Genomic DNA, 117,772 nt, shown 5'->3' on the forward strand with positions numbered 1-117,772 from the left:
GATTCTGAAGGATCAGAGGGATTTCAGTGTCTCCGAGCACCATTGTCGGGTAAACGTACACCCAAAACACGGGTTTTGCGTTTTCTCTTGAAAAGGATGGAGTGTAAACGGGGCCCGGGAAGGAATTAAAGATGTGTTTCTGTCACAGGGGGATGAAGTCCACATGGACGCACTCACTCTCAGTCTGATTATTGAAATGTGCGGACCATCTGAGCCACGGCGACTCGTCCTGGAGCCACCGGCGCGCTTGAACCGCTCTGAGTGACAAGCCATGAAAGGCGATTTGACAAAGGAATGCAATCTTATTAAGGAGAGAGGCGCGTCAGGTCCTCGCTGCTTTACGGGCTGCAGGATCTCAGGATCACAATGCTGCGACACAGCTGGGCCCTCATCTGGGTTTCATAAATCCACCCCCGCCCCACCCTCCACCCCGGCTTTAAGGCCAAACTTCTGATAAAGCTCCGGGCTGAGTGCATGTAAATTTGTAACTGTGGTTTCTGTGCAACTGCCTTTGTGTATTTACCCTCTCCTTTGTGGAGGAGCAGGCGCATTGGAGCCATAAATGCTGTGTTTGGATCCCGAGGACGGGCAGTGAGCATGAACAGGGCCAATCATAAAACAGGGCAGGAATTTAAACAGCATCTCCCGTGCAGGAAGCAGGTGACACACAGGAGCTGCAGGAATGCCGGCCTGAAGCCTGGTAATGAGGAGCCGTGTGGATTTACACACACTCTCACCACTGTCACTTACTGCATCTCCCATCACGCTCACACAAAAGACGCTCAAACTTTCGCTCTTCCTCGACCGCTCGCTCACATTCCTGTTGTCAGAGAAACTGGTGGAGGGAAGCTGCTGAGCCTGATGCCCTGTTACCACGGCAACCGTCAGTGTGGAGGCTTCAAACCCTCCTGATGTAGTCTATTTTTACCTCTGTGTATGTGTGTGTGGACCAAAACTCTGAACATAGTACAATTAAGTGATCAGATAAAAAAAAAAAAAAAAAAAAAAAAACATCCTCATGGATATTGAAAGGTTTCTATATTATCATGGCTTTTATTCAAAACAAGCACGTTCCATAATGTTTTCTTTTTCTTTTTTTTTTTTATTAAATCACTGTTCTTTCTGCAGGGTGGTATCGGTATCATCCTCCAGCTCAGGTTCCTTACCATAGTCCTGGGGGTTTGAGTTCCTCTACCAGAGGTCTAAGAGTTTGATCATTCTGCTCAGTATCTGGACTGAGAGTTCAGATGTTGTTCCTGGGATCTTTTTGCAGCCACTCTCCTAGTGTTGGGGGTCACCACTCTGAGTGTTTCTACTACTACTAATGGAACCATGTCAGCCTTAACCCTCCACATCTGTTCCGTCATCGATCTCATCCAGAATGGTGACGAGTCAGCTTCCCGATGGGAGGTGGAACAGCTGGCTCTCTGGTGCAGTCAGAACCATCCGGAGGTGAAACCTGCTCAAGACTGTGGAGATGACGGTGGACTTCGGGAGAAGACTTCAGGATCATGATCATGTTCTACACCTCCATTATTCAGTCTGTCCTGTGCACCTCCATCACTGTCTGGTTTGGATCTGCAACCAAACTGGACCGACACAGACGACAACGGACAACCAGGAATGCAGAAAAGATCATCGGTGTCGACCTTCCCCCCATCCAGGACTTACACCGGTCCGGGGTCAGGAAACAGGCCGGTAGCCTCATTTGTACAAAGAGAGCACAGTCTGCCAAAGATAAATCCCTTGTATGTTAAACATACCTGGCCAATAAAGCTGATTTTGATTCTGATCCAGGTGTTCCTTCAATCCTCTGTACTTCACAAGCTTTTTCCTGTTTCCTGTCATCTGGTACTTCCTCATCTATCACTACTGCCCTCATCTGTTGTTTGTCAACCACCACAACGTCCAGTTGTTTAGCCAGCAGTTGTTTAGTCAGTCTGGAAGCTGAAGTCCCACAGGATCCCAATCGTCTCATCATGTTACCTTCTCCGCCTCATTCTCATCAGGCTTCTTCTGCATGAAGCCTTGGGAATTAAGAATTTGTTTCTGGGTTTTTGGGAAACATTCAAACAATCAAGATGGCCAGATGTTCATTTACTGTCTTCCAAGTCCTCCTTAACCGTTATGTTAGAATTAGAAACGCAGCGTTGTGACGGCACACACTGAGCTGAGTCGACCGGGGATCACTCCGTGTTGGGTTTGACATGATGGGGAGCCTCCACAGGCGTCCTGCCCATGCCTGAGCAGCGGAAGGTTTCTGCAGCAGCAGCATCTGGAACACACTTGTATATTCTCTCTGCTGGAGTTGTGCTGCCTGTCGCAGGGCGCCGCTCGCCTGCTGCCACACGCGCTCGGATTTATGCCTGGGTCATGTTTTCCCTCCTGACTTTAAACAAAGTCTGACAGGACTTTGACCTGTGACATATACACAGAGTGTGAAACTTTGATGTCATTGCCCCAACCACCACCACCACCACCACCACCACCACCACCACCAACCAGTTGTTGCTGTCAGACGTGACAGATCTCTGTGGAACTTTCCACACACACAAACCACCAAGAGGCCACTGCTTCAAACTGTTTGTAACTTATCACTCTTGTGGAATTAGTAACTCCATCCTCACTGTTGCTTCCTTTTCTTGTCTGCTGTCTGCCCGTCGGTAGTTCATCTCACATCTGGCTAACATCCACCTCATAGAGCATCTTTCTTCCGCGAACTGATCTGCTTCAACTAAAATCCAGATTATAGAGCATCTTCCTGTTGTTAATTGACGTAACTTCAGCTGAATTTATTGTGTGAATCAGACATTTATGTGACCGACACAATGCTGAAAGCTATGCTAATGCTTAAGCTAATGTTACAATAATACAGAAGGGTGATCATTATCAACACAGGAACTTTACAAAGTAACTACTTACTATTTATTTACCAGGGAATTAACTCCACTGTTTTTTTTTCTCCGGAGGTAACTGTAATCAATTACCGTGTTTCTAAAACTTCTTTCTTGAGGCTCCAACAGGATTCTGAAATGTGCGGATAAATATATTTCACACAGAAGAAGAAGCCACGAACGTCCTGCTACGACCGTTTGAAGTGCAGATATCTTCAAAGGGATCGGGCGATGCCGCCACATTCTTTGTGCCTTGAGAGGAAAAATGAGAGAAGTCAGGTCCAGATGTGCTAAATGCTCTTAAACATCCACATCTGCCCCGACGTGCTCTCCTCACTGATCAATCCCACCCCGTCACATAGCAGGCCGTCGGCTTCGCACGGGCTGCGGGACACGAACGACCCCGAGAGGTCCGCCAGACTTAAAGGATCAGATAGAAATGAGGATAACTGACGCAGAACAACTGCTTGGTTTTCATTTTGAAGGTGGCATGCGCCTGTGGGTGTACCACCAGAGGTAAACCAGAGAGCAGATAATGCTATTGCTCACAATGAGTCCAGGAAACAGGGCAGGGAGAGTTGGCAGCCTTGAATAATGCTAACTAAGACTCCTGTTTTCATAACAATTTCCATTGAGTGTAACCACAAAACCTTCTTCATTTTTGGAGGGTCCACTTACACGACGCCAGTGCTCGGATCCACGGCAACCACAATTTTTGCAGTCTGCTTTGCAACAGTCTGCTCAGGAAGCAGGTATCAATGCTAATGGCAGGATGGACACTATTACCAGCATTTGGTAATGCTAAAGCTTATTCTGCATTGAATACACAGAGCAGAGATAGAAACTTTAAGTAGATAGTAACAGTAAATATTGCAGTGTAATCAGCAATGCCTTATTGGTCAAATCAGTGCCGTTAGAATGAGGCATAAATCAAAAAATGGTGTCTGATAAATGTAACAGCCACAGGAAGTCGGATGAAGCTTTCAGACTCGATTGCCCAAATTCGATTCTCGACTAGACTCGACTCGACTCAACTCAACCATAAAGCTTGTCAAACCAATTGTAGAACATGTTTGGCATCTTCTGTGTGTTCTGGTTGTTGATTTTTGCCCTCTGTCCTGCATGGATTCCTTTCTAGTGTCTCAGCTCGTTTGTCTAATCTCCAGGATATTGTGTTTCTGGAATTTTGGTCTTTTGGATTTTTGTTATTTTTACTTTTTTTGTGTGTGTGTGCTCCAATAAAATGAGCTCCGATTCCACCAACGGCAGTGTCTGGAATCTTGAGTCCTCAAACGAACTGTTGGCTTGACGTGAGGAGTCTGACCTGCAGGACCTGGACCTGCAGGAGTCGGGCCTGCAGCCTGTGAAGTGTGGGTTTGTATCGATGAAGGAAGTATGGCGAACAGTGAAGGAGGTGAAGAAGCTCAGTGAAGTAGGTGAAAGAGGCACAGAGAGCTGCGGAGGAGGTGAAGAAGAGCAGTGGAGGAGGTGAAGGAGATGGAGTGCTGATTGACAGAGTCCAGCTTGAGAGTGTTTTCACTGTCACATTTGCTGCCTGCTTTAGGAAGGCAAGCTCTGATAAGGCACCCCCCCAAACAAACACACACACACACACACACACACACACACACACACATGCACACACACCCCGGTCCTCCCGTGCCATGCTAAGTGCGAGGAAATGAGCAGCCGGGGCCGTCGCGTTTGATCTCCTCAGATTTGAGAAACACTCGGGAGCGTTTTATCTGCGATGCACTTCCAGATTACAACAGCCAGCGTTTCTACTTATCTGACTTTGATGTATTAACAAGATGACGCACATGGGAGTAAATAGAGCGGTTTGGGGGGGGGGGGGGGGGGGGGTTTGTCTCTAAGGTTAACCAGCCGCAGGAGCGCTGAGGGTGAATTTAAACTGAAATCCCATGCTTAAACAAAACATTTCAACCTGTTATGTCACCACTAAAACAACCGGCTGCAGCTCTGCTGGTTAATCAGGCAGACGGTGAACTCCGCTGCCAATCGGAGGACATTTGGAGTTGATAAATGGACTTTATTTCACATGCACACACACGCGCACGCACGCACACACACACGCACACACACACGCACGCACGCACACACGCACACACACACACACACTATTTTATTCTGGGTGTGATGGTGAGCAGGTTGCTGGGTTTGTTGGTCGGTCCGTCAGTCGATCAGTTAGTTGGTATATTGTTTGGTCGGTCGGTCAATTGGGTGGTTGGTTGGTCGGGTTGATTGGTTGGATTTGGTTACTTAGAAAAAAATAATGGGCAACTTTAACAACTAGTATGGGTCAACTGGAGCAATGACAGTTGTTCTAACTGAGTTCAATTGAAAAGTAGTCTGGGTAAGTTGAAAGAACTATTCCCTTTTTTAGTTGGAACAATTAGAATTTAGTTAGTTAGGTAGGTAGGTAGGTAGGTAGGTAGGTAGGTAGGTAGGTAGGTAGGTAACTCAAGGATTGGCTTAGTTGTTCTGACAACACTGGGTTTGCAATAAATAAGGTCTAGGTTAGTTGTTCCAAGTAGTTTCAATTAGTTGGAACAACCAGCCCAGGTAACTTGCAAGAACAATCCTTCATTGGTCGGAACAACTACAGTTTGGATCGATTGCAGCTATCCTGAGTTAGTTGCATGAGTAACTAGTAAGTACAACTAATAGCGTCTATACCAAGGGTTTCTGGCATTCATCATCATTTATATACCAGCCAATTCATGTTTCTTGCTCCTCTGGTAACTAACTGGTTTGGACAAACGAGCACACACACACACACACACTCATGCGGGTTTGGGTCAGAATGCCTCTTGATTGCGTTGCAGTGATAACAGTAACTTCGAGCTGGTCTGTGTAACATTCTGAAGCTGCTATCTTGAAAAAGATGTGAGATATTGACAGGTATGCGAGAATGTAGCACCTGTCCTCCATCTGCACTCCGACTCTTTTTCATCACTCCTATCGTGGTGTTCGTGGTCGGCATGGGATTGCGTGCAGAATCGGCTGGTGGAGAAATAAATCGCTGAAATAATTCAGCTGTGTGTGTGTGTGTGTGTGTGTGTGTGTGTGTGTGTGTGTGTGTGTGTGTGTGTGTGTGTGTGTGTGTGTGTGTGTGTGTGTGTGTGTGTGTGTGTGTGTGTGTGTGTGTGTGTGTGTGTGTGTGTGTAGATGCTGTGTTTTCATTTAAGTTGCATCCTCTACGTCTGACACACAGTGGAAAGTATTTGTGGTATGTTATCTTATCCAGCCGGCTGCACTTGAACGGGGCACCGTTAAACCAAAGGACTCATTTCAGCTTTTTAACTCACAAACACAACAACAATAACCAGGATGTGATCGTGCGGACGCTTTATGGAGACCGGAGGACCTAACCTTTAACGAACTCTGGATTTTTTTTTTATTAATGCCTGTGAACATCCTTTGATCAGAGCTCGTGAACACGGAAGATGTTCTGTTCTGTTCTTACTGGAGATTAAAGGAGTTACTCCTGCAGCGATGACCTGACCCAGAGACCCAGGCTTCACCTGAGCTCTTCTTACCCTCCAATCATCCATCCTGCTTCTGCACCCTGATTACCCCTGGTTTTTATTCTGCTGTGCCTGATTGTCTCCCGTCTCTCTGTGCTGTTCCCAGGCTGGCAGTCCTTCTGTGGATGCTTGTCAATATTCTCTGTGTGTTTCCCCGGCTTCCGTCTGGATTCTAGTTTCTAATGTGGGAAGTTTGGACTTCGTTCTTGGTTTTTTTTCCCCCCCAACGTTTCATTAAGTTTAATCTTTTTTCTGGATTTCACCTACAATTGTCTGCACAGAGAAGAGACAAGTATCGGTTATATAGACCTCGAGTCCCGGAGGTTTTGGAGATTTTCTCAAGGCGTTAACCAGAACCAGTAAAGGGTCGATATGTTATTATGAGCCACAATGAAATGTATCCAACTCAGTGTCAGGATGCTGATCTGATCACAGCAGGTTCCATCTGGACAGGTGAGCACGCGCACACACACACACACACTTAATAAATCAATCTGCGAATGTACACAAAGGATTAATTCATAACAAATTCAGTGCAGACTCTTCACTTTTGAAATCAACAGTACTTCTCTAATGAAGTGAGCATTTACTAAACCATCATCTAGAACATTTACTTTACTATCATCTGGATAACATGTGGGGGCACATTTTATTTCTTAACAGGGATATTAAGTGGGGTAAAATTATGACAGAAAATAATTTAAAAGAGGTTAAATGTTTACAGCATACTGTTCTCTCCTTGCATGCAAAGGCAGTTTTAGTAAATAAACTCAGCACCTACTAGTGGCCCTACAGGAAAATGACATTGTTTTCAAAACATTGCCATCAAAACGTGAAACATATCTGAAGCACAAAACTCAAAAAAGACATAATTTCAATTGAAATGTTGTATAAGTGGGCTCCTGAATCTGAAGGATCTAACATCTCTCCTCACCTCATGTCCTCATCATAAACCTCCAGCAGTCAATTCACCAACATGGAAATTGTGAAGACGTCATGAACGTGAGGAGGCTTCGTCGGTAGACTGCAGGAACCGAACCTCCTGAGAAGCGCTGGAGAGTCCCGGTTTGAGTCACCAGTGACTGAAAGGCGAGCAGAGACGGCAGAGACGCTCACCACCATCTGTTCCTGTGGGCTCCACAGCAGAAACATGGATAATCTGCCACCTGCTCCCTCTGTGAAGCGTGGTGCACCACCACAGCGCCCCCTGTCTGTCCTGCATGGCTGAGCTTCAACACCCTTCATTTAGCTTGCTCTGTCGTGGACCCGGGAATGATTGCTTGTGTTATATTTTGTCACACAGCTCCTTATATGGAAGATCTACAGTTTGAAGTTTACACATGAAGGTTTAGTTTTTAGTCCAAGTGTTTGTTCTGTTTTCTAAACTTAAACTAATTTCAAACCAAAAATAAAGGTCAAATAGAGGCACAAAGAACTTGAAACGTAATGGATTTATTCTAAGTCATATTTGATACTGAACAATGAACGATGACAATGGAAGATTCAGAGTTTGTTAGATTTTGATATTGACATTTACAACATCATCATCTGCATATGTGGAGACCATTTGTTCCATACAGATACTGACTGCAGCTAAGAAGTTTACATAGAACTGTTCTCACTGTGTTCATGGTCTTGTTACAGAAACACTGGAATATATTGTGGCCTGACACCCGCTCAAACTGGAGAACTGGTTGCTAAGCAACTTGTGTTCTCTCATTCAGTGGCTTGTTCAGAATTCGGCCACGACAGACTTATTCTTGTTGAAAAATCTCCAGCTGTTTGGCTCAGAGAGTTGACACAGCATGGAATAAAATCCATATTCAAACTGCCAACACAATATCAAAATTCTAAGTAAATACTGTTTTGGAATGGACTCATGAAACAGAGGAACATCCGATCCAGTCATCAGGTTAGCTCCATCCAGCAGTGCTTTGGTTCTTTGGTCGATGTTCAAGTTTTCTCAGGTAACAGTGCTGGAGAGCAACAGATTGCTTCACCCAGCAGCTGAAGTTGGTGAAAAGATGAAAACTAAAATCCTTGTGTCTCCTTGTGTGGAAGTTGTGGCAAGGTCTACAGAACATCACTAACTATGGAGGCAGTGAATATGACAACAGGAGAATTGTGCATGTCGCGTTCAGAGGAACTAAATGGTTTCTTTGCTCGCTTTGAATCACCACAGCAACACTCGCCTGCTCTAGCCCTCAGTCTGCCAGGATCAGACATCAACCCCACACACACTGTGAAAGAATGCGACGTGAGGTGGGTGCTCCTCACAGCAAAGATAAAGCAGCAGGAGTTGATTCAACATGCTCCAGCAAAGATAATCATAATCACAGATTCTGTGATCTGTGGTGAAGGAGGGGCCAGGAACCCAGCAGGGGGTCTGGCTGAGGGATGAGGGCTGGATGGTTTGGCTGTGAGAACAGGTGTAGGATCCCGAGCAGACAGGTGGGAGCAGAGATCATCAAACAGAGCCTGCAAGGGGATTTCATGGGCTGGATGGCTGAAGTGTGTGGCGTTCGGGTCAGAGCCTCTCAGAGGGTGAGCTGGTCGATCATAACAAACTTGTCAGGGAATTGCAGGTGGACCCAAACTCAGACACGCCAGGTGGTACAAAAATTGAGTTTATTTACGAAATAAAAGTCCAGGGAAATCAAAATCCCAAAACACAGGGAAGCCAGGACCGGGACATGGAACGAGACAGGTTGACGAAATGACCTGACACAGACCACAGAGAACAGGAGGCTTAAATACACTGGGAAGGAGTGGACACAGGTGGAACTCAAAAATGGGTCGACACAGAAGGAGAAGGCCGTTGGTTAATTGGAAACATGAGGTGAGACACACAGGGACAGACACAGAGACCTGACAAAATTGGTGAGAAGAGAGAAGAGAGTGAAAACTGATGAGAAAACACCATGAGAACAAGACAGATCTGTGAAGACTGCAGAAGTGGGAAAGACGGTCGGAACAGCCATTTATCCCAACAGTTCATTATGCCTTTACTTTGTTCGTACGTATTTTTGTTGTCTTTACTTCGTGTGGTTGGTGCAGGTTGACAATCAAAGTGTTGCTTCTTGTGGTTGTTTATCAATCCAATGGAGACGATATCGCCTTATTTCACACAGCAACCTTTAAAATCGAGTACAAAAATCAAATACTAAAAAACTAACTCACTTATGCAGAAAATGGATATCCTGCATGTCTGTTTGTTTGTTTCTCTATGTCTCCGTTCTCTATTTCTATAATGCAACTGGAATAGCAGAGTCCACACCTCCGAATCAAATCGAATTGACATGTCCAGGTATGACTTGGATGGATGGATGGATGGCTGGATGGATGGATGGATGGATGGATGGATGGATGGATGGATGACTGTTTTTGATTAGTTTTGGATAGTTTGGAAACCTTTAGAATAGTTCCGGACTGGTTTTCCGTCTTCACAATAAGATCTGTTAATTCACGAGCCATGAAGTCTCTAAGCTCCCTAAAACGAAGACGGAAGAAGGTTTTGAAATGGTTGGTTCATGATCAGGAACATTTCTCCGACTGCACTCATGAGTTTGCACTGGTGAACCCGGAAGTACTCAGACCCGGAGTGGTATGCACGTGGAAAGTAAAACAACCTGTTCAGAACTAATGAGAAAGGAAGTATAAAGTAAAGAAGGAAGGAAGCCATTTCTTCCAAAGCTGAGAGGGAACACATTCCTCCGCAAATTGTCAACTCGGACATGTGGGAGTGTGAGAAATCCATCTGATAAAAGCCTTTTTGACGTCATCCAGCCGAGCAGATGATGGCCAGATGGATAGTGTCCAAATCCACATCGTGACGAGGTAATAAGGAAACAAGCCAAATGAGCCTTCTTTGTTGAGGCTAACGAGCTGAGTGGCTCCTTTTGTGATGTTTACGACACTGATAACCATCAACCATCAACCGTCACTCATCGCTCCAAACAATCCCGCCGGGAAGCCGCTGGTCTCGGCCTCACATGCAACTGCACAACGTGAACAAGCTGCTTCTGCAAAATCTGAACACCAAGCAGTCCGTCCCCGAGGCAGCCTGCAGACCTGTAGAGAGGGGTTTTGTACGACTGCTGCAATCACAAAATGAAATTAGCCTAAGTAGTCTAAATCTAGCATTAAACTATTCAGTAATCAGGGGTGCAGTCAGCCTGAAATAACTTCGAAACTTTTCCAAAAGGAGCTTCCAAAACAAATCTGAAGCCAGCCTGTGAAGGGTCCAAAGATAACCTCCAACTAAACAATCAAGTTCAGAACAGTCTTCAAACCAGTAGAAAGAAAAACAAGCCTGCAGGCAGTATGAAGTTAACTTAATATCTAAAATCATGAAACATCAGAAAACAAGTCTGAAATCAGCATAAGACTTAAACTAAACTAAGTCCAAAACTATCACTAAAAAAAAAATTATAAAACCTGCTTTACACCATTATAAAACCATTGTATTTTGCATTCTTGTTTTCCTGCAAGACAATTTGTAATAAATGTTTTTGACATCATCAGAACCATAATCTGGTGTCGTATGACGTGTTAAAAAAAACTACAGGCATGAACTTATTTTAGTTCAAATGAATTCATTTCAACTTTATATATATAAAGTTGAACCCTTCTGCAAACTGTCCAAAGCTCGCAGCAAGTTGAAAGGTTTGCTTAAAATTTGGTTCAATTGACTCTAAAATGTGAACAAAATTGGTAAAAACTTTGGTGTAAAAGTAGAAAACAGTCCAAATGTTCTCGATGTATACAGATGATAGTGTCGTAACTGGTATAACTTCATGTTTGAGAAAAAACATACACAGGAGGTTTTTTCTCAACACAACAAACACAACAAAATACATTTTTCCTCATAAGAAGTCATTGAAGTCCTTTCCACCTCATTCATTTGTGTGTCAGGGCAGGTTTACCTTTTCTGAAAACATAATGATTTTCTTGCAGTCTCTGTTATATCTGTTATTTGTACTCATGATTTTATTTTGCCGATGAAGTGCAGTCACCTGATTATTTTGTATTACAAGAGTATACATGTGATCTAGAATACATCATCTCTTTAATGCTGTTCAAAAAATGTTGATGGCTCGATTCCACTCGCAAGTCCTTTTAAATTTGGATGATTTAAATTTTCATCATGTCACAGTCTGGTTGTAACGTTGCAGGTGCTGCACAAACTGAGCGAGCACAAACAAACAAAGAGTGATTTTTCGGAGCTCTCAGGAAGTCTCCGTCAGCACAGACGCTGATGGAGGCCTGGCTGGTGTTCCTCTCTGCTCTGCAGTGAGCGTGTGACCCGGACGCAGGTTCAGGCCCGCGCCACCTCTTCCTCTGACCGCCAACACACTGCAACACACTTTAAAACCAGCACATTGTCTGCATACATGCATTGATATTTAAATGTATATAGTGCCCGCAGCACTGCAGACCTGCAGCTACTGTGCAGGAAAGATGTTATTGACAGGCTGAGTTAGTGTCATGGAGCAACACTCCATTCATAAAACCAGTGCTGAGCAACAGCCTGGATATTAATACTTCATTATTTACTAGAAACTGTTATACTGTAAAGGTCTTGTTTGAATAATGTTCACATTTCACATGTTCATTCATTAAGTTCAGCTCAAATGACATCAGATTGTGGGAGGAATATGCTCTAAAATCTGAACGTTCCATCAGTTGGTGGTGCCAGGTCTGGTCAGCGCCACTTATCGGCGTCTCACTTCCTGTTTGATTGTGACTCACCTGTCGTGTTTGGACTTCGTTTCTTGTTCTTTACCTGCTCTTTTGCCTTTGGATACCTTCACCTGCATGAATGAAGACTGTTTTATAATAAACTCCCCAAAATAACCTCCTGGGTCTGAGTCTGTGTTTGGGTCCAGTCTTGAGTTGTGACAAGTGGGAGGAAGATGCTCTATAATCTGGATGCATGTTGGAGGAAGATGCTCTATAATCTGCATGTTAGCCGTGCGGTAAAGAACCAGAGTTCTGTGAAAAATGCAGGGTTCGAGGTCTCTGTTAGACATTAGCCACACTGTAGCTCAGTTATTTTAACCACGTTTTTATGCTAAAGATGTAATTCAGCGTTTGTGAAAGATTCAAGGACCGCGCAGGCTGTTTTCAGTGTTTAAAGGACATTTTTTTCCAAAAGCTGCGATGTGTTGATGCGCGTGTGGTCTGCAGGGAGAAAGGATTGTTTTCGAGGCAGTTTCCTGCTGCAGAAAGCCGCCTCGTGCACGCTGGAGGTGTCAAAATAATCCAAAAACAGCCCCCACTTAAACTGAGCCTGATTGTTATCAGAAGGCCTGATTTTATGGGTCTAAAACAGGATCTGCTGACCTCCTGCAGGCGGTACACCAACAAACACCTCCGTGAGCCCCACTCCAAATAATCCATCCTGTCCAAGCATGAGGAATGTCTCAAAAAGAACCCCAGCGGGTTGACCTTTCAGACGCATACCACAGCTTCTCAAAACCCGGTTCAGATGTAATATCATCTGGAGAAGATGTCCGTGATGGATAACATACACTCTAATCCAAAGGAAAACATCCAAATAAAATAGCGATGTGAAGTGGAATCAACCAGGCAACACGTGAAGATCAGAAGTTACCCAATATATATTAAAAAAAATTGAAAAGAAACTGATGGAATGTGACATCCTGACAGAAATGACCATATGAAGAAGCTGGAGTTAAAGCTCCATCAAACCGCTGAAAAAACGAAGTCATCTTAAGAAATGACAAAAAACAAAGAGATAGATGAAGTCCCCATTTGTGATTATAGGTCAAAAAGCAGTGAATCAAATCGAATCGCGAGTAAAAACTCAAATCAACATCAGAAGTTTTCCATCAGATTTCTAAACAGAACATTTTCCATCGCTGAAACACACACTGCAGTCTGAAGTGATCCCCGACACTCTCAAAACGACTGGACACGGGAGATACCATCCCATGTCCTGCTATCTGTAGAACATCTGTGAACGCCTTCGTTCTCCTCCTGCTATCCGTATATATATGACCTGGTGATATTAAAAGCACAAGGCCCAGAATAAATGGGAACCAGAGACTGCTCAACAGGAATAATACACTTAGAAAAAAAAATAAAAAATTAATAAACCACTTGCCTCCATTCATGTTGGCGGCAACAAAGGGTTAAAATCTCAGACAAATCAGCCATCGGGCAAGAATCGCAATTAATCAATTAACTGAAACATAAAGGAACAATTAAAAGAAATAACTGATGTGGGGCTAAACTGATTCATGGGGAGGCATAGAGTATACAATAAAATGCAAATTCATCACCAAGTAAAACCAAATAAAACACTCAAATTTGCCTGCTCGCAGCAATCCTCAGTAACTTCAGGGAGAAATCCACATGAGGCCCACATAAACTAATTATCAGTTTGTATTAAACCTATGAGTCTTGGGGGGGGGGGGGGGGGGGCAGTGGTTGGCTCCTTTACTGGAGTCTCTACGTCTACACTGAAAGAAACAGGAGCACAAAAGAAAACTTTACAAAGTAACATTTTACCAAGACGGCATAAAACAATGTAGCAGAAATAGTATACTTTTCCAAACTGGAACTGTCTCGACTCCCTGCTGCAGACACTCACTTGGATACATTTTAAATATTTATCAGGTCTAAATCTCTGAGGTAAAACAAATATGGAAGATTCACTTTAAGATTATGTTTTTTAAAAGTGTTTTTTAGGGAGTGAACTGACTAATTGAGAGACCAAACAAATGGTGGGCGCAGCTGCTCTCACTCAGGTGTTTCTCAGTGCAGGAAGGTTGAGCTTCCCACCCCATTTTTATAGACCCCGCCCCCTTTTTTCTGCCAACTTCCTGTCACCATTCTTTTTCATGTACAACATCTGTGATCTCTTGTTCTCCTCACATCTTCTCTGCTTTTCTTTCTCTCCTTTAGTCTGTTCTCTTGTCTCCCCATCTCCATGCCCCTCCTTCTGTCTCTCCGTTAGTCTGTTCTCTCGCTCCCTATCTCTCTCCTTTAGTCTGCTCTCTCTCTCCTTTCATCTGTCCTTTCCCCCTCTCTCTCTGCTTAAGTCTGTTCTCTCTCCCTCTCCCTCTCATTTAGTCTGTTCTCTCTCCCTCCCTCTCCTTCAGTCTGTTCTCTCTTCCGCTCTGATTTAGTATGTTCTCTTTCTCTTCTTTAGTCTGTTCTCTCTCCCTCTTTCTACCTTTGTCTGTTCTCTCCCTCTCTCTGCTTTAGCCTGTTCTATCTCTCATTTAGTTTGTTCTTTCTCTCCTTTAGTCTGTTCTTTCTCTCATTTAGTCTGTTCCTTCTCATATAGTCTGTTCTTTCTCTCATTTAATCTCTTCTCTCTCATTTATTCTGTTCTTTCTCCCTATCTCTCTGGCCCTCTCTCCCCTTCAGTCTGTTCTCTCTCCCCCTCTCTCTCTGGCCTTCCCTCTTTCTGTCTCTTCCTGTTTATGTTGAAATGTGCCGATTCTTTTCATAAACAAAAACCACCACAATCGCCACTTGTCAACAAACTGTTAGAGAATAATTTATTTTCATTAATACAGAATATTCCAACATGAAGTCCACCCATCGCTCTCTCTGCAGGCAGGCAGCGCCTCCGATCATCACTACGAAATTCAAAAGAAAATACTATAAATGAGCCCATCTAAAGGTATTACAAGGGATGATACGTGAGCCAATGCCGGAGCAATGTGCTCCATTAGGACTTCATAAATAAGGTTTGTATGGAGGCTGCAGGACAGCAGCAAGGTTATGAGGAAGTGAAAACCTTCAAATATCAGTAGCTTAATATCAGTAGCTTATAGGCAGAAACGCAGCACTGAGGCGGGACCTTCGTGTTTGGTCACTTCTTTCTGGATCCTTGGTTTATTTCCACTTCAACTGGAGCCTCATGCATTTGTGGGACGAGCATCGGCGCTGTGGACGTGGGCTCTTCTGTTCAACTGGCTTTGAACTTTAGAGGATTGAAGCTCAAAAAATACTTTTAAGATGGTATCTACATCAAAATACTGTGAAAAAAACTGATGAAAGCACTATAATGCTGTTGAACAGTACTGTTTTACAGATCAAGGTATGCAGTATGTAATGTCAAAAATACCAAAACAAAACTGTCAAAAATAACACTGTCGTACTATCAGAAATATTATAGTATACAATATAGGGAATCTCAATAAAACTTCTGTACTGCCAAAAATACTCTATTACTGTTGAAATTACTGTAATATAAAGTATGTTACTTCCTAAAATACTCTGGTTTGCCAAAAAACACTGGTCTTGTTATAAATACTCCAGTGTAAAGTACTTTGCCCAAAATACTTTAATACTGTTAAAAAATAACCCGTTGGACAGTGAAGTACTCAGGAAATTCATTGAAACCTTCTGGTGAAGACAATCTCTGTAGGACACGCCCACTTCAATAGGATAAAAGCACCTTGAGGGTTGCTATAATCTCTTTTTCTGGGTTTCTTTGACATGTTAGAAACTTAAACCGATAAATACCCCCAACTAATGGAAGTCCTTCACGCCAAAAACAAGAGTCGGTGGCAGAATCATCTCTTTGTTGACTGGTCGAGAAGATCCTTAACCACAACCCCAAACCCTCCGATCTGCTGCACATCCCACAAATGCATGTTCCTTACCCATCTGGCACCATTTGAATGTGGAATAAAGACTTTCGAACAGTGTGAAATCTATTATCAAGAAACGTCCTTACAACTCAGAAATAATCAACCAAACACACATTTCTTGACTTTATGTGCTGAGTTTAGATCCGGATCCCTTCAGCTCTGCTTCGCTCCTTCCAACATCAAGCGGTTGCATCAGACCGCCACCCGAGCTGGTTGGAACAATCCTCGACGAGTCGAGCGCGACCACAAGCGTTTCGCAGTACAATCTTTTACCTTTGTGAGTCCGAGTGGAGTGGTGCTTTGTGACTGATTAAAACGGTCCTGAGTTATAATAAGTCGAAACATTTGAAGCATACGAACACAGAACGTCTCGTTTTCGACGGCAACCGCCGTAAAAGTCTTTGGTCCCATTCAGACGCGAGGTTCTCCGCGGGGAGGCGGCTACGCTGCCGAGAAGTTGGATCTGATGGAGTCTTCCCGCAGCTGACGATGCTTCCCGGAGTCGCACTCTTCGCTGTGCGAGCGGCGCTCGATGGTGATCCGGTAGTTTTTTCTGCAGAGAGAGACGGACCCAGTTCAAATGTATACCATCACTTATCAGAACTGTGTTTAGCGCCCCACATCTGTTGGCAGTTGTTCCATTTCGGCTTTGCAAGCAAACCTTTAAGAGATCATGAGCAGGATTTGAGAGATATTCAGCCTCAACATAGCTTCTCTGCCCAACAATTACAATACTAGGAGATACTTCACTATTACATCTGCCTCATCATTTAAAACGCTTTCGGTTTCTATGTTACAAGCATTGACCGTCGCGAAAAAAGGACTCTTATGAAATTGGAAAGATAAATGCAAGATATCCACAAATCAATGGTTGAATCTGACCCTTCTCCAACGCTCTCCCATATTTTTCAATGTACTCGGCTGAATCTAGCTCCTGAGCTAACCAGCTAACGGATTCACTGCTTCCAGAACATCATACCAGCTCCTAATATGACAAGTAAGCTCGCCAAACACGGTAAAATCGAAACTAGATCCACCGCCGGGGCGACATCCGGAGGTGCCGTTACCATGGCCGCGCGAGCTAGCCTCCCAGAAGACCACAGGGCCTCGTTTTCTGTGCTAGAGGCCAAAATAGACCATTTCTACGGGTGCGTTTCAGAAATACTGTGTTTCCCGCTGTTTGCACGGAGATGGAGTGCAGAAAGAAGGCGTCACGAGTTGTTTTAATACCTGAAGAAGTAGAAGGCTATGAGCATTACGGTTCCTAGCACAGCGCCGACTATGACGCCGGTCAAAGCCGAGACTCCGAGTCCACCTGTTTGGAAGAATAATCACTGGTAAGAAAAAATAAGTAGATTATGATTCATCGTGAAAACCGAAGTGAACGTAGTTACATGACTTGTCCACTGGGTCTGGATGAGTTTTCTGTTTCCCTCTCAGGGTGAAGTGATCCACGTTGAACGCCGGCAGCAGCTGAAAAGTCCCATTCACACCGAAGTAGTTGGCCACCACCTGTCAGTCAGAGCAGTGAGTCATGAAGCATTATCATCAGACACCATCAGCATTATCATCAGGTCTCTTCAGTATTATCATAAAGTACCTTCAGTGTTATTATCAGATACTTTTAGCATTGCCATTGAGTACTATTATTAATAATATTGCCGTTTTTATTATTGGGTATCTTCAACGTGATCATCATGTACTTGTAGGATTGTCATCAGACACTCTACCATTATCACCAAGTACTTCCAGCACTATCACAAGGCTGCTTGTCGTGTCTTACCTCGTAGGTTCCAGCTTCCACGTTGGTCATTGCCATCAGTGAGAAGTCTCCGTCTCTGTCCCCGTTGACGTCCATGGAGACTTGTCCAGCAATTCCTGTTGGCAACCATGAAAAAAAAAATAACACAGTTCAGCTATAAAGATGAAGAGATTCAAAAAAAAAGATTTCACTCCTTCAACGGTATAACATATGGACACAGCCGTCCTCGTCATTGACAATTGAATCTTGACTCCGACATCAGCTGGACTCTGAAGCTGCCTGGAAACATGAAGGGTCCTGCTTTTTTTTTAAACCCGTTTTCCACTCACAGGAAGACTTTTCACTCCTGACAAAAATGTTGCTGTGATTATTATTTGCCATACAAACAGGTACGGATGCTTTATCCTGATTGGCTCAACTTAACATGAAACCGAATGGAGCTTTGTTTCCAGAAGACTTTACATGAAGTCGTTGGCTTGTTCATACTATGGTTGTACTGTTATTGGTTTATGCTGTGGAATATTTGTGGGTTAGTTTACACTGTGGTTGATTGTTTAGTTTATACTGTGGCTGGTTTGTTTGTGGGTTAGTTTATGCTATATTTGATTGGTTGGTTAATTTACACTACGTCTGATTGGTGGATTGGTCGGTCGGTTTTCACTATGGTTGGTTGGTTTGGTTTGTGGGTTAGTTTATGCTATGGCTGATTGGTTGGTTAGTTTATACTGTCCTTGGTTGATTGGTTGGTTTGTTACATTCCCTTTGATTGGTTGGTGTGTGGGTTAGTTTAAACTATTGTTTGTTGGTTAGTTGCTTGGTTTATTTATACTAAATTTGGTTCATTGATTGGTTGGTTAGTGTATACTATGATTGGTTGGTTAGTTGGTTGGTTGAACATTTGCTGTATTGTACCACATTTTTTGACTTGTGCTTTGTTTGCTGTTATTAAAAAAAATATATTTTGGATTATAAAGGTTTTTGTTTGTCAGCTAATAAATATACGAGCTGCGAAATAAAAAAAAAAAGTTCTGGATGAATGTGTTTCACCTTCGAACGTCCTGTTCCACATGCGCGACGTGATCTCCGTGCCGTTCTTCTTGCTGTATCCGTTCTTCATGGCTTCATGCAGGGCGATGGCGTACAGCAGCATGGCGTCATGGAATCCCTCCATGAACATGTTGACCTGAAGGGAAAGAGGAGGTTGAAAAGACGAGAGCGTTCAGCGGACGTATCAGGAATGTTTTTTCTTCTTTACCAGTGTTGGAACATTGATAACAATTTACAAACATTTCCGCAGTCTTGGCAGTCGTTTACTCCGCTTTCCTCGGAGGACTTGGACATTTCGATGGAGAATTTCTCGAACTCGGGTTTGAGCGTCTTGAGCAGAGTGACGGTGTTCAGGGAGGCGAAGGCCTGCCGGGCGTCGCTGTCGTACTTATCTCCTCTCCTCCACGAGCCGTTTCCTGAGATTTCATTCAACAGGGGCAGAAACAGGCACAGTGAGCATAACGGATGGTAAATGACCTCCTGAACGATAACCTTAGTCAAATGTTTTAATTATTAATTGTTCACTTGTTCATGTATTGACAGATTGGAGGGCATTATTATTTTAAATTATTCAATAGGTTAGTTAATCCAGTAGTTATTTAAATTCTTCCTATTAATTTATGGATCCATTTGTCTGTTTGCTTTATCAAACTTATTTTTTCAATTGTTTTTCCATTGTTTGCTTGTTTAATCCTTGTATTTAAGTCATTTGTGTGTGTTATTATTTATTTATAAATTCAATCTACTAATTAATTCTTTTATTTTGAGTATTTCAGAAATATTTGATTAAATAATTTGCTATTTTGATTAATGCATTGTTTTTTTTGTCAAATTATTTAATACAATTGTCCTTTCATTCATTAATTTATTAATTCACGCATTCATTTTTCAGCTTGCTGACATCTTCATACAATTGTATTACGTCTTCATTTAAATAAATTGATATTCATTTTTAGAAGAAGAAGAAGAAGAAGAATTAGAATCATCATCATCATCATTATTTTTATGTGAAATATAACATGATGTAGTTTGTTTTATTTACAGATATTTTATTACAGCCTGTTGTTGCCATAGTTATAAATGCTAATGTGTAAATGTTTGTTAATGTTAAAATAAATCACTTTTAAATTCAATGTTTTAAGTATAGCTTACAGTGGAGTCCCAATAGAGGAGCTTCTTCCTCTGCTCTGAATGAATGCTGAGAGCGTTTGAACATGATAAGATATGAGTGTGAGATAAAAGCCTGAACGCACCGTACGAGGAGGCGTTGAAGAGCTCCACGTTAAAGAACATGCACGATCCGTCGGTCAGCTGTCGCCTGTGTACGGCCAGCATCAGCTCCCGGATCTGATCTGCAGCCATGCACATGATGACCACTGCAGGAGGAGGAGCGGTCAGCGTTAGTACATTACACATTACATTACAAGTTTACTCCTTTCAAAATCTTCAAAATCAATCGTTCAATCCCAGTCACAAAAGCTGTTGATTTACTTTATTACTCAGTCTCTCGCTATATGACTCAGAAGACAAAACTGTCTGTATGTTCTAACAGTTTCTTCAAGATTTAAAGTCCCAACAAGTGAAATGAAGCAGATCGCTGAGCTCATTGTGGTGAGGAGCTGTGTTACCTTTTCAGACCTTCAACATGTCAAACTCGCCTGAGTGCGGATAAGTAGCAGCAACAGTGTTGTTGGTTGAGGTTGATGCCCAAAGTGTTGGTTTCATGTGGTTACTGCAGGTTAAAGTGTTGGAATCATGTGGTCGGTGCAGGTTGAAGTTGCTTCATGTGGTTAGTGCAGGTTAAAGTGTTGGATTCATGTGGTTACTGCAGGTTAAACATTCAGACAAACCACACTGGTTCAGTGGGACTAAAGGCTGGTTTATGCTTGACACGTCCACGGCTCCGTGCAGCCAAATCAAGTTATTTCAGCCACAACACCCCTCTGTGTGGCGGATATTCATGCAGACATCACTGTTCAATGCACCTCCAAATTTTTCTGACTACACAGATGGAGACGTAGATGAAGAGGAGGATTGAATACTTGGTTATAAAGACACAAGAAGCATAAAGTTGCACTCCCACACTGAAAACACAAGAGTTGACTCAGATGTCAATTTGTGTTCGATTTCAACAGAGGGAAAATCTTATTTGAAACAATCATTGAACGCTCCGCTCTGCTCTCCACTTGCAGGATCACCTGCTGGTGTCAAAGAGAAGACTTCTACTTCTTCTGTTCTAATTTAATGCTGTGGTGGAAGTGTGTTTACGATGCACTACCCCCTGCAGTTTGGGAGCAGGAGCTGCGTTCAAATGGCACACAAGTTCTCTCATGCTGATTCCGCACATGAAGCATAAAACAACCTTAAATGAGCCACATTTCTGCTGCAGGTGGATTCGTTTAGCCGACTTCTTCTCCACATCCTTCATTGACATTAGAAGATATAATGACGGCGAGGGATGAGTTCCGATCATGTTACTGTATAAATTGTTTGTTAAAGGAAATGTTTGTTAAACTCAACTCAACTCAACTTTATTTATAAAGCGCTTTAAGCAGCCGTAGCTGAGACAAAGTGCTGTACATTGAAATAAAAATATAAGAGGCAAAATAAAAACATTAAAACAATAAAAACAATTAAAAAAAAGTTAAGCAATAAAAACAATCAGATGGTAAAACAATAAACAAAACATAAAAGGTTAAAACAATAAAAAAAACGAAGGCACTAAAACCAGAGCAGAGTCTCACGCTGAGGTAAAAGCCAAAGAATAAAAATGGGTTTTAAGACGAGTTTTAAAAAGGAAATGGGAGTTCACAGGTCACCACTGTGAGTTCCTGAGCACGACCCTTGACCCCCCCCCATCAGCTCCCTGGTGTATCCTCATCTGGCTGCCCACCTCATCCTCGAAGTTGGATGGATCAATGCAGAAACACAATTTTCCCCAAAAATGATAAATAAAGTATGATTGTTTAGTCTAGGGCTGAAACAATTAATGTATTTAATCGATTAAAATAGTCGTCAACTAATTTAGTCATTGATTAGTTTGTGATTAATATTTCTTACCATAAATACGTTTTGTTACTTGAAATTTCAGCCAATCTGTACTGGCAGCTGCCACAGTGTGGCAGTAATGAGCCACCTGTTGCTGCGGTCTTCCAGCACAGCAGGAGAAGCAGCCAATAGCCAACAGTTGGCCTTGTTTTGCATCACCTGCACCGCAGTACAGTCAATGCTTTCAGAAAGACGGCGGAGACGACTCCCGAAAGGTCCAAGAAACGTGAGGAAAGAGAAAACTTGACGATAAGTCATCCAGAGTGGGACGTGCGACCTGCAAACTGAGACGAGGTTGAGAGTGCAGTTTATATTTGTGTCCAATTATTTCTCATTGAGCTTATTGGGTTCATTTTAAGCTACTTCACAGAAATGATTTAAATAAAATGCAAAATTCTCTTGTATTTTTCTTCATGAAAACGTGTTCCTAAATAGCTTACCTGTGTAAATAAAGACTAAACAAAAAGGTCCAAGAGGCTCAATTCCATCCCTGTGAAGCAAATGATTTTGGAAAGAAAAAAAAAAAAGATCAATGAAATAATCGTACAAATATTCAACTGATTATTCAATTACCAAAATAAAAATTTGTTGCAGCCCTTGTTTAAAGGTGATTTTTAAAGGTTGACTGGAGCACAGATGCCCTCCATAGCTGGAATTCCTCCTTTATTTAGCCACGTGCTTCCAAAAATGTGCGAATCAGCGTGAAAGACGGTCAGAAAGACGCTGCCAACTGGGGTAGCGGGGATGGAAATCCAATCATAACAGTCATATCGAACCTTTATTTATGCACCACAAGAATGCAGCTTTCACAAGAGCAGAGATGTAATGAAAACACAAAGTGAAGGCAGGTCAGGACCTCCGAGGGAGAGATACCCCCTCCTGTTATCCACCCCACCTCCTCTCCGCACTGACATGTAAAATACTGGATTTCACAGTCATGTAGAAACTTTCCTTCTCGGTATCCCGGCGATTAAAAATAAATCAACTCACAAACAACAACAACAACCCCCCCCCCCCCCCCCCCCCCCCCCCCAAAAAAAAAACCAAGCGTCTGAGTTAATAATTCAGAGTCTCGCTGGAACATTCCTCACAGCTCCGTCACTTCAACACACCTCCTGAAATCCCCCCCCGAGTCAGTGGGACAAACTTCACCTCAGTGCTGCCAGCAGCACTATGGCAGCCTTTAATTACTGCACACACATACTGCACGCACACACTACCGGCCCTGTGTGTGCCCGGCAGGCCGTTCCACCGGTTCAGCGTGAGCAGCCAGCAACATTTCCGAAAAAAACTCCTGGATTTTTCCTTTTTTTTTGCTGCGGGGTTACAAATTAACTCAGGAATGGGGCAAAAGCACATGGCGCGCTCACTGAGTGCCCACAGTGTACTTGAGGAGCTGCATGCTGCCTGTTAAGGTGAAGAAGAAGAAGGAAAAAAAATAATAAAAAAGCGAGAGCAGGAATACATGCAAATGAAGGCGACTGCTGAGGTTGGAGCAGATTAAAGGTTTGGTGTTGTCCTGCTGAGGCCGGACTCCGGACGGTCGTCACACATGGAGCCACCGTGGGCAGAAGATTCCCTCGCTGCTCTTCGCTCGTGGGAACAGTTTTCAATTGATGCGATTAAAAAACCTGCGGCACAATGAAGAGGGTCTTTTATTTTGAAACGCGAGGAACCATGTAGTTGTAGAGTTCCTTAAAACAGGGGTCTGCAAATCTTTATGACCAAAAGTGCCGTTTCGTGATTTTTCCGCCAAGTCAAATTTAAGCGGAGCCGCAAAACAGGGTGAAACTTTAAAATGTGGCTCACGAAGCTCATACCTTCTCACGTATAGTTTTGATGATAATAATCAATTATAATTGAAACTTCATGAATGCAAATTTGTAAATTGTATCCAATTTGGGATGGGAAATATTTCATTACATTTTCAGCTGTTTTCAGACGTGATTTTATAAGATTGTTATTTTAGTGGGGGGTTTTGAAAATGTTGACATTTTAGCTTTTTAACCATTTTTGGCTCTCTTTTAAGCAGTTGTGGTTTGGTTGAAGAGAAATGTTGAGTCACGTCAGAAGAACTGAAGGAAGTTGGCGGAGACAGATGTGTCTGGACCAGTTTGACCTCTATACTGCCACCATGAGCCGATACAGACTAAGAGGGAACCAACATGGATGGATGGACGGGTCAGTAACTCAACTCATTTAACAAAGTAACACATTCATTCATCATGTAATTGGAAAACAAAAAAGACAAACTCCATTATTTCTCAATAGGCAGTCAGTGTATAAAACCGTATGAATAAAGAGAAAAAAATTACGTTTTATAACTTTTCGTGCAGAGTGAGTTAAATCTATTCCACCTTTGACCACATGCCAGCAGTGTGTAGAGTCTTCACTCAGACATTTCTTCCGGAGAAGAAGTCAAACAGACAGGAAGTAATGCTAGCTCGAGCTAACACTTATTAGCTGTAATGTTAACATGTGCAGTCGTTGGTGATATTCAACATATTGCACCACAGAAGTCGCCTTCCCTCCGCAGTAACAGCGGATAATCTACGAATCTTTGTCCTCTGATCAAGATTAGAAACAGTGTGATGACCGCAGACGCTAATGCTAACGGCTCCACCGTCAAAACTAAATTGATGTGTGTGTTTGGGTTGGAGTGAAACTGGATCTTTTGCGTCACCACGTCTGTCCCTGATGTGATTAAACATGCACAGCCTGCGGCGATGCTTCTGCAGGCCTGCTGAACAGGGGCTGTGATGATGATGATGATGATGATGATGATGATGATGATGATAATGGTGATGATGATGATGAGCCGGTGTATCCACCGCATATGGAATTTGGACACTCGTGAAGTTGAAGGTGAACTCAATAAAAAGTCAAGCCTTTTCAGGATTATATAAAACTTTTCATTTGGAGGTCAGAGCCACCTGAATCATTGAAAACCACACACACACACACACACACACACACACACACACTGGAGTGTGTGAGGTAGTGAAATTTACAACCACTCTTGTCGGCTCCATCGTAAAAATGGTGTTTATCTTCACGGTGCAGAGGCGGCATGAAGTACCTGTTCTGTTTCAGGTTGATAAAACCAAACACGAGTACCGAGGACTGCTGGGGGACAACTGGGGCCTACTGAGGACATTCAGAACATTCAGGGAATTTTGCAGGGTTTGACTTTATGAGGCGGACATGGAGCTGTCACCCGGAAATCCAGCATATTTTCATTAGAATAAGACTCTCGCTGTTACTTAGTCGTCAACATCGTAGGTACTATATCGAGTAAAACTGTTTGTGCCTGGTGGACTGGGATCCTGATGAAGAGATCGAACCTTCAGTCTGTGTGTGATTTACTCTGAATGACGAGGAACAGACGAGACGAGAACGATCTGATGGTCAACGATATCGTTTCTCTGTTTGTTAGCTTGTGATCGGATGGAGCTCTGAGCTTCACGTGGACGTCTGCAGAGGAGACGAGACACATCTTCAGTGGAGACAAGACAAGATACATATGTGTGAATGAGATGAAGAGTTGGGAAGAGTTCAGGTGAAGAAGAGAAGGCAGCAGGGTGGAGACCAGCATGAGGAGCCGTGACGAAAATGGAACAGAGCAGGTTGAAAAATAATGCAAGCTCACATGACCGACTTGTTCAGGAGGAGGACCTGCAGGACTCTTTCAGTCAAACCTCACAGTCGTCTGCAGCCTGAGGCCGGACCCCCACCAGAGGCACATCAGACACCACATGAGACGGCTCAGCGCCGCTCAACCAGAAGGCCTGTGAGCACCAGACCTGAGGTAGCCTTCATTAGCAACGTTTCGGCGAGCACAACTCTAAAGACCCCCGGAGAAAGAGGCGGTGTGATGCGATAATGAGTCTGATAACCTGCGAGAGATTACATAAGAGACAACATCCGGCTCAGAGGAAACTCGGGGAGTCGGCTGGTCTTCCTCAGGAAGCTGGACGTGTGTGTGCTTATCAGACACAAACACACACACACATACTAATTTCCAAGTCTTTACACAAAGAGTTGACAGGTAGTTGTTTTGCAGGATTGGGGAGAATTTGCTTCAAAAGTTCAGTGATGCCACTCCCTTACATCAGGTGGCAGTAGTGAGTCAATGCAGTTTGTCTTCAGTGTAATATTACTCAATACCTTTAAATATGATTCAAGGTCTTCATACAAAATAACCATTATTTTCATTTTAAATGTGTTGATTAAATGATAGGTTTTCAAATTAGAAGTCTATCTTGAGGCTAAAGCCTAGTTTATAGTCCCACAAGAGCTGTGATTGGTCTGCTTTACTGTATCACTTTCAGTATTCTGCTTCTCTACTTTGAGCTGTATACATGATAATTAAAACTCAAGTTTGTTTGGATGTTTCTTCAAAGTAATTTCCATTTTAAATAAATTAAATGTTTCAGGTAATCTCCAAGTGTGCCACGACACTTCACCTCGTACTGGACAGTAAACACTCAATGCAAATCTGTAAATGTTTTCCCTCAAATGGTTATTCCGTCCACACGAAGCCGCCGTTTTCGGAGTGAAACTGACTCCCAGTGTGGAGAAATCTGAGATTCAATTCAGAATTATAAATAATCTTAGTGAGATTGAGGAAGACACTTTCCTCTCTCGCTCTATAATCTGGATGTTACTGAAGGAAGATGCTCTGTAATCTGGATGAAAGTTTCTCTTAAAGACACGATTTGTCGTCAGTAGATCATACTTATGACAACATAAGCATAAACAAGCAGACACCTCATGGATAGTTACGTGAACTTCTATTTAGCCTTACTGTGGACACAGGCTACCGCGAATGCTAATGACGAATCTCTCATGTTGTTGTCAGGAGGAGCGGGTGAAATGACAACAGAGCTGCTTTGTGCTGAAAACAACACTTTACTACAGTTTTCACATCCAGAAATGACTTGTGATTATGTTTCTTTTCGACACAGTTTCTGAGTACGTCTTAAAGCTGCCGGTCCTCGCACTCGGGCAGGTTCAGGGTGACGTGCTCAGCCAATCGGAAACAACTTCAATATCCTATAAACTGTGATAAACGGGGCAGAAACACGAAGCCTGGCTGACGAGCCGACGACGTGACTCAACACAACATCGCCTGTGTTTCCGTCTGCTGTCGCTCTGATAACATCAAACTGCCCACAGAAACCCAATCACCTGCAATTCAATCGCCAGGCGACTCACCCTCCCCATCACCCCCCTCCCCCCCCCCCCCCTCCCCCTGCTACACAGCTCCGTGCCTTTATTGAGACCTTTTGAGGAAATTTGGGTCTATTTTGAGAACGGGGTGAAGCCTTTGTCCTGCGCTCCGTTTATCAATGAAGAGACGCACACAAGAGGACACGATGTGGCAGGAAGGATGTGACTGTTCTCTGAACCTGCCGGGCCGATCCCAACAAACACACACAAACATACAAACTCTGGGAGAAAAAAAAAAACAACACACACACAATCAAAACCAGAAAAAAAAAAAAAAAACGGTACTGTTGATAAATCTGCAGCGGGTGGGGGGGGGGTCAGGGCCGTTTCAAGACACTCAGTCAGGAAATGACTGTCGTAGTTGGGCTGCACAATATGTAATTTATTACAATATCATGAGGTCTCAAACTGTTAAATCAACTGTTTGATTATGTTTCCATCACTCTCATTCATTCAAACACAAGAGTTTAAATTCATCATTCTAATATTAAAGAAGAGCAAGTTTAATCGAGATTAAACGTATTTTCCAGACAGTGAGTTGCATCCGTTAAAAAAATAAGCATATTCAAGCCGCACTCATTTTCAATGTCCACACCTGATTCCACATTTGATATTATTTTCTTATATAACAATGTATGCTTCAAAAATGTCTTTCTATATATAATGTTTCAGTATATTTTTCTTTGTAGATTTTCATTTTTGGAGATATTTTTCTTGCTCAGTCGTAATTAATTATTAATACATTTTCTCTGGTATTGTAGCAGCTTTCCATGGTCATACAGGGACATCTAGTGGTCCCCAACGGTATTTACTGGTATAATTTATCATATCATAAGCTGCTTCTTCAGCATACATTGCATGGACAGTCAAATAACTAAAAAAAGGGACATATAGTCCAGAAAATAGGTAAGTAAAGCTAATATCTGTTCAAAAGTGGAAGACAAGCAATTTCAGCGATTCTGCTTTTTTGCATTCTGCATTAAGTTTATCAGGTTTGTACTTTTAACTTGTCGCGCCTAGTTTTTGTCCTTCACAAGTCCACAAGAGATAAACTGACTGAGAACTGACTCTGGAGGGGAAATACTGTTGGAAGTTTCATGACCACCTTAAGTTCTACGACCCTAGAATGTCTTCTTACACGTTACTGTGCTGCACATCCACCATGTTTCTGTTATCGTCCAGGAACAAAAAAAACAAAAAAAAGCTGATAAATCTGTAGGGGATTGTCTATGATTATAATTCACTTTGTAGAGTCGATTTTCATTAAAGATGCACCATTAGCACTTTTTTACATGAACATACCTGCAGATAGTTCCTGATATGAATACCTCATAAATCAATCCCAATTATACGAGTAATTTTAAAATGTTTCATTTCCAGCAGATGTTGAAAGGTATTGGAAGGCGAATGGAATTCGAATTTCTTAAGGCTTGTTTTCTTAAGGAGTACCACCTGGTGAAACAGAGGGATTACAACTTTTATTTCCATTTTTCTCCCTATTAAATTAAACAAGGACCTGATTGGTGGCAGTTAATGAGGCACAGCAAAGATTCAACACTGCCGATCTGTTTTGGAGAGCATCCCGACCGGCTCTCTCTCCCTCAACTTCCACATGGAAATACAACTTGGGCTGATTAATGTGGATCACCGACACTCTGAGCCATCCTCCCAACACCTCGCACACTCTGCTTCAAATCTTTCTGTTATTGGATTCGTGACTATTTTTTTTTATATATAAAGTCTGGATCCAGAAGGTGTGAAACGACTGCTGCGTTTTATAAGGTCAACGTGAGCAGGTGAACAACAACCAGGGGAAGCAGGTCCGGGATGAAAGGATGAACACAAAACGTGTGTGCGTGTGTGTGTGTGTGTGTGTGTGTGTGTGTGTGTGTGTGTGTGTGTGTGTGTGTGTGTGTGTGTGTGTGTGTGTGTGTGTGTGTGTGTGTGTGCGTGTGCGTGTGCGTGTGCGTGTGCGTGTGCGTGTGCGTGTGTGTGTGTGTGCTCCAGCCTCACTGCTGCTATGGAAACACACTTACCCTGCCTTTGTGTCGTCGTGTGAAAACAACAGTACTGATCCCTTTAGGAAATGATTTCTCTGACTTGACCTCGTCCTGCTCACAGTTCCTCCTCTCTCCACCCCCGGGGCACCTGCCGGGGTAGATTTCTATGAATCTACCCCGCCATACCCATGGTTACCACTCTCTACAGCCCCGGGACAGCTGCTGAGGGTCAGGAGTCTCACTCAGGCTCCACAGCGGTGACCGACAGTGGGATTCGAACCTGCAACCCCCCCCCCCCCCGATACCAAACTCATTTCTCGAACCTCAAGATCACAATTGTTCTGTGTCTTTTGTGTAATATTGTGTCTTTTGGTAGGTGTTTGAATGTTTTGTTTTGTGTGATTTTGTACTGTTTTATATCATCTTACAGTGATTTGGTGTTTTTCTGAAGTTATTTATTGTTATTATTTGTTTGTTATTTTTGTGTGACTCATTTGTGTTTTTGTGGATGTTTTGTATTTTGTTGAGTTTTGTATATTTTTGTGTGATTCATTAATCTTTTATTAGTTGTTGTGTGTCTTTTGGAGGCTTGGAGGCATGTTTGTTTTTGTAAACATGTGATTTTGTTGTGTCTTTTTCTGTAACATTGTGGTTTTTGTAGCTGTTTTTTGTCTGTTGTATTTCATGTTTGTGTCGTCTATGTGATTCATTAGCCTTTCTGTAGATATGTTGCCTTTTGTGTGTGATTTTGTGCTTTTTGAGTCTGTTTTTTTGCTGTTCTGTAGTTATTTTCTTTCTTTTTGTGTTATTTTTAATGTATTTTTGTGGTTCTCGTAAGCATTTGTTTTTTGTTTAATTTTGTGTGCTTCTTAGTCGTTTTTGTGGATGTCCTGTGTTTTTTTGTTTATTTCTGTGTGATAGTGTTTTTTTGTGTCTGTTTTCTTCATCTCATCATTGTTTGTTTCTTTTTGTGTCATACTGCACCGTTTGTAGTTAAATCCATGTCTTTCAGTGGACATTTTGTTTGTTTCTTTAGTTTTTGTTTATTTGTGTGTGTGACTCATTATAGTTTTTGTGTCCGTTAGTGCCTCTGTCTTCCCTCTAAAATCATTTCAGTCCCGTCATCTCTCGACAGCTCTATATTACTGCATATCCATGTTGGATGTGCCAGACGGTCTGCCGGTGGGCCGGTGAAGGGACACGCTGAGACCACCTCCCCACACCTGAACCGTCAGGGGACCCCACTCTAAATCCATGCTGGAAACTCACAGCAGCATAAAGCATGCTGGGAATACTAATTCCCTCCTATCAGGTGCACTTTACCACAGATAACATCTGCACATTTACACAAGAGCCCCCTCTGCGGTGTGAGGTGACGTGATCTGGGTGGATGATGACTGCGACCAATGAAATACAACATGTTTGGCGGCTGTGGATCGGTTGGTAGAGCAACTGTCTCCCAATTGGAGGGTTGGAAGTTTCCTTGAGCAAGGCACCGAACCCCAAATGGCTCCCGACATGGATGGACGAGGCGGCTGCCTCCACTGGTGTGAATTGGTGAATGTGACTAACCAGCACTAGCTGTTGGCTACAAGTTTAGCATGAGCCTTAACATAGAGGGGGCGTGTCCCAGATGTGATTGACAGTAGTTAATAAAGCCTTTCTCTAAACTGAAAGGGGGCGGGGCTTACACATTGAACTACGCTCCTTTATTGGCTGCAGCATGAGGTCAGGAAGAACAGAATAAAATGTGGAAATATTCCTTTTGTTATTCTGCTCAACCATTTTCCTCCAATGAGGAGATAATTAATATCTCAATACAAGTTATTACAGTGTCAATATGTGAAAATAATTGTTTATCATTTATTCATCAGTTTTTATCAAGCGTGTGAAAATTTATTTCAAATCTGGTCATTTTAGCCATTTCATGTGGAAAATATGAGACAATGAGAAAAGCCCATAATAACAAACTCACAATATAACAGAAATAAAAAACACTTTTTTTCCTATAGAAATCAGCTTTGACGAAAAATCTGAAGTCACCTCCAGGTGACATTTCCAGGATGACTTCATCGCAGGACTTGGCCTGAACTTAACATCATATTTTGACCGAATCAAATTAATTTTTTATCCAACAGTGTGATGAAGAGCCAAACAGGTTTGATTTTATTCTTTCAGACTTTGAGTCTACAATGTCATTTATGCTTCAGCTTTTCAACAGGATGTATTGAAGCTGACAGATTGATTTTTATCCGGAGAGTTTAGTAATCCATTTCTTAATTCATTTTATTGAGTATTTTATTGGTAAAAGTGCTTTTGATTCGGTTATTAGTGGGTTTAGTCTTCGAATTTTAGGTTTGGAGTGGTGGGGGTAATGGGGTGATCGTTAGGGGCCAGACCTTTCTTTCCTTCACCTGATCATCCATTTATTACTATTTGGTAAGTTAATGCAAAGTCTTGTTCCACCACAATGTGAGGAAGTCCCTCGCAAAGTGTGAAATAATTGTGCGCTTTAAAAGGTTGAATCATGTTTTCAGCTTATTTGACCTTTATGAAAGTTTGATCCACCTGACAAGGATCTACTGGAGGTTTGAAGGTCATATGATGTTTCTTGGACAACGTGTGAGAGTGTATGGGATGAAGTTTGTCCTCCGACAGACCGAAGCTGCTTTTACCTTCAGTGTCGACGACGTTCTGCAGGACGTCGTCCACGCTGAGCGGGTCCGCCTCGGAGAATTGGTAGGTCTTGATGTGGTAGTCGGTCATCAGGTGGTAGACCCCCTCCAGGGTGAAGTAGCAGTTGCGCTCCTGCTTGTCGTCCTCGAAGACGAGCAGCGCGCTCCTCCAGGAGAAGTGCTCGAACATCGCGGTGAACGTCTCTGCCATCTTCACGTAGGACGGCGCGATGCGGGTCAGCTGCGAGAACTCGGTCCTCTTGTCCCGGAAGCCGGTGGCAAGGGCACCTGCCGAGATGACCGGGATGCTCCAGTGGGACGCCAGCCGCACCACGGCGGCCGCCTCGTACTCGCACACCGGACCCAGGATGAGGTCCGGTTTCTGGCCGCACGAGCGCTCCACCAGCGTGAAGAGCGCGTCGTTGACGCAGTCCGAGTCCTCGAAGTGGAGGTGGAAGTGGAAGCCGGAGAACTGGCCGCCGGCCGCCTGCAGCCGCCGCTGCGCGTAACGGATCGCCGGCGCGACTCTGGCGTGCGAGAAGAGGGAAGAGTTGTTCCGCGGCAGGAACGCCAGCACGTCAATGTCCTCCGCGATGGGCTGCGTCAGGACGGGGCTCAGGAGCAGCGCGACGCGGACGCACAGCGACGCGAGGTCCGGCATCGTGAAGTCCCGCTGGTGGCGTCCCTCAATGCTCGTCTTTCTCCAACTTGTCTCCACACGGCAGCGCTCCTGCAGCCGCGCGCACAAACCGCTCCGCCGCGCCGCACCGCACCGCACCGCACCGCGACGCGCGCCGTCAGCCGCTCACTGGCCAAGAAGTGAAAGCAGCGGACCCGCGCGCAACGTCCAGCGCATGGAGCGCGTCTCCGCAGCGTCCCGGACCTGGCTGCAGCCTCTCCCGTGAGCCGCTGGCACCGCGCTCGCGCTCCGTCTGCAGCCGCCGCGCACGCTGCCTCCGACCCCGAGTTTTCAAGCATCTTTTCACGGCCGCTCCTGCGTCATCGCCGCGCTGCGCACCTCCTTCTTAAAGAGACACCGCCGCCCGCGCGACGCACAATGAGCCACTTCACCTGGCCGCGTGCGCGCCCGGCAGCCAACAAGACGCGCGACTGTCCCGCGCGCTCAAAGATGCATTTATGCACGGGACGCGTTTTATTACGTTCGAAACCTTACAAGTAAAAGTGAACAAGACTCTGCTCAGGACCTCCAGATCCACCAGTCCCAGATTCAACAGAACCAGGATCCCCAGATCCACCAGACCCATGACCACTAGATCCGGGACCACCAGATCCATCAAATCCAGGACCTCCAGACACAGATCCAACAGACCCAGCACCACAAGATCCAGATCCAGGACCTCCAGATTTACCATGATCAGACTGACCAGACCCAGTACCACTGGATTCAGTTCCAGTACCAGAGGATCTAGTTCTAGTATCACAGGATCCAGTACCACAGGATCCAGTTCCAGTACCACCACTGTGTACACCTGCACAATGGAGTCAGTGACAGAACAAACAACATCAGACTCAGTGGGTGGAAACCGAAATACTTTCTTTTTTTAGATGATTATGAACGTGAAAGGCGACTTCTCCCTCCCTTCAAGTCGCAGGGGTCAGACTTCAATTCAAACTTAATTTGAAAAAATTAAGTCAAACTTTAACATAAGCATTAATTCAAACTTCAATTCAAACTGTAACTCAAAGTTTTTAACACCTTCGGCGCCTCTACATCCAGCACTGTCACACACGTGCGCGCGCACAAACAGTCCCAGTAAACCCTCCATAATGACATAAAGTCTTGGTTTCCGTTTTAATAAAGTCAATCCTTTCTCCGATTAGACAATAGAAAACATGTTAACTCATTTATTTCTAGAGTTTCTCATAAATCACTCAGTTTATTGCGTCTCTCTTAAATGTCAAGAGCAAGAGCGCTTAACCCCAATAACTTTTACAATCCCGAGTCTAATCAGTGGATATGTCGGGGGGGTTTCGGCAGGGCTGCCGGTTTGAATCCCGCCGCGGTCAACAGATTGTGCGGTGTCCTGCAAGTGAGTCCGACATTCCCGTCTGGAGCCGGGAGAAGACGTCATGTAAGGTGGGAAAAATGTGTAATGATGTAAGAAAAAAAAATGCCGGCAAGCATTCCTGCGCCGGTCTCCCTGCATGTGTTGGACAAACTCCTTCAGACTTTATGGGGTCGAATGTTTTATTGAGAGCACAAAACGCTGCGATATTTCCACTCAGCGGCCTCTGACAGCAAAATAACCGAAAGCTCAGCTCACATCTTCCGCTCAATTAGCGGTCTCGCGCTGACCGTGGCTCATTAACGTGTGTCACTAATGACCGGGCTCAGCAGCCTCTCTGAGGACACATTTTGTTTGCTGGAATCCGTCTGACGTCAGAGCCTATGTTTTCCACAAGCTCTCCTTACACCGAAAAACCATTAAACGATTACATGAAGAAGGTGAAGTCTGATGCTGAAGCCGGGCTCTGTGAGATCTTGATCGTCGAATTAAACCAACGAGCACAACCTGGAGATATTGCGCAGCCATTACCGCGCGCACAACGTCCCCGCCTGTCAGGCCAGCGAGACATGCTAAAATAATCATGGTTTATTAATCCCCTTTAAAGGAGGAATTTGTTTTTCCGCATTGACCCATCCTATTTTTTAGGATGCGATGTGGCAGCCAGATCAAGGTGTCTCGTGGTGCTGACGGGGGTCAAGGGTCGTGCTCAGGGACTCACAGTGATGACATGTCGACTGTGGGCAATCGAACCTGCAAACTCCAAATCCCAAGTGCTCCTGACGCGGAGCCTGGTGCCAGCCTCTGGTGGTGTTTCTCTGGTGTCTCCCGCCAAGACGACAGCAGAGGATCCTTCCAGTTTGAGGTGAAGCGTCCACGTATGGACTTGTTTGACCCTGCACGTCCTGCAGATGCTTCCCCAAATGAACATTGTTGACGGTTGTTGTGCTCAAACCTTTCGCTTCATGAGGACTTTCAAAACACATGTATAACTGTTGCAAATAATATCCAAAAGTCACCCAGAACAAGTTTATAATATTTACAAAACTAGACCAAAACTAGTTTTAAATGCATCTTTGTGCGATTGAATGAGGTCTAAAAGTAGATCATATTTGTAAAACTAACACAAAATCTGTCAAAACACATCTGAAACTACATTAAAACCCATTTAAAATCATACAAAACGTGTAAAACTAGATTAAAACCACTTTGAAAACCCAACCAAAAGATCTGACACTTGTCTTAAACCAGTATTAAAAAAACATACAATTTGAAATATGATTAAACACCTTTAACCACTTTAAAATACATCCAAAACAACTGAAACAAGATTAGTTTTATATATATATCCTAAACAAGTTTTAAATATTCCATAATGTTTGAAACTAGACAACAAAAAAACGGTTTAAAACACCTCTAAATCGAGACTAAATCCAGTTTAAAATGCATTCAAAACACCTGCAAAGGGATGAAATCTAGTTTATAATACATCCAAAACACACACATATTAAACACCAATCCAAATTATGACAATTAATGTCCTGTACACGTTGAACATACCTTTAAAACTCGACCGACATGAGATTCTCTCTGGAACTCGTGAAGGTGCTCATCCTCCAGCTGTGTCCCAGGTGTTCCTCAGGTAAGCCCCGCCCACACACCTGAGGCTCGACCAGAGGACCGCTGCTCTCTCAGTGTTGTTACTGCCCCCTGGTGGTCAGCTCTGTGGATCCTGACCTGCTTCATTTCCTGTTCCAGCTCTGCTCTAAATACCATATTTGCCCAGATGGGGTTATTTTTAACACCTTCCACTATTACAGCATCTCTCCCTCTTTTTTTTGTCTCGAGCACAACAGGGATAAAAGAAAAATAATGTGACCTTAGAATTTATCTCATTTACACCTGAATAAAACATTTCCAGTCGAATTGTTGTGGATTTTATGAACTGTCGAGCCCAGAAAAAAAGAGGCAGTGACCACTGCAATGTTATAACAGAGAGAAGAAGCATTTGTGTCAGTCAAACTAGTTCATAATAACATTTTAATATTTCTATTGAAGGAATAAGCTTCAACTCCGAGTTTCAGTTGTACTCACCCTGTGTGAGCAGATACATTTAAATAAAGAAATTAGAAATCCACTTGATTTTATTAACTAATTCCTCCAAAATGTATCCTTGCTCTGACTCACATGGGGTCAAACTTCTTTTCAAAATGTTATTCTAGGGCCACATGCAGAACAATTTATTTTCATTTCATTGTTCATTGAGAAGAGGAGGAGCAGGAGGGGGGATGATAAGTAAGGAGGAGAAAGAAGAAAGGGAGGAGGAGGACTGTGGGTGTAAGAGGAGTTCTCTGACGTTCTGATGGAACTCTGATGTTCTGCTGGCGCCCCCTGGTGGCCACAGGCTGCTCCACACGAGTTGGTCTTATGAATGACTCGATATGTGTTTTAAATACACCTCTGATAGTTTTGGATCTGCTTCCTGTCAGAAAACTACTATGACTTAAATACTTTGGAGTACTCAGAATACAACCTGTAGATCTAGATTCATGTCAGTTAGTTTGGACATTTAGGTCCCTCCTCATGTCTGATTGCTGTTCCCTGCCCTGATGTGTTTCACCTGAGTGTGATTCTCTTCACCTGGTCTCTGCTGTGTGTGTCGTCTTCTGGTTAATCTGTGTTTTCTGTGTTACTACGATCCCTGGGTTCTCTGAGATCCTCCACGTTCTTGGATTCCTGTGTTCCCTGTTCTCTAATAAAACAAGCCTCAGCACCTGCTCTGTCCAGATATTCAGTCTTCCTTCCACTCGTCACCGTCCTCCTCTGTATTTCTGCTCTTTGAACTGATGACCTTTCACCTCACTCTTTAGCACATCATTGTGGGATCCACTGAGCTCTGCTGCTTTTCACTTCACCTGAACTCTGAAAAAAAAAACACTTCATCAGTCCAGTGTGACTTGTTAAAGTCCCAGTTTATTAAAGTCCCACTTGTCCCATCAAATCTTCTTTTTTTTTTTTTTTTTTATTAAAAAATATATTTTTAAACACATTACAGTCGTTCCAATGTGCTTTTAAAGAGAAAATAGAAAAGCCCAACATATCCACATGAGCAAGCAGGTTTGTTTGCGACTGTGGAAAGGAAAAACTCCTCCAACAGGGAGAAACTTTTGCAGAAACCAGAGTCAGAGGTGGAGGAATCCTGCGGACCGGTTGGGGTGAAAGGATAGAGGAGAGGAGAGGAAAGACAGAGATAGACTTGGTGGGGAGATACATACAATACCCTTGTTAGTGCTACATATATTTTTTCTTTTTTTTTTATAATACAGTAATCACAGTGATCCAAATATTTTCCAACTGCCATGAGATTAAACCAGCCTGAGCAACAACAGAGCAAAAACCAAAATAATCACAACAATGATAACAAAAGCAAAAACAAAAGGACATAAACCAAAGAACAAAAAAAAGAAAAGAAGAAAAAATAAACAAAAAAATCAAAAAACAACATGATTTTGATCATTGACAGAACAAACAGCAGAAAATAAGAAAAATCAGCAGCAAATCTCATCAATGAGGAGTGGAAATGTGTGTGTGTGTGTGTGTGTGTGTGTGTGTGTGTGTGTGTGTGTGTGTGTGTGTGTGTGTGTGTGTGTGTGTGTGTGTGTGTGTGTGCGCGTGCGGTATGTCCTCTGGAAAATCTTCAGGAAAATTTACATTCATCATAATAAAAAAATGTATTATTGAATTAATGTCATTTAATCATATCAGTCAGACTTGGTGGGGAGACACATACAATACCCTTGTTAGTGCTATATACATTTGTTTTTCTTTTTAATAATACAGTAATCACAGTGATCCAAATATTTTCCAACTGCCATGAGATTAAACCAGCCTGAGCAACAACAGAGCAAAAACCAAAATAATCACAACAATGAAAACAAAAGCAAAAACAAAAGGACATAAAACAAAGAACAAAAAAAAGAAAAGAAGAAAAAAACAAACAAAAACGCCACCACTCCGGCACCCATCAAATCTTCAGGAAAATTTACATTCATCATAATAAAAAAAATAATTGTTGAATTAATGTAATTTAATCACATCAGTCCCTTTTGATTATGTTATCTGAACAACATGTATTAGAATTAATTATTTAACAAAGAAAAACTCAATATGCACATATTAATCAAACATATTTCTGATATGCAAGTTAAACAACAGCCTCAGTTGATGTTTTTGAGTGAATTCAGAAAAGTCCATCCATCAAACATTTCCTTTGAAGGAGTCATATGCAAAGTTTATTGCCCCAAATCTAGCTTTTCCTTGATTTTCATCTATTTGAATATTGGATCAGAGGAGCTGCATTCAGAATCTGCTGTGTCTGTGAATTTTGTCAATATGACCCCTTTAAGCTCACATGACGTGAAGAGATGACACAGCTTTAATATTTACATGTGATCAGTGGTGACAGTCACTGTTTCTGTAAAACATTCATACAATCTGCAGCAGGTAATACAGCTTCAGCAAAACAAATAGAACTTCTACTCATGGATGGATGTTTCCTCTTATTTACATTAGCAACATTTAATCAGAGTGAAACCATCACTCTTTTGTGTCAACGTCAGATATGAATGTTTCAGACACATAGAAGCAAAAAAAAAATCACAGGTAGTTCAGGTAGACGACACTTTCATTGCATTTCGGGTGTTTTTCCACAACAACTTAATGTTTCAGAGACACATATAAGCACTACAGTAGTAGTTAATATTTCTGTCCATGTTCCGAGTAGATCGATGGTAACGATGCAGGTCCAACAGGTTTTGCTGCTTCATCTTGAATTTAACAGCTTTTCTTCTATAAAGTTTATTTACATCATTTACACACACATCATTTATTTAATAAATGATTTACTTACTGGACCACTGCTGTATTTTCTACTACAACCCATTGATGGATGGATGGATGGGTGGATGGACGGATGGATGGATGGAAACATCTTCCCATTAGAAGTTCCACACATTTTCTTTGAGGAGAAACAAGAGAAGAAGTTTCCAGCAGTGACTTTCTAGATTGTAGAGTTCAGTACCTGGTCGGTGTTTTTCATCTCTTGGTTCACAGTTTAAATAGAAAAGTAGAACATGAAGGGTCACGTTGAGCAGGAAGGTAGAGGAAATACAGAGGCGGCACTTTGTACTTTGGTGAATCTACACTGACGTCTGATCAAATTCATGAAATCGTACACTTCTCTGGAAGATAGCTCTTTGGATTATACCACGGTGGAAGAAGTTTCTCATTTAGTTTCTTCATTTCTTCTTCTAGTTTTTTCCTCCATTCTTCAAACTCTTCCACTTCCTCTCCATCTTTGATTTTCTGGTACAGTGTGTTCATCGCTTCATCATGTTGTTTTTGTAACTTAGTTTCTGTTTCCTGTTTCTTTTCCATGTCATTTAAAATGTTCTTTTTGAATTCATTCATCTCTTCATCATGTTGTTTCTGTAGTTTATCCATTTCTTTCTTCCTGGTTTGTTTGTGTTTATCTTCCACTTCTGTTCTCAGAGTTTTAATTTCTTCTTCATACCTTTTTTTCATTTCAGCCGTTCTCTGTTCTTTGTTTTCTGTTTGAGGTTCCTTCTCTAACGCTTCTAATTCATCTCGATGTACTTTCTTCATACGATCGATTTCCTCTGAGATCTTTTTATGTAGACTTGTCTTTAGATCACAATAGACCTTATTCAGGTCATCTTTGTGTTTTGTTAGAAGCTTTTGCTGTTTTTCATGATTTGTTCGTTGTTGTTTCATGAAGACAAGAGCCATGTCAGTCAGCTCTTCTTTATGTTTGACCTGCAGTTCATTCATTTTGCTTTTCAGGCTTGTTTCTGTCTCTTCACTTTTCTTGTTTTGCTCCTGCTGTTCTTCTGAGTGCTTTCTCTTCAGTTCGATCACATTGTTCATATGTTCGTCTATTAAAGCTGTGAATTCCTTTTCTTTGTTGATCTTGAATTCATTGAACTTCTCAGCTTGTTCTCTGGCCTCGTCTTCATGTTTCTTTTTCATGTTCTCTAATTCTTTCTTGTGGTTTTCTTGTAATTCTTGTCTCTTCCTCTCCTCTTCTTTCCTTTTCTTTTCATCATCTTCTCTTCTTTTGTTTTCATATTTTTCTTTATCCTGCTCAAATTCTTCCTGAAGCTTTAACAGTTTATCTTTCTCCTTTTGTCGCATTTCTTCATGTTCTTTGTTTCTTTCCTCCCACCACTCTTTTCTTTTCTTTTCCCAGATCTCTCGCTCCTTCCTCGTCTCCTCTCGAGTCTCCACCAGTTTTTTGTCAATGGACTCTTTTTGTTCAGATTCATTTTTTATCTTCTTCTCTAAAACTTCAAGCGTCTGTTCCCACTCCTGTCTTTGAACTTCTTCCTGATGTTTCGCTTTCTTGTCTTCTTTTTCTCTCTCCTCCTGTTCTTTCTTTCTCAGCTCGTGCTCTTTTCTGATGTTTTCCTCCTTTTCATTCAGTTGTGCTTTCATCAGTTTTCTCTCTTCTTCCAGTTCAGCTCTTTGTTCCTCCATTCTCATCATCATCTTCTGCATTTCATCCTTATGCTTTTTTTCCACCTCCTCCATCTCTCGCTTCATCTCTTCTTCTTTCTCCTTCAAGATCTTTTCCATTTCTTTCTTTATAGCCGCCTCAGCTTCTTGCAGCATCTCATTGGTGAAGCAGTCGCCTCCGCTTGTCTTCACCATGGTGTCGATCTTTGCTATCAGCTCACTGACTTGATTTGTGTTTCGGTCTTTATTGTTGAACACATGGTATCTTCCTCCACAGTCTGCAATCAGACTCTTAAATGAATCGTCACACTGATCTCTAATGTATTCTTCTGCTGGCATCCCAGCTTCTTCCAGTTCATCTCCTCCCGATAACAGAATGAAGGCATAGAGCAGAGATTTCTTTCCAAATCCTTCCTTGATGAGCTTCAGTGTTTCTTTCTCTTCTGGTGTGAATCTGCCGATTCTTACCACCAACAAGAAGACGTGTGGTCCTGGAGCCAGAAGACTCACACATTTCACCATCTCATCATGTACCTCTTCATTGGACAAACTGTTGTCAAACAGTCCAGGAGTATCAACCACAGCGATCGTACGATTGTCTACTTCACCCACAGCTTTCTGACAACATTTAGTGACTGATTTTCCTCCAGGTAGAGCTTTAAACTCCTTTCTTCCCAGGATGGTGTTTCCTGACGAGCTCTTTCCACTGCCAGTCTTCCCGACAAGAACAATCCGGAGACACTCTGTGTTCTGTTTCTCCTCATCACCTGTGAAAGATGATCACACGTTACCATAAAACAACAGAACAATGTTGTGCTGAGAGGTGATGTCCTGTTAAAGACAGAAATAATAGGTAATGTACTTACAGCTGCCTGTGTTCTTTGCTTTCAGGTCCTCGAGTTCAGACTGAAGCAGGTTGTTGTTCTTCTCTTGTTGGATGAGCTTTGTCATTTGGGCATGATAAAACATTTTCCTTGTGTAGGAGTCTGGTCCATTACTGTCTCGTCTCATTGTATCTACATTATAAAATAATCTTGAAGGCTCTTGTCTTCCATTAATGTTGAGACCAAAAGGTTTCCCACTACAGCCCTCACACAACTTTTGTAGCTCCTTGTTTTCCTCTCGAAAGTCGATAGCTGAAGGATCTGAGTCCAGAGTGAACAGAGTCATGGTGAAGTCATTGACTTGAGAGCTGAAGGTCTTCTGGACGGTCTGTAACTCTTCCTTGTCCTCATCAGTGAGTGGACCCACAGGCAGGACCAGGATGAAGGCGTGGACACCTTCAGGACCACAGAGGGAGACACACCTGAGACACTCCTCCATCACCTCCTCCTGAGGTCTTCCATACAAAGCAGGCAGCTCCACCACAGAGACCCACCGCCCACACACCTCTCCCTGGGTTCTGACACACTCTGAGGAGTTGGCAGCTGGTCCAAACCTTCCTTGTCCCAGTATAGCTTTGGCTGCTGACGTCTTTCCTGCTCCTCTTCTGCCAAACAACACCAGGTTCACACAAGGTTGCTGTTTTCTTTTCCCTGCTGGAACATCTGTGTCTTTATCTATCATCAGAAACTCTCCTCTCTGGGTGCTCACTATATCTTCCATTTTCTGCATCAACTGTTGGACCTCATTTTCGGGAGAATCCTTCCTGTCAGAGATGCTGTGAACGTTTTGCCGGCAGTCCTGGATAAGTTGGTCTACTGTGTCATGACGCTCTTCTTCATGGGTCAGGACAACCATGGAGTGTTTGAAGACATCCTGACCAAACAGACTCAGGATGAACATCAGAGTTTTTCTGTCGTCTTCAGTGAATTCAGAGGGCTTCACCAGCAGCAGCAGGACATTTGGTCCTGGAGAGCAGAACTCCACACATTTCTTCATCTCCTTTCTCACTGCTTCCACAGGCATTTTAAAGATGTCTAGAGTTTTCACCACTGTTAAAGGTTTTATGTTCCATTCTCCACTGACAGACACACACTGTTTTTCTTCAGAAGATATTAATGATCCCAGAAACTTCTTAGATGATGCTTTAAACTCTTGTTTTCCAGTGAGAATGTTTCCCAGTGATGTTTTCTTATCATCACTTTTCCCAAACAAGACGATCCTGAGTCCATGTGCTGGAATGAAAACATGAATAAGCGGGAGGATAAGAACCAAACACCTTCAAACATTTAAAATGAAGAATATTTACACAGCTGACGTGAGGTCAGGTTTTATTGGAAGTGACTGTTTTCCCTCATGAAGATCTGTTTAACACCAGGAGTTTAAACAAGTTTAAAAATATAAACTTACTTGAAAAATCATTGTGTCAAATGTGGAAACTAATTAAATGTGTTCTGTTGATTTCCAAGGTAACAGTATTGTGTAATGTAGGTGCTGGAAATATATTTCATATGTTGCCCTTTAACATTGCGACAAAAATACATCTTATAAACACATTAAATTAATAAAACATTTTTAAAATAACCAGGCTGAATGTTTCTGTTTCTAGTCCCGAATTGATCAAACATGTACGGAGATCCAAACACAGGCGGACATGCCCACTTTAAGGAAACAGCAGGAGCCTTAAACATGATCAACATCCCAGGTCAGCTCGACATTATACAAAGTCTCTTATTCTGGTTTTCATTAACCTGATTTGCCAGAAAAGTTTACCTGGTTTCAAATATTGGAGTTGGAGAATTAGAGAAAATGCTCATGAGATCAACCAGCACCCTACCTGGCACAGATCAACGTGTCATGATTAATTTCATGACACGCACCATATAAATAAAGTTGTGAAAATTGGGTGAATGCACCGACAATGGAATGTCGTAAATTGTCGATTCTAGTTTAGCGTCATTATATTAATTTGATCATATTTAATTTATTGTTTACATTTGTCATCTTACAGGTGACCATTTGTGTTTTGTGTGTTCAAAATGAACCCAAATGAAATAGTAAATACTTCTTTGATTTTAATGTGTCGTTTAGATTGGTCAATTGATCAAACAATCGTTAGAAAACTTATGGTTAGTGGCAGCACTACATCAGTTCTTCTCATCATAAATATGACCATATTAACTCTCAACCTTTAAAAAGTATTATGATGATGATTATGATGATGATGATAACACATAAACTCAAAGGTTGTGTGTTCCTCTGACAGTATAAAAAGTTTTTTTTTTCCACTTACTGTTTCCTGCCACTGGATCCTGGTTGAAGCTCGTCGAAGGTTCTTGTTTCAAACTTTTGGAACGAGAAAGGAAATCTGAACGTATGTCTCTGAAAACATCTCTTGTCACATGCTCTCCGTTGTTCTTCTTCATCATGTCCCAAATGCCGGTCAACAGCTCCTGTTGGAGGTTTTGGTTCCACGACAGTGTGACTCTACATTTCTTTATCAAGTCTCTCAATGGGGGGAAAGTTTCCTCAAGAGGCGACGACGTTTCCTCTTCAGGTGTTGATATCAGTAAGACTGAATGATTCCATGACTGCTCACTGAAGTTCTTCATGATGAACTGAAGCCTCTGACTGTTCTCCTCGCTGAAGTCTTCAGGCTGAATGACCAGCAGGAACAGATGAGGTCCAGGATCAGAGAACCTCACACAAAGGTCTACATGTCCTGTCAGTTCTTCCTGAGAGATGTTGGGGTGCAGGAGGTTTGGGGTGTTGATAAGAATGAGTGTTTTGTCCTTCAACTCTCTGCCGATACAGACACATTGACTCAGTTCTTCCTCCGTGTTGAATTTAGTGTCTCCCAGTAGGAAGCTTCCTACTGAGTTTCTCTCAGACCAGCTGTTCCCCAACAGAACCGCCCTCAGCTCCGACACTGGAAAGAAAGTTATTTCATCAGGACTTCAACATGAAGTTGTTTAATTACTTTTACAGGAGCTTTATGGCCCCTGCATACTCCCTTTTTGAAGCCAAAAGAACAAGACGAAAGTTTGGCAATGCCGTCAACAAGCCGCCGAAAAAACGTTTGTTCGGCAGGACTGTTCATACTCCACAACACGGTGCCGAACTCGCAGGCCACGCCCCCTCACAGCAGCCACACGTCTGTGTAGCGGCCTTTTCACTTTTAAGCTGCACAGTTTATTTCTCGCCTTCTGTGCTGTCAGAAATGTATTTCTCTGAACTGTTTCATTAATAAAAGAGAGAGTTTTTATACGAGCGCGACGTTTGTCTGGTTTTAACTGCAGGAGCTGACCGCTTTGAGTGATGCGTTCAGGGGCATCACGGCATTTTAAAGACCTGCGGCGGTCAGACAGTAGCGATGTTAGAAGCTAAATATGATTAAAATATGAATGATAGTGATTAGCGAGCTGTAACACGCATGCACAGCACACATCGGCGTTGAAATTTCGGCAGTGCCGTTCCTACAGGGTTCGGTCAGGACGGCCGGCACGGCAGACACAAGTTTGTTCGACCAAAAGGAGTCCGACGGCGGAAGTTGCATCATTTTGTTGGGCAGCATACATCACTGCCGCACTTTCGTCTTGTTCTTATGGAGAAGGAATTGGCCTTTATTCTGCAATCAGGCAGTTCTGACCCTGAATCAGTGTTTATTTCAGCAGTCAGAGTAAAGTACAGGAATATTGATCCTTCTAGAATGAGATCTTTCAAGGGTTCTTGTGCTTCGACATCATTTTTGAGATATTTACAGTATTTCCATGTGTATTTCGCTATTTCAGCTGTATACTTTGTGTTGTGTGTTGTAGATCAACATCAGAGTGAGTGCTCTTGTTTCTGTGACTGTAAAATATTCCTATCAACTCTTACAATATCAGATATGGGATAAATCATGTCACAGTACAAAGTGAATTTGAACTTTTTAAATCCAAATCTGGATGGGCTCATTTCAAATTTAATCTATTGGTGTGTCAGGATCAAATCTAAACTATTTCATTCAATAGAAAAAATCAGCTCAATAATTCATCCTCACTTTTCAGATTCACTTCTCTCCATTCAGATTTAGTTTTTCTGCCCAAGAGACTTCCAGCCGAAGTTAACAAATTTAAATAACCTTTTAGTTTTGAAGCATTTTACTGTGTTTTACAAGAGGAGGACTTTGCTGATTTTAATGTTTTGGCAACAAAGACCGGTGTAATGCATCAAATGGTTTCCCTGTTAACTGGATACTAAGTTCCTTCAGCGTCAGTTGTTGCAGCCAGTAGGAGCAGATACTATAAATCTGTAGATGTCCTGGTGAACACGGGTTACAATCAAGTTTCTTAGTGCTTTACCTTTTGTGAGGCAGAATTTAACAACTAAACCGACTTCCTTTAGCTGAAGGAAGGCCAGTTCACGTCAAGATTAAGATTAAGATTTAAGGAATTCAGATTTACTTTCTATTGGCACAGGATTTATCTCATCGTCAGACTTTCAATAACTGAGCACTGCTGCAGCGCCTCCTGCTGGTTTGAAAGTTGTACTCACTGTTAGGTGGAAGAAATGGAAAGCTGCTTCTGCGCTTCAGCGGACGATCTGAAACTGGAAAAAGATACAGGAATCAAATATTCATAAATCTTTCACTTAAGACTAATTTATGGCTCCTCCGAGTATTTCAAACTCAATGTCAAAGCAACACAGAACACAAGGCTGTGATCGGGCCGTTCTACTACGTAACTTCTGGTGTTCCAGGTTTCCAGTGACTGCAAACTGTGGAATGGACTTCCTGACTCATTACTCCACGTTTCATTGAGACCCGCCTCCGTTTAGAAAGTTTTGCAGCGAGCAGAGCAGAGCAGCCGGAACAAAAACACATGTGGACTCTTTTCAGCAGAAGCAGAGATGCGGCTTCATGGATCGGAAACCTCCGCAGGTTGGTTCAGAAATTTCGGATCCGTGAATTAATGTACATCCATATTGGAACCCGATACTGGATCGGATCGGCCCCATCCCTCGTTTTATTTTTTTAATTTCCAGCAAAAATGTAAATCATTCAGAAACTGACATCAAAAGATGGATTGAGACACTAATTAATTAGACATATATTATTGACCAATTGTATGTCTAGGACGCTGCGGTGCAGCCACATTACAGCACTCCAGGGAGTTGGTGGGGTTCAAAGGTCATGCTCAGGGACCCACACTGGTGAGACATCAGTTTTGGGATTCAAACCTGTAACCTCTTGACCCCAGTCTGCTTCTCTAGCCTGGAGGCCACTACTGCCACATACCTGAGTGACCTCAGACTGATCAGATCTCGATTCAAATAAAAAAGGCCTTTAAGAGAGATGCTGTATCAGTTATGTCACTGTCACTGTCTCAACCAGCTGAAGGTGGATTGCCTGTCCTCGGGTGGTCCACCAGGTTTTGTCTCGTGGGGTCTTTTCATATCGTCTTCTTCCAACAGGAAAACACTGTAATGGTCCATGAGGCACACAGAGTCGTGTCCTCCTGGGAGGAAACCCTCAGGTGGGTCCAGAACCTCCTGTAAATGTTCTAGGTTTGTTCTAGAAGCGTTCTGGTGGACTTAAGGAACGATGGTTTGACATGAACACATTAATAAACATTCATCATGTGCTGATCAGAGTTTGTTTTTTTTTTATGAGATTTTTTTTAGAACTGATAAGCTGTTGTCTTATCCTGACACTTTAACCTGATCCTGACATTTTCTCTGTTTATTTCTGGATATCTTCTTTCTCAACTCTGGTGTATATGAGGCCTGTGAAGCTTTATGAAACTATGTGGGAATGAAGTTATCAAAGTTATTGAAGTTTAACTCACCAGACGTTCCAGTCGCCATAATGTCAGAAAGCCTCTGAGGCTGACGAAGCTGCAGAGAAGAAGAAGAGACAAGTCAGAACCCCTGAATTTAATTATTGTTGGAACAAATCATCAAAGTTACAATCTAGTGTGAGGATGTTATATCAACACCTGCCTGGCAGAAGCATCTGAGGAGAAAGTCAGTTTTCTCTATCAAAGTCACCTGCGCTTGTGTATAAAATAAAAAACAATGACATGATTCATGGATGGTTTTATTCTTTTAAAGTTGTCAGAGGTACTTTTTGAAGGTTTGTCATGGACATTTACTCCTTTCCTGCTGAAGTAACTGCAGTTACTCTCCATTATTGTAGTTTGTTTTGCTTAATGCACCACACATTGTCAGTGCATGAATGAAGTAGGCAGATCAGTTTAGTAGCTGAACTCTACAGATGTGGCTCCAGCTGCAGTGTCTTGCTGAAATAGGTTCAGAGAGGGTTGGACAACTTGGTCAATCATATACGCAGCAAGTGTCTACAGAATAAACCTTTGCTCCATGACTCACAATCTGGGATATTAAATATCAGGTGCAGTGATGTGAAATGTAAATCTAATGCAGCATTTAGAATAGAGAAGAGTGAGGTTAGATGAGACACTATGTTGTACTGAAGGAAAGGAAACATGACAAATAGAATGAAAACTTATTCAGAATGTCTGAAATAATTCTGCTTCATTTCATTGTCAATAATTCCTCACCAGTAATACATTATTGCCTCAAATAGCAACGTTTAATTTCTTTTCAGAAATGTTTGTAGTTATTCCATCTGAGCCTGGAGATCAGAGGCTGTTTTTAATGATGATACATTGAATTGAATTGTTCAAAATGTGGTTACATCCTCTTCTACATTTGTAAAGTTTTCTTTGTTTACAAGAATCAGATCATTTATGTAATTGAAAAATGATTCAGCATTTTCTTAAGAAGATGCATAGAAGTTGATAAAGAAACTCAAAACCTCCATCATTATACTTTTGTTCAAAGCATTTTTCATGAGTGATTTTTTTTTTCTAGGCTGTGGTTTTAGAAATTGAACATGGAATATGATGGGGGGGTGGTTCTCCCTCTTCAATCCACTTGACTCTGGACCTTATAAATACTCTCTGAGCTTTATTTATGGCGGCGGCCAAAAACAAGTATGCCGGCAACCGCAAACGAGTATGTTGGCGCCCGTGAGCTGCCATTATTTGATACCTGTCAGGTCTAAACCCCTGAAATAGGTAAATAAAGAGAAGACACGTGAATCAAGAAACAATCAAGGTACTTGCAGCAAGGGAAGACACCAAGTTCACCTCACAGGGCTCACCCAGAAGTCTTCACAGAACCCTCTCTACCAGCCTTCTTTATTGATAGCTCAGTGGGCGGGTTCACAAGTTGTAAAAACACACTGGTTCAAACTGGGTCCTGTGGTCTGTCTTACAGGATCGTAAAAACACAACTAATTGGAAGGGGGGAGAAACACAAACACTGAACAGATAAAGATCTCATGTGAGGTGCAGGGCTGCAGTCCGCTGCACTCAAAGGTCTGCACAGAATTTGCACAAGCATGAACAAATGAAAATTAAACATTTCTCCTAACAATACCGCACTGGTAAGGTTCCAATTTTGAGAGTAGTATGGCGCTGACTGTGAGCAATAATGGCGGCGCCCAATAACAAGCATGTCAGCGGCCGTATGCCACCATTTTCATACCGCACTGGAGAGGTTTCAATTCTGGAGGAGCACGGTTGCGTTGCGGATCATGGACTCTTGCCTCCCACCGACAGTGACGGTGTCGTGGTGATTCGGATCAAAATGGCAAAACAAAATGGCGGCGATCATAAGTAAGTGGACATATTAACGGCCATTTTGGATTCCACTATGACGGTTCCCCGTATCATGAGAGGTGACCTCAGCTCAATCCAAGAAATAACTATAATTTCACAAGTTTTGAGTGTTGTATACTGTATCACCCAAATTATTATCCCACATGAGCACAAGATGGACTGTGAAACATGAAATATAGTGAAATATGGGTCCTTTAAAAGCAGATACAAATATGATACTACCTATTTACGTTTATCCATTGAGAGCCTGCTGACATACAAGGACAGCTCCCACCCCAGCTCTGACCTGTTTGACCTTCTGCCCTCAGGAAGGTGCTACAAGGTCATCAGCTCTAAAACAAACAGACTCAAGAACAGTTTTTTTCCCCAAAGCCATAACCACTGTGAACTCTGATAAGCACTGACTTTACAGTCTTCTATGCAATGCTTTATAATGTGCAATATAATTTTTATTGTTCTCAGGACTGGACTGTGGACTTTACCTCCTCTACACCCCCACCGTCCTTCTTGCACTATTTTTCCTTCTATGTTTTTTACATGGTTTTTTTTACATATTCTGCACTTTTTTGTTCTTAACATGGTTTTTATATTCTGTACGGCACTGTTACTGGAGTTGTTTTTAATCTCACGGTACCTGGTATAATGACAATAAAAGGCATTCTCATTCTCATTCTCATTTATCTAGATATACACCCACACATCAATATATACACATTCTTGCACATACACTTACATATACACGCATTTTGGACCACTTTTTCAGTGGGAAAGCTTTATATGTGCTGACATTAGAAGCCTTGTAATAATGTGGTTTTGAGTAAGCTCCTGCAAGTGCCATCTTGAAGGGTGGGAACTTTATAAACTTCCACAAGTCTCCCGTTTAATGTCTGAAGTCAAAACCTTTAAAGTTTCATTGTAGCTCACCTGTGAAATCTGATGTTCTTCTTCCACAAACTGCCTCTTCTTGGATCAAAACTCCATGTTAAAGAACAAATCTCAGTCTGATCATCGTCAAGCTGTCACACCTGCACTGGTTCTTCCACAGACTGTTTTTCCTTTCACTCTTTATTGTAGTTAACAGCAGGGTTGCCAGGTCTGGTGAGGGAGTCCCTCGAAAGTGTTTATCGTTTAATGATTAATGTAGAAAGTACAATTAATCTGAGGATGTTCAACCATTAAAACTTTCAACATTTACTGAACACTGTAAAAAAATGTACAATGTGGACATTTGCAGACTCCTCCAGTTTCTGTTTAGGCTTGTTTTGAGACATCCTGGGATTACTGAGGGCTTCAGTTCTTTAGACGTTCTATGTTCTTTTGGGAGTCTGACCTGACCTGGATAAGTCCTCTGTCTCTCTTGGGAGTAATATTCGTAGGTCAGCCTCTCATGAAGAATGTCCACTGTTCCAAGTTTTCTCTATGTGTGGATAATAACACATCATGATTCACTGGAGTCCCAAAGCCATTGAAATGGCTTCCAAATCCTTTCTTATTGAGAGAAGTCAGTGATTTTGTTCCTCATAAAATAAATGTAGTGGTCACACTGGAGGAAGAGTAACCGTCTCATGTACAAATTACATATTTCCAGAACTCTTTAGGAAAGGTTGATAGAGATAAACGATCCAAGTCGTTCAGGTTTATTAAAAGATATTAAATAGAAATTGTACCATAAAGGGCCTCTTTGCACTGAAACAAATGAAACCATGAGACGTTTAATAGGTTGTATTTAAAGGTTGTTGTGTCGTGGTTACTGACGGGACCGCTCCACTATTTAATGTGAACTGAACTCTTGTAATGTTCCATTTGAAGATTTAACATCAATAATGTCTGAATAGCAACATGACAAAAGGACTAACAACATTTTATTTAATAATCAGGAGTCCAGGTCCCCTTACAAGTTAAAAAATTAATCAATGTTGTAAAATTAAAACGTGCACATAGAAGAGAAACAGAAGTAAATTTCCATAATGCTTATATTTTGAAGGCTAATGTATGGAGGTGAAAGTGGGTGTGTCCAGTGTAGATTATAAGGTTTTGGCCAATCAGAAGGTCCATCGTCATACTGGAAAATGTGTTTTTACCAACAGAACCTTGACAAATACTGTCTTGTTGCCAGTTTGACATTGTGTAAACAATGTCCTTGATGAGGTTGGGAAGACGTGTTCAGAAGAAAGAATCTGTCGATCGGAGTTTGAAAGAAAACGAGACGCCGCCGCTTCAATCTGGAAAAGTTTATTCTGCTACTGGAATGAAGCAGAGCACAGCAAGCATTCACGACAGGAGCTCACACCCTCCTGAAATCAGCACCGAGACGTCAAGTACCAAGTCATGTCTGAGTTTCACTGATTGACACACTCTGCAGACAATACCACTTTGTACCAGCAGGTGGTGTCATGGGTAGTATCACATCTTTATATATATTTATGGTTTGTTTTGGTAATTTCGTTTTTTTCCCCCTGACTTTCCAGGATAAGAATTATTTTTTGTCGAACTGAGAACGTGGGAACTGATGATGGCAATTCTCCCAGAAGCAGCTCCGATCTCTACATTTCATCTTGAGCCCCACTTCTCCCCAACGCCTGCTGAGATTTGAGAGAACGTACTTGGGCACTTGAGGTGATGTCCTCCCTCTGCTGCTCTCCCATCGGAACGAGTGTGTCCACCGGCTTCTTCTCGCAGGGGTCGACACCTGCACCTGAATAAAACATTTCCAGTCGAATTGTTGTGGATTTTATGAACTGTCGGTCCCCGAAAAAAAGAGGCAGTGACCACTGCAATGTTATAACAGAGAGAAGAAACATTTGTGTCACTCAGACTAGTTCATAATAACATTTTAATATTTCTATTGAAGGAATAAGTTTCAACTCCGAGTTTCAGTTGTACTCACCCTGTGTGAGCAGACACATTTAAATAAAGAAATTAGAAATTCCCTTGGTTTTATTAACTAATTCCTCCAAAATGTATCCTTGCTCTGACTCACATGGGGTCAAACTTCTTTTCAAACTTTATTCTAGGGCCACATGCAGAACAATTTATTTTCATTTCATTGTTCATTGAGAAGAGGAGGAGCAGGAGGGGGGATGATAAGTAAGGAGGAGAAAGAAGAAAGGGAGGAGGAGGACTGTGGGTGAAAGAGGAGTTCTCTGACGTTCTGATGGAACTATGATGTTCTGCTGGCGCCCCCTGGTGGCCACAAGCTGCTCCACACGAGTTGGTCTTATGAATGACTCGATATGTGTTTTAAATACACCTCTGATAGTTTTGGATCTGCTTCGTCAGAAAACTACTATAACTTAAATACTTTGGAGTGCTCAGAATATAACCTGTAGATCTAGAGTCATGTCAGTTAGTTTGGACATTTAGGTCCCTCCTCATGTCTGATTGCAGATCACTGCCCTGATGTGTTTCACCTGAGTGTGATTCTCTTCACCTGGTCTCTGCTGTGTGTGTCGTCTTCTGGTTAATCTGTGTTTTCTGTGTTACTACGATCCCTGGGTTCTCTGAGATCCTCCACGTTCTTGGATTCCTGTGTTCCCTGTTCTCTAATAAAACGAGCCTCAGCACCTGCTCTGTCCAGATATTCAGTCTTCCTTCCACTCGTCACCATCCTCCTCTGTATTTCTGCTCTTTGAACTGATGACCTTTCACCCCACTCTTTAGCACGTCATTGTGGGATCCACTGAGCTCTGCTGCTTTTCACTTCACCTGAACTCTGAAAAAAAAACACTTCATCAGTCCAGTGTGACTTGTTAAAGTCCCAGTTTATTAAAGTCCCACTTGTCCCATCAAATCTTCTTTTTTTTTTTTTAATTAAAAAATACATTTTTAAACACATTACAGTCGTTCCAATGTGCTTTTAAAGAGAAAATAGAAAAGCCCAACATATCCACATGAGCAAGCAGGTTTGTTTGCGGCTGTGGAAAGGAAAAACTCCTCCAACAGGGAGAAACTTTTGCAGAAACCAGAGTCAGAGGTGGAGGAATTCTGAGGACTGGTTGGGTGAAAGGATAGAGGAGAGGAGAGGAGAGGAAAGACAGAGATAGACTTGGTGGGGAGATACATACAATACCCTTGTTAGTGCTACATAGATTTTTTTCTTTTTTTTATAATACAGTAATCACAGTGATCCAAATATTTTCCAACTGCCATGAGATTAAACCAGCCTGAGCAACAGAGCAAAAATCTAAATAATCACAACAATGATAACAAAAGCAAAAACAAAAGGACATAAAACAAAGAACAAAAAAAGAAAAGAAGAAAAAATAAACAAAAAAATCAAAAAACAACATGATTTTGATCATTGATAGAACAAACAGCAGAAAATAAGAAAAATCAGCAGCAAATCTCATCAATGAGGAGTGGAAATGTGTGTGTGTGTGTGTGTGTGTGTGTGTGTGTGTGTGTGTGTGTGTGTGTGTGTGTGTGTGTGTGTGTGTGTGTGTGTGTGTGTGTGTGTGTGTGTGTGTGTGTGTGTGTGTGTGTGTGTGTGTGTGTGTGTGTGTGTGTGTGTGTGCGGTATGTCCTCTGGAAAATCTTCAGGAAAATTTACATTCATCATAATAAAAAAATGTATTATTGAATTAATGTCATTTAATCATATCAGTCAGACTTGGTGGGGAGACACATACAATACCCTTGTTAGTGCTATATACATTTGTTTTTCTTTTTAATAATACAGTAATCACAGTGATCCAAATATTTTCCAACTGCCATGAGCTTAAACCAGCCTGAGCAACAACAGAGCAAAAACCAAAATAATCACAACAATGAAAACAAAAGCAAAAACAAAAGGACATAAAACAAAGAACAAAAAAAAGAAAAGAAGAAAAAAACAAACAAAAACGCCACCACTCCGGCACCCATCAAATCTTCAGGAAAATTTACATTCATCATAATAAAAAAATAAATTGTTGAATTAATGTCATTTAATCATATTGTATTCATATATAACCCTTTTGATTATGTTATGTGAACAACATGTATTAGAATGAACCATTTAACAAAGAAAAACTCAATATGCACATATTAATCAAACATATTTCTGATATGCAAGTTAAACAACAGCCTCAGTTGATGTTTTTGAGTGAATTCAGAAAAGTCCATCCATCAAACATTTCCTTTGAAGGAGTCATATGCAAAGTTTATTGCCCCAAATCTAGCTTTTCCTTGATTTTCACCAATTTGAATATTGGATCATAGGAGCTGCATTCAGAATCTGCTGTGTCTGTGAATTTTGTCAATATGACCCCTTTAAGCTCACATGACGTGAAGAGATGACACTTTAATATTTACATGTAATCAGCGATGAGTCACTGTGTTTCTGTAAAGCATTCACACAAACTGCAGCAGGTTATACAGCTTCAGCAAAACAAATAGAACTTCTACTCATGGATGGATGTTTCCTCTTATTTACATTAGCAACATTTAATCAGAGTGAAACCATCCCTCTCTTGTGTCAACGTCAGATATGAATGTTTCAGATACATAGAAGCAAAAAAAAAAAAAATCACAAATAGAAAATTAACAGAACGATCATGAGATGAAGTCGTAGCTGTGAGTTTGAGTCAGGTGTTTGTTAGATTATCGGTTCTTTCATTACTTGAGATAAATGTGAACATCACAGGAAGAGAGAGGAAACTTTCCGCAGGTGGAGGAGTTCAGGTATCTTAGATGACACTTTCATTGCATTTCGGGTGTTTTTCCACAACAACTTAACTTTTCGGAGACACACATAAGCACTACAGTAGTAGTTAATATTTCTGTCCATGTTCCAAGTAGATCGATGGTAACGATGCAGGTCCAACAAGTTTTGCTGCTTCCTCTTGAATTTAACAGCTTTTCTTCTATAAAGTGCTTATTTACATCATTTACACACACATCATTTATTTAATAATTGATTTACTTACTAGACCATTGCTGCGTTTACGACTACTATCCATTGATGGATGGATGGATGGATGGATGGATGGATGGGTGGATGGATGGATGGATGGAAACATCTTCCCATTAGAAGTTCCACACATTTTCTTTGAGGAGAAACAAGAGAGAAGTTTCCTGCAGTGACTTTCTAGATTGTAGAGTTCAGTACCTGGTCGGTGTTTTTCATCTCTTGGTTCACATTTCAGTTCAAATAGAAAAGTAGAACATGAAGGGTCACGTTGAGCAGGAAGGTAGAAGAAATACAGAGGCGGCACTTTGTACTTTGGTGAATCCACACTGACGTCTGATCAAATTCATGAAATCGTACAGTTTTGCATCAGCTTATCTTTCAGTTTGAATACAGCTGCTAGTCCAGGGATGAATGGCTGGATCATCTTGAATTCATTGGACTTTTCAGCTTGTTCTCTGGCCTCGTTTCTTTTTCATGTTCTCTAATTCTTTCTTGAAGTTTTCTTGTAATTCTTGTCTCTTCCTCTCCTCTTCCTTCCTTTTCTTTTCATCATCTTCTCTTCTTTTGTTTTCATATTTTGCTTTATCCTGCTCAAATTCTTCCTGAAGCTTTAACAGTTTATCTCTCTCCTTTTGTCGCATTTCTTCATGTTCTTTGTTTCTTTCCCCCACCACTCTTTTCTTGTCTCTTCCCAGATCTCTCGCTCCTTCCTCGTCTCCTCTCGAGACTCCACCAGTATTTTGTCAATGGACTCTTTTTGTTCAGATTAATTTTTTATCTTCTTCTCTAAAGCTTCAAGCTTCTGTTCCCACTCTCGTCTTTGAACTTCTTCCTGATGTTTCGCTTTCTTGTCTTCTTTTTCTCTCTCATCCTGTTCTTTCTTTCTCAGCTCGCGCTCTTTTCTGATGTTTTTCTCCTTTTCACTCAGTTGTGCTTTTATCAGTTTTCTCTCTTCTTCCAGCTCAGCTCTTTGTTCCTCCATTCTCATCATCATGTTCTGAATTTCAGATATTCTCAGTGTAATAAAAAATAATAATAATAATTTGTGAACGTTCTCAAAATGACATTGTAATATTTTCTGCCTTATGAATTAATATAAGAGACTGCCTCAGTAGTATTTTGGTTTATTGTTTGTGGTTAGGGTTAGGGTTAGAGTTAGAGGGTTAAAGTTAATTAAATAGTTCCTCTTACCTGTTGTAGTGGGGGGGACATGAATCGGTGACGCACGCAACACACGCGCACGTGTTGAAGCTGCATTTGTCCGGCAGAACCGAGCAGCTTCTGAATTGGTAAGATGTGCTGAACCTCTCTCTCCTTTATTTCCAATTAATTAATGAAAAAGCCACTAAATTCATTTAAAAACCTCATGAAATTGTAGCAGCCATGTTTTGTGATGTGTATGAGGACCAGATTATTGATTTTAAGGGTAAAACAAGGGGTTTCCCCCTCCCTAATCTGTATATTGTCTGCTGCAGTGAGAGAGAGCTTGTTGTGTGCCGACGCTAATTGTGCCCTCTTTGCTGACTGACAGGTGTGTTATAATGCTCTTATGTTCACTGTTTTATTTGTAAGCACTTTAAAAGCAGGGCTGTACTGTTCTAAATTCAATTCTCTTTTGTTGATCTGTGTTTAATTGTATTCCTTTATATGACTGTATTGTGGAGAAAAAGTACAAACCATTTTGTTTGACACAGTTTACTTTAATTTTTGTACTTGCATTTTGTATTTATAGTTGACTTTTATATGTTTTTATTCAAAATGTTTATGTATTGTTTGTCGAATGAGATTTTTATTTTGTCTGGAGAACCGAGCAGCTTCTGAATTGGGAGAGAGAGCTTGCCCGTGTTGCTAATTGTGCCCTCTTTGCTGACTGACAGATGAAAATTAAACGTGTAGATTCTAATCCCTGTGTTGCCTCATTCCCTGAGTGCTTCAACCAGTCTTAAGTCTGCTACATCAGCTCACACCCTTTTATGTTTTTCTCCTTTTCATTCAGTGATGCTTCTGTAATTTTTTCCACTTCTTCCACAATTCCTCAAATGTCTCAATCGTCTCCTGAATCTCAGATAGTCTCCGCTTGCACTCTTTTCTGATGATTTCCTCCTTTTCATTCAGTTGTGCCTTCATCAATTTTCTCTCTTCTTCCAGCTCAGCTCTTTGTTCCTCCATTCTCATCGTCATCTTCTGCATTTCATCCTGATGCTTTTTTTCCACCTCCTCCCTCTCTCGCTTCATCTCTTCTTCTTTCTCCTTCAAGATCTTTTCCATTTCTTTCTTTATAGCTGTCTCAGCTTCTTGCAGCATCTCATTGGTGAAGCAGTCGCCTCCGCTTGTCTTCACCATGGTGTCGATCTTTGCTATCAGCTGCTTGACTTGATTTGGGTTTAGGTCACGATTGTTGAACACATGGTATCTTCCTCCACAGTCGGCAATCAGACTCTTAAATGAATCGTCACAGTGATCTCTAATGTATTCTTCTGCTGACATCCCAGCTTTATCCAGATCATCTCCTCCCGTTAACAGAATGAAGGCATAGTGCAGAGATTTCTTTCCAAATCCTTTCTTGATGAGTTTCAGTGTTTCTTTCTCTTCTGGTGTGAATCTGCTGATTCTTAACACCAACAAGAAGACGTGTGGTCCTGGAGCCAGAAGACTCACACATTTCACCATCTCATCATTTATCTCTTCATTGGACAAACTGTTGTCAAACAGTCCAGGAGTATCAACCACAGCGATCGTACGATTGTCTATTTCACCCACAGCTTTCTGACAACGTTTGGTGACTGATTTTCCTGCAGGTAGAGCTTTAAACTCCTTTCTTCCCAGGATGGTGTTTCCTGACGAGCTCTTTCCACTGCCAGTCTTCCCGACAAGAACAATCCGGAGACACTCTGTGTTCTGTTTCTCCTCATCACCTGTGAAAGATGATCACACGTTACCATAAAACAACAGAACAATGTTGTGCTGAGAGGTGATGTCCTGTTAAAGACAGAAATAATAGGTAATGTACTTACAGCTGCCTGTGTTCTTTGCTTTCAGGTCCTCGAGTTCAGACTGAAGCAGGTTGTTGTTCTTCTCTTGTTGGATGACTTTTGTCATTTGGACATGATCGAACATTGTCCTTGTGTAGGAGTCTGGTCCATTACTGTCTCGTTTCATTGTATCTACATTATAAAATAACCTTGAAAGCTCTTGTCTTCCATTAATGTTGAGACCAAAGGGTTTCCCACTACAGCCCTCACACAACTTTTGTAGCTCCTTGTTTTCCTCTCGAAAGTCAATAGTTGAAGGATCTGAGTCCAGAGTGAACAGAATCATGGTGAAGCCATTGACTTGAGAGCTGAAGGTCTTCTGGACGGTCTGTAACTCTTCCTTGTCCTCATCAGTGAGTGGACCCACAGGTAGGACCAGGATGAAGGCGTGGACACCTTCAGGATCACAGAGGGAGACACACCTGAGACACTCCTCCATCACCTCCTCCTGAGGTCTTCCATACAAAGCAGGCAGCTCCACCACAGAGACCCACCGCCCACACACCTCTCCCTGGGTTCTGACACACTCTGAGGACTTGACAGTTTGTCCAAACGTCCCTTGTCCCAGTATAGCATTGACTGCTGACGTCTTTCCTGCTCCTCTTCTGCCAAACAACACCAGGTTCACAGGAGGTTGCTGTTTTCTTTTCACTGCGACAACATCTGTTTCTTTATCTACTATCAGAAACTCTCCTCTCTGGGTGCTCACTATATCTTCCATTTTCTGCATCAACTGTCGGACCTCATTTTTGGGAGGATCCTTCCTGTCAGAGATTCTGTGAACGTTTTGCCGGCAGTCCTGGATAAGTTGGTCTACTGTGTCATGACGCTCTTCTTCTTCATGGGTCAGGACAACCATGGAGTGTTTGAAGACATCCTGACCAAACAGACTCAGGATGAACATCAGAGTTTTTCTGTCGTCTTCAGTGAATTCAGAGGGCTTCACCAGCAGCAGCAGGACATTTGGTCCTGGAGAGAAGAAGTCCACACATTTCTTCATCTCCTTTCTCACTGCTTCCACAGGCATTTTAAAGACGTCTGGAGTTTTCACCACTGTGAAAGGTTTTCTGTTCCATTCTCCACTGACAGACACACACTGTTTTCCTCCATAATATTTAGATGGCATTTTTAACTCTTGTTTTCCAGTGAGGATGTTTCCCAGTGATGTTTTCTTATCATCACTTTTCCCAAACAAGACGATCCTGAGTCCATGTGCTGGAATGAAAACATGAAGAAGAGTGAGGATAAGAACCAAACACCTTCAAACATTTAAAATGAATATTTACACAGCTGACGTGAGGTCAGGTTTTATTGGAAGTGACTGTTTTCCCTCATGAAGATCTGTTTAACACCCGGAGTTTAAATAAGTTTAAAAATATAAACTGACTTGAAAAATCAGTGTGTCAAATGTGGAAACTAATTAAATGTGTTCTGTTGATTTCCAAGGTAACAGTATTGTGTAATGTAGGTGCTGGAAATATATTTCATATGTTGCCCTTTAACATTGCGACAAAAATACATCTTATAAACACATTAAATTAATAAAACATTTTTAAAATAACCAGGCTGAATGTTTCTGTTTCTAGTCCCGAATTGATCAAACATGTACGGAGATCCAAACACAGGCGGACATGCCCACTTTAAGGAAACAGCAGGAGCCTTAAACATGATCAACATCCCAGGTCAGCTCGACATTATATAAAGTCTCTTATTCTGGTTTTCATTAACCTGATTTGCCAGAAAAGTTTACCTGGTTTCAAATATTGGAGTTGGAGAATTAGAGAAAATGCTCATGAGATCAACCAGCACCCTACCTGGCACAGATCAACGTGTCATGATTAATTTCATGACACGCACCATATAAATAAAGTTGTGAAAATTGGGTGAATGCACCGACAATGGAATGTCGTAAATTGTCTATTCTAGTTTAGCGTCATTATATTAATTTGATCATATTTAATTTATTGTTTACATTTGTCATCTTACAGGTGACCATTTGTGTTTTGTGTGTTCAAAATGAACCCAAATGAAATAGTAAATACTTCTTTGATTTTAATGTGTCGTTTAGATTGGTCAATTGATCAAACAATCGTTAGAAAAATTATGGTTAGTGGCAGCACTACATCAGTTCTTCTCATCATAAATATGACCATATTAACTCTCAACCTTTAAAAAGTATTATGATGATGATTATGATGATGATGATAACACATAAACTCAAAGGTTGTGTGTTCCTCTGACAGTATAAAAAGTTTTTTTTTTCCACTTACTGTTTCCTGCCACTGGATCCTGGTTGAAGCTCGTCGAAGGTTCTTGTTTCAAACTTTTGGAACGAGAAAGGAAATCTGAACGTACGTCTCTGAAAACATCTCTTGTCACATGCTCTCCGTTGTTCTTCTTCATCATGTCCCAAATGCCGGTCAACAGCTCCTGTTGGAGGTTTTGGTTCCACGACAGTGTGACTCTACATTTCTTTATCAAGTCTCTCAATGGGGGGAAAGTTTCCTCAAGAGGCGACGACGTTTCCTCTTCAGGTGTTGATATCAGTAAGACTGAATGATTCCATGACTGCTCACTGAAGTTCTTCATGATGAACTGAAGCCTCTGACTGTTCTCCTCGCTGAAGTCTTGAGGCTGAATGACCAGCAGGAACAGATGAGGTCCAGGATCAGAGAACCTCACACAAAGGTCTACATGTCCTGTCAGTTCTTCCTGAGAGATGTTGGGGTGCAGGAGGTTTGGGGTGTTGATAAGAATGACTGTTTTGTCCTTCAACTCTCTGCCGATACAGACACATTGACTCAGTTCTTCCTCCGTGTTGAATTTAGTGTCTCCCAGTAGGAAGCTTCCTACTGAGTTTCTCTCAGACCAGCTGTTCCCCAGCAGAACCGCCCTCAGCTCCGACACTGGAAAGAAAGTTATTTCATCAGGACTTCAACATGAAGTTGTTTAATTACTTTTACAGGAGCTTTATGGCCCCTGCATACTCCCTTTTTGAAGCCAAAAGAACAAGACGAAAGTTTGGCAATGCCGTCAACAAGCCGCCGAAAAAACGTTTGTTCGGCAGGACTGTTCATACTCCACAACACGGTGCCGAACTCGCAGGCCACGCCCCCTCACAGCAGCCACACGTCTGTGTAGCGGCCTTTTCACTTTTAAGCTGCACAGTTTATTTCTCGCCTTCTGTGCTGTCAGAAATGTATTTCTCTGAACTGTTTCATTAATAAAAGAGAGAGTTTTTATACGAGCGCGACGTTTGTCTGGTTTTAACTGCAGGAGCTGACCGCTTTGAGTGATGCGTTCAGGGGCATCACGGCATTTTAAAGACCTGCGGCGGTCAGACAGTAGCGATGTTAGAAGCTAAATATGATTAAAATATGAATGATAGTGATTAGCGAGCTGTAACACGCATGCACAGCACACATCGGCGTTGAAATTTCGGCAGTGCCGTTCCTACAGGGTTCGGTCAGGACGGCCGGCACGGCAGACACAAGTTTGTTCGACCAAAAGGAGTCCGACGGCGGAAGTTGCATCATTTTGTTGGGCAGCATACATCACTGCCGCACTTTCGTCTTGTTCTTATGGAGAAGGAATTGGCCTTTATTCTGCAATCAGGCAGTTCTGACCCTGAATCAGTGTTTATTTCAGCAGTCAGAGTAAAGTACAGGAATATTGATCCTTCTAGAATGAGATCTTTCAAGGGTTCTTGTGCTTCGACATCATTTTTGAGATATTTACAGTATTTCCATGTGTATTTCGCTATTTCAGCTGTATACTTTGTGTTGTGTGTTGTAGATCAACATCAGAGTGAGTGCTCTTGTTTCTGTGACTGTAAAATATTCCTATCAACTCTTACAATATCAGATATGGGATAAATCATGTCACAGTACAAAGTGAATTTGAACTTTTTAAATCCAAATCTGGATGGGCTCATTTCAAATTTAATCTATTGGTGTGTCAGGATCAAATCTAAACTATTTCATTCAATAGAAAAAATCAGCTCAATAATTCATCCTCACTTTTCAGATTCACTTCTCTCCATTCAGATTTAGTTTTTCTGCCCAAGAGACTTCCAGCCGAAGTTAACAAATTTAAATAACCTTTTAGTTTTGAAGCATTTTACTGTGTTTTACAAGAGGAGGACTTTGCTGATTTTAATGTTTTGGCAACAAAGACCGGTGTAATGCATCAAATGGTTTCCCTGTTAACTGGATACTAAGTTCCTTCAGCGTCAGTTGTTGCAGCCAGTAGGAGCAGATACTATAAATCTGTAGATGTCCTGGTGAACACGGGTTACAATCAAGTTTCTTAGTGCTTTACCTTTTGTGAGGCAGAATTTAACAACTAAACCGACTTCCTTTAGCTGAAGGAAGGCCAGTTCACGTCAAGATTAAGATTAAGATTTAAGGAATTCAGATTTACTTTCTATTGGCACAGGATTTATCTCATCGTCAGACTTTCAATAACTGAGCACTGCTGCAGCGCCTCCTGCTGGTTTGAAAGTTGTACTCACTGTCAGGTGGAATAAATTGAAAGCTCCTTCTGCGCTTCAGCGGAAGATCTGAAACTGGAAAAAGACAGGAATCAAATATTCAGAAATCTTTCACTTAAGACTAATTTATGGCACCTCTGAGTATTTCAAACTCAATGTCAAAGCAACACAGAACACAAGGCTGTGATCAGGCGCTCTACTACGTAACTTCTGGTGCTCCAAGTTTCCAGTGACTGCAAACTGTGGAATGGACTTACTGACTCATTACTCCGCGTTTCATTGAGACCCGCCTCCGTTTAGAAAGTCTATTCCACATTTTGCAGCGAGCAGAGCAGAGCAGCCGGAACATTAACACATGTGGACTCTTCAGCAGAAACACAGATGCGGCTTCATGGATCGGAAACCTCCGCAGGTTGGATCGTGAATTACATTCATATCGGAACCCGATACTGGATCGGATCGACCCTCGTTTCTTTTTTTTAATTTCCAACAAAAGTTTTAAGGTGTAGTAGAGGATCTTCTATTTCCGGGTGGATCATCAAGACTATTGTCAATCATTCTGGTGATATATTACGTAAGGCGGTCGTACGTGCTCGTCCCTGCGCGCAGCTCACTCCACACGGTTCTCATCCTGCCGGTGGCCGACCCGACGCATTATTCTCGGACATTTTTACACAGTTTCACCCCCACTCTGGTGCAAATCTTCTTGTAAAGTGAGCTTGTGTGAGCGATGCCGACTTGTGACTTGTAAACAGAGCGTGCACGAGGAGAACTGGGCTCGTGCATGTCTCTCACACAGGGTTCGAATTACAACGTGGCTTTCGGGGAGCCCTATTTTCCGATCAGACCTCTCAAGTTTGTAGAATAGGTATGCGTGAGTGTTTTTAGAGCTCCCCCTAAATTTTTCAAATTAGGCTTTCAGGGGAGCTCAGGTCCCTTTCAGGGGCGCCCAGCTCCCCTTAGCTCCCCCGTAATTCGAACTCTGCTCTCACACACGTTTTAGTAGGCGTTCCGTCTCGGGAGCAGGTAGAGCGTTGCGCATGTGCATTTTTTCAAAAGGTGGAGAGGGCGGTTCTTTCCTAAAATTCGGGAAAATCCTCCTGTACACCTTTAAATCATTCAGCAACTGACATCAAAAGATGGATTGAGACACTAATTAATTAGACATACTCTATTAACCCCTTCAGATATTGAGAGATGCTGTATCAGTTATGTCACTGTCACTGACGCTCAACCAGCTGAAGGTGGATTGCCTGTCCTCGGGTGGTCCACCAGGTTTTGTCTCGTGGGGTCTTTTCATATCGTCTTCTTCCAACAGGAAAACACTGTAATGGTCCATGAGGCACACAGAGTCGTGTCCTCCTGGGAGGAGACCCTCAGGTGGGTCCAGAACCTCCTGTAAATGTTCTAGGTTTGTTCTAGAAGCGTTCTGGTGGACTTAAGGAACGATGGTTTGACATGAACACATTAATAAACATTCATCATGTGCTGGTCAGCGATTTGTTGTTTTTTTTCAAGAGATTTTTTAGAACTGATAAGCTGTTGTCTTATCCTGACATTTTAACCTGATCCTGACATTTTCTCTGTTTATTTCTGGATATCTTCTTTCTCAACTCTGTTGTATATGAGGCCTGTGAAGCTTTATGAAACTATGTGGGAATGAAGTTATCAAAGTTATTGAAGTTTAACTCACCAGACGTTCCAGTCGCCATAATGTCAGAAAGCCTCTGAGGCTGACGGAGCTGCAGAGAAGAAGAAGAGACAAGTCAGAACCCCTGAATTTAATTATTGTTGGAACAAATCATCAAAGTTACAATCTAGTGTGAGGATGTTATATCAACACCTGCCTGGCAGAAGCATCTGAGGAGGAAGTCAGTTTTCTCTATCAAAGTCACCTATGCTTGTGTATGAAATAAAAAACAATGACATGATTCATGGATGGTTTTATTCTTTTAAAGTTGTCAGAGGTACTTTTTGAAGGTTTGTCATGGACATTTACTCCTTTCCTGCTGAAGTAACTGCAGTTACTCTCCATTATTGTAGTTTGTTTTGCTTAATGCACCACACATTGTCAGTGCATGAATGAAGTAGGCAGATCAATTTAGTAGCTGAACTCTACAGAAGTGGCTCCAGCTGCAGTGTCTTGCTGAAATAGGTTCAGAGAGGGTTGGACAACTTGGTCAATCATTTACGCAGCAAGTGTCTACAGAATAAACCTTTGCTCCATGACTCACAATCTGGGATATTAAATATCAGGTGCAGTGATGTGAAATGTAAATCTAATGCAGTATTTAGAATAGAGAAGAGTGAGGTTAGATGAGACACTATGTTGTACTGAAGGTAAAGAAACATGACAAATAGAATGAAAACTTATTCAGAATGTCTGAAATAATTCTGCTTCATTTCATTGTCAATAATTCCTCACCAGTAATACATTATTGCCTCAAATAGCAACGTTTAATTTCTTTTCAGAAATGTTTGTAGTTATTCCATCTGAGCCTGGAGATCAGAGGCTGTTTTTAATGATGATACCTTGAATTGAATTGTTCAAAATGTGGTTACATCCTCTTCTACATTTGTAAAGTTTTCTTTGTTTACAAGAATCAGATCATTTATGTAATTGAAAAATGATCCAGCATTTTCTTAAGAAGATGCATAAAGGTTGATAAAGAAACTCAAAACCTCCATCATTATACTTTTTGTTCAAAGCATTCTTCATGAGTGATTTTTTTTTTCTAGGCTGTGGTTTTAGAAATTGAATATGGAATATGATGGGGGGGGGGGTCTCTCTCTTTAATCCACTTGACTCTGGACCTTATAAATGCTCTCTGAGCTTCATTCACATTATATCCACCTGGATGTTCTTCCAGTGTTCTTGTGCTTCTTCAAACTGAACATGATCCATGAAACCGTGACGTAACTGAAGCACTGATGTCAGTTGTCCTTTTAAATATGGCGGCAACCACATACATGTATGGCGGCGGCCAAAAACAACTATGCCTACAACCGCAAACGAGTATGTCGGTGCCCGTGAGCCGCCATTATTTGATACCGCGCTGGCAAGGTTCCAGTTTTGAAAGTAGTATGGCGCTGACCGTGAGCAATAATGGCGGCGTCCGCAAACAAGTATGTCGGCGCCCAATAACAAGCATGTCAGCGGCCGTACGCCGCCATTTTTATACCGCACTGGCAAGGTTTCAATTCTGGAGGAGCACGGTTGCATTGCTGATCATGTACTCGTGCCTCCCACCGACAGTGACGCTGTGGTGGTGATTCGGATCAAAATGGCGGAAGGAAGTGGACATATTGTCGGCCATCTTGGATTCTCCCATGACGGCTTCTCCGTATCAGGAGAGGTGACCTCAGCTCAATCCAAGAAATAACTATAATTTCACAAGTTTTGAGTGTTGTATACTGTATCACCCACATTATTATCCCACATGAGCACAAGATGGACTGTGAAACATGAAATATAGTCAAATGTGGGTCCTTTAAAAGCAGATACAAATATGATACTACCTATTTATATTCATCCATTGAGAGCCTGCTGACATACAAGGACAGCTCCCACCCCGGCTCTGACCTGTTTGACCTGCTGCCCTCGGGAAGGCGCTACAAGGTCATCAGGTCTAAAACAAACAGACTCAAGAACAGTTTTTTTCCCCAAAGCCATAACCCAGGCCTATTCAACTGGCGGCCCACGGGCCAACTCCAGCCGGCGGATGACATCAGACCGGCCCGCAGATCAGTTCTGTTTACTTTTTTTTTTTTTTTTTTTTAAAGAAAGACATTTACATTTACATCACTGTAATGTATTTAAAATGTCTTTCTTTTAATAAAAAAAAAAAAAAAAAGAAAGACATTTTAAATACATTACAGTCATTCCAATTTGCTTTTTTTTTTAGAGAAAATAGAAAAGCCCAACATATCCACATGAGCAAGCAGGTGTGTTTGCGAGTGTGGAAAGGAAAAACTCCTCCAACAGGGAGAAACTTTTGCAGAAACCAGAGTCAGAGGTGGCGGAATTCCGCAGACCGGTTGGGGTGAAAGGATGGAGGAGAGGAGAGGAGAGGAGAGGAGAGGAGAGGAGAGGAGAGGAGAGGAAAGACAGAGAAAGACTTGGTGGGGAGACACATACAATACCCTTGTTAGTGCTATATAAATGTGTTTTTCTTTTTAATAATACAGTAATCACAGTGATCTAAATATGTCCCAACTGCCATGAGAGTAAACCAGCCTGAGCAACAACAGAGCAAAAACCAAAATAATCACAACAATTATAACAAAAGCAAAAACAAAAGGACATAAAACAAAGAAAAAAAAGGAAAAGAGAAAAACAGAACGAAACAAAAAAAACAAAAAACTAAATAAAAAGCTGTGGTATTAAGTCTGTTCGATTAACAGCTTTTGTTGTCAGATGCTCAAAAGGTTCAGCTACTGTGTGACATGAAGTCCATTGGCAAGTTCAGCTAATCTTTCAATTTGATCATCTGTTTGCTCTCTTCTGTGGATTACTTAAAAGAAAGGGATTTGTATTACAAGTAGAGATGTCAGAATTTACAAAATTATACAGAAAGACATACATAATCTTTCAGATGTTTCAAATATGTGTTTATGGGGCTGTAACAGCCTTTGTTCCAAAACAAAAACAGTATGATGTGTATAAAGTCAGTGATTTGTACTTTTTTGCCATGTACCAAAATAAAACACTTTTGAATGTGGCAGAGCATTGTGTCAGGTTGAGATCAGGAATAATAGCTCAGGGAATTGTTCGGCCCCCAGGGCCTTAGCTTTCTGAAAATGTGGCCCTCCCAAAAATATAGTTGAATAGTCCTGCCATAACCACTGTGAACTCTGATAAGCACTGACTTTACAGTCTTCTATGCAATACTTTCTAATGTGCAATATCATTTTTATTGTTCTCAGGACTGGACTGTGGACTTTACCTCCTCTCCACCCCTCCCTCCTTCTTGCACTATTTTTCCTTCTATGCTTTTTACATGTTTTTTTTACATATTCTGCACTTTTTTGTTCTTAACATGGTTTTTATATTCTGTACAGCACTGTTACTGGAGTTGTTTTTAATCTCATTGTACCTGGTATAATGACAATAAAAGGCATTCTCATTCTCATTCTCATTTATCTATATAGATATACACCCACACATCAATATATACACATTCTTGCACATACACTTACATATACACGCATTTTGGACCACTTTTTCAGTGGGAAAGCGTTATATGTGCTGACATTAGAAGCCTTGTAATAATGTGGTTTTGAGTAAGCTCCTGCAAGCACCATCTTGAAGGGTGGGAACTTTATAAACTTCCTCAAGTCTCCCGTTTAATGTCTGAACTCAAAACCTTTAAAGTTTCATTGTAGCTCACCTGTGAAATCTGATGTTCTTCTTCCACAAACTGCCTCTTCTTGGATCAAAACTCCATGTTAAAGAACAAATCTCAGTCTGATCATCGTCAAGCTGTCACACCTGCACTGGTTCTTCCACAGACTGTTTTTCCTTTCACTCTTTATTGTAGTTAACAGCAGGGTTGCCAGGTCTGGTGAGGGAGTCCCTCGAAAGTATTTATCGTTTAATGATTAATGTAGAAAGTACAATTAATCTGAAGATGTTCTACCTTTAAAACTTTCAATATTTACTGAAGACTATAAAAAAATGTGCAATGTGGACATTTGTAGACTCTTCTAATTTCTGTTTAGGCTTGTTTTGAGACATCCTGGGATTACTGAGGGCTTCAGTTCTTTAGACGTTCTATGTTCTTTTGGGAGTCTGACCTGACCTGGATAAGTCCTCTGTCTCTCTTGGGAGTAATATTCGTAGGTCAGCCTCTCATGAAGAATGTCCACTGTTCCAAGTTTTCTCTGTGTGGATAATAACACATCATGATTCACTGGAGTCCCAAAGCCGTTGAAATGGCTTCCAAATCCTTTCATATTGAGAGAAGTCAGTGATTTTGTTCCTCATAAAATAAATGTAGTGGTCACACTGGAGGAAGAGTAACCGTCTCATGTACAAATTACATATTTCCAGAACTCTTTAGGAAAGTTTGATAAAGATAAACAATCCAAGTCGTTCAGGTTTATTAAAAGATATTAAATAGAAATTGTACCATAAAGGGCCTCTTTGCACTGAAACAAATGAAACCATGAGACGTTTAATAGGTTGTATTTAAAGGTTGTTGTGTCGTGGTTACTGACGGGACCGCTCCACTATTTAATGTGAACTGAACTCTTGTAATGTTCCATTTGAAGATTTAACATCAATAATGTCTGAATAGCAACATGACAAAAGGACTAAGAACATTTTATTTAATAACCAGGAGTCCAGGTCCCCTTGGAAGTTAAAAAATTAATCAACGTTGTAAAATTAAAACTTGCACATAGAAGAGAAACAGAAGTAAATTTCCATAATGCTTATATTTTGAAGGCTAATGTATGGAGGTGAAAGTGGGTGTGTCCAGTGTAGATTATAAGGTTTTGGCCAATCAGAAGGTCCATCATCATACTGGAAAATGTGTTTTTACCAACAGAACCAAGACAAATACTGTCTTGTTGCCATTTTGACATTGTGTAAACAATGTACTTGATGAGGTTGGGAAGACGTGTTCAGAAGAAAGAATCTGTCGATCGGAGTTTGAAAGAAAACGAGACGCCGGCGCTTCAATCTGGAAATGTTTATTCTGCTACTGGAATGAAGCAGAGCACAGCAAGCATTCACGACAGGAGCTCACACCCTCCTGAAATCAGCACCGAGACGTCAAGTACCAAGTGATGTCTGAGTTTCACTGATTGACACACTCTGCAGACAATACCACTTTGTACCAGCAGGTGGTGTCATAGGTAGCATCACATCTTTATATACATTTATGGTTTGTTTTGGTAATTTTGTTTTTTTCCCCCTGACTTTCTAGGATAAGAATTATTTTTTGTCCCGGTGTCACTGTCGAACTGAGAACGTGGGAACTGATGATGGCAATTCTCCCAGAAGCAGCTCCGATCTCTACATTTCATCTTGAGCCTAACTTCTCCCCAACGCCTGCTGAGATTTGAGAGAACGTACTTGGGCACTTGAGGTGATGTCCTCCCTCTGCTGCTCTCCCATCGGAACGAGTGTGTCCACCGGCTTCTTCTCGCAGGGGTCGACACCTGCACCTGAATAAAACATTTCCAGTCGAATTGTTGTGGATTTTATGAACTGTCGGTCCCCGAAAAAAAGAGGCAGTGACCACTGCAATGTTATAACAGAGAGAAGAAACATTTGTGTCAGTCAAACTAGTTCATAATAACATTTTAATATTTCTATTGAAGGAATAAGCTTCAACTCCGAGTTTCAGTTGTACTCACCCTGTGTGAGCAGACACATTTAAATAAAGAAATTAGAAATCCCCTTGATTTTATTAACTAATTCCTCCAAAATGCATCCTTGCTCTGACTCACATGGGGTCAAACTTCATTTCAAACTTTATTCTAGGGCCACATGCAGAACAATTTATTTTCATTTCATCGTTCATTGAGAAGAGGAGGAGCAGGAGGGGGGATGATAAGTAAGGAGGAGAAAGAAGAAAGGGAGGAGGAGGACTGTGGGTGTAAGAGGAGTTCTCTGCCGTTCTGATGGAACTATGATGTTCTGCTGGCGCCCCCTGGTGGCCACAGGCTGCTCCACACGAGTTGATCTTATGAATGACTCGATGTGTTTTAAATACACCTCTGATAGTTTTGGATCTGCTTCCTGTCAGAAAACTACTATAACTTAAATACTTTGGAGTGCTCAGAATATAACCTGTAGATCTAGATTTCTTCATGTCAGTTAGTTTGGACATTTAGGTCCCTCCTCATGTCTGATTGCAGATCACTGCCCTGATGTGTTTCACCTGAGTGTGATTCTCTTCACCTGGTCTCTGCTGTGTGTGTCTTCTTCTGGTTAATCTGTGTTTTCTGTGTTACTACGATCCCTGAGTTCTCTGAGATCCTCCACGTTCTTGGATTCCTGTGTTCCCTGTTCTCTAATAAAACGAGCCTCAGCACCTGCTCTGTCCAGATATTGAGTCTTCCTTCCACTCGTCACCGTCCTCCTCTGTATTTCTGCTCTTTGAACTGATGACCTTTCACCTCACTCTTTAGCACATCATTGTGGGATCCACTGAGCTCTGCTGCTTTTCACTTCACCTGAACTCTGAAAAAAAAAACATTTCATCAGTCCAGTGTCACTTGTTAAAGTCCCAGTTTATTAAAGTCCCACTTGTCCCATCAAATCTTCTTCTTTTTTTTATTAAAAAAAGACATTTTTAAATACATTACAGTCATTCCAATTTGCTTTAATAGAGAAAATAGAAAAGCCCAACATATCCACATGAGCAGCAGGTGTGTTTGCGACTGTGGAAAGGAAAAACTCCTCCAACAGGGAGAAACTTTGTAGAAACCAGAGTCAGAGGTGGAGGAATCCTGCGGACCGGTTGGGGTGAAAGGATAGAGGAGAGGAGAGGAAAGACAGAGATAGACTTGGTGGGGAGATACATACAATACCCTTGTTAGTGCTACATATATTTTTTCTTTTTTTTTTTATAATACATTAATCACAGTGATCCAAATATTTTCCAACTGCCATGAAATTAAACCAGCCTGAGCAACAACAGAGCAAAAACCAAAATAATCACAACAATGATAACAAAAGCAAAAACAAAAGGACATAAACCAAAGAACAAAAAAAAGAAAAGAAGAAAAAATAAACAAAAAAATCAAAAAACAACATGATTTTGATCATTGACAGAACAAACAGCAGAAAATAAGAAAAATCAGCAGCAAATCTCATCAATGAAGAGTGGAAGTGTGTGTGTGTGTGTGTGTGTGTGTGTGTGTGTGTGTGTGTGTGTGTGTGTGTGTGTGTGTGTGTGTGTGTGTGTGCGTGCGCGCATGTCCTCTGGAAAATCTTCAGGAAAATTTACATTCATCATAATAAAAAAAATGTATTATTGAATTAATGTCATTTAATCATGTCAGTCCCTTTTGATTATGTCATCTGAACAACATGTATTAGAATGACCTATTTAACAAAGAAAAACTCAATATGCACATATTAATCAAACATATTTCTGATATGCAAGTTAAACAACAGCCTCAGTTGATGTTTTTGAATGAATTCAGAAAAGTCCATCCATCAAACATTTCCTTTGAAGGAGTCAAATGCAAAGTTTATTGCCCCAAATCTAGCTTTTCCTTGATTTTCACCCATTTGAATATTGGATCAGAGGAGCTGCATTCAGAATCTGCCGTGTCTGTGAATTTTGTCAATATGACCCCTTTAAGCTCACATGACGTGAAGAGATGACACAGCTTTTATATTTACATGTGATCAGCGGTGAGTCACTGTGTTTCTGTAAAGCATTCACACAAACTGCAGCAGGTTATACAGCTTCAGCAAAACAAATAGAACTTCTACTGATGGATGGATGTTTCCTCTTATTTACATTAGCAACATTTAATCAGAGTGAAACCATCACTCTCTTGTGTCAACGTCAGATATGAATGTTTCAGACACATAGAAGCAAAAAAAAAAATCACAGGTAGTTCAGGTATCTTAGATGACACTTTCATTGCATTTCGGGTGTTTTTCCACAACAACTTAATGTTTCAGAGACACACATAAGCACTACAGTAGTAGTTAATATTTTTGTCCATGTTCCGAATAGATCGATGGTAACGATGCAGGTCCAACAAGTTTTGCTGCTTCATCTTGAATTTAACAGCTTTTCTTCTATAAAGTTTATTTACATCATTTACACACACATCATTTATTTAATAAATGATTTACTTACTAGACCACTGCTGCATTTTCTACTACTACCCACTGATGGATGGATGGATGGATGGATGGATGGATGGATGGATGGAAACATCTTCCCATTAGAAGTTCCACACATTTTCTTTGAGGAGAAACAAGAGAAGAATTTTCCAGCAGTGACTTTCTAGATTGTAGAGTTCAGTACCTGGTCGGTGTTTTTCATCTCTTGGTTCACAGTTCAAATAGAAAAGTAGAACATGAAGGGTCACGTTGAGCAGGAAGGTAGAAGAAATACAGAGTCGGAGCTTTGTACTTTGGTGAATCTACACTGACGTCTGATCAAATTCATGAAATCGTACAGCCCCTTCCCTCAAACTCTTTCACTTCCTCTCCATCTTTGATTTTCTGGTACAGTGTGTTCATCTCATCATCATCTTGTTTTTGTAACTTAGTTTCTGTTTCCCGTGTCATTTCCATCTCATTTAAAATTTTCTTTTTGAATTCATTCATCTCTTCATCATATTGTTTCAGTAGTTCATCCATTTCTTTCTTCCTGGTTTGTTTGTGTTTATCCTCCACTTCTGTTTTGAGAGTTTTAATTTCTACTTCATGCCTGTTTTTCATTTCAGCCTTTCTCTGTTCTTTGTTTTCTGTTTGAGGTTCCTTCTTTAAAGCTTCCATTTCATCTCGATGTACTTTCTTCACACGATCGATTTCCTCTGTGATCTTTTTATCTAAACTTGTCTTTAGATCACGATAGACCTTATGCAGGTCATCTTTGTGTTTTGTTTGAAGCTTTCGCAGTGTTTTATGATTTGCTCGTTGTTGTTTCATGAAGACAAGAGCCATGTCAGTCAGCTCTTCTTTATGTTTGACCTGCAGTTCATTCATTTGGCTTTTCAGGTTTGTTTCTGTCTCTTCACTTTTCTTGTTTTGCTCCTGCTGATTTTTCAGTAAAGCTTTGAATTCATTTTCTTTGTTGATCTTGAATTCATTGAACTTCTCAGCTTGTTCTCTGGCCTCGTCTTCATGTTTCTTTTTCATGTTCTCTAATTCTTTCTTGTGGTTTTCTTGTAATTCTTGTCTCTTCCTCTCCTCTTCCTTCCTTTTCTTTTCATCATCTTCTCTTCTTTTGTTTTCATATTTTTCTTTATCCTGCTCAAATTCTTCCCGAAGCTTTAACAGTTTATCTCGCTCCTTTTGTTGTATTTCTTCAGTTTCTTTGTTTCTTTCCTCCCACCATGCTTTTCTTCTCTTTTCCCAGATCTCTAGCTCCTCTCGAGACTCCACCAGTTTTTTGTCAATGGACTCTTTTTGTTCAGATTCATTTTTTATCTTCTTCTCTAAAACTTCAAGCTTCTGTTCCCACTCCTGTCTTTGAACTTCTTCCTGATGTTTCGCTTTCTTGTCTTCTTTTTCTCTCTCCTCCTGTTCTTTCTTTCTCAGCTCGTGCTCTTTTCTGATGTTTTCCTCCTTTTCATTCAGTTGTGCTTTCATCCGTTTTCTCTCTTCTTCCAGCTCAGCTCTTTGTTCCTCCATTCTCATCATCATCTTCTGCATTTCATCCTGATGCTTTTTTTCCACCTCCTCCATCTCTCGCTTCATCTCTTCTTCTTTCTCCTTCAAGATCTTTTCCATTTCTTTCTTTATAGCTGCCTCAGCTTCTTGCAGCATCTCATTGGTGAAGCAGTCGCCTCCGCTTGTCTTCACCATGGTGTCGATCTTTGCTATCAGCTGCTTGACTTGATTTGGGTTTTGGTCACAATTGTTGAACACATGGTATCTTCCTCCACAGTCTGCAATCAGACTCTTAAATGAATCGTCACAGTGATCTCTAATGTATTCTTCGGCTGACATCCCAGCTTTATCCAGTTCATCTCCTCCCGATAACAGAATGAAGGCATAGAGCAGAGATTTCTTTCCAAATCCTTCCTTGATGAGCTTCAGTGTTTCTTTCTCTTCTGGTGTGAATCTGCCGATTCTTAACACCAACAAGAAGACGTGTGGTCCTGGAGCCAGAAGACTCACACATTTCACCATCTCATCATTTATCTCTTCATTGGACAAACTGTTGTCAAACAGTCCAGGAGTATCAACCACAGCGATCGTACGATTGTCTACTTCACCCACAGCTTTCTGACAACGTTTAGTGACTGATTTTCCTCCAGGTAGAGCTTTAAACTCAGTTCTTCCCAGGATGGTGTTTCCTGACGAGCTCTTTCCACTGCCAGTCTTCCCGACAAGAACAATCCGGAGATACTCTGTGTTCTGTTTCTCCTCCTCACCTGTGAAAGATGATCACACGTTACCATAAAACAACAGAACAATGTTGTGTTGAGAGGTGATGTCCTGTTAAAGACAGAAATAATAGGTAATGTACTTACAGCTGCCTGTGTTCTTTGCTTTCAGGTCCTCGAGTTCAGACTGAAGCAGGTTGATGTTCTTCTCTTGTTGGATGAGCTTTGTCATTTGGACATGATCAAACATTGTCCTTGTGTAGGAGTCTGGTCCTTTACGGTCTCGTCTCATTGTATCTACATTATAAAATAACCTTGAAAGCTCTTGTCTTCCATTAACGTTGAGACCAAAGGGTTTCCCACTACAGCCCTCACACAACTTTTGTAGCTCCTTGTTTTCCTCTCGAAAGTCAATAGTTGAAGGATCTGAGTCCAGAGTGAACAGAGTCATGGTGAAGTCATTGACTTGAGAGCTGAAGGTCTTCTGGATGGTCTGTAACTCTTCCTTGTCCTCATCAGTGAGTGGACCCACAGGCAGGACCAGGATGAAGGCGTGGACACCTTCAGGACCACAGAGGGAGACACACCTGAGACACTCCTCCATCACCTCCTTCTGAGGTCTTCCATACAAAGCAGGCAGCTCCACCACAGAGACCCACCGCCCACACACCTCTCCCTGGGTTCTGACACACTCTGAGGAGTTGGCAGCTGGTCCAAACCTCCCTTGTCCCAGTATAGCGTTGACTGCTGACGTCTTTCCTGCTCCTCTTCTGCCAAACAACACCAGGTTCACACGAGGTTGCTGTTTTCTTTTCCCTGCTGGAACATCTGTTTCTTTATCTATTATCAGAAACTCTCCTCTCTGGGTGCTCACTATGTCTTCCATTTTCTGTATCAACTGTTGGACCTCATCTTTGGGAGGATCCTTCCTGTCAGAGATTCTGTGAACGTTTTGCTGGCAGTCCTGGATAAGTTGGTCTACTGTGTCATGACGCTCTTCTTCATGGGTCAGGACAACCATGGAGTGTTTGAAGACATCCTGACCAAACAGACTCAGGATGAACATCAGAGTTTTTCTGTCGTCTTCAGTGAAATCAGAGGGCTTCACCAGCAGCAGCAGGACATTTGGTCCTGGAGAGCAGAACTCCACACATTTCTTCATCTCCTTTCTCACTGCTTCCACAGGCATTTTAAAGATGTCCAGAGTTTTCACCACTGTTAAAGGTTTTATGTTCCATTCTCCACTGACAGACACACACTGCTTTCCTCCGTAAAATCTATATTGCATTTTAAACTCTTGTTTTCCAGTGAGGATGTTTCCCAGTGATGTTTTCTTATCATCACTTTTCCCAAACAAGACGATCCTGAGTCCATGTGCTGGAATGAAAACATGAATAAGAGTGAGGACAAGAACTAAACACCTTCAAACATTTAAAATGAAGAATATTTACACGGCTGATGTGAGGTCAGGTTTTATTGGAAGTGACTGTTTTCCCTCATTAAGATCTGTTTAAGAAAACTTCCGGTTTGAGCGGAGCCATGTGAAGACGCACGTTTTTGAGCTCCTCGCTGGTGCCGTGAATTCTGTTTTATTAGCAACCTCCTATCAACACCCTATTGTTTATTTTTGTAGTTGTGACCGTTCTTTATTCAACCGTCTATCTGCCGCTAAGAAATGACGTCTACCCATCGGAGAAAAGGTGCCCCTACCACGGACCCGAAGGCTAAAGCTAGCTGCTCGGCTAAAGACAGTGAGGCGGAGCTCCCTCCGGCTAGTACAGCGGGAGACGGAGACTCTGTAATCCTGCAGGCCATCCACTCGCTGAGGGATGACCTGGTGAAGAAGATCGATGGCAACGCCGACACACATTCGAGGGAAATTGGCCAGCTGAGAGACGAATTGAAGACATCTATTGAACAAGTTGGTGGCCGTATTAAGGCCCTCGAGCACCGAGTGGGGGACCTGCATGTAGCCGCTAACAAACACTCTGACAGGATAACTAATCTGGAGCATGATATGCAACTGCTAAAGAGGGAGATGAAAACTATATCCGACAAGAACGAGGACCTAGAGACGAGGCCGAGGAGATGTAATCTGCGGATCACCGGGATAAAGGAGAAACAGGAGACGGGGAAGAATCCATCTGACTTCATGGCAAAGCTGCATCAGCAGACGCTAGGTCTGGAGTCGCCACCCCTGCTTGATAGATTCCACCGTGTTCTCCGTGAGCGGCCCCAGGAGGACCAGCCATCCCGCACCTTTGTGGTGAGATGTCACTATTATCGGGAGAAGGAGGCTATTCTCCGCAAAGCAGCTACATCTGGCGAACTGGTGACACCGCAAGGGGACAATATCAGGATTTTCCCTGACTGCACGCAGGCCATTGTGAAGCGGAGAGCGGCTTTCAGGGATGTGAAAAACATGCTTAAGAACTGTGAAGGGGTCAAATTCGGACTATGGCGTCCTTAGAATTACAACCGCTGACGGTGTGCAACACAGCTTCTCGGATCCGAACGAGGCCAAAGACTTCGTGAAGAAGACCACTGCGGGGGTTTCATGAAACAACCTGAGGTATTCGGTGGGCCAGCTAATAGGCTATATTCTGCATGCTTATGTTTATGCTAGCTAGAGTTAGCGGCTAAATGTTTCGACCAAGTAAATGTACGTTTTCTTTTTTGTATCTATAAGGTCATGTTTTAGGGGATTAGGTTACAGTGCGGCCCACTGTGATGTGATTTACTCGGCACATAATCACGAGACTGCCTGACGATGTTGGCGCTAACGTGTACTACGGCCTATTTAGCTGGCAAACGAGCCGCTACTATTTAGCACAATAGCCGCCTCCCACACACGAGGTGGGTTGGCAGGCATGCTTTGGTTCTTTATTACTCAGGTTCCTTGTCCGCTTAAATGAAGCGGCGGATGCTCACTTTTCTTTACTTTGGGTGTTTGGTTTTAATAACATTGAATATGGCTTTTTATTTTTGGAGGTTAGCTAATGTTCTTGATAATAATTAGGATAGTGGATTATGTTTAAGGGCACCGGCGAGTCTCAGTCTTGGTCTCGCGAGGTAAGCTGTTTGTTGTAGTGTGTAAGTGTTGTCGGGGGCGGGGTGCAGTCTCTCATTTGGGGAGGGACCGGCGTGTTTTTTTGAATGCTGTTTGGAATGTTTTTTCCATAATGCTTTTTGTGTTGCAGTGTTTTTTGAGTTTCTGTCATGTATGTTTTTGTTTAATGTTTAAACTCTTGTTTTGGATGGTTTATTTCTGGTTTGTTTCTAGTTCCCCTTCCCTCCCTCTCCCTCCCTCTCCCTACCTATCTACATGCTGGGCTCTTGGAATGTCTGACCTATACTGTCACAGGTAATAGGGATGCAGAGTACAGCTAGAGCTGCGACCACCTTTTTGAGCTGGAACGTCAGGGGTCTCAACCACCCGGTAAAACGTAACAAGGTTTTCTCCACTTTACGTAAATTGAAATCAGACATCGTCTATTTACAGGAAACGCATCTCAGCTTAGCGGACTATTCTAGACTTCAGCGAGGTGGTTTTTCCCAAGTTTTTCACTCTAAATTACAGACCAAGCATAGGGGGACAGCCATTCTAATCCAGAGACATGTGCAGTTTGTAGAGTCCACCGTCATTGCAGACAAAAATGGTCGACATGTTGTTGTCAAGGGCTTACTGCATAAACTACCAGTCGTACTGGCTAATATTTATACCCCTAACTGGGATAACTCAGTTTTCTTTAGTAATGTGTTTGCCCTACTTCCAGATCTGGATTCACACTGTCTCATCCTAGGGGCATATTTTAACTGTGTCCTCCACCCCAGCTTGGATCGCTCTGCGGTGTCGGCTAGACCTCTGTCTAACTCGACCCGTGTGGTTAACTCCTTTGCCGAGGGTTACGGCATGCTGGACCCCTGGCGCTTTAAAAATCCCTCCGGTAAACAATTTTCCTTTTTTTCTGCGGCCCAACAGTCATATTCAAGGATAGACTACTTCCTGTTAGACAAAAAGCTGATTTCTTTTCTCCATTCTACTGAATACGGGAATATCGTGGTTTCGGATCACAGCCCAGTGGTGTTGCAGCTCTGTTTTCCTGGTCACATGCACCCGCAGAGAACATGGCAGCTAAACCCGCGCTTACTATCGGACGATGATTTTATTGCCTTTATTTCCAGTCACATTGATATTTTTCTCGAAACTAATCGGCGACCAGAGACAAGTGTGGGCACTTTGTGGGAGGCTATGAAGGCGTATCTCCGCGGCCAAATTATTTCCTATACTATCAGCACGAACAGGCGGAGGACAAAACGTATGACAGAGCTTATGGACTTGATTGGCGACGTTGATAGAAGACATTCATCTATGCCGACTGCCGACCTGTACAAAGAACGCATTTCTCTGCAGACAGAATATGACTCTCTGGCAACCACCCACGTGGAGGACCTGTTTCTTAGATCTAGACAGTCTCAGTATGAACATGGGGAACAGGCAAGTAAATTACTTTCCCATCAATTAAGGCAGGCGGCTGCAGATAGTCTAAAAACAGAAGTTACAACAACAACTGGGGACACTACGACTGACCAGAAGGGTATAAACGATCAGTTTAAATGTTTTTATGAGACACTATACTCATCTCAGGTCATTGATGGCTCCTCTGTTACACGCTTTTTCAACAACCTTGGGCTTCCCACATTAGACCCGGACGAGGGTGCCGCCCTGGAGGGGGACATTTCTAATGGGGAAATAGAGTGCGTGATCAAGGCTATGAAGAGCGGAAAAGCCCCTGGGCCTGATGGCCTACCGATAGAATTTTATTAAAAAAATTCCAATAAACTAGTGCCGGTGCTTCAGGAGGTATACAAGGAGGCCTTTCGCCGTGGGTCACTACCTCCTACCATGTTCCAAGCGATTATATCTGTCCTTCTTAAGAAGGGAAAGGACCCGACGAGATGTGACTCTTACAGACCGGTGAGTCTGCTCTGCTGCGATAATAAAATACTCTCTAAAGCTATAGCGTTGCGTTTGGAGACAGTTTTACATAAGGTATTCACCCGGACCAGACTGGGTTTATGAAGGGTAGGCAGTCTTTTGGTAACCTCAGATGCCTCTACAATATAGTATACTCTAGTCCTAGCCCCACTGCGGAGGTACTTATCTCACTTGATGCGCATAAAGCGTTCGATTGCATTGAATTTGAGTACTTGTTTACAGCGCTTGAATGATTTGGGATCAGTCCAGGCTTTGTATCCTGGACAAAGCTTTTGTATTCTTCACCTCAAGCTGCGGTTCGCACTAACAATGTTGTCTCAGGGTATTTTTCCCTCCGGAGGGGCACGCATCAGAGCTGCCTATTATCACCTCTCCTATTCCACTTGGCAATAGAGCCTCTAGCCGTTGCCCTTAGAGCCCGGTCCGACATTGCTGGTATTGTGAGGGGAGGTCATACGCACAAACTGACCCTGTATGCGGACGATTTGCTGCTGTTTTGTGCGGACCCTCTCAGGTCAATCCCGACCGCACTTGATGTTATCGCCCTGTTTGGGTCGGCATCTGGTTACAAAATTAACCTCACCAAAAGCCTACTGTTCCCAATCAATTCCCACGCGTCTGAACTTTCCTACACTGATTCTCCTTTTAAAGTGGTTTCTGACTCGTTTACATACCTGGGGGTGCATGTGACACGGAAATTCAGGGATCTGTCTAAGGAGAATTTTCAACTGGCACTTGAAAGGGTTAAAGAGGACCTAAAACGCTGGGCGTCTCTTCCCATATCTCTGGCTGGGAGAGTAAATGCTGTGAAAATGGTTGTGCTGCCAAGGTTGTTATATTACTTTCAGCAGATTCCTATATTTCTTCCAAAATCCTTCTTTAAAGAGCTAGACAAACATGTCTCTAGATTTATCTGGGACAAGAAGCTTCCGCATCTTCGTAAGACTTTTTTGGAGAAATGTAAATCAGAGGGAGGTCTTTCACTCCCCAATTTCCTGCACTACTACTGGGCTGCGAATCTTCACAAACTATTTTTTTGGGTGTCCCACTTTAGGGAGGGGTCGGGTCTGATTTGGTCCAGCATGGAAATGTTCTCTTGTAAACCGATGGATCCAGCCTCCTTATTGTGCGCTCCCCTGCCGCTTAGTAAAAAATATCACTCTAACAACCCAGTGGTTAGCAGCTCACTTAGGATTTGGTCGCAGTTTCGGCTACATTTTGGACTAACTCAGATGATTCCGGTTACTCCTATACTTCGTAACCCAATTTTTAAGCCTGCTTTACTCGACTCGGCTTTTCAACTTTGGTTCTCTAAGGGCCTGAAGAGTGTGGCTGATCTCTTTCAAAAGGGGGTTTTTCTATCTTTTGAGGATCTGGTTGGAGGATATGGCGTGCCGAGGACTCACTATTTCAGGTATTTACAGGCTCGTGACTTTGTCCGGAAACATGTCCCCTCCTTTCCGTCGGCTCCGCCAAGGGGGTGGCTGGAGGACTGCCTTGACCTTAACCCCTTTCTGGGGGGATGTGTCTCTAGATTGTATAGCATAGTCCAGGGCATCTCTAGTCCACCCCTTAAGCATCTTAGGGACTCCTGGGAGAAGGAATTGGGGTTGAAACTGTCTGATGAGACCTGGCAGTCCTCTATTGAGAGAATACATAAATCCTCCTTATGTGTAAGACATGGGGTACTTCAATTCAAGGTGTTCCATAGGCTGCATCTTTGTAGAAGCAGGCTTGCAAAGCTGTATCCGAGTACCGACCCCACCTGCCAGAGGTGTCATTTGGCCCCTGCCACCCTCTCCCATATGTTTTTCACCTGCCGATCCATTGCCCCATTCTGGTCCTCCGTGTTTGATACTCTCTCTTTTATGTATTCGCGCAAGATGCAACCTGACCCTGTCACAGCTATATTTGGCCTGGCTCCCAGGGGGATGTCCCTTTCAAGCTGTCAATCAAACTCTCTTGCCTTTGCCTCTCTCCTGGCCCGTCGACTTATTCTTCTCAAGTGGAAGGACCATTCGCCACCCTCGCATGCTCGGTGGGTCAGAGAGGTAATAGCGCATTTAAAATAAGAGGAATTACGATATCGTAGTCAGGGCTCTGCAAAAAAAAGTACCAGAAACATGGCAGCCCTTCCTGGATTACTTTAATAACCTGCCGAGTGCAAATGTGACTGACTGAGGCCCTCATGTAGCCCCCTTCTTAGTTGTATTTTGTAACCTACTTTGAATTTTATTTTATTTATTTTTGTTTCATTTATATTTGTTTATTTATTTTTGGGGTTTCTTGTTTTGTTAAGGGGGAATTGTCCCCCATCAAGCACATTGCACTACGTTCCTATATGCCCTATGCTGGATGCCTGTGTTCTGTTATGGCCACATAAATGTCTATCATGTGCAATGTGCTGTGTGTGATGTTTATAATGGATGCAAAATCAATTAAAAAACAGTTGAAATATAAGATCTTTTTAACATCAGGAGTTTAAATAATTTTTAAAATATAAACTGACTTGAAAAATCAGTGTTGTGTCAAATGTGGAAACTAATTAAATGTGTTCTGTTGATTTCCAAGGTAACAGTATTGTGTAATGTATGCTCATGAGATCAACCAGCACCCTACCTGGCACAGATCAACGTGTCATGATTAATTTCATGACACGCACCATATAAATAAAGTTGTGAAAATTGGGTGAATGCACCGACAATGGAATGTCGTAAATTGTCGATTCTAGTTTAGCGTCATTATATTAATTTGATCATATTTAATTTATTGTTTACATTTGTCATCTTACAGGTGACCATTTGTGTTTTGTGTGTTCAAAATGAACCCAAATGAAATAGTAAATACTTCTTTGATTTTAATGTGTCGTTTAGATTGGTCAATTGATCAAACAATCGTTAGAAAAATTATGGTTAGTGGCAGCACTACATCAGTTCTTCTCATCATAAATATGACCATATTAACTCTCAACCTTTAAAAAGTATTATGATGATGATTATGATGATGATGATAACACATAAACTCAAAGGTTGTGTGTTCCTCTGACAGTATAAAAAGTTTTTTTTTTCCACTTACTGTTTCCTGCCACTGGATCCTGGTTGAAGCTCGTCGAAGGTTCTTGTTTCAAACTTTTGGAACGAGAAAGGAAATCTGAACGTACGTCTCTGAAAACATCTCTTGTCACATGCTCTCCGTTGTTCTTCTTCATCATGTCCCAAATGCCGGTCAACAGCTCCTGTTGGAGGTTTTTGTTCCACGACAGTGTGACTCTACATTTCTTTATCAAGTCTCTCAATGGGGGGAAAGTTTCCTCAAGAGGCGACGACGTTTCCTCTTCAGGTGTTGATATCAGTAAGACTGAATGATTCCATGACTGCTCACTGAAGTTCTCCATGATGAACTGAAGCCTCTGACTGTTCTCCTCGCTGAAGTCTTGAGGCTGAATGACCAGCAGGAACAGATGAGGTCCAGGATCAGAGAACCTCACACAAAGGTCTACATGTCCTGTCAGTTCTTCCTGAGAGATGTTGGGGTGCAGGAGGTTTGGGGTGTTGATAAGAATGACTGTTTTGTCCTTCAACTCTCTGCCGACACAGACACATTGACTCAGTTCTTCCTCCGTGTTGAATTTAGTGTCTCCCAGTAGGAAGTTTCCCACTGAGGTTCTCTCAGACCAGCTGTTCCCCAGCAGAACCGCCCTCAGCTCCGACACTGGAAAGAAAGTTATTTCATCAGGAGTTCAACATGAAGTTGTTTAATCACTTTTACAGGAGCTTTATGGCCCCTGCATACTCCCTTTTTGAAGCCAAAAGAACAAGACGAAAGTTTGGCAATGCCGTCAACAAGCCGCCGAAAAAACGTTTGTTCGGCAGGACTGTTCATACTCCACAACACGGTGCCGAACTCGCAGGCCACGCCCCCTCACAGCAGCCACACGTCTGTGTAGCGGCCTTTTCACTTTTAAGCTGCACAGTTTATTTCTCGCCTTCTGTGCTGTCAGAAATTTATTTCTCTGAACTGTTTCATTAATAAAAGAGAGAGTTTTTATACGAGCGCGACGTTTGTCTGGTTTTAACTGCAGGAGCTGACCGCTTTGAGTGATGCGTTCAGGGGCATCACGGCATTTTAAAGACCTGCGGCGGTCAGACAGTAGCGATGTTAGAAGCTAAATATGATTAAAATATGAATGATAGTGATTAGCGAGCTGTAACACGCATGCACAGCACACATCGGCGTTGAAATTTCGGCAGTGCCGTTCCTACAGGGTTCGGTCAGGACGGCCGGCACTGCAGACACAAGTTTGTTCGACCAAAAGGAGTCCGACGGCGGAAGTTGCATCATTTTGTTGGGCAGCATACATCACTGCCGCACTTTCGTCTTGTTCTTATGGAGAAGGAATTGGCCTTTATTCTGCAATCAGGCAGTTCTGACCCTGAATCAGTGTTTATTTCAGCAGTCAGAGTAAAGTACAGGAATATTGATCCTTCTAGAATGAGATCTTTCAAGGGTTCTTGTGCTTCGACATCATTTTTGAGATATTTACAGTATTTCCATGTGTATTTCGCTATTTCAGCTGTATACTTTGTGTTGTGTGTTGTAGATCAACATCAGAGTGAGTGCTCTTGTTTCTGTGACTGTAAAATATTCCTATCAACTCTTACAATATCAGATATGGGATAAATCATGTCACAGTACAAAGTGAATTTGAACTTTTTAAATCCAAATCTGGATGGGCTCATTTCAAATTTAATCTATTGGTGTGTCAGGATCAAATCTAAACTATTTCATTCAATAGAAAAAATCAGCTCAATAATTCATCCTCACTTTTCAGATTCACTTCTCTCCATTCAGATTTAGTTTTTCTGCCCAAGAGACTTCCAGCCGAAGTTAACAAATTTAAATAACCTTTTAGTTTTGAAGCATTTTACTGTGTTTTACAAGAGGAGGACTTTGCTGATTTTAATGTTTTGGCAACAAAGACCAGTGTAATGCATCAAATGGTTTCCCTGTTAACTGGATACTAAGTTCCTTCAGAGTCAGTTGTTGCAGCCATTAGGAGCAGATATTATAAATCTGTAGATTTCCTGGTGAACACGGGTTACAATCAAGTTTCTTAGTGCTTTACCTTTTGTGAGGCAGAATTTAACAACTAAACTGACTTCCTTTAGCTTAAGGAAGGCCAGTTCACGTTAAGATTAAGATTAAGATTTAAGGAATTCAGATTTACTTTCTATTGGCACAGGATTTATCTCATCGTCAGACTTTCAATAACTGAGCACTGCTGCAGCGCCTCCTGCTGGTTCGAAAGTTGTACTCACTGTCAGGTGGAATAAATTGAAAGCTCCTTCTGCGCTTCAGCGGAAGATCTGAAACTGGAAAAAGACAGGAATCAAATATTCAGAAATCTTTCACTTAAGACTAATTCATGGCTCCTCCGAGTATTTCAAACTCAATGTCAAAGCAACACAGAACACAAGGCTGTGATCAGGCGCTCTACTACGTAACTTCTGGTGCTCCAAGTTTCCAGTGACTGCAAGCTGTGGAATGGACTTCCTGACTCATTACTCCGCGTTTCATTGAGACCCGCCTCCGTTTAGAAAGTCTATTCCACATTTTGCAGCGAGCAGAGCAGAGCAGCCGGAACAAAAACACATGTGGACTCTTCAGCAGAAACACAGATGCGGCTTCATGGATCGGAAACCTCCGCAGGTTGGATCGTGAATTACATTCATATCGGAACCCGATACTGGATCGGATCGACCCTCGTTTCTTTTTTTTAATTTCCAACAAAAGTTTTAAGGTGTAGTAGAGGATCTTCTATTTCCGGGTAGATCATCAAGACTATTGTCAATCATTCTGGTGATATATTACGTAAGGCGGTCGTACGTGCTCGTCCCTGCGCGCAGCTCACTCCACACGGTTCTCATCCTGCCGGTGGCCGACCCGACGCATTATTCTCGGACATTTTTACACAGTTTCACCCCCACTCTGGTGCAAATCTTCTTGTAAAGTGAGCTTGTGTGAGCGATGCCGACTTGTGACTTGTAAACAGAGCGTGCACGAGGAGAACTGGGCTCGTGCATGTCTCTCACACAGGTTTCGAATTACAACGTGGCTTTCGGGGAGCCCTATTTTCCGATCAGACCTCTCAAGTTTGTAGAATAGGTATGCGTGAGTGTTTTTAGAGCTCCCCCTAAATTTTTCAAATTAGGCTTTCAGGGGAGCTCAGGTCCCTTTCAGGGGCGCCCAGCTCCCCTTAGCTCCCCCGTAATTCGAACTCTGCTCTCACACACGTTTTAGTAGGCGTTCCGTCTCGGGAGCAGGTAGAGCGTTGCGCATGTGCATTTTTTCAAAAGGTGGAGAGGGCGGTTCTTTCCTAAAATTCGGGAAAATCCTCCTGTACACCTTTAAATCATTCAGCAACTGACATCAAAAGATGGATTGAGACACTAATTAATTAGACATACTCTATTAACCCCTTCAGATATTGAGAGATGCTGTATCAGTTATGTCACTGTCACTGACGCTCAACCAGCTGAAGGTGGATTGCCTGTCCTCGGGTGGTCCACCAGGTTTTGTCTCGTGGGGTCTTTTCATATCGTCTTCTTCCAACAGGAAAACAATGTAATGGTCCATGAGGCACACAGAGTCGTGTCCTCCTGGGAGGAGACCCTCAGGTGGGTCCAGAACCTCCTGTAAATGTTCTAGGTTTGTTCTAGAAGCGTTCTGGTGGACTTAAGGAACGATGGTTTGACAATTAACAAACATTCATCATGTGCTGATCAGAGTTTGTTTTTTTTTATGAGATTTTTTTTAGAACTGATAAGCTGTTGTCTTATCCTGACATTTTAACCTGATCCTGACATTTTCTCTGTTTATTTCTGGATATCTTCTTTCTCAACTCTGTTGTATATGAGGCCTGTGAAGCTTTATGAATCTATGTGGGAATGAAGTTTTCAAAGTAATTGAAGTTTAACTCACCAGACGTTCCAGTCGCCATAATGTCAGAAAGCCTCTGAGGCTGACGGAGCTGCAGAGAAGAAGAAGAGACAAGTCAGAACCCCTGAATTTAATTATTGTTTGAACAAATCATCAACGTTACAATCTAGTGTGAGGATGTTATATCAACACCTGCCTGGCAGAAGCATCTGAGGAGAAAGTCAACACAAGTATCAAGTAAACAAAATATGGCTATTAAAAAAAAAAAATATATATATATATATATATATATATATATATATATATATACACACACACACACATACATACATTCACATATATAGACACGCAGTTATTTACATACATATCCATATGTTTTACATATAAAATAATTTTATAAAGCAGAATTATTCCACACTTCTGAACTAGATCTACATATTTGAAAAGGAGTGAGAAGAAGTGAACAAACACTTATTTAATCCCACCCCTTCTCCATAAATTATTGTTTCATAATTTGATCATTTCCAGCTTCCTAAATATTTACATAATATTCAATTTGTGTTTATACATGCAAGATATATTAAAGGTCCAATATTATACTAAATCGACTTTTCTGTGCTTTAAACATCATAAAAGTGCTATTTGGGGTTCATATACATCCCCAAAGTGTTTTTTTCATTGATTCCCTCAAGCTTGAGTTCACAGCGATCTTTCTCTGTTCTAGCTGGTGGGGGAGCTCAACTCGTTGATATAATTTGATGATGGGGCACCACCTTGCTGACGGCACAGAACTGGAGAAGCCCCGCCTCCAGGAAGATTGACATGCGGAGAAACCAAAACAAGACACGCCCACGAATGTGCCAAGGAGTGCGCCTATCTCAGCCTATGCTGCTTCACATTGAACACTGCTGTTTTTGTTGCTGTCGATAACTGTTTTCACCATCATGTCCACTTGGAGAAAATGTGTTTTCAGGTGCAAATATGTGTCCACACTATTTGACTTGCCGAAAGAAGAAGCACAGCGGTGAATGTGGCTGGACATTTTTTTTCTTTTCCGCAAAGAATGTGTTTGTTTGCAAGCGACACTTCAGCAAAGAAGCTTCCAGAACTACGGTACTTTGAAACTGGACTTACTCAGAAGCTCATCTTGAAACCTGCTGCTATTCCCACAATAAAACACACTAACGAGGTGCCAAGATCTGAAAGTACATTACTACAACTATGAGCACGAGCTGCTGGCGACTAGTGATGATCGAATTTGAACGAATCATTCAAAACCTCACGAGTCACTTTACTGAATGGTGACTCACAAGTTATCACATTCATTAACTCGTTCACTGAGTCATTCTTGCTACAGCCCCCAGCCGCAGAGAGGAAAAAATGAATTCACTGTTCTGCAGCTTGTCTAACACCATTACTCACTTTAGTGGCCCTGTGAGAAAAGCAGCTGAAATGCTAAAAGAACTGCTAAGAGAGCTGCTAAAAGCAGCTTGTCGCTGAGCCGCTAACGCTAGCTGCTAAGCACAGCAGCTTCCGGCTCCTTACATTCACATGAGGCTTTCAGCAGCTCGAGTCAGCTTGCAGGTGAAGTTCAGCATGAATGACCGACTCACCTCGCTTCAATCGTTCAGCTCACATGCCCGAGTCAGCTCGAAACTCGAAAGAGTCGCTCACTGAATCGGTCAGTAGCACTTCCGCTGTGTCGTTCACCTCATGAGCAGTGAGCGGTGAGTCCTCCGCCCCTCCCTCACCTGAAAATCTGCAGCGGTGCTCCGCTCAAAAAGTTTCTGAGTGAGGCCGGAGGAAATAAAAACACATGTTGTTTGTTTCACAAAGCTTGTAGAGATAAATACATGAATAATACATGAATAAATACACAATAAACAATGTTAAAATACAACTGTAGCAGGTATTGTGTTAGATTTAATATTGCCCCCTATGATTAGTTCTGCCCTATGGACATCACATTATTAATTGATCCTTAGAAAAAAAGAAAATCAGAATGTTGGAAGGAAGAAAAAAAAATCATATGTATATATTAATATATACTGTATATCTGCCATTCTGGATGTCAGGTATTTATTCAGTTCAATCACTTATTTAATTTATTTTCTGATTCAAATTAACCTATAAAACAACACACATAATCTAGAATAAGGAGACCAGGACCACTAAAAACTAATGTGTACTTATTGGATATTTTCCTCAGAAGTGTTTCAGCATTTTAAAATGAATACATGATTCTCCCCCGTGGTTCATGTCGCAGTTCAGCTGAGCCTCCAGGTCCAGGAGTGGGTGGAAATAGTGCGCAGTAGTAGTGAATCAAATGACTCAGACAACCGGTTCACTTGGATGAACCACTCAAAAATCCGTGCGTCCCTTCAAGGAGTCGGGTTTCTCATCGCTACTGTCTACGTCACCGAGGGGGCGGGAGGAGGCGGCTGTGGGCTGGGCCGCAGTCTCCGTGCGGGGGAGGCAGAGGAACTGACAACCACCAGCTTCATGGGAGGTGACTTCAGCTCAATCCAAGAAATAACTATAATTTCACAAGTTTTGAGTGTTGTGTACTGTATCACCCACATTATTATCCCACATGAGCATAAAATGCACTGTGAAACATGAAATATAGTCAAATATGGGTCATTTAAAAGCATATACAAATGTGATACTACCTATTTGTATTTATCTATATAAATATACACCCACATATCCATATATATACATTTTTACATATACACCTACATATACACCCATTTTGGACCACTTTTTCAGTGGGAAAGCGTTATATGTGCTGCCATTAGAAGCCTTGTAATAATGTGGTTTTGAGTACCTGCAAGTACCTGTACGCGCCATCTTGAAGGGTGGGAACTTTATAAACTTCCACAAGTCTCCCGTTTAATGTCTGAACTCAAAACCTTTAAAGTTTCATTGCAGCTCACCTGTGAAATCTGATGTTCTTCGTCCACAAACTGCCTCTTCTTGGATCAAAACTCCACTATATTAAAGAACAAATCTCAGAGTCTGATCATCGTCAAGCTGCCACACCTGGACTGGTTCTTCCACCAATGTTTCTACTTTCACTTTATTGTGGTTAACAGCAGGGTTGCCAGGTCTGGTGAGGGAGTCCCTCAAAAGTATTTATTTTTTAATGATAAACGTAGAAAGTACAATTAGTCTGAGGATGTTCAACCATTAAAACTTTCAATATTTACTGACACTATAAAAAATGTGCAATGTGGACATTTGCAGACTCCTCCAATTTCTGTTTCGGCTTGTTTTGAGAAACAAATGAAATCATGAGACGTTTAGTAGGTTGTATTTAAAGGTTGTTGTGTCGTGGTTACTGACGGGACCGCTCCAGTATTTAATGTGAACTGAACTTTCTTCATTAGAATATTTAATATCAATAATGTCTGAATAGCAACATGACAAAAGGACTAAGCACATTTTATTTAATAATCAGGAGTCCAGGTCCCCTTGGAAGTTAAAAAAAATTAATCAACGTTGTAAAATTTAAACTTGCACATTGAAGAGAAACAGAATAAGACATTTTCTATAATGGTTATATTTTGTAGGCTAATGTGTGGAGGTGAAAGTGGGCGTGTCCAGTGTAGATTGTACTGTTTTGGCCAATCAGAAGGTCCATCGTCATACTGGAAAATGTGTTCTTAGCAACAGAAACGAGAAAAATACTGTCTTGTTGCCATTTTGATGTTGTGTAAACAATGTACTTGATGACGCTGGGAAGACGTGTTCAGAAGAAAGAATCTGTCGATCGGAGTTTGAAAGAAAACGAGACGCCGGCGCTTTAATCTGAAAATGTTTATTCTGCTACTGGAATGAAGCAGAGCACAGCAAGCATTCACGACAGGAGCTCACACCCTCCTGAAATCAGCACCGAGACGTCAAGTACCAAGTCATGTCTGAGTTTCACTGATTGACACACTCTGCAGACAATACCACTTTGTACCAGCAGGTGGTGTCATGGGTAGCATCACATCTTTATAAATATTTATGGTTTGTTTTGGTAATTTAGCTTTTTTCCCCCTGACTTCCCAGGATAAGAATTATTTTTTGTCCCAGTGTCACTGTCGAACTGGGAGTGGTCAGTGGGAACTGATGATGGCAATTCTCCCAGAAGCAGCTCCGATCTCTACATTTCATCTTGAGCCTAACTTCTCCCCAACGCCTGCTGAGATTTGAGAGAACGTACTTGGGCACTTGAGGTGATGTCCTCCCTCTGCTGCTCTCCCATCGGAACGAGTGTGTCCACCGGCTTCTTCTCGCAGGGGTCGACACCTGCACCTGAATAAAACATTTCCAGTCGAATTGTTGTGGATTTTATGAACTGTTGGTCCCCGAAAAAAAGAGGCAGTGACCACTGCAATGTTATAACAGAGAGAAGAAACATTTGTGTCACTCAGACTAGTTCATAATAACATTTTAATATTTCTATTGAAGGAATAAGCTTCAACTCCGAGTTTCAGTTGTACTCACCCTGTGTGAGCAGACACCTTTAAATAAAGAAATTAGAAATCCCCTTGATTTTATTAACTAATTCCTCCAAAATGTATCCTTGCTCTGACTCACATGGGGTCAAACTTCATTTCAAACTTTATTCTAGGGCCACATGCAGAACAATTTATTTTCATTTCGTCGTTCATTGAGAAGAGGATGAGCAGGAGGGGGGATGATAAGTAAGGAGGAGAAAGAAGAAAGGGAGGAGGACTGTGGGTGTAAGAGGAGTTCTCTGCCGTTCTGATGGAACTATGATGTTCTGCTGGCGCCCCCTGGTGGCCACAGGCTGCTCCACACGAGTTGATCTTATGAATGACTCGATATGTGTTTTAAATCCACCTCTGATAGTTTTGGATCTGCTTCCTGTCAGAAAACTACTATAACTTAAATACTTTGGAGTGCTCAGAATATAACCTGTAGATCTAGATTCCTTCATGTCAGTTAGTTTGGACATTTAGGTCCCTCCTCATGTCTGATTGCAGATCACTGCCCTGATGTGTGATTCTCTTCACCTGGTCTCTGCTGTGTGTGTGTTCTTCTGGTTAATCTGTGTTTTCTGTGTTACTACGATCCCTGGGTTCTCTGAGATCCTCCACGTTCTTGGATTCCTGTGTTCCCTGTTCTCTAATAAAACGAGCCTCAGCACCTGCTCTGTCCAGATATTCAGTCTTCCTTCCACTCGTCACCATCCTCCTCTGTATTTCTGCTCTTTGAACTGATGACCTTTCACCTCACTCTTTAGCACATCATTGTGGGATCCACTGAGCTCTGCTGCTTTTCACTTCACCTGAACTCTGAAAAAAAAACACTTCATCAGTCCAGTGTTACTTGTTAAAGTCCCAGTTTATTAAAGTCCCACTTGTCCCATCAAATCTTCTTTTTTTTTTGTTATTAAAAAAAGAAAATTTTAAATACATTACAGTCATTCCAATGTGCTTTTATAGAGAAAATAGAAAAGCCCAACATATCCACATGAGAAGGCAGGTTTGTTTGCAACTGTGGAAAGGAAAAACTCCTCCAACAGGGAGAAACTTTTGTAGAAACCAGAGTCAGAGGTGGAGGAATTCTGCAGACCGGTTGGAGTGAAAGGATAGAGGAGAGGAGAGGAAAGACAGAGATAGACTTGGTGGGGAGATACATGCAATACCTTTGTCAGAGCTACACATATTTTTTTCTTTTTCTTTTTATAATACATTTTAATCACAGTGATCCAAATATTTTCCAACTGCCGTGAGATTAAACCAGCCTGAGCAACAACAGAGCAAAAACCAAAATAATCACAACAATGATAACAAAAGCAAAAACAATAGGACATAAAATAAAGAACAAAAAAAAGAAAAGAAGAAAAAACAAAAAAAACAAAACAAAAAAAAACATGATTTTGATAATTGACAGAACAAATAGCAGAAAATTAGAAAAATCAGCAGCAAATCTCATCAATGAGGAGTGGAAGTGTGTGTGCGTGTGTGTGTGTGTGTGTGTGTGTGTGTGTGTGTGTGTGTGTGTGTGTGTGTGTGTGTGTGTGTGTGTGTGTGTGTGTGTGTGTGTGTGTGTGTGTGTGTGTGTGCGCGTGATGTTTGTTCTCTGGATGTGAATGGAACTGTTGTGGGGGGGCCCACAGTACCACCCCGGGGGCCGGACGCCACCACTCCGGCACCCATCAAATCTTCAGGAAAGTTTACATTCATCATAATAAAAAAATTAATTGTTGAATTAATGTCATTTAATCATATCAGTCCCTTTTGATTATGTTATCTGAACAACATATTAGAATGAACCATTTAACAAAGAAAAACTCAATATGCACATATTAATCAAACATATTTCTGATATGCAAGTTAAACAACAGCCTCAGTTGATGTTTTTGAGTGAATTCAGAAAAGACCATCCATCAAACATTTCCTTTAAAGGAGTCATATGCAAAGTTTATTGCCCCAAATCTAACTTTTCCTTGAACACCCATTTGAATATTGGATCAGAGGAGCTGCATTCGGAATCTGTTGTGTCTGTGAATTTTGTCAACATGACCCCTTTAAGCTCACATGACGTGAAGAGATGACACAGCTTTAATATTTACATGTGATCAGCGGTGAGTCACTGTGTTTCTGTAAAACATTCACACAAACTGCAGCAGGTTATACAGCTTCAGCAAAACAAATAGAACTTCTACTCATGGATGGATGTTTCCTCTTATTTACATTAGCAACATTTAATCAGAGTGAAACCATCACTCTCTTGTGTCAACGTCAGATATGAATGTTTCAGATACATAGAAGCAAAAAAAAAATCACAAATAGAAAATGACCAGAACGATCATGAGATGAAGTCGTAGCTGTGAGTTTGAGTTCTGTAAACAGTGTCTCGGTTGGAATCTGTTGGAATCTACAAAAGATGGAGAAAATGTTGCTGTGCTGATGATGTTTTGATCGTCGTCCAGCAGAAACTTCTCAGATATTGAGGTGAGTTGTGGCGTCACCCTGCTGCAGGAGTTCATTCTCTCCCTTCACAGCAATCAGGATTGTGCATGTGGTCCCTGTGCATGTGTTTGCTCCCACAGTGCTGGAGGTGAGTTGGTGATGTCCTGTCTGTTTGTGTCCTGGTATGGACGGCTCACCTGTCCAGGTGGAACCTGCCCCCACATCCTCAGATTGAGGAAGTTCCAAAGACGAAGGAAAACACGAGTCGCTCCAACACGATGAAGGAGTCAGGAGTTTGTTAGATTATCGGTTCTTTCGTAACTTGAGATAAATGTGAACATCACAGGAAGAGAGAGGAAACTTTGCGCAGGTGGAGGAGTTCAGGTATCTTAGACGACACTTTCATTGCATTTTGGGTGTTTTTCCACAACAACTTAACTTTTCGGAGACACACATAAGCACTACAGTAGTAGTTAATATTTCTGTCCATGTTCTGAGTAGATCGATGGTAACGATGCAGGTCCAACAAGTTTTGCTGCTTCATCTTGAATTTAACAGCTTTTCTTCTATAAAGTGTTTATTTACATCATTTACACACATCATTTATTTAATGATTGATTTACTTACTCGACCACTGCTGCGTTTTCTACTACTACCCATTGATGGATGGATGGATGGATGGATGGATGGATGGATGGATGGATGGATGGATGGATGGATGGATGGATGGATGGATGGATGGATGGAAACATCTTCCCATTAGAAGTTCCACACATTTTCTTTGAGGAGAAACAAGAGAAGAAGTTTCCAGCAGTGACTTTCTAGATTGTAGAGTTCAGTACCTGGTCGGTGTTTTTCATCTCTTGGTTCACAGTTCAAATAGAAAAGTAGAACATGAAGGGTCACGTTGAGCAGGAAGGTAGAGGAAATACAGAGGCAGCACTTTGTACTTGAAGTCAGTGTGAATCCACACTGACGTCTGATCAAATTCATGAAATCGTACATGTTCGCTTCTGCTGATTTTTCAGTAAAGCTGTGAATTCCTTTTCTTTCTTGATCTTTAATTCATTGAACTTCTCAGCTTGTTTTCTGACCTCGTCTTCATGTTTCTTTTTCATGTTCTCTAATTCTTTCTTGTAGTTTTCTTGTAATTCTTGTCTCTTCCTCTCCTCTTCCTTCCTTTTCTTTTCATCATCTTCTCTTCTTTTGTTTTCATATTTTTCTTTATCCTGCTCAAATTCTTCCTGAAGCTTTAACAGTTTATCTTTCTCCTTCTGTTGTATTTCTTCAGTTTCTTTGTTTCTTTCCTCCCACCATGCTTTTCTTCTCTTTTCCCAGATCTCTTGCTCCTTCCTCATCTCCTCTCGAGACTCCACCAGTTTTTTGTCAATGGACTCTTTTTGTTCAGACTCATTTTTTATCTTCTTCTCTAAATCTTCAAGCTTCTGTTCCAACTCTCGTCTTTGAGCTTCTTCCTGATGTTTCGCTTTCTTGTCTTCTTTTTCTCTCTCCTCCTGTTCTTTCTTTCTCAGCTCGTGCTCTTTTCTGATGTTTTTCTCCTTTTCATTCAGTTGTGCTTTCATCAGTTTTCTCTCTATTTCCAGCTCAGCTCTTTGTTCCTCCATTCTCATCGTCATCTTCTGCATTTCATCCTGATGCTTTTTTTCCACCTCCTCCCTCTCTCGCTTCATCTCTTCTTCTTTCTCCTTCAAGATCTTTTCCATTTCTTTCTTTATAGCTGCCTCAGCTTCTTGCAGCATCTCATTGGTGAAGCAGTCGCCTCCGCTTGTCTTCACCATGGTGTCGATCTTTGCTATCAGCTGCTTGACTTGATTTGGGTTTTGGTCACGATTGTTGAACACATGGTATCTTCCTCCACAGTCGGCAATCAGACTCTTAAATGAATCGTCACATTTATCTCTAATGTATTCTTCTGCTGACACCCCATCTGCTTCCAGATCATCTCCTCCCGTTAACAGAATGAAGGCATAGTGCAGAGATTTCTTTCCAAATCCTTCCTTGATGAGTTTCAGTGTTTCTTTCTCTTCTGGTGTGAATCTGCCGATTCTTACCACCAACAAGAAGACGTGTGGTCCTGGAGCCAGAAGACTCACACATTTCACCATCTCATCATTTACCTCTTCAATGGACAAACTGTTGTCAAACAGTCCAGGAGTATCAACCACAGCGATCGTACGATTGTCTACTTCACCCACAGCTTTCTGACAACGTTTAGTGACTGATTTTCCTGCAGTTAGAGCTTTAAACTCCTTTCTTCCCAGGATGGTGTTTCCTGACGAGCTCTTTCCACTGCCAGTCTTCCCGACAAGAACAATTCGGAGACACTCTGTGTTCTGTTTCTCCTCATCACCTGTGAAAGATGATCACACGTTACCATAAAACAACAGAACAATGTTGTGCTGAGAGGTGATGTCCTGTTAAAGACAGAAATAATAGGTAATGTACTTACAGCTGCCTGTGTTCTTTGCTTTCAGGTCCTCGAGTTCAGACTGAAGCAGGTTGTTGTTCTTCTCTTGTTGGATGACTTTTGTTATTTGGGCATGATCGAACATTGTCCTTGTGTAGGAGTCTGGTCCATTACGGTCTCGTTTCATTGTATCTACATTATAGAATAACCTTGAAAGCTCTTGTCTTCCATTAATATTGAGACCAAAAGGTTTCCCACTACGGCCCTCACACAACTTTTGTAGCTCCTTGTTTTCCTCTCGAAAGTCAATAGCTGAAGGATCTGAGTCCAGAGTGAACAGAGTCATGGTGAAGTCATTGACTTGAGAGCTGAAGGTCTTCTGGATGGTCTGTAACTCTTCCTTGTCCTTATCAGTGAGTGGACCCACAGGCAGGACCAGGATGAAGGCGTGGACACCTTCAGGATCACAGAGGGAGACACACCTGAGACACTCCTTCATCACCTCCTCCTGAGGTCTTCCACACAAAGCAGGCAGCTCCACCACAGAGACCCGACGCCCACACACCTCTCCCTGGGTTCTGACACACTCTGAGGAGTTGGCAGCTGGTCCAAACGTCCCTTGTCCCAGTATAGCATTGACTGCTGACGTCTTTCCTGCTCCTTTTCTGCCAAACAACACCAGGTTCACACAAGGTTGCTGTTTTCTTTTCAGTGCGAGAACATCTGTTTGTTTATCTATTATCAGATACTCTCCTCTCTGGGTGCTCACTATATCTTCCATTTTCCATATCAACTGTTGGACCTCATTTGTGGGAGGATCCTTCCTGTCAGAGATTCTGTGAACGTTTTGCCGGCAGTCCTGGATAAGTTGGTCTACTGTGTCATGACGCTCTTCTTCATGGGTCAGGACAACCATGGAGTGTTTGAAGACATCCTGACCAAACAGACTCAGGATGAACGTCAGAGTTTTTCTGTCGTCTTCAGTGAATTCAGAGGGCTTCACCAGCAGCAGCAGGACATTTGGTCCTGGAGAGCAGAACTCCACACATTTCTTCATCTCCTTTCTCACTGCTTCCACAGGCATTTTAAAGACGTCTGGAGTTTTCACCACTGTGAAAGGTTTTCTGTTCCACTCGCCAGAACAACGTACACTGTTTTTCTTAGATGATGCTTTAAACTCTTGTTTTCCAGTGAGGATGTTTCCCAGTGATATTTTCTTATCATCACTTTTCCCAAACAAGACGATCCTGAGTCCATGTGCTGGAATGAAAACATGAATAAGAGTGAGGATAAGAACTAAACACCTTCAAATATTTAAAATGAAGAATATTTACACAGCTGACATGAGAAAACATTTAAAAAAGCAGGCTGAATGTTTCTGTTTCTAGTCCTGAATTGATCAAACATGTACAGAGATCCAAACACAGGCGGACATGCCCACCTTAAGGAAACAGCAGGAGCTTTAATCATGATCAACAACCCAGGTCAGGTAGACATTATATAAAGTCTCTTATTCTGGTTTTCATTAACCTGATTTGCCAGAATAGTTTACCTGGTTTCAAATAATCTCCCTCCACACCACCGTGTGCACTGTGCTCGCTCAACTCAAGTTTGTTACTATTAGAGTTGGAGAATTCGAGAAAATGCTCATGAGATCAACCAGCACCCTTCCTGGCCCAGATCAACGTGTCATGACTAATTTCATGACGCGCACCATACAAAGAAAGTTGTGAAAATTGGGTGCATGCACCGACAATGGAATGCGGTAAATTGTCGATTCTAGTTTTGCTTCATTATATTAATTTGCTAATATTTAATTTATTGTTTAGGTTTGTCATCTTACAGGTGACCATTTGTGTTTTTGTGTTCAAAATTAACCCAAATGAAACAGCAAATACTTCTTTGATTTTAATGTGCCGTTTAGATTGTCAATTAATCAAACAATCATTAGAAAACTTATGGTTAGTGGCAGCACTACATCAGTTCTTATCACAAATCTGACTGTCTTAACTCTCAACCTTTAAAAATTATTATGATGATGATTATGATGACAACAACACATAAACTCAAAGGTTGTGTGTTCCTCTGACAGTATAAAAAGTTTTTTTTTCCACTTACTGTTTCCTGCCACTGGATCCTGGTTGAAGCTCGTCGAAAGTTCTTGCTTCAAACTTTGGGAACCAGAAGATAAATCTGAATGTACGTCTCTGAAAACCTCTACATGCTCTCCGTTGTTCTTCTTCATCATGTCCAAAATGCTGGTCAACAGGTCCTGTTGGAGGTTTTGGTTCCACGACAGTGTGACTCTACATTTCTTTATCAAGTCTCTCAATGGGGGGAAAGTTTCCTCAAGAGGCGACGACGTTTCCTCTTCAGGTGTTGATATCAGTAAGACTGAATGATTCCATGACTGCTCACTGAAGTTCTCCATGATGGACTGAAGCCTCTGGCTGTTCTCCTCGCTGAAGTCTTGAGGCTGAATGACCAGCAGGAACAGATGAGGTCCAGGATCAGAGAACCTCACACAAAGGTCTACATGTCCTGTCAGTTCTTCCTGAGAGATGTTGGGGTGCAGGAGGTTTGGGGTGTTGATAAGAATGACTGTTTTTTCCTTCAACTGTCTGTCGACACAGACACATTGACCCAGTTCTTCCTCCGTGTTGAATTTAGTGTCTCGCAGTAGGAAGTTTCCCACTGAGGTTCTCTCAGACCAGCTGTTCCCCAACAGAACCGCCCTCAGCGCCGACACTGGAAAGAAAGTTATTTCATCAGGAGTTCAATGAAGTTGTTTAATTACTTTTACATGAGCTTTATGGCCCCTACATACTCCCTTTTTGAAGCCAAAAGAACAAGACGAAAGTTCGGCAGTGACGTCAACAAGCCGCCGAAAAAAACGTTTGCTCGGCAGGACTGTTCAGACTCCACAACACAGTGCCGAACTCGCAGGCCACGCCTCTTGAAGCATGTACTCATCTTGACGAGTCAAACATTTGCATGAGACACTGATACGGTGCCACAGTGGCGGAGAGAGTAGTTTTTGAGTTGATGAGAGAGGAAGAGGATGAAGAAAGACAAGATGTTCAAAGGTGAGGAAGACGAAGAATTGTTATTAAGATACGGTCTCGTGGAGGAAATTAAGAAAAGGCGACCGCAAGACGCTGTCGACGCTGCCGAACTCCAGCCAAAGTTAACAAATTTAACAAACTTTTTAGTTTTCAAGCATTTTACTGTGTTTTACAAGAGGAGGACTTTGCTGATTTTAATGTTTTGGCAACAAAGACCAGTGTAATGCATCAAATGGTTTCCCTGTTAACTGGATACTAAGTTCCTTCAGCGTCAGCTGTTGCAGCCAGTAGGAGCAGATATTATAAATCTGTAGATGTCCTGGTGAACACGCGTTACAATCAAGTTTCTTAGTGCTTTACCTTTTGTGAGGCAGAATTTAACAACTGAACCGACTTCCTTTAGCTGAAGGAAGGCCAGTTCACGTGAAGATTAAGATTTAAGGAATTCACATTTACTTTCTATTGGCACAGGATTTATCTCATAGTCAGACTTTCAATATCTGAGCACTGCTGCAGCGCCTCCTGCTGGTTTGAAAGTTGTACTCACTGTCAGGTGGAAGAAATGGAAAGCTGCTTCTGCACTTCAGCGGAAGATCTGAAACTGGAAAAGATACAGGAATCAAAAATTCAGAAATCTTTCACTTAAGACTAATTTATGGCAGCTCCGAGTATTTCAAACTCAATGTCAAAGCAACACAGAACACAAGGCTGTGATCGGGCCGCTCTACTATGTAAAGTCTGGTGCTCCAAGTTTCCGGTGACTGCAAACTGTGGAATGGACTTCCTGACTCATTACTCCGCGTTTCATTGAGACACGCCTCCATTTAGAAAGTCTATTCCACATTTTGCAGCGAGCAGAGCAGAGCAGCTGGAACAAAAACACATGTGGACTCTTCAGCAGAAACACAGATGCGGCTTCATGGATCGGAAACCTCCGCAGGTTGGATCAGAAATTTCCGATCCGTGAATTACATTCATATCGGATACTTTGTATGTCTAGGATGCTGCGGTGCAGCCACATTACAGCCCTCCAGGGAGTTGGTGGGGTTCAAAGGTCATGCTCAGGGACCCACAGCGGTGAGACATCAGCTTTGGGATTCAAACCTGCAACCTCTTGACCCCAGTCTGCTTCTCTAACCTGGAGGCCACTACTGCCACATACCTGAGTGACTTCAGACTGATCCGATCTAGATTCAAATAAAAAAAGCCTTTAAGAGAGATGCTGTATCAGCTATGTCACTGTCACTGACGCTCAACCAGCTGAAGGTGGATTGCCTGTCCTCGGGTGGTCCACCAGGTCTCGTGGGGTCTTTTCATATCGTCTTCTTCCAACAGGAAAACAATGTAATGGTCCATGAGGCACACAGAGTCGTGTCCTCCTGGGAGGAAACCCTCAGGTGGGTCCAGAACCTCCTGTAAATGTTCTAGGTTTGGTCTGGAAGGACTTAAGGAACGATGGATTGACATGAACACATTAATAAACATTCATCATGTGCTGGTCAGAGATTTTGTTTTTGTTTTAATGACATTTTTTAGAACTGATAAGCTGTTGTCTTATCCTGACACTTTAACCTGATCCTGACATTTTCTCTGTTTATTTCTGGATATCTTCTTTCTCAACTCTGTTTTATATGAGGCCTGTGAAGCTTTATGAAACTATGTGGGAGTTAAGTTATCAAAGTAATTGAAGTTTAACTCACCAGACGTTCCAGTCGCCATAATGTCAGAAAGCCTCTGAGGCTGACGGAGCTGCAGAGAAGAAGAAGAGACAAGTCAGAACCCCTGAATTTAATTATTGTTGGAACAAATCATCAAAGTTACAATCTAGTGTGAGGATGTTATATCAACACCTGCCTGGCAGAAGCATCTGAGGAGAAAGTCAACACAAGCATCAAGTAAACAAAATAAAAAAATAAAAAAAAAATATATATATATATACACAGTATATACACACACACACACACACACACACACACACACACACATACATGCATTCACATACATAGACGCGCATATATATACATACATATCCATACGCACAGGCCCGCCCCTCCCTACACGCAGAACACGCGCTGTGCGTAGGGCCCCGCGATCCATGGGGGGCCCCATTTTGCGCAAGTGAATTGAATTTCCCTCGGGATCAATAAAGTATCATCATACTCTGCAAATGCGCAAAGGATGCACGTGCATTTTGCCGAGAGGCGTGCGTAGAGCACCGCCACCAAGTCAGCCTGAGGCAGGAGAGAGAGAGAAAAAAAAAAGAGACGAAAGCGCGAAGCATCACCATCTGACCAATCAGCGGTCAGATGGGCCGGCAGGCAGTTGTTTACAGGTAGAGAGTAGAGAGAGAGAGATGGCTTCCAAACATCAATACAATAATAATAGTAATAATAATAATTATTATTATTATTATGTTATTGGAAGGGGGCCCCCAAAATAAAATCCTGCTTAGGGCCCCCACTTGGCCAGGGGCGGCCCTGCATACACACACATATAAAACAATTCCATAAAGCAGAATTATTCCACACTTCTCAACTAGATCTACATATTTGAAAAGGAGTGAGAAGAAGTTAACAAACACTTATTTAATCCCACCCCTTTACCATAAATTATTGTTTCATAATTTGATCATTTTCAGCTTCCTAAATATTTACCTAATATTCCATTTGTGTTTATACATGTAAGATATATTAAAGGGCCCATATTATTATCTCATATGCACTATCTCAGCCTATGCTGCTTCACATTGAACGCTGCTGTGTTTGTTGCTGTCGATAACTGTTTTCACCATCATGTCCAATTGGAGAAAATGTGTTTTCAGGTGCAAATATGTGTCCACACTATTTGACTTGCCGAACGAAGAAGCACAGCGGTGAATGTGGCTGGACTTTTTTTTTCTTTTCCGCAAAGAATGTGTTTGTTTGCAAGCGACACTTCAACAAAGAAGCTTCCAGAACTACGGTACTTTGAAACTGGACTTACTCAGAAGCTCATCTTGAAACCTGCTGCTATTCCCACAATAAAACACACTAACGAGGCGCCGAGATCTGAAAGTACATTACTACAACTATGAGCAGGAGCTGCTGGCGACTAGTGATGATCGAATTTGAACGAATCGTTCAAAACCTCGCGAGTCACTTTACTGAATGGTGACTCACGAGTTATCACATTCATTAACTCGTTCACTGAGTCATTCTTGCTACAGCCCCCAGCCGCAGAGAGGAAAATATAAATGTCACTGTTCTGCAGCTTGTCTAACTCCATTACTCGCTTTAGTCACTCGCGGTGAGTCCTCCGCCCCTCCCTCACCGGAAAATTCTCAGCGGCGCTCTGCTCAAAAAGTTTCTGAGTGAGGCCGGAGAAGAAAAAAAATACATGTTGTTTGTTTTACAAAGCTTGTAGAGATAAATACATGAAAAATACATGAATAAATACACAATAAACAATGCTAAAATACAACTGTAGCAGGTATTGTGTTAGATTTAATATTACCCCCTATAATTAGTTCTGCCCTATGAACGTCACGTTATTTATTGACACTAAGAAAAAAAGAAAATCAGAATGTTGGAAGGAAAAAAAATATAAAATCATATGTATATATTAATATATACTGTATATCTGCCATTCTGGATGCCAGGTATTTGTTCAGTTCAATCACTTATTTAACACACATAATCTAGAATAAGGAGACCAGGACCACTAAAAACTAATGTGTACTTATTGGATATTTTCCTCAGAAGTGTTTCAGCATTTTAAAATGAATACATGATTCTCCCCCGTGGTTCATGTCGCAGTTCAGCTGAGCCTCCAGGTCCAGGAGTGGGTGGAAGTAGTGCGCATGCGCAACTGAATCAAATGACTCAGACAACCGGTTCACTTGGATGAACCACTCAAAAATCCGTGCGTCCCTTCAAGGAGTCGGGTTTCTCATCGCTACTGTCTACGTCACCGAGGGGGCGGGAGGAGGCGGCTGTGGGCTGGGCCGCAGTCTCCGTGCGGGGGAGGCAGAGGAACTGACAACCACCAGTTTCATGGGAGGTGACTTCAGCTCAATCCAAGAAATAACTATAATTTCACAAGTTTTGAGTGTTGTGTACTGTATCACCCACATTATTATCCCACATGAGCATAAAATGCACTGTGAAACATGAAATATAGTCAAATATGGGTCCTTTAAAAGCATATACAAATGTGATACTACCTATTTGTATTTATCTATATAAATATACACCCACATATCCATATATATACATTTTTACATATACACCTACATATACACCCATTTTGGACCACTTTTTCAGTGGGAAAGCGTTATATGTGCTGCCATTAGAAGCCTTGTAATAATGTGGTTTTGAGTACCTGCAAGTACCTATACGCGCCATCTTGAAGGGTGGGAACTTTATAAACTTCCACAAGTCTCCCGTTTAATGTCTGAAGTCAAAACCTTTAAAGTTTCATTGTAGCTCACCTGTGAAATCTGATGTTCTTCGTCCACAAACTGCCTCTTCTTGGATCAAAACTCCACTATATTAAAGAACAAATCTCAGAGTCTGATCATCGTCAAGCTGCCACACCTGGACTGGTTCTTCCACCTATGTTTCTGCTTTCACTTTATTGTGGTTAACAGCAGGCAGGCCCGCCCCTCCCTACACGCAGAACACGCGCTGTGCGTAGGGCCCCGCGATCCATGGGGGGCCCCATTTTGCGCAAGTGAATTGAATTTCCCTCGGGATCAATAAAGTATCATCATACTCTGCAAATGCGCAAAGGATGCACGTGCATTTTGCCGAGAGGCGTGCGTAGAGCACCGCCACCAAGTCAGCCTGAGGCAGGAGAGAGAGAGAAAAAAAAAAGAGACGAAAGCGCGAAGCATCACCATCTGACCAATCAGCGGTCAGATGGGCCGGCAGGCAGTTGTTTACAGGTAGAGAGTAGAGAGAGAGAGATGGCTTCCAAACATCAATACAATAATAATAGTAATAATAATAATAATTATTATTATTATGTTATTGGAAGGGGGCCCCCAAAATAAAATCCTGCTTAGGGCCCCCACTTGGCCAGGGGCGGCCCTGCATACGCACACATATAAAACAATTTCATAAAGCAGAATTATTCCACACTTCTCAACTAGATCTACATATTTGAAAAGGAGTGAGAAGAAGTTAACAAACACTTATTTAATCCCACCCCTTTACCATAAATTATTGTTTCATAATTTGATCATTTTCAGCTTCCTAAATATTTACCTAATATTCCATTTGTGTTTATACATGTAAGATATATTAAAGGGCCCATATTATTATCTCATATGCACTATCTCAGCCTATGCTGCTTCACATTGAACGCTGCTGTGTTTGTTGCTGTCGATAACTGTTTTCACCATCATGTCCAATTGGAGAAAATGTGTTTTCAGGTGCAAATATGTGTCCACACTGTTGGGATTTATGGTTGGTAATTAGCATAAATAATTACTGTAAGTAATGGATTACTGAAAGTAATGGATTACTAAAAGTAATTTAGGAAAAATTGGAATTACTAATGAAGTAAATGGTTAGTTACTCATCAGCAACTCCTAGAGTAATTGAGTAATTACTCAAAAGTTAATAAATTATCAAAAATAATTTATTAATAAAAATTATTAATTTGCATAAATTGGTTATTTAGCAAATAATAATTAAATCGGGGCACCACCAGCTAAGCTGGAAATAGCTAATACCAAATTTCAGTCTCGTTTGTCAAAAAGGGTTATTTAAGTAAAGTTAATATTTCTGTGTAAATATAACAATATTAAATAACAAGGAAGGTGTGAGATTCGAGCACAGACTGTTACAAACCAGTGAATTGTCAACAATAAATACACAATGATAACCAAGAATCGATCAATTCAGTTAAAATGCGTTTATTAACAAAAAGTATTTATTCAAAAATAATTCATAAATCATTTATTAAAACAACACAATTAAGTAATAAACAATCAAACACGAAGATCTAATCTATTAAACAGCAAACACTATGTACAAAGAAAGAGGGTGTGTGTGTGTGTGTGTGTGTGTATGTGTGTGAGTGTGTGTGAGTGAATGTGTGGAAGCCTGAGTGGGATGTAATGACCACGAACGTCCACCAGGTGGCGGCAGGCGTTGGAGGGTCAGTGTGTGTGGGTGTAATGACCTCGAACGGACACTAGATGGCGGCAGGCGTCTAGTTCGAGGCAGTAACCGGAATGACCACTAGGGGCGCGGCGGCGCACGGAGGGAGAATGCAATGACTCGACTTGTCCACCGAGTGGCGGTCTTTCAAGAGATTGCAATCACCAACGCGGCCACCAGAGGCGCTTGGTGCACTCTTTCTGGACAGCGTGACGTCACTGTGCTCGTGCACGGCTCGTGAGCCTGCTCGGAGCGCGCCTGGGGGCTCGTGGTGAGAAATCCCAGGGACAGTGAACTACACACGGTCACAGAAGCGGGTGCAGCAGCGCGCGGCTGCTTTTACGCGATCGTTTATGAGGAGGAGAGGAAAACTGAAAAGGAGGGAGGGAGAAGGGCAGTGGACAGAATATGTTCAGCTCTGCACACTGTCTCTGGACTGCACAGTCATCTAGAAATGATCTGTGCAAAAGGAGAGAGCGAGCGAGAGAGAGAGAGAGAGAGAGAGAGGAGGTTCGCGTGGATGTAAATCCAACGCGCAGACACAGATTGGTTGGAAACACGGGATCGGCGTCCCTGACTTCAACACAATAATAAACACACAGCAATATTACAGTCACGTTATTCTCATTGCCTGCCCAGACTCTAAGCCTTACTCAGTTTGATGAGGGTGAACGTGCTGCCGGCGACCGGGAAAGTGCGTTGATTTCCCGGCTGGAGCTTGTTTTCTCTCTGGCGTCCCAGGTAAACAAGCTAAAATGGTCTGTGGACAGGGAAAAGTCCACAAGATGATTCCAGGATGATCAAGCGCTTCTTTTGAGGAGGGGGAGAAGAAGCGGCTTCAGGTCTGCATGCGGGAGGAGGGTGCGCTGGCAGCTGCACACTCGGACTCCGGTGAAGAAAGAAAAAAAGGAAAAAGGGAAAAGTAGAAGTAGTTCCACGGTGGTTGTCGGCTCGTCCGGCCGGGTGTGGAACTCCGGCCCGGTCAGCGGGCACACGTGGCACTTCGTCTCCGTGCGAAACGGATGCGTCCGTCTTTACGCAGGTTTCAACATTGGAGAGACAGAAATCACGTCTGCGGGGGTATTTTATACCTCTTGTTGTGGTTTCGTGTTACCAGCCGGCTCTGGGTCATGTGGACCAATCATGCCGGAGGGCCCGCCCTGGACATTCCAGCTGGTGAGGGGGAGCTCTCGTGCGCCCCCTGCCGTTGGCCTCTAGTATTGCACCTTGGAAGGGGGGGTCCAGGGGGTGATCACGTGACCAATGGCAGACTTTTTCAGTTGTAGGCATGTGGTCCTTTGTTCTCAAAACGTGGTCTCCCCTCCCCCTTCCATGAGGTTGAGTGGCCCCAACATCCCCCCTTTGGTCTGAAGAGTGGGATGCGGATCTCAGGCTTTGGAGCAAACCTGGGCCGAAACGTCTATGAGTCTGTGAATGTCCCAATGTCCTGTGGAACACAAGGTCATTTCTGTCCAACAGTTCATACAGGAGGTTATTGTCCGAGCAGGGCAAGGCTAGTCTGGGCAGGGCAAGGCTAGTCTGGGCAGACCTACTATTCCTGTTCTAACTAACTAAGCCTTCATACATTTCATTTCTTACAAGTGCATCACCAGTGAACATGAAAGAGGTAGGAAAGGGCCGGAAAGTTGAAGAACAGGAGGGAGATGGGTTAGTAGGCAGCTCGAGGACAAGTTTACAAAAGCGGAGGTACCGGATACAAGGAGTAGAGTCTGATCTGTAAACTGTGGATGTGGTTGCACCAGTGAGCAAGTGTCCAAAAGCCACCAGCCGTCTGGGGGTTTTGGTGCCCCTGCTCCGGTGAGGAGTGAGAGTGAAGTGTGGTGTGTGGAGGTGCACGTGTGTGTTTCCTTCCAAAACCCAACTTTCACTACAGAGGCTTAAAACTGTAAACATTATTTCTGTTAATAATGGCTAAGTTTTTAAGAAATCACAACTCTTGGTTCTGTGGTTTCACAGAGGTTAAAATAGCACTGCCGAGACTGTCAGATGTATCTGTGAAGGTTGTATAACCGTGGTGGTGTTAGTCTTGATGAATTGTTCAACCCGGGTTAGTGGAGCTAAGTAAGGTGGTTCTACCTGTACTGAAGCTGCTAACGGAGGAGCTAATCCCCTTCGATCTCGTGTGAGATCTCTGACTACACACAGGGGTTATTTCTCCTAAACAATACTCGACTGAGTCTAAGGCATGCTAAGTGGTGTTAACAGAGCTGGATATGAGTTTACAGTGACTATATTTCCCTGAATGGTTCGACTCGAGCTTTGTAACTGCTCACGTTGTCTAAGGAGGCAGGGTTAGATTTCTGATGGTGGCAGGGGTTAGTACATGCATCTGATGGGAATTGAGCATGCTGGCACTAAACCCTACTGATTAAAATCTGTTATGCTCCTGGAATGGAGGTTCTCCCCCCTCGCTAGGGGAGGAGTTGACCTTACTCCGAGGGAGTAAATTGATTGAGTGGCTCTGCAGTGCAGGCCGTGACAACACTGACCTCTTCTGGCTGGTCCAGAAGGTGCAGTGTAAGGTCATTTCTCTACCAGTCATTCTTTGGAGGGAGTGGAACCTGTGGAGTGGTGTATGGTGGACCGATTGGTCACCAACACCCGTTGGAGGCTCACGTCTCCATCTGCACCACCGCTGTTGCCATACCGGAGTATGTGTGTGGTGCTGTGATTGACTCTGTCAACCTGGGAGAATGACTGGGAGTGGTATGGTGAATGGAGGTTGGCCTCCATTACCAAAATGTCGTACAGGGCAGCCATGATACTGGGTGTGGCATGTGTGCCTGTCTGAGTCGACCAAAGATGGGAAGCTCCAGTGGCTGAACGCTTGGTTCAGAAGGAGGGCAGCAGCTGGAATGGCTGTGTCAAGATGGGGGCTCCCAAGTTCTGACACGTTAGTCGGGCTCTGAGGTTTTGACTGGCGTGAACTCTCCCTGCTGGGGTTCAGTCCCATCAGCGCCACCTATGAGCCCAATGAATTCCGCTTTGGTGCGGCCTCCCAAACTATGCTGAGAGCAAGTTTGGTTCACGCTACCAGAAGTTGATAAAGGACGTGTCGTGTCTCGGCTAAACGTTCCTCACAGGTGCAGTGACGCATGAGGAAGTCATCCACATAGATGAGGGTTGCCGTGAGCAGCAATGTTGCTCATCATGGTGTGGAGAAGGATGGTAGACACCGATGGTGGGTCTAAGTAGCCGAAGTGGCACCGGTTCCAGGCGGACGCCAAAGGAAGAAACTAGCTGCTACTGGTTAGCGGGGACCACCTTTGTGGTCCAGCACCGCTTTACCGCGTATACAGCTAGAAAGAGTATGTACTGGTGTACACAAGATGGCGGTGCCTCGAGGTCAGTGGGGACGCACGCCGGAGGGAGGTCTGTGACCCCCCTTTCGTGCGAGACCCGCGCGAAGATCGTGTGATAATCGCGGAAGACCTCAATGAATGCATCTCCTCGTTTCTGCTGTGTAAAGCGCTAGCTTTAGCAGGGTGTGGCTCGGTCTTTGACTCGAAACCTGAATAAGGTTCTTCTGGTACAGACGCAGTCTGTTTACCTGAAGTGTCTGTATTCTCTGGTTGAGTCATCGGAGCCTGCACAACCAGGTCACCTTCAGTGCTCGGTTTTGTTCCATGGAGAACCTGTTTGAGGTTGACATGGTGAGCGCTGGTGATGGTTTTGGCTGTGGGAATGAGGAGAGCGGTGTCATGCGTGTCGTCACTGGTGAGGGACGACAGCAGGTTGTCAGTGAGAGGCACCATCAGTTCAAGATTGTGAAATGAACTGTCAGTTGACATCTCTAACGGTGGAAATGCGGTCACTTTAATCTGACCGCGTGTCAGATTGTGGACCTGCGGGTTGGCTGAACGATTGTTCAGCTCCAGAAGAGATGTGTCACAGATCACCGGCACGGGATCTGGACAGCGAGTCGAGGAGGCACATGAACCAGGGACCTTGGTTAAGGTCTGAAGTGACCATGCTGAAAGTGAGCGGTGGCTCGGAACTTTAAGCAGGCCGGCGTCGGTGGCCGATCTCTCGGACCAGCGCGCCAAAGGTGCCTCCGGAACCGAGGTTCCATCCATGTGTACACCCCCCACGGTGTGGTGGGCGTGCAAAGAAGTACTCATGTAGAAAGAAGAACTCACGTCCTTCAGTGACAAGAGTAAAGAGTGGTGTGCTTGAACTGGGTCTTGGCTCGTCACCTGCGGCGGATGCTGACTGTCAGGGAGCCTTGAAGTGGATTGGCTGGGGTCAAACTCTGGGAGAGACCCAAGTATTGGTAGGGGACCTCTAGACTGGATGGCATCGACTCTGCTGTTGAAAGCTTGGTGGCCTGGTTCAGGGCCAAGGGGAGTCGGGCTGGTGACTTGGGACCAAAGGCGCCATTGGTTGCAGTCCATCAGCACGGCCAGTCGGTTTAAGAGGTCCTGACCAATAAGAAGGTCCTCTGTGTTCAGGTCAGTGACATAGATGGGATGTGTCACCGACATGTCCTGGAAAGTTATGTCGACCCAGACACGTTTAGTGATGGGAGACACGTCCTGAGTGAAGCTTCTGATGTTTATGCTACACTCTTCCACCTGAAGTGGCTTTCCTAGGGCACGCATGGTTCTAGCAACCTGCGTGAAGGTGGCTGAACACATGAGGGTGATTCCTGACCCAGTATCAAGCAGGGCGAGGGTGTCTACACCCCCTACCATCACTGAAGTATATACGCGGTTGGCAGTGCCATTGCGTACAAGATCACCCAAGAATGTCAAAGGGGGCTCCTCTATTGGTTCTGAGGGCCTGTTTGACCTCCTGGATCTCCTCCTCCTCCTCCTAACAAAGCAAACTTTGTGTATGGAGGGGAGAGGCGACCGGCCTAGTCATGCGGTCAGGGGCCGGGAGTCCGGTTCCTCAGGGGAGCCGGGTTCCTTCTGACCAGGCGGGTTCAGGTCCTGCATCACCTCCTTGAGGCAGGTTTTGATCCACTGTGGGACGTCTGCGTCCCAGTGGTTTTGGGTCTGACCTCGGCCTTGGTTGTGAGACTTACCTCTCCGCTGGGAGTGGTGAGGTCTCGGTCTGCCTGATCTCTTACCTCTGGGCCGTTGTTCACCTCGTGATCGAGGTTGTGGACATCTAACGGGTCCCCCATCCACAGCAGGTGTGGGGGAGGGGACCTCGTGACCTACAGGTGACAGGTTCGTGTTTCCGGTCGCCTGCGTTCTCAGGACGCCTGCGTCACCATCATGGTTTTCACCTGAACTGTGACGCAGCTCCCACACCATCTGCGCGTGTTTGCGGAGGTCTTTCATGGTGGGGTTTGTAGTCCTGCAGAACAGAGCGACATCGAACCGCACACTGTTGTGGAGGTTGTTCATGAAGAGCGACTTTAAAGTCTGGTCTTCATCCAACCCCGGTGCACTGCGGCCTTGGAAGTAGGCGGCCCTAAGGCGCCTATAGTACTCTCTGGGAGGCTCCGCCTCCTTCTGAGTAATGGCAAGTGCACCTAAGGTTGCAGAGGCAGGATCATTGTACAGAGAATACTCTTCCCTAAGTGCATGACAGAGGGATGAGTAATGGTCTCTGACGGCAGGTGGGAGGGATTCCATGTAAACATGGACGCTCCTGGACGTCGTCTTCCAGAGAAGCTTCAGCTTCTCACGTGACGAAGGATGAGGCAGGTCGAGGAGGCAGCGTTCAACCTCCCGGAGGTAGTCCTCTATACTAACCTCCCGGTTGTTTGGGTTGAACTGCTCTATGTCCTCTGCAAGGGACTCAAGCTGGCGGGTCCGAAGACCACGTTCCCTTGGGGGACCGGAATGGTCCGAGTCATCTGAGCTGGACCCCCCTGGTTCTCTCCGGTGGAGAGAGTGAGGGTCATGATGACCAAGAGGGTCTCCAGTGAGTGGAGGACCAAAGCTGATAGCACGGTGAGGTGCTGCAAAATAACTCTTTTCATTCTCCTGAAAAGGAGTGAAAGAGCTGTGAGAGCGCATTGAGGTGCGGCTAAGCACCGAGGGATGTGTGTCAGAGCACACCGGGACCCTGCGGTCCTTAAAGTGAACAGCTGGGGGGACTGGGTGTCGGTTCAGTGGGATGCAGTCAACTCCCACAACAATGGGCAGGTGTTTTGTGCCACGCCCCCCTGGCTGTGTGTCAAGCCCCCCCCTCGCCATGGCTGCGGGGAAGCTTGATGCAGTCTGTCCCCCTGACGGGACAGCTCCAAGTCTACACTCACCTGTGGTGGTCGGTCCACCTGACTGGACCACCTCAGGATTGTAGAGACCTGGAGGGGGCTGTCCACCTGACTGGACAGCTTCAAGAATGCACATAACTGGGGTCATTTGTCCATCTGACTGGACATTTTCCAGACTGCGGAGATGTGCTGCGTCTCTGCTGAGAGCTGCACCAGGTTTTACCCCAATGTGGTTTGGCTCATTGTGCTGAGAGCCATAACCTGACTCATCTTCTGATGAATCATCAGATGATGTGTTTGTTTTGACTTCTTTCACAGAAGTTCGGGTTAGTAACCCAATGGGTTCCATATAAGGAGCCTGATCGTCCCTGGCCTGGATCTCCTGTCGCAGGCGGGAGTTCTCCAGCTTCAGCTGGGCAGTGTTGATCCCCAGCTGCGAACTGTAAAGTTGCAGCTGGGAGAGCTGCTCTTGAGCTTCCAGAGCTTGCAGCTCGGCCTTGCGCTGGTAAAGCAGTGCAATGTGGCCTAACACATCCGGAATGGTGAGCTCTACCTGACCAACCGGGTTTCTCACATAGCTTAACAGCTGCCTGATCTCTGCTTCACAGGTCTCTAAGCTGTAGCTGTTGAGGATTCTTCTCTCCTGTGTGGAGAGGCATAGGAGACCAGCGACCACAGTCTGCAGGGCTGGGTCATGTGGCTCCCGAGGAGTCTCTGCTCCGAGCACGCAGTGTCTCTGACTACTCATGGTAGGAGTCACGCGAAAGCTGTGTTTTGAAAAGTGCCAAAATGTTGTTAATGCACAGGTGATGGTTACACCTGTGGCTTACAACTCTGTGGGTTGCTAATTGCTCTAACTGTAACCTCTCTCAAGTTAACAGGGTGGTGTTAGCACCTTGGGTGAGCAATAGCGGGTTAGTGTACATTTATCTCTCTGCCAGAAATAAAAGAATGCATGAAAATGCAAGAAAAAGAAGGCTTTACCACTTCACAAACACAATTGACTTTGCTTAGCAGTGCTGTAACGTGTTCTTCGAAAAACTAAGTTCTGAGAGAAACAAAGTTATCGGTTGTAAAACTAAACAGACAATTCTGGATAAATTATGCAGATATTGTGACAATACTGGTTTTAAAACAGCCTCACACGGGGCACCATTATGTTGGGATTTATGGTTGGTAATTAGCATAAATAATTACTGTAAGTAATGGATTACTGAAAGTAATGGATTACTAAAAGTAATTTAGGAAAAATTGGAATTACTAATGAAGTAAATGGTTAGTTACTCATCAGCAACTCCTAGAGTAATTGAGTAATTACTCAAAAGTTAATAAATTATCAAAAATAATTTATTAATAAAAATTATTAATTTGCATAAATTGGTTATTTAGCAAATAATAATTAAATCGGGGCACCACCAGCTAAGCTGGAAATAGCTAATACCAAATTTCAGTCTCGTTTGTCAAAAAGGGTTATTTAAGTAAAGTTAATATTTCTGTGTAAATATAACAATATTAAATAACAAGGAAGGTGTGAGATTCGAGCACAGACTGTTACAAACCAGTGAATTGTCAACAATAAATACACAATGATAACCAAGAATCGATCAATTCAGTTAAAATGCGTTTATTAACAAAAAGTATTTATTCAAAAATAATTCATAAATCATTTATTAAAACAACACAATTAAGTAATAAACAATCAAACACGAAGATCTAATCTATTAAACAGCAAACACTATGTACAAAGAAAGAGGGTGTGTGTGTGTGTGTGTGTGTATGTGTGTGAGTGTGTGTGAGTGAATGTGTGGAAGCCTGAGTGGGATGTAATGACCACGAACGTCCACCAGGTGGCGGCAGGCGTTGGAGGGTCAGTGTGTGTGGGTGTAATGACCTCGAACGGACACTAGATGGCGGCAGGCGTCTAGTTCGAGGCAGTAACCGGAATGACCACTAGGGGCGCGGCGGCGCACGGAGGGAGAATGCAATGACTCGACTTGTCCACCGAGTGGCGGTCTTTCAAGAGATTGCAATCACCAACGCGGCCACCAGAGGCGCTTGGTGCACTCTTTCTGGACAGCGTGACGTCACTGTGCTCGTGCACGGCTCGTGAGCCTGCTCGGAGCGCGCCTGGGGGCTCGTGGTGAGAAATCCCAGGGACAGTGAACTACACACGGTCACAGAAGCGGGTGCAGCAGCGCGCGGCTGCTTTTACGCGATGTTTATGAGGAGGAGAGGAAAACTGAAAAGGAGGGAGGGAGAAGGGCAGTGGACAGAATATGTTCAGCTCTGCACACTGTCTCTGGACTGCACAGTCATCTAGAAATGATCTGTGCAAAAGGAGAGAGCGAGCGAGAGAGAGAGAGAGAGAGAGAGAGGAGGTTCGCGTGGATGTAAATCCAACGCGCAGACACAGATTGGTTGGAAACACGGGATCGGCGTCCCTGACTTCAACACAATAATAAACACACAGCAATATTACAGTCACATTATTCTCATTGCCTGCCCAGACTCTAAGCCTTACTCAGTTTGATGAGGGTGAACGTGCTGCCGGCGACCGGGAAAGTGCGTTGATTTCCCGGCTGGAGCTTGTTTTCTCTCTGGCGTCCCAGGTAAACAAGCTAAAATGGTCTGTGGACAGGGAAAAGTCCACAAGATGATTCCAGGATGATCAAGCGCTTCTTTTGAGGAGGGGGAGAAGAAGCGGCTTCAGGTCTGCATGCGGGAGGAGGGTGCGCTGGCAGCTGCACACTCGGACTCCGGTGAAGAAAGAAAAAAAGGAAAAAGGGAAAAGTAGAAGTAGTTCCACGGTGGTTGTCGGCTCGTCCGGCCGGGTGTGGAACTCCGGCCCGGTCAGCGGGCACACGTGGCACTTCGTCTCCGTGCGAAACGGATGCGTCCGTCTTTACGCAGGTTTCAACATTGGAGAGACAGAAATCACGTCTGCGGGGGTATTTTATACCTCTTGTTGTGGTTTCGTGTTACCAGCCGGCTCTGGGTCATGTGGACCAATCATGCCGGAGGGCCCGCCCTGGACATTCCAGCTGGTGAGGGGGAGCTCTCGTGCGCCCCCTGCCGTTGGCCTCTAGTATTGCACCTTGGAAGGGGGGGTCCAGGGGGTGATCACGTGACCAATGGCAGACTTTTTCAGTTGTAGGCATGTGGTCCTTTGTTCTCAAAACGTGGTCTCCCCTCCCCCTTCCATGAGGTTGAGTGGCCCCAACAACACTATTTGACTTGCCGAACGAAGAAGCACAGCGGTGAATGTGGCTGGACTTTTTTTTTCTTTTCCGCAAAGAATGTGTTTGTTTGCAAGCGACACTTCAACAAAGAAGCTTCCAGAACTACGGTACTTTGAAACTGGACTTACTCAGAAGCTCATCTTGAAACCTGCTGCTATTCCCACAATAAAACACACTAACGAGGCGCCGAGATCTGAAAGTACATTACTACAACTATGAGCACGAGCTGCTGGCGACTAGTGATGATCGAATTTGAACGAATCGTTCAAAACCTCGCGAGTCACTTTACTGAATGGTGACTCACGAGTTATCACATTCATTAACTCGTTCACTGAGTCATTCTTGCTACAGCCCCCAGCCGCAGAGAGGAAAATATAAATGTCACTGTTCTGCAGCTTGTCTAACTCCATTACTCGCTTTAGTCACTCGCGGTGAGTCCTCCGCCCCTCCCTCACCGGAAAATTCTCAGCGGCGCTCTGCTCAAAAAGTTTCTGAGTGAGGCCGGAGAAGAAAAAAAATACATGTTGTTTGTTTTACAAAGCTTGTAGAGATAAATACATGAAAAATACATGAATAAATACACAATAAACAATGCTAAAATACAACTGTAGCAGGTATTGTGTTAGATTTAATATTACCCCCTATAATTAGTTCTGCCCTATGAACGTCACGTTATTTATTGACACTAAGAAAAAAAGAAAATCAGAATGTTGGAAGGAAAAAAAATATAAAATCATATGTATATATTAATATATACTGTATATCTGCCATTCTGGATGCCAGGTATTTGTTCAGTTCAATCACTTATTTAACACACATAATCTAGAATAAGGAGACCAGGACCACTAAAAACTAATGTGTACTTATTGGATATTTTCCTCAGAAGTGTTTCAGCATTTTAAAATGAATACATGATTCTCCCCCGTGGTTCATGTCGCAGTTCAGCTGAGCCTCCAGGTCCAGGAGTGGGTGGAAGTAGTGCGCATGCGCAACTGAATCAAATGACTCAGACAACCGGTTCACTTGGATGAACCACTCAAAAATCCGTGCGTCCCTTCAAGGAGTCGGGTTTCTCATCGCTACTGTCTACGTCACCGAGGGGGCGGGAGGAGGCGGCTGTGGGCTGGGCCGCAGTCTCCGTGCGGGGGAGGCAGAGGAACTGACAACCACCAGTTTCATGGGAGGTGACTTCAGCTCAATCCAAGAAATAACTATAATTTCACAAGTTTTGAGTGTTGTGTACTGTATCACCCACATTATTATCCCACATGAGCATAAAATGCACTGTGAAACATGAAATATAGTCAAATATGGGTCCTTTAAAAGCATATACAAATGTGATACTACCTATTTGTATTTATCTATATAAATATACACCCACATATCCATATATATACATTTTTACATATACACCTACATATACACCCATTTTGGACCACTTTTTCAGTGGGAAAGCGTTATATGTGCTGCCATTAGAAGCCTTGTAATAATGTGGTTTTGAGTACCTGCAAGTACCTGTACGCGCCATCTTGAAGGGTGGGAACTTTATAAACTTCCACAAGTCTCCCGTTTAATGTCTGAAGTCAAAACCTTTAAAGTTTCATTGTAGCTCACCTGTGAAATCTGATGTTCTTCGTCCACAAACTGCCTCTTCTTGGATCAAAACTCCACTATATTAAAGAACAAATCTCAGAGTCTGATCATCGTCAAGCTGCCACACCTGGACTGGTTCTTCCACCTATGTTTCTACTTTCACTTTATTGTGGTTAACAGCAGGCAGGCCCGCCCCTCCCTACACGCAGAACACGCGCTGTGCGTAGGGCCCCGCGATCCATGGGGGGCCCCATTTTGCGCAAGTGAATTGAATTTCCCTCGGGATCAATAAAGTATCATCATACTCTGCAAATGCGCAAAGGATGCACGTGCATTTTGCCGAGAGGCGTGCGTAGAGCACCGCCACCAAGTCAGCCTGAGGCAGGAGAGAGAGAGAAAAAAAAAAGAGACGAAAGCGCGAAGCATCACCATCTGACCAATCAGCGGTCAGATGGGCCGGCAGGCAGTTGTTTACAGGTAGAGAGTAGAGAGAGAGAGATGGCTTCCAAACATCAATACAATAATAATAGTAATAATAATAATTATTATTATTATGTTATTGGAAGGGGGCCCCCAAAATAAAATCCTGCTTAGGGCCCCCACTTGGCCAGGGGCGGCCCTGCATACGCACACATATAAAACAATTCCATAAAGCAGAATTATTCCACACTTCTCAACTAGATCTACATATTTGAAAAGGAGTGAGAAGAAGTTAACAAACACTTATTTAATCCCACCCCTTTACCATAAATTATTGTTTCATAATTTGATCATTTTCAGCTTCCTAAATATTTACCTAATATTCAATTTGTGTTTATACATGTAAGATATATTAAAGGGCCCATATTATTATCTCATATGCACTATCTCAGCCTATGCTGCTTCACATTGAACGCTGCTGTGTTTGTTGCTGTCGATAACTGTTTTCACCATCATGTCCAATTGGAGAAAATGTGTTTTCAGGTGCAAATATGTGTCCACACTATTTGACTTGCCGAACGAAGAAGCACAGCGGTGAATGTGGCTGGACTGTTTTTTTCTTTTCCGCAAAGAATGTGTTTGTTTGCAAGCGACACTTCAGTAAAGAAGCTTCCAGAACTACGGTACTTTGAAACTGAACTTACTCAGAAGCTCATCTTGAAACCTGCTGCTATTCCCACAATAAAACACACTAACGAGGCGCCGAGATCTGAAAGTACATTACTACAACTATGAGCACGAGCTGCTGGCGACTAGTGATGATCGAATTTGAACGAATCGTTCAAAACCTCGCGAGTCACTTTACTGAATGGTGACTCACGAGTTATCACATTCATTAACTCGTTCACTGAGTCATTCTTGCTACAGCCCCCAGCCGCAGAGAGGAAAATATAAATGTCACTGTTCTGCAGCTTGTCTAACTCCATTACTCGCTTTAGTCACTCGCGGTGAGTCCTCCGCCCCTCCCTCACCGGAAAATTCTCAGCGGCGCTCTGCTCAAAAAGTTTCTGAGTGAGGCCGGAGAAGAAAAAAAATACATGTTGTTTGTTTTACAAAGCTTGTAGAGATAAATACATGAAAAATACATGAATAAATGCACAATAAACAATGCTAAAATACAACTGTAGCAGGTATTGTGTTAGATTTAATATTGCCCCCTATAATTAGTTCTGCCCTATGAACGTCACGTTATTTATTGACACTAAGAAAAAAAGAAAATCAGAATGTTGGAAGGAAAAAAAATATAAAATCATATGTATATATTAATATATACTGTATATCTGCCATTCTGGATGCCAGGTATTTGTTCAGTTCAATCACTTATTTCACACAC

At 42.6% G+C, this 117,772-nt stretch overlaps 5 protein-coding genes across 7 annotated transcripts; all 5 read right to left on the minus strand.

Annotated features, from left to right (window-relative positions):
* Positions 1–14,959: 14,959 nt before the first annotated feature.
* On the minus strand, positions 14,960–32,745 carry npr3 (natriuretic peptide receptor 3). Its single transcript, XM_080499096.1, has 8 exons — positions 31,842–32,745; positions 20,140–20,262; positions 19,127–19,302; positions 18,887–19,022; positions 17,861–17,955; positions 17,472–17,589; positions 17,308–17,392; positions 14,960–16,630 (listed from the first exon to the last, which is right to left on the minus strand). Exons 1-8 carry the CDS (start codon positions 32,500–32,502, stop codon positions 16,519–16,521), a joined length of 1,506 nt encoding a protein of 501 aa, XP_080355222.1. The 5' UTR covers positions 32,503–32,745; the 3' UTR covers positions 14,960–16,518.
* A 534-nt stretch (positions 32,746–33,279) lies between these two features.
* LOC308132746 (GTPase IMAP family member 8-like) lies at positions 33,280–51,677 on the minus strand (the record flags this gene model as incomplete). The annotated part of the gene is made up of 6 exons (XM_080499928.1): positions 33,280–33,331; positions 40,458–41,169; positions 41,497–42,519; positions 43,578–44,213; positions 47,113–47,161; positions 51,573–51,677. The coding sequence occupies 6 exons, from the start codon at positions 51,675–51,677 to the stop codon at positions 33,280–33,282; spliced, it is 2,577 nt and encodes an 858-aa protein (XP_080356054.1).
* A 5,174-nt stretch (positions 51,678–56,851) lies between these two features.
* Positions 56,852–69,569, minus strand: LOC308132747 (GTPase IMAP family member 8-like; the record flags this gene model as incomplete). The annotated part of the gene is made up of 6 exons (XM_080499929.1): positions 56,852–57,774; positions 57,874–57,948; positions 58,102–58,860; positions 60,468–60,797; positions 64,077–64,125; positions 69,465–69,569. 6 exons carry the CDS (start codon positions 69,567–69,569, stop codon positions 56,852–56,854), a joined length of 2,241 nt encoding a protein of 746 aa, XP_080356055.1.
* Positions 69,570–70,723: 1,154 nt separating this feature from the next.
* LOC308132119 (uncharacterized protein) lies at positions 70,724–88,147 on the minus strand. Of its 3 annotated transcripts, none has more exons than XM_080499089.1 (6): positions 88,068–88,147; positions 86,400–86,448; positions 84,737–84,790; positions 82,494–83,129; positions 74,567–75,796; positions 70,724–74,467 (listed from the first exon to the last, which is right to left on the minus strand). In XM_080499089.1, the coding sequence occupies exons 2-6, from the start codon at positions 86,416–86,418 to the stop codon at positions 72,528–72,530; spliced, it is 3,879 nt and encodes a 1,292-aa protein (XP_080355215.1). In that variant the 5' UTR covers positions 86,419–86,448; positions 88,068–88,147; the 3' UTR covers positions 70,724–72,527. The 3 variants fall into 3 exon arrangements, with proteins under 3 accessions (XP_080355215.1, XP_080355216.1, XP_080355214.1); XM_080499090.1 differs by having other exon boundaries at positions 84,737–84,784; positions 88,068–88,099; XM_080499088.1 differs by having other exon boundaries at positions 87,971–88,097.
* Positions 88,148–91,719: 3,572 nt separating this feature from the next.
* Positions 91,720–99,473, minus strand: LOC308132120 (GTPase IMAP family member 8-like). The gene is made up of 4 exons (XM_080499091.1): positions 99,333–99,473; positions 97,839–98,468; positions 95,763–96,980; positions 91,720–95,663 (listed from the first exon to the last, which is right to left on the minus strand). Coding segments are annotated over exons 1-4 (3,231 nt in total). The 5' UTR covers positions 99,334–99,473; the 3' UTR covers positions 91,720–94,281.
* Positions 99,474–117,772: the final 18,299 nt, after the last annotated feature.

This window comes from Blennius ocellaris (assembly GCF_963422515.1).
Source record: "Blennius ocellaris genome assembly, chromosome: 7".
NCBI lineage: Eukaryota > Metazoa > Chordata > Actinopteri > Blenniiformes > Blenniidae > Blennius > Blennius ocellaris.

Excerpts from the sequence above, each read along its gene's own strand:
- npr3 (XM_080499096.1), bottom strand. The coding sequence starts at position 32,502 with ATGCCGGACCTCGCGTCGCTGTGCGTCCGCGTCGCGCTGCTCCTGAGC. Across the intron at positions 19,303-20,139 it reads CTTCAACGCCTCCTCGTACG|GAAACGGCTCGTGGAGGAGA; the intron begins GTGCGTTCAGGC and ends ATGAAATCTCAG. Across the intron at positions 17,956-18,886 it reads GTGGAACAGGACGTTCGAAG|GAATTGCTGGACAAGTCTCC; the intron begins GTGAAACACATT and ends GGTTGCCAACAG.
- LOC308132119 (XM_080499089.1), bottom strand. Across the intron at positions 83,130-84,736 it reads TCAATTTATTCCACCTGACA|TGTCGGAGCTGAGGGCGGTT; the intron begins GTGAGTACAACT and ends CTTTCTTTCCAG. Across the intron at positions 75,797-82,493 it reads GGATCCAGTGGCAGGAAACA|CACATGGACTCAGGATCGTC; the intron begins GTAAGTGGAAAA and ends TTTTCATTCCAG.
- LOC308132120 (XM_080499091.1), bottom strand. Across the intron at positions 96,981-97,838 it reads GGATCCAGTGGCAGGAAACA|CACATGGACTCAGGATCGTC; the intron begins GTAAGTGGAAAA and ends TTTTCATTCCAG. Across the intron at positions 95,664-95,762 it reads AGCAAAGAACACAGGCAGCT|GTGATGAGGAGAAACAGAAC; the intron begins GTAAGTACATTA and ends CATCTTTCACAG.